The following is a 144,179-nucleotide window of genomic DNA, read 5'->3' on the forward strand; positions in this document are numbered from 1 at the left end:
ATGCAATATTTATTTAAAATCCCTGTTTTGGGAAATCATTGAATCATGTCTGTCTTGAGGCATTGTGGTTCTTTTTCTAAATACTTCTTACTGAAGACATTCTGAGGCCAGGGAAGAATTGTTTGTAAGGCAACTTTCAGCCTTTCAAAATTAGAAATTCTTTGGTAAAACACCCTCTATTTTCTTTAAGATCAAAACCCAAACCTTATTTGAGGACATAGAGACATTATTTCAACAGGTTTTAAAAACTTGTCATGAGCAGACTGGTGTGGAGTACCACATTTTTTTACCTGTATCAGTCTCTATTTATTTATTTATTTATATTTTTATTTTTATTACAGCAAGGACTTGGAGTCTGTCATGATTTTTGCCTGAACCTAGCTGAATAGTTCATGCTGATCCCACTTGCATCTTTAGATGTATTCTGACATTACGGAAACAGAAAATTGATGCTGCACTCTGAGGCAGGCATATAGGGACAATCTTTTGGCTGGAAGTGGCAGGGTCCCAGTCTGAGGAGCCTTGTAGGGGCCTGGAACTATGATGTTAAGCTGAAGGGTCAAGAATTAACCACTGGGGCCATGTGGGGACAGGGTTGAAGAAAGCAGAGAGCAGAGGAGGAAACCTTGACATGAAGTGTTAATGCCACACATACGTGTGTGATGTGCCTTTCCAGTGTCAGGCACATGTGACCTGAATGGGACAGCTTAAAATGAGCAATTTTTGTCAATAGCTAATAACATGGGTTTTTGGCTGCAATTTGATTCTTATGAAATCATGGAATTTTGTTAATGTAAAGCTACTATATCAGTACAGACAAAATGTTGAGGCAAATGTGGTCTTGTGGGTACAACAGAGAAGTGGGTCCCATCTCTTAATTAGCTGTTTAAATTCAGGTGAAGAAAATCTCCAAGAGACATAAGTCAAGAGCATCTCTAGTGTGACCATCTGGAAGCCAATGTAATGAAATACATTTTCACTATTTGCAGGCAACCAATGACATACATTTTTTGCAAACATTGTTGCCTCCTGTCAAACATCTACATCTGTTTTGTGAACAAGTAAAATTAGAGCAGGCTGACAAAGATAAACATTGAGACTCTGCAGGTCCAGCAGAAGTCACTAAAAATCAGGGTTTGATCCTGTGACCTCTGACTTTTACCACTGGTGGTGGTATAATTTACTCCACAAGGAAGATAACACTTTACTGGTTGGTGGTGCAGTTTGAGACCTGTGGCCGAATTTGGTTATTTAATAGCAGATACAGTTAGAAGGCACTTAATGGGTGGAAGAAACTGGTTTCTCACCTGAAGCAAAGCCCTCCCAAAACCAAGAGTGTGGCCCTCCAGTTTTCTGAAGGAGGGAGAAAAGTCTCTTCCCATCTGTCCATTCATTCCTGTTTCTTCTCTCCTTTACTGCATGTCTATTTTACTCACACTAAATAAAAAGACAAGGTTGCTTTCCTGGGCCTCCCAGAAGAGTTTAAAAAAATCCTAAAAGTGCCACCAAAAGGATATGTAAACATATCTGTCTCTTGGATTCAATTAGTAGAAAGAGCTGTGGAACCAAGTGCATGTTTAAGGCAATCTAATAGCCTGTGCCCTGATGAAGTCTAACATGCCAGTTTGCATCTGAAAAAGAGAAAGGACACCTCCGCTGCCAAAAAATAAAAATAAAAATAATTTAAAAATAAAAATAAAAAAAAGCCAGAGACCCATAAATTATATCTTCGATATCTTTTCTGTTGCCAGTTCATCAGTTCTTATTTAGCCAGCCAATGCAACAAAAGCTTAATGCAAAAATGTACTGCAACCTTCTTCTACCCCTCCCTCCTTCTTCTGCTCTCTCTCTTCCTCTCTCTCTCTCTCTCTCTCTCTCTTTGGGATTGGCTTATTTAAAAACTATATTTCTGCCTAGGCATTCAAAAATGCTGAATGCCTCAAGCAAACTAGTAGAATAAGCATGTTTCTCTACTGTTTCTTGGCAGGGTCCACTGCCTGAGTCCTGCTTTAAATTAAAGCACATGTGGCTTGAGTTTAGCATTATCATGAAAATGAAATTACCACTTTAGAAAAGTCAAGTTATTTTGGAAGTGAAAACTGCAGGTCAGAGCCCACCAAAATTCCAAAAACTTGCTCGAAAAATGTCTTGTTGAAGGTTCAGAGCTGCTGCCGTGGACAGTGCATCAGTTTGGATCCTGATTTATAGTCTTCTCCTTCATGGTTTCCTACATTTGTTATACACTCTTGGGAAAACCTTGCAGACCTTGTGTCTTTGTCACTGGCTTCTTCTGCAGCTCCTCTGGAAAGGGAGAGAAAAAAAAAAAATCTATCAGAAATCAGCTACATTGACCCGAGGCTCATCCTATTGTTTTGAAGTCCTTTTGAAAATTGCCCAGGCACTGGTAAATACAACAAAGCCATGTTGAATTGCTGGTTGTTTGCTCAGCTAAAACCCCTCTGTACTGTTACATTAATTTTCTTGCTGGCAGCCTAGCGCTGTGTGGGGAGCAGACTGGAGTCCACACTCTCCTGGCTGAGAATCAGTTCTCCTGTGCTCTTCGTCATGCCCAAAGGTTTGAGTGGGTGGCAGATCTCATCTCTTGTAGCAACACGGTGGTTTGAACAGGGTTTGGGTTTTATGTTTGTGTGTGTGCACATGTGTATATTTAGAGTTTGGTTAGTTAATACTTACATTAGCTACATATTTTTCTTTTCCTCTGGCTTGGTATTATTCAAAACTAGATAGGTCAGGTCAAAAATGAAAACAGATATACATCGAGGCCCACTCCTCCTAACAAGAATGCGAGAGAAGTGGATATTGGCATGTCACATCATGGTAGTAATGAGTCCATCTATAAGATGCCACTTGCCAGAATCTGAACAGCACCAAATGAGCTGGTTGTTAAAGGAATATTGTCAGATGGGCTGGATTATGTTGCTCCATGACATCGATTTTATTTTATTGCAATTCCATTGACTTCAGTGGAGTGAAGCCAGTCTCTGGGTGGGTTGGGAGAGAGGAGGACTCAACCTTCAACATGCCAAAGAGTTCAGCTGAAGTTGGAATGACCAGTGTGTTGTATAATCCTGTGGAAACATGTACGATGATTGTGCAAATGGAGCTGGTAATCTGGCTAAGAAGTCAAGCCACAATAACTCACCCTGTTCCCTACACACACAAGCATGTACATTCATACGCACAGAGAGAAAACTGTGTCTGGAAGAAAATAACTCTTCAGCCAGCAGCTTTAGAGACAGTTGGAAGAAAAAGGTAATGGTGGGTGCCAAGAAAATATTCCCCAAACTAAGAATTACAAATACTGTCTTGCCTTGCCTGTTGAGGTTTGCCAAAATGACTGGAATTGGTGGTGAAATGACTACTGATTTTCAGTGAATGTGGGTCAAGACTTCATCCCTTCAATGGAGCATTTAGGAATCCTTTAGTAAGCGTGTATCCTAACTTTAAGCCAGCCCACCTACCGACCAAAGAGTTGTAGTTTTGCCAAAGCATTACTATAATTTGGTAGGCAGTCAAGGGCAGAGTCTAGAATCAAAATGCCTTTGCGTTGAACTGTGAATACTACCATTGGTCTCATCTGGTGATGTGTTTCTCCTGCAGCCAAAGGACTGGTCCTTAGGCTCCTGTAGACCTACTTTCCCTCCAGACACATTCATTTTTTCTCCTACCTGTGTGTCTTCTACAGGGATTTTTAATAAGAGTAGTCATGACCAGGCTTTCCAAATCAATGAGAAGAAGGGAGATTTTGGTTCTACAGAGACATGTAGGGCAAGAGGTATGGTTTCATCAGTCACAGTGCCTCAGGGGTTGGAGATGAGGAGAAAGAGCATTCAGGAGATGTGGAGGGATGAAATTCATGGATGGTGAAAGCTTGGGGACAGAGTACAGGACTTCAAATAAGTGAAGACACAGCTCTGGGGCAGTAGAAGGGCTGCAAATGGAGTGACTGAAGTGAGAAGGTCTGGGAAAAATTGTTGATTGGAAAGTGTATGCTAGTGGATATAGCAATCACCTTACATTCAAATGAATCATGGTTGTATTTCATTTTGATCAGCTCCTGTGAAAGAACACCTCTCTGGAGTTTGGAGGGGATGGGCAGGTGAGGGATTCAGATGAACGTCTACTTAGGCAGGGTGAGGGGTAGCAGGGATTGAGGATGAAGCTGCCTGTGCATGCCTGTGAAGGGGCCTGTAGCTTTGCTTTGTGGTGAAGGAAGCCCAAGAAACACTTTTTTGTGGGGCAGAAGGGATCAGTAGAAGGTAAGGAACAGATTAGAGGGTCACTATATGACATGCCCCCAGCTTCCTTCCTGAGCATTTTCACATATTTGTGTGCAGGATCTGTTGCCCTAACTTGTCTCCATCCACTCACATCCCAGTGTCTGTATTTACTCTCATGAGTTGAACGTACCGGTTAGACATTAGGTAGTTTTCCAATGAAGTGGTTAGTTGAAGCTAGGTGTTGCAGGTCTCCTAATGCCAACAAAACACTCCTATCCAGGTTCATAGAACATAAAACATACAGTGAGTGGCTACCTCTGCTCAGGTGAACTTCAGATCAAACATCCTGCTTCTGCAATAAGTAAATAATAGTAATAAAAAAAAATAGGTAAGGAAGATGTTTAGGTACCATATATGAAAATCTGATTTCCAAAGGTGAAGCAAGGCACCTGGGGGGAGGGGGGGGGGGGGGGGGAAGAGCTCTCAGTGTTCCTAAACTATGTGAAGCTCTAAATGAGCCTGCTAACTCAAGAAAAAGATCCTGCAGATAGTTCTTTGAAAACAGGAGCACAGGTATCAGCAGCAGTATAAAAAGCAAACAGACAGAGCTTGCTAGCAAAGGACTAGAGTAAAAAGCAGAAAACATCACTATTCAACTTTATGGCCTGTTGGTCTCATTTGTTGAAAACTGCAGATTTCATCACCTCGTCTCAACAAAAACAGGAAGATCAGGAAAGGTAAAGGCAGCCGACAGAAGGTTGTAGAACTGTGAGTGTTAGCAAATAAGAAACAATTGCTTTCTGTTTTGTGGAAGAAGGGAAGTATAAGACACTACATGAAATCATTGGGCTGTAGGCTTGGAATCAAAAGGAAGTATTTTTCCATCAAAAATGTGATTAATCTGGGGAACTCGTTGTAGGCTTGTGCAGAAGCCAGAGATATTAATGGGCTTTAAATGAGATCAAAAAATCCAGGGACAATAGGTCTACCAGTGGCTTTTGAATACAGTAAACAGGCTGCAGCCTCTACTTCAAGAAACACCTCTGCTGAATAGTCTGTAGGATGGTGAGTGGGTATACGAGTAAAATACATATATTCTCGCCCTTCTTATTATGAGATTTACCACTGCAGTATCACAGAAATAATAGGGGGGGGTCTCCTTAAATATAACTACCCATAGTTTAGTGCACTTACAGTAAGTGTGGAAAGTCCCACATTTGAATCCTCTCCCTGGCTTTCAACTCAGTCTTTTTCTCCCTGCAGAGTGCTGCATATCTGCTGAGCCACACTCTTCCCGGAGTACATCTACAGTGTCATGTTAGCTCATGCCTCAAATTAGCACTCAGCCCTGAACTCTCTGATCATCTGTGCCAGTGTTAAGCTTATTTCCTGACTCATGTCTGCAGTGAGTTAACTGGGCTCTCCGGGCAGAGGAAATTCAGGAATTCAGAAGCAGGAAGGTAGGTGGGAGATGATCTTGTCTAGTGGTTACTGTGTCCACTTGAAAAACCTGCTTGCTAGTTATGGCTAGTATATATGCAGGTATATATATATATAATATATATATATATATTTTCCTATAATACACTAACATATAAAATATATGTAAGAAACATTTAAATATTCATATTACGTATTATTTGTTAAGTATATCAGATATCTAACAAAGAGAGAGAATCCTGAGGGAGAAGAGAGTGATAAACTCTATGTCCAAAAATTGTGTAGACCTTTTCCACAGCTAAAGGCCAGGCTTCACCTTTGCATTCCCATTTCACACTATGGAAAATGGCACTAAACCCTAAACAGCCAGACTGAGGGACAGAACTTCAGCCTTACCTCTTTCTCCCAGGCTGACTTGGCTCAACATTTGAAGGCTCCTTAAAGCCACAAGCAGGTCATAGCTCTGCACACAGTCCTTTCTCCCACAGAGGGGCTGTGGGTCTTTTTCCTCTGAGAAAGCTGTAAATCAGAGGAAGTCAGTCCACCGGTGAGATCCAGCTTCTAGGCTGCTATGTGAAGCCAGTGCATAGCCCAAAGGCCTTGGAATTGTTGTAGAAGATGCAATGTCTGCTGGGATGGGATTCAGGTTCATATTAAGACATGTCAGTGTGGATGGCAACCTGCAAGCTGATCTCTAAATTTCGGTAATAGTTGATAGAGATCTCACTGGCAGTGTCCGTGAGGTCAAAACAGTAAATCATTTGACCAGATCTAGGTATCTTGACCTGTAAACTGGCTCCCATCCTGCCTTCAGTGGCTCCTACATTTCTGAAGGAAATACATGCCTTTGTAATGTTAGATTACAACACTAAAGCTCTTGAGGATCTAAATTTTGGCAACAAACACTGAAAATTGCTTGCTTAGGCTCCTTTATTGATCTAACCTTTAGTCTCTCTATCTTTTGTTCCCCCCTTTTTAATAAGGTGACAAGGTTACTTCCTTTCCTCTATGGGATGTAGCAAAGATAAATATAGAAAAGTTTTTTTAAGCTTTCAAATACTATCATTCAAGGGATTTACTTTATGTAGATGTCTGCTAATGCTTGGAAAAGAAACTCATGCTGGCATCCTAACTCCAAAAGAGAGGTTAGCTTGATTAGGCTAAAAAGTAGACACAGGTACTGGATGAGATGCAAAAGAGAATGGTACCCAGTTTTCCATGCACCAGCTGAGACTTACCCATGTGCTCCCAGGTGATTATTCACATCTTGGGAAAAGGAATAATTCTTCCATCTTTGATTATCAAGTTGCCTTCCAGTGCTCTTTGCAAGGAGAAAAATCTTTTTCTCTCAGTGAAAACAATGTAGAAACATATAACACTTTACATTTACAAAGATAAGAGATATATTTTTCTTAGTAATCTTTTATGTATGTTCCAAAATTCAACTGCCCTATCTTCATACTTATTGTGTAAGTGTGAGAAAGAAATGTACAAACACTCCAGTATCTCTTATTTGGTTAATGCCCTACAACTATTTAAATAAGTCATTTGATGGCTCTGCTCTTCATGATTGGTTAAGCTATTTAACATACTTTATTGCTTCCATGATTTATTACCTGATGAGGACACTCAAGAAAGTCTGAGAACCTCTTTGGGGTTTATTGAGCTGGTACATATTTTACGCTGATTTCAAATAAATCAATGTCTTTTACAGCATAAAAAATGGGAGCATTGGAAAGAACATTGGGGAGAAATATTCCCGGAGCTTTGTATTCTGCTTCATGCATAAAGCATGAGGGCTTCATTAGCATGGAAGTATGTGTATGTGAACCTTTAGGTCTCTATTAATCATTTTGGTGACTAATACATGGAACTCAATGATTCCCATAAGCTTCTCTAAAAGGAACCATAACACATACACTGTGTGAGATGGTTCCCCAAAGGAGTGTGTAAAAGTAATGTCTCAGATACCCTAAGTGTAAGAATCTCTTGACAGATAGTTGTGTTGTTCAGCACGTGCTTCCCTTCTCCACTCATTGAATTTCACACAAGCTCATTGAGAAACAAGGCAGAGCATCCCCAACCCTTGTCTTGTTCAGCTGGCACCTTGGTCATTCATCACCATTCTATGGTTCACATCCCTCAGAAGCTCTACTGTGGATTGAATGAGAACAGGACTGAATTCTCCCTGAATGAGGAAAGAAAAAAAAAATGAAGTAAGTGTGTTGATCCAGAACTTCACTGTGAAGTGCAGTGTGCAAGTGTGAAGTGCAGGGTGCAAGTACTCCTGCAGACAGAGCTAAGGTTTCAGGATGATTAAGTCATGACACTTTCTCAATCCAGCAGTCAATGGACTGTGAATTCTTCAGGCACCATCCTGAGGATGGAGAAAAATAAGAGTGAAGCTCTGCCTTGTGTTTAACAAGGGTAGGAGTAGCAGGTAGGGGATTGTTCCCCAGGTGTTTTCTGGAGTGGTCATTCTCAGAACAGGCCAAGAAGGACAACCTCATGGTAGTGCTGAATCTTCTTTCAGGAAGTCGTTGGCAGTCTCCTCCAGCCTTGTGTCCTCCACAAATTTAATGTACCTACTCTGCACTTCACAGCCTGGATTGACCTCTGTGGAAATCTCTTGACAAGTGATATCTTCTGATTTTGGCAGATTCCTACTTACTCCACAGATACAATAATTCCAACACCTAACCTAATTTCACCTGGACTTTATTTTGCTTATGAGAATAGCAAGTGAAACAAAATTGCTTATGAAACACTTCATTTTTTCCCAATCAAAAAAGACCTGTTTTCCTGTTTTGAAAGAATACTAGATTGGTTTATTCTTGGCAAATCCTTGCTGGCTGCTACTCATCTCCTTAGTATTTTCCATGTATAATAATTTGTTCACTTGCTCATTCCAGAATTTTTCTGAGAATAAAATGTAAGCTGACCGACCTATGTTTCCTTGGCTTTTCATCCCTTCTCTTTTTAAAATAGGCACTATTTCCAATATCAGTTTCTCCTTTCTGCCAGAGACTTGTCAAAGATAATTGCAAACATTTGTAAGATTGCTTTACCCTGCTCTTTTAGGCTATGTCTGCTTGTGCAAGCACTGTGGTGCAATTCAAATGGATTAGTTGTACAAAACAGTTAGTTCCAATGACCACACTCTATTTCTTGTTGTTTTTTTTTTGTTTTGTTCTGTTTTGTTTTTTTCTTCTCCTCAAACTAGCTCTATTTTGGTGCCAAGGACTTTGTGCTCATTAGCAACTACTAATTAACACCCTCAAAGCATGTATTCCTGTTTAGTTTCATCATGAACTCTAAGCCTGCCTGGAAATCCAACCAGAGCACGGTAAATGGAACTGATTAGGAGATATTGTTTAAAAGTACATTCCCCGTCCAAACTCACGGACCATGGAGCTGCATCCTCAGCATCCTAGACTGGGGTTCATCAGACTCAACGAATATGCAGATATGTAAATAATAGAGTTTCCTCATTGTTGATCATCTTAGAACTTTTTGATTGAAAAGGTGTTAAGCATATTTATGATGTCAGCATCATCTGACAACAGTTCTTCCTCTCCGTTGGGTAATACAACAATTTTCCTTGGTTCTCTTCTTACTGCTGATGTATTTATAGAATGATTTTTGATTGACTCTGTGTTTACTTCTACTTTAATTTCATTTTGTATTTTGGCCTCTCTGATTTTTTTCCTAACATGTTTCTGCCCTTGTCACATACTCATCCTAGTAATGTGCCCTCATGTCCACTTCATGTATGCATCTTGTGCTTGAAATCTTCCAAGAGCTTATGCTGTAGCCAAACTGTGTACTCCTGTGTTTCTTATTGTTCCTCTGCATAGGCGGAGAGTTAATACCAGAGCATGAAGTGGGACACGATGATCACTTAGGATCCCTTCCAGACTTTTATTTGCATGATGGTTTTCTTTGTGATGCCACAACAATTATTTATTAATATTACTGGTATATTGCTCCTTGGAGAATCATAGTCTGTTCCAGTAAGATTGTTGCTTATGTGTGCAGGAAAGGAAGCAGATCATGAGCTGTGTCCAGATCTGCAACAAGACTGCCCAGAACATTTGGGTCATTTAAGAATAAAGTAGGATGGCATGTACAGCCACAAAGCTGTGTTTGCAGAACAACAATTCATAGCAGGTTGTGAATAGCTATGAGTGAAATTTAGGCAACTGGTCTGGCTGATGACTAAAATTTCTATGAGTCAACAGATAGGATTTTAACCAGTGGGAGTCATGTCTAGCATCCTACAGCAGTTGAAAACTTGCTATAGCCCTAGAAATGTCCAAAATATTATACAAAAGCAGTGATTTTTTTTTGCTTTTTTCTCTTTCCTTTCCTTTCCTTTCCTTTCCTTTTCCTTTCCTTTCCTTTCCTTTCCTTTCCTTTCCTTTCTTTTCCTTTCCTTTCCTTTCCTTTCCTTTCCTTTCCTTTCCTTTCCTTTCCTTTCCTTTCCTTTCCTTTCCTTTCCTTTCCTTTCCTTTCCTTTCCTTTCCTTTCCTTTCCTTTTCCTTTCCTTTCCTTTCCTTTCCTTTTCCTTTCCTTTCCTTTCCTTTCCTTTCCTTTCCTTCTCTTTCCTTTCCTTTCCTTTCCTTTCCTTTCCTTTCCTTTCCTTCTTTCCTTTCCTTTCCTTTCCTTTCCTTTCCTTTCCTTTCCTTTCCTTTCCTTTCCTTTCCTTTCCTTTCCTTTCCTTTCCTTTCCTTTCTTATATTTTTTCTGCACAGAAGTTGTTCTGAGGACACAAAGTTCTCGTCCAGAATCAGAAGTCATGTCTTGTGTTACAAGAGTACAGGAGAACTGGCAAGACACGCAGAGCCCATGAGAACAAACTAACAACACAATGGATTTGCAATACTTAATCAAGTTCTTGGTGATCACAAATCTTGCAACACATTCCAAAACTACTAAAAATGCTATACAGAAACCAGCTGAGCCAATATTTAAAGCCTTTTTAATTTAACAGAACCCATTTTTTATAGTATCCAGGATATGTTTCTGGCTTTCCTACTTGTCACATGATCTCCTGTCCAGATGTGCTGGTGTATATCTAGGAGTGGACCAGCCAAACCACAGCACTTTCCTCCTGCTTGTAGCGCGTTACTGTAATTCAACCATACTTCTCCCAGCTACAGAAGCACTACATTAATATGTGGTATAACAACAATAACACAGGAGGGGATAAAGCTAACCATAACTTTAAGTATGTATCTAAAAATAAAAATACTAATAACAACAGAATTACCCTATTCAAAGAGGTTAATTTGTGTGCAAAGTATAACATCCAAATACACTGTTGTTTTGAAAACTTCCCCTTTTTCTCACCTGCAACAGAAAATTTGCACCGAGGAGATGATTTCATGCAGCTTTCTTCAGGAAATTAGCTGTTCCCTTTGTTTAGATCCCACAGACTGTACTGTGCACTCAGACAAACCCATGGGCAGCCAGCTCAGGTCCTGTAGGTTTCTGCAGCCGTTTTTTTCAGTGGTCGCTGCCATGCAGGCTGAGAAGGGAATTCCAGGCTTGCGGGTTGATTATTAACTTGGTTAAGCGCTGGCAGCATGCTCAGAATTAGAAAGGAAAGGCCTGAGGGCTGATTCTTCCCTCCTGTTCACAGGATAACCCCACTGGGCTGACGGCGACCTCCCAAGGCAAGGGCCGTATCCACACTCCCCCATGGAAAGTTAATGGGATTCTTATGAATGGCTCCATTAGGAGTCGGATTGGCTCGAGGCCAAAGAAATCAGTGGAGTGGCTTCTGATTTACACTGGGGTAAGCATGAGGGTGTATTAAATCCATAATCCTTGTCCCCACAGCAGCCAGGAACTCAGCAGCTGGATCCTACAGTGCCACAAAAAAAAAAAAAACACCAGTGTCAAAAAGCATCGAGGATGCTGACACAGCAGCGTACCAGGCAGCACTGGAGAGATGAGGAAAAGCAAGTTCAACCAGCTTGGTCCTAAACTGTAATTTCACCTTTGCATTCTCGTGTGCTTTCGTGGTTTGCGTCACCCCAGGATCTCAGCACTTCATCTTGTAGATCATTACGGTGACTTTGGAAGGTGGAATGATGTTATTTTACAGTAGGAGAAGTCCAAGTTCCTCCTGCCCGGCTTTGCACACTCAGCTTAGATGGCAGAGGAGTCTAACTGGCTTAGATACCTCCTGCAGTCAGTGCTGAAAGGAGACCACCAGGAACTCAGCTGCTTCCTGAGGGCAACCTAAAGCAACCTATTTAAGTGCTTTTATTTAGGCAATCTGACTCTAGGCCAGAAAACACAATGAGCAATTTTTTTTAAGGGGAATCCTTGCATGAATACAGAAGATACTGGGGGCTCTCATCACCTCTTTGCCCAGAACTCACTCCAGGGTGGGAAAAAATCCCACTGCCTCTCCTGAGCCAGCACAGCCAGGCTGGAAGTTGGCAGCCAGCACCTCACTGTTTTGGTGACCCCTTCTTTCCAGGGCACAGTGCTGGAGCTGTCCTACCGTGGATGGCAGGAGCCTGGTTAGATATGCCTGGTCACCACACAGAGGAGCAGAAATGTTGGAAAAGCATTGGGTGTCCTTTTCTCCACTAACACACATGGCCTTTCATTTTTCATTGCCAAAGGGGAAGATGAAGCTCTGCAAACCAGGGACTAACAAGTTTCTAAGCCCCACATGCCCCAGAAATAAATAAATACCTATCACTCCCCACAACACCTGGCTGATTTGCTTCCTTTTTTTTTTTTTTTTTCTTCCTCTTCATCAGAAATCCCAAGTTCTCAAGTCCCATTCAGCTCCTGCCTGAGCACTGATAGTGGAAGATTTATTTCTCTATTTTCCCATGAGGAGATGTCACAAAAACTCATTGTTCTTAACAGGGATTTGATATAAAGAATAAAAAAAAAATTAAAAAAAATCCCCACACCTAGCTTTTTGTGAAATCACTGACATTAAAACACCTCCTGGTTTCCATTTATTCCCTTAATAAAACAATTTTTAAAAGTCTTTCACTCACCATGCAGCATTAACCTTCAAGCAGGAAGGGGATCAACTGCTTTTATTATTTCAGCAGCGTTTCCTAGTTTGGCTAGGCAGCTAGTGCTAAGAGGGTGTGTGTGTAAATATACATTATAATCACATTACAAATCACTGCCAAGGAGAGCAAACACAGACTAAAGTATGTCTGCAATCAGAGAAGTGATTGTAGATCCATATCCTGCAGTGCTGGAGTCAATGGGAAGGTGCTTCCCAACTTCAGTTTGTAGAAACTTATACAGAAAGGTGGCACCTTCGTGGCCAACCCTTCGTGTCTCCATCCCTCCCATTGTGCTTATATCATTACCCTTACCTGGCTGACCAGATACATCTGAAATTTTTTTAATTATTTATTTATTAAGCTTTACTGAGGCATATGTTACAGAATCAACACAGCCTTGGGAGAATAAACCAGGGTCCATTGTGCCTTTCTGCATTACTGATTAAAACATAAGTTCCTAAAATAGAGTCATGAAGATCCTGAATCTTTCACAAAACAGCAAAAAGTTGTTGAAGGGTCTTTCTGACAAATAATGTGGTGCTCTTCCAAGACTGATGCTAAATATTTATCTATTCTTATCAGCAGGTGGGAAGCACAGTGCAGCAAAGAGATTACATGGGATTTCAACTTGTGCTATAGCTTAATATGTGAGTAATTGAGCAGCCTGAGCCATAGTAGGAAGACCACCCAGAGGAAACTCCGCCAAAAGGACCCAGAGACATCTCTGGCTACACACACCATCTCAGGATGTAATCTGGGTTGTAGTTTTAATTTCAGAACTGATTTTGTTCCTGATGGAAAAGTTTGGCCCAACCTTGAGTGGACGTAGGGTGGCATGCAAATTGTGACCTTCTGAAAATGAAAGAATTCATTTCTTACATCATCAGCCAGAGCATACTCAACACACAAATCCTGGGAGGGAGGATAAATGTTGTCCTGTGTAAGAGAAAGCTGAAATGTTATTTGGGTACGGCCAGGATGCCTGTACCTGGAGTCACAAGTAATGCTAACGAAGCTCTCCCAGCCACTGCAATTGTTTTCTTCTTGGTTTTGCTCACTTCAGCAAACATGAGATAAAGCACCAGATATTGCCAGCAAAGGACTGATACTTGCACAAGGAAAAACCTTGCAATGCACTGTACCAGCTCTATTATTTGCTCGTCTCTGGACACCAGGGAGTTAGAAAACAAACAAATTAACAGAATGCCCCCTCGAATCATACCAATATCTGCCTGTTTGGCTCATTATTAACTCATTTGCATGCCTGATATCAGGGCACTCAACAATTCTTTCAAATAAAGTTTATAATGTAAAAAGACATTTTCCACCCTAACTTTCTTTTCAGAATATTTTTTCTTTTATTTGTAGTAATCAGTGGGTTATCCATGAATGCACAATGATCTCAACAAAATCTGATCTCAACATGTTTGTTCTACAGTTCCTAGTGCTAAAAGCAGCTTTGTCCCTGTGCCTAGACATTTTTTTCCTAAATTTATCTATTTGGAGCCACAATTGAAATAATCAGTATGACATACCCATGAAAGTCTATGCCCGTGTTGTATCTAGGCTTCCTGAAGCTTATTTTAATATTTCAGTTCATCCAAACCATCAGCATTCTAAGTTTGCCTGCATTGCATTAGGTGTCAAAGGGAACTAAAGTAGAGCTGAGAATAGCTGGGATATGCAGAGCACATGTGGTTTTGGGTGCCAGTGAAGGCATTTGTCATTGAGAGCCAACATCATGCTTGAAGACCTTTTGCTACTACGTGACAAGTACTTCATAGAAACTGATAAAAATAAGGTCCTTTGCCCAAAGAAGTGATGGTCCAAAGGAATGTCCCCAGGACAGTGTACGCATGTACGTTATGGACAGAGAAAAGGGAAGGTGGAGAGCACCTTCCAAGGCCCTGGTCATATCTTTTATCCATAATTTGTCAAGAAGATGGAGTCAAGGTTATTTTGCATGGCTTAGGTAAGGGAAGGCTGCCTTCTCTGATATTTCAGGAGAGCTTCAGCTCTGCAGAGGGGGGTGGCTTAGCACAGCAGGCCTGGGAAGAAGGCTGAGGTAAGGGGACAGCCTGGGAAATGGCATCAGAGAGAGCTTGGCTGTTGCTGTCAGCTGCAGCTGCTTTTGTGAGACGAGGGGGAGGTTACTTCCAGAGAGAAATTCAAAGGCCTGTAGAAGCTCAGGGATGATTTCTTCAGCTGTGACTTTTATTAGGATACCATGCACCCATAAATCCAGCCAAAGTAAGCGTTATATAAAATTGAACTAACAAAGCCAGCTCTCCCATACACCGAAACAAACCATTGTGCTGTTCCTTGGCCAGTTTCTCTCCCTTCTCCATCCTCCTCCACCTCGCTCCCCGCCCCAGCTCCACCCCAGCAGACCGTCCCTGCACTGGATGATGCTCAGGTTCTTGAACAAAATCCTTCTGATGGCGAGTCGGTGACAGTGCCTTCTCCTGGCAAAACAGCCCCGTGTGAACAACGCTGCTTTTGTCAACGTTATTTTAATTTCCTAAATCCTCTTATTTAAAAAACAAAAAAGGAAGACAGGTCCTAAAGCTATTTGGAGGACATCAGTCCTTAGGAGATATTTCCTTACACTGTCTGAAGGATAGATCCAGTGAGGGTGTGAGTGTGTTTCGAAGGAACTGGAGCAAGGACATTACGTAAGGTAGGAAAAGGGATATCCCCACAGGATCCCCGGCTATTTCTGAAATGAATGAAGATTGCAATCAAAGGAGGACACCTTTGCAGATGATTTGAGAAACATTTATAAAATCTGACTTACTCTTTTATTATTATTATTTTTATTATTCACTCTCTTTTCTTCCACCCCTATCTCAAACTATTTACATGTTCTGAAAAAGTGCTCAACCAGCATTTCAAAATGACCTGCAAAATTACACAAGCAAGGGAACGAAGCCGGGGCTGGCCGGGCTGCAGACAGGCTCTCTGAACTGCTGAGTCTGTTTTGTTCAGGCACATGGTTCAGACCCAGAAATGAGAAAAACAAGAGCAGTGTCCCAGACCTGCCACGGTTTCGGCTTCTGCAGCCCTTTGCTCTTTACAAGTTGTGAGGCATGGGGGAATTGTGGCTGCAGGCAGTCGAAACTCTGTTTTACCAATCCAGCACAGTAACCAGCAGCCCTGGCCAGTTTGTTTTCCTGTTTGTTGAAACCCTAGCCACCCGAATTTCTGAAAGCTCTTTTTAAAGGATTTTGATGAATAACATTTACGTGGGGGCCATTTCACATTTCACATTTGTGGGCACCTCCACATTCAAAATAAAGTATTTTCTTGGTAGTTAAAGGTAACCTTTATTAAGCTCTCCCACAAAAGGATATTCCTTCTTCTTCCCTGTATTTCTTTTGCAGCATGATCTCACTTTAGATTACCAAGGGAGCCAGATGCATCCTGGATAATTTGGCTTCATGTAAAGTGTCATTTCCCCGTGATCTCTATTTGTACCCAAGTTGCTGATACAGTTCAACATTATCCAGTGCTTAAAAGAGGACCAAATCACATCTCTGCACTTGTGAAGACCCATTCTACTCTGGAAGGTCGTTATATACAAATGTGGCTCAATTTTACACAACAGATACCCTGCTCTGAATTTAATGACGGTGATAATATTCTCAGTGCCTGTTGTACTTACACGGGTGATGCTGGTGAGACCTGGCTGGAAACTCCTCCCTAGTACAAGCATGGTTTGAGGAACTCAGTCCTGTTGATTGCACACTGTATACAGAGCTTTACACACACACTGACTCTGTCGTGGTGCCAGATGCTCCAAATAAAGATTTTTGAAAAAAATTAAATAGATTTGTCACAGTGGTGAACTTAAAGAGTGGTGGGAAAGGAAGTGAAAAAATCCGTGCAAAATTTAGGAAGTGCTAATATCATGGTATGGTACAGAGTTTCATTAGGAATCAGAGATTCATGATGTTACATACAGACAAACTACAGCCATGCTGTCAGGTCTGCACTCACATCTGCAGTGATCTCTGTCTTTTACCAGAATTTTTACCACTTTCAGTGAACAAAACAGTTGATACCACAGTGAAGTGACTACTTAATTTTAAATGGTTCTCTCTACCCTCCTCACTGTACATCATGGATTTGTCTGCAGCCAAAAACACATGTTCTTTTAATTGAATTCAAAGTGGAGAAGGAACCAGCAAGGGTTTGAATTACAAGTGGAAAAAAAGGAGTTTGCAGTGAGGCCAGTTCTGTGACTCTGACAACCCACTCTCCCAAATCCCTCACTCCCTCAAAAAAAAAAGTTCAAGAGTTTCACTTGCCCCAGACTCCGCAAAGTTCAGCCCTTCCTAATTTAATCACTCAAACTCTGCTTAACTGCAAACTCCAGCATGTTCACAGCTTTCTGTAGATGGTTATCACATCCCCTTTAGCCATTGTTTAGCCAAGCTGCATGCATGACATTCTTTTAATCCTTGTAAAATCAATGGAAACCAGCTATCATTTTTGAATGTGCACAGAAAAGCATCTTTTCCCAATGTTATCAGTGACCCGCGACCATTTATTAGCTGTTTTAGCCATTCACATAAATCCAGTAGAGGGAGGCATTACACAGATGAGGTTCTTTGGCTGAGGAACTATCTTCAGATATTTAGGGTCAATAAAATAAAGTAAGGTCACAAACAACCAAGGCTCTGTCTGTTTTTGTGGCCAGGTTCATGGGGAAAAGAGAGAAGGTTTTTAAAGGAGGGGAAACATGCTTCCTGGGATGGTAAAAATTAATCTCCCAGTGTTGGAGGTGTTTAAAACAGGGATGAAATTAGTGTCAGGAAGGGCACTTGGGGAAAAAATAATCTCTGATTTAGACATTCTAGAAAATATGTGGAATAAAGCTTTACCAGGAAATCCATGCATGAAATCCATAAAGTCTCATGTTGATTCAGCGGATGTAACTCATGTAACTCCACATGTAATTTTCTCACCCATTTAATGGCCTCGAAAGAAAAAAAAAAAAAGTAAAATGCAGCCCTTTTACTTATTGTCTGTCCTTATTTCTGCTCTACCAGTCTAGTTACAGCTGTGGTAGCAGGAAAAGTTGTTATAAGGCAGGACACTTACCTTGCAATGTGTATGCTCCCACTGGGAGCCCACAGAATCAAGTTCTCATTATGAACTCTATTTTCACCTCCCACATTGTGAGCATTGGAATAGAAAAAAAAAAAAAAAAAGAAGTCTTGGCCTGTTAGAATATAGAATTTCGTCCTGAAGAGAAATGAATTGAAAACTAATTTTCAAGGAAAAGAAGCTTTCTATCAGCAATACCATTATTTCTTATTATTGATTTGTATGGCTTTAGCACCTGGAACCTCCAGCCAATATGAGGCTTTCTCATTGCTGGTTGCTGCAGGCTAACACAGGGGAAAATCCCCTACTACCCAGGAATTTACACATTGAACAGGCAAAGGAAAGGAGCTTGATTTGTTCCCATTTTACAGATGGAGACCTGGAAAAGAAAGACGTTAAGGCACTTGTCCACGTTTGGGCTGCCAGCAATGGAACCCAGATCTCCTGAGTTTGAGTCCAACGCTTTAACCACAAAACCCTCCTCTCTCCAGTTTCAGTGTTTAATTAATGATGATGATGTCTGCAGCTTCCTCTTATCAAGCCACCCTTTCATCAATGATGATATTGTGGTTATTCCCCTGCTATGTGTGTGGCTGTCTTCCAGTTATATTACCAGCTCCCGAAATCATGTTCACAAGCATAGAATTTGCTGATCTTTCCCAAGCCCCTTCTTAAATGTGAAGCCAAACTTTGCTTTCAGTGCACACTTATTTTATGCAATTGAATAGCATAAAACAGTGATGGTAAAATTTCTTGGGATACACAGATTAACTGAGGTTTCTGCTACCATCCATGTTACTGTCTGAAGTGTGGGGTCTGTCCCTTCCTTTCTATCAGCGGTTCATAACTGAAATCTGTTTTCTAAAGCACTTTAAACATCAGAGGAAAATAACCTCCTTCCTTCATGCCATTTCCAGCCAAATTGGGAGATAAACATCACTTGGTCCTGAAGGTTTTTCAGATATTGGGGTGTTATTCTGTGCCTATTTTGTCATGTCCCTTTACTTCATGCTGATATTTATCCCTCTTTTGTGAACATTCAGGGAAGGGCTTTGTGGGGATATTTTCTACCACTCTTCACTTGTTACAACCAGCTTTGAGATCATGAGACAGGCTGAGAACCAGTTGTAGACATCTCCATCAGTTTTTCATGAAGAGGAATACACTACAAGGGCTGTCAGCAACATTATTTTTACTGACATTGCATGAAGGTGAGCAAAAGATACCTCATGATGTCATCATAAGTGGCTTTGCTTCATTATTTAGCTTATTTTATTTTATTGGCCCTTTTCTGGATAAAACTGCAGTCTGTGGGGATGTGAAGAATGTGTGTCTGTAGCTCCTCTTAGTGTAACAAATGAAAAAAATGAACAAAGTTCATTCTCCTGTGTGTCACTCTGTGTGCTCATATGAATGTTTTTTCTTATAACTGACATCAATCTCAGGTGCACCAGTAACAAGATGTTATTTTACAACAGAAAGAAGTAGATGGGGATTTAAAATTCATGAGTGAAGTCTCTGTAGCTGCTCTATGAATAAATAAATAAAAAAGGCCAAAGTTCAAGTCAAGTGGCTGGGGAACATCCCAAGATGCCACAGTTCAACTCATCTCCAGAGCCAGGTGTCCATGTCCAAACACTTAGTTGGGAAAGACCCTTGATCCACACCAATAATCAGGGCGTAACACTACCTGTCATCATGGTAGTTGGCCTAGACAAAAGTCATTGTGGATTATGTACTAACAATGTCACAATCTGGACAGTCATGTGCCAGAGCTTATGCCTATTCTGTTGCCATTTGAAATGTAATGACATGGTTCATAGCCTCTGTTCCCAACCTTACATCAGTCTTCATTTCTGAGCAAGAGTAGTAAGGAGTGGGAAACTTGTGGTGGGCCTCAACTCAGCTATGAGGGGTCCTATTGGGTGGCACAAGGTAAAGGAGAATGTTCTCCATTTGAGTGTCAGCTTCCCGCCTCTGTGCTCTAGAATGATCTGATTTATCCTCCATTGATAGATAGCCTAGATAGCTAATTCAGATGAAGCTGTATGCACACGATCATATGGATTTTTACCCTTGTGGCTGGCTCAGGCTTCCTTGAGAGGAAGCAGCAAGATATGCGATGAGGTGAAGTGAAGCAACAGGGGAAATGGCACCCTACACAGACATTTGTCCACCAGAGACCATTGGAAACCATTCTGAAGGTTCCCGGCCAAGACACTGGGGTATTCAGTGTTTCTCTTACTATAAATCTGCTGCTTACTCACCACGTCTTTTTTTTTTTCTTTTCTTTTTTTTTTTTTTTTTAATCGATTTAATGCCATTTAATTAATAGGTTCACTTTTTATGAATGGGAAATATTGGCTGGGGTTCCTTTGGGAAGTGTTTGGTTTCTTAAGGTTTCTAGGCTATTTTGTCTGAAAAATTTTATCTTGTAATTTTAATAAATAAAAAAAAAAAAAGTAGATAGTCCGGCCTTCACTGCTGCCAGCAACACCTGGCAGCCTGGTTACATATGCAGAAAATCTCATCTGTCATTAGTAAAAAGTCAATGCTGCAGTCAACACTGGGGCAGTATTCCTACCCAAGACACTAAGAATCCCTCCAGAATAAGGGAGGTAGAACTGGGCTCTTACTTTGTTGAGGTTCATCTCTTCGTGTGTATTGGTTTTCATCTCTTTTGACAGAAAATAAAATTCATTGTAGTTAGTTGACCATTTCATCATCAGCTTGCGTCTAGGTCTGAGATTGGCTCGCTCCCAATGTTTCAATCAAAGCCAGAAGACTGAGGGAGAAGCAGAGCGGGAACAGCCCTGGTAAAGACCCTGTCATCCAATTTTGCAATGTTCCAGAGAAGGAAAAAATTACTTACTGACCGCTGTGGTTACCAGCTTATACCTTGAAACGTGAAATTTGATTACCTTTCTCCTCTAACTGGTCATCAAATAATCCCACTATTTTTAACTCCAGCCAAAGTATTTGACTCACTGGTCATCTACAGTATGAATCCATCAGTCTTGTCTGTCCTTCATATGTTTTTTGTACTTTTGCATCTGTTAGAACTCCAATTTAATCTTAATGCACTGCTGCTTGGCAGCACTCATGACACTTGATCGTGCAGTAATTGATCTTTGGACATAGTCTCCTTCCCCATCTGCTTCACTGATTTGTTCCATTCAATTTCACCAAACACTTCTCACAACAAATTGTACCATAATTTCCTCTGCTGAAGTCCAGCATCCTTCGTGACTCCTGGGTCTCTCCATAGTTCTAATTACAAACCTGGAGGATTTAGCTGGAATTTTAATGGTAATATAATATTAAGCCTAGAGCCAAAAAAAGTACTCTTTATTTTGGAACTACCATGAACTGAGAGGCAGATCAGGGCTTTAAACACAAATGTGCAAAAAATATTTAAGGAGACTTATCCTTAACATTTTATTTTCCTTGACCAACTCATTTTATTAGGGAATGTTTAATTTGTTAAATCAAAATGTTCAGATTCCTTACAGAGAAAAGACTCAAAAAATGCAGTGTGTATGTCATGCCAAAATGTTATTCCAGAGTTTGCCACCCATTTGTATTTTAGTAGAAATACTTGCCTCCCACTCTTTGGCAGTGTCTCAAAACACTTTTTCTCAAAGGAGGTGCTGAAAAAGCATCTGAGTATTAATTTGTCTTTTGTGGGAGGTTTTAGTGTTGTTATAAATCACTATAAATCACAAATCAGGCTTTAAATGGGAGACTTCATAAGCCACTCTCACTGTAAGGTTGTGAAAATGAAAAGTTTAAAGCAAATGTTATCTTGATGTGTTGTATTTAAATGACCCCTAGCAGACGTACTGGCCTGGCTTTGCCTTCTTCCTTCTGACCTTTTCTTCCAAATGGTGAAGGAAAACTTGGTGGCCATCTCCTCCTACACTGATTGACATGATTCAAAGCTCCATTTGTCAAAGGGAGCTTCTTTAAATACCGCGTTCAATTTTTTTGGGCAGTTTTTTCCATAGGGATCTTATATCCTTACAAGCATTGTCAGTAATTTATCCAATGCCTGATCAGAATTTAAGATTTTAAACACTGCATCAGCACTTCTTATTCTAATACCAGCTACATGTGAATCTATACATGCAGCTCTGAGTGTTTCAAAACCCCAGCCAGACACATAGCAATAGTGTATATTTATATGACATTTTTCTTTCTAAGGTATTTTTCTGAGTTAGATACACCAACCATGTGTAGGTAATTATCAGTAATCATCACTAATTGTTTTTACAATTCTTTTTTTTTTTTTTTTTTTTTCCATTTTGGCATCTACTTTGAAAGGGCAGCTTAACATGAGCTCATCAAAATGTAGACTTTGTGAAGACAACATTTCTGAATAGGCGCTGTATAGGGAGCACAGTGAAACAAAGCATTCCAAACTGGCGCGTGGCCAGGACAGCAAAGTCATTGCTACAAGTCATGCGATCTTTAATGCCCACAAAGTGGTCAGGACCTCCGCTGAGTTTTATGAGTGTAATGTCTCACCCGAAGAACAACTTCTTCAGCAGCACAGTACCCCATTGTATCGCACCGGACTCGTTCATGCGCAAGAAGAGCACCATTCAGTGAATCGCTCATGCCAACGCGTCCAGCAGACCAGACTGTCTTAGTATGTCTTCCAACCCATCGGACCACCTGTCTTGGCTCACCACATGTGGCTGAATGCCAGTGGAAGATGGCATAGCTCTCGGCCTTCTCAGATAAAGACGTTTTTGGGGCCTCGCGGGATTTCTTTAGCTTTACTGAATTTTGTTCATAACTTTATGCCCTGGCCTGACAGTTTGCAGAGCAGAAGGGAATCCAAACAAGGGTTGGACTGCTCTTCCTTTGGGCCTGCAGCAGCTGGGGTTAGCATCCAAGCCCTCGGGGCGGTCCAATGATAATAGACTACTGAAAAAACGCACTGAACTGGTATGTCTGAACACTGCCTGGGCCAAGCTACCTTTTACATGTGGGTCCATACCTCAGTACACTTAAACTATCCACTCAGATGGGAGAAGCTGTGGACATTGCAACTGCTTTACTACCCTCACTGATATCGCAAGTCTGAGTGTTTCTGTTAGTGTCACGGTTCTGCTGTGAGTTTAGTCCAGCAATGATGGACTGGCACATTTTCTGTAGAACAAGAAATGTGTGCAGCCCAGCATAAGTTAAAACATGGGCTTTTGCTGTTTCCTCTGCCATATAGAGCTAGCCACAGGACTCTGATGCTTGCTTCAGTGGCTTTTGAACATTTTCTTGCCCGCATCCAACAGGCTTATAGCAGCTCTATGTAGCAAAGAGGAAGCCAAATTGAAACCTTTAGGTATGTAATGAATCTGAAGACCTGTTTAAAGATGTCAGAGCAACTGAAATAATTATGGGTCTATCCCAGATTCACTTCCCATTGTCCCAGTCTAGCTCACCTATACAGACCATCAATTGATGGGGCTAGGAGTGGAGGCTAGGCCATTATTTCACGCAAAGGAAAAGGTGAAGGAAGGATTAGTTCACTATTTAAATAAATATATATATATATATATTTCACATTTCCCTTGGGGATTTAGGTAGAGGTTAGATGCCTGTGTACTTAACTGAATCTTCATTGAGATCCAGCCAGACAGGTCTTGGCGCATGCATATCTGAGCAGCTATTGTTAAGAACCTAAGGAAATTTCAGGCTAAAAAGGGAGTTTTTCAATGAGTTTAAGTGAGGGCAACACAAGGCGGACATTAAAAGCAGACTGGCTACTGGATTCGTTTGAAAGTAGGTTACACAAAAAAAAAAAAGAAGATGCAGACCTTGGATATAAATAACAAAATTGTGGGTTAGAATAGCAAATGGACCTGTTCTGGTGTGTGTCTTGGTAGAAATCAGACAAGTTCTCTTGGACTTTTGTGTCAGGGTCTGCTCTCCAGCCTTCCACAGTGAAGTAGAAAAAGATGCAGAAGGTTCAAAGAAGAACCCTGAGGATGTTTTAAGAATCAGGTCAGAAGAACGGTTAAAGGATAAGGACCTCTCACAGTGCTGTATGAGGATGGCAATGTTACAGGTCATTTGACAACAGTTAAGTGGTGCCCACACGGAGAAGAAAACAGAGAAAACAGAGAAATCATCAGTGTAACCAGCAAAATATTAAAACAAACAAAGACTGGGAGTGGCAGTTATAGAAGCTAAGTAAAATAGACTTTGAAAGTGTAGTATGACACATGATCAACCTTTAAGATCTGCGGTGGAATATCTTCACTGGAAAATCTGAACAACTGGGGACTTTTTTTTCTTTAAAAAAATTCCCGTCTCAAATAGAGGTCTGGATAAAAAATGGGAGTAAAAACCCAAGAAGTCCTGTAGACTGCAGAGATAACATGGAGATTTCCATGTCTACAAAACCCCTGAAAGACTAAAGGATTGGGTTTGTCCTCTGTCAGATAACCATGCAGAATTCAGTCTGCAAGAGTATGAAAAGGGGGATCTGCCTAAGGCACACTGTCAATGGAGAGCCAATAGTTTGACAATAGGGCCAAAATTATGTTTTTGTAGCAGCAGCGGAACATCCATGCAGCATGTTATTCATTTATCCACACTTTCAGAAAGACAGCCTGAGAGCTGGTGGGTGGGAGGGGGAGAAGAGAGGGTGGAGAGAAGGGAGGAAGGGAAGGAAAGCATTGTTGATTATAATTTTTACTACGGTTTGTTAATTTTGGCATGTGGGAGGTGGAATAGCTCCTGGCTTTTCTTTTGTTGTGATTGTACTCTTTAATGTTGGCAAACACACCTGGAGCTGACAATAGGCATTTTTCAGTAGCACATTGTTATGCATAAACTAAAAATAAAATAATGAAGCGAAACACAAAACCGAGTGTGTGGTTATCTTAAAGTGACACCCTAAGGCCTTACTGTTGTACTTTCAAACTGTATAAGCCTGTCACCCTGGCAACAAATAGATAAAAGAACAAAGATATACATTTACTACTTGGAAGTGAGGAAAGCATTTGTAGGGCTAAGTCTTGTGGTCTTTCCGGAGGTAGAAGTCCTGAGCAGTTTTAAGAGAGTAAGATCTAAGTAAAGACATCAGACTTTGACCAGCCAAAATACCCTTTCTGTTCTTTCTTCTCCCCCTTACATAAAAAATAAAAATAAAAGCCTGTGGAGTTATGATTGACTGAAATAATATAAAGGAAGTAAGAGTGTAAAATAAGGAATGCTGTTGGGTGATAAACATGTTCTTGAATAGTGCAGATTAAGTAAATGCTGACATACATTATGTGTTCAGAGATATAACACTGAGGTTACTGTTTTTAATTCCATAAACTTATGTCTTCATAAGAAGCATTTGTATAATAGTTATCTATACATTTATTCATATATTCATGCACATGTATACACACATAAGCATGTACATTAATAAAATGTCGTTTCTTGGAGGTAAAGGCGTCTTTGCTTAAGGATTTTCAAAGGCAAGATACTCCTAGCATTTAACCTGTAGATGAATTTGGAAGAATTTTCAAAGACGTCATTGTTTTTTGCACTGGTTTGTTAAAATCTATGGGTCTCAGTTGGTTATTTCGTGGTAGTAACTCATAAAGCAAGACAAAACTGAGGGCAGGGAATAACATGTACTCATTGATTTGGAAGCAGTCCCACATTTGATGAGTATAAAAGATGAAAGCCACTTTTCTTCTGCTTCCTCTCACATTACTATTTCTACAAAAGTTCTAGGTTCATTTGAGTCCCAGAGCTCTGGGTGCACATCAGCCCAACAGACCTGTGTTGCACAGGCTTTGGCACTGTGGAGGAGGTGAATATTTTCTTTCTGGTTAGAAGTTACAAATAGGAGGATGGTGGAGAAATACACAATACCAGCTCCCAAGGCTGGCTGTCTTTCCCATTGCGCAGGCTGTCACCATTGCATAGCTTCAGCAAGTAATTGATGATATGAAAGAAGTATTTAGAAAGACACTGGAAATTGAAGCCAGAATACAAGACACCTTAGTTTTCTAAGTTTGGGGTAGAATGTGGGGGACTGAAGATGGAAAATAGTCCTAAATACATATTATTAAAGGAAAATTTGGAAGTTATTTGATTCACATTCGAACAAAAAATATTTAATATGTGGTTGACTTCCTTAAAATGGATTTTATTTCACTGCAGATGAATAACAGCAGTGGCTAGGCTCCTGTAAAGACAATAAACTTGAGAATTTGAGGGTTTCTGGGACATGGGCACTCATATTTGTGGCATTTATTGATTGTCCTTAGGATATTAATCCTGAAGAAAGAATCACTGCTTTTGAACAATATCCTGAAGACATGTATGTTTACATTCATTATTAACAGATGGCATCTGGGTCAAGACCACAGGAGAAGAATTTAGCAGGTGGTCTTGTGAGGTGACTCATATCACTTCTGCTTTCTGCTGGTAAGAAGAAGTGAGGGAGGCTCAGCAGAAGAATAGCTCCTACCAAAGGAGGACCATGCCAACAGGAAGCAGTACCAGTGACTCAGTGGGTGGCACGCTCTCAGTTTGAGCCACTCCTGCTCCCAATCATCACCTAAAATGATGGTAGGAGGGTTTTGGTGACATGGGGTTGGTATTTTTCAGACAAAGGGAACGGATGATAACTTGATTTCTCATGATCATTTTTCTTTTAATTATGTTTTTTTTTTTTCAGAAAGCGAAGGGTCAGAACCCTAATGTACAGCCTACTCTGCCACCACATTCCGTGTGACACACTCTGTACGGCAGCCTTGATACCACTTAAACAGTCCCCCAGTGATCTCACACCTGCTGACACTTGGCTATCATGTCTGGGAACTGATAGTGCCTAGAATTTGCCGTCCACTGACAAAACCCCTATGGGTTTAACTAAAGGTTACTAGGCTACACTACATCCCTTGATATATGGGAGGTCTCTACTTTCATGGCTACCTATTTATTAGCAGCCAGATCTCTCTAGGTATGACACAAGATTGGCTCCCTACCTTAATTGCTCATGAGCCATTCAAAGAAGGCAAGTATCAGGTAGAGCAAAAGGGTCTAATAGGAGAGTAAGGCTGGGAAATGAACAAAATAGCAATTAAAAAATAGAAACAAAAAAAATGTTTTGTTTGTTTGTTTGTTTGTTTGTTTTTTAAAGAAAACCTACTGAGCAAGGGTGGGAACCCTGCAATCTCTTTCCCATATGAATGCCAGGTATACTGTGCTAGAGAAGAGCCAGAAAGCATTTTCCTTTTTCTCTTCAACAGGTGGAATAGTGAGTGCTTGTTCTCCAATGCTCTAAAGCCCTTTGGTGCTCCCGGGAGACAGGATCTCTCAGGTGGAGCAGGGATGGCAGCTCTGTTTTTCTTCCCAGAAAAACATTTGGGGGTGTCCAAGGAAAGGTTGGACATGGTACTTAGGGACATGGTGTAGTGGGTGATAATGGTGGTAGGGGGATGGTTGGACCAGATGATCTTGGAGGTCTTTTCCAACCTTAATGATTCTGTGATTCCATGATTTTGATCACCAGCTTGTTGTACAGACCAAAATCCCTCTCTGCCATCCCATGCTGTGAGGATCCTCCATCTATAACTGTGTGCTAGTTGTGCTCTAGAAGCACCTACCAACATGGGTCCATGCAGGAACGTGTAGCCTGGGCTGAGGTGTGGGTTATACACCAAGCTGCTTGGCCTTGTGAAGACTGGACGTGGGCAGATGTGGTCTTGAGATTAATTTTGAAATCTAACAGGAGGTATGTACAAAATTAAGGCCACCATTAGACAAAGAGTTTCAGATGTTGGAATGACCACCTCTGTTCCACATGTTTCCACTTGTATTGGCTCTTGTGACAGGGCCAGGAAAAGGTCTCGTTAGCCACCAACCTTAGCTGGCTCTCAGGTTACAATAATACCAGTTTCTCGGGCAGCATTGCCATTCCAGTGGCTTTGCAAAGTGAGGCAAAGTGGTTTGCTCCAAGTCATCCTGCAAGAAGATCCCAGACTCTACCAAACCTCTACCTTCACCTAAGTCAGGCTCCTGCCTGCTTCCTCATCCTGCCTCCCAGGATGGGTTTGTGCAAGCTTGCAGTGAGGGCAGTAGGCAGAGTGCTCTGAGCTTCCTTAGGAAGATTCATCACCAGTACTGGTAGGCCTCCTATACAGCTTTTCTGCACTCTGAAATATATTTTCCACTTGTCGAAGGGTTATATACCCAGATACAGCACAATGGAAAAATTAAAATGTACCCTTCAGAGGCTTGCTAAGATCTCTCACAAAGAGCAGATCATATTGAAATGTCTTTTCTCCTCTTGTTTCATTCACATGGTCTCCACTGTTTGCTGCTGTAGAAACAAATCCTCTGTGCTCACTGCAATCTCTCCTCAAAGCAATGCAGCTGAAGAAATAAGCAACATAAAAGGGGATCCCCTGGGATTTCCAAGAAGTAGCAGAAACCTTCCAGATCATTATCTTTGTTGATGTGACAGACTTTTAGTCAGCACAGACTTTCAAAGCTTCTTAGAAATCAGTGCAACCATAACAAGTCTATGCCGTCACTGGCTATAATGATGAATGAACTAGTCAAAGAAAACCAGGGCAATGAGTTTAGCTAATGTAAATTAGATTGGATACCTTGACTTTGGTGCATATGCAATGATTTGTACTGATCAAGGATATGGGCTACAGTTTTTATCATGCCTTTCAATAAGTTAAAAATGCTCAAGATGCTCCTAAAAATAGAAATTTCCTTCCAGAGAGCAATGAGTGTAAAAGAAGTCCAGGGAAGAAGCTGACCAAATTGATAGACCTTTACATGATCACAATAAATAAATACACATATATATATATTTATAAATTATTACACTGGAACAGCTCCAAGCTGTTTTTTCTTCCCAGAATGGTGATCTGGGATATTTTTGTTCACATCTTGATAGTTTTTATTGGGCGATAATTTATAGGCCAGCTGATGTCAGCATAATCAGAGTTTAGTATGATTTCTTCTTTTTTTTTTTTTTTTTTTTCTCAGCAGTGTTATATTTATTGGCCTGTTAAGTTTCATTTTAGTAAGGTGATTTCTGAGCCAATGGAACATGACTTTGAAAAACTCCCACAAATAGTGTTTCTCTGTGCACTACGTACTCCCCCTCATGCTTTATATTCTCATAATATATTAAAGGCTTCTAATGTATCCTTCCAAGAAATATCCAACTTTTACACATAAATAATTTTTAAACAGGTTTGACTTTTTGAATATTTGTGTTTTTTACCTTTTTTTAAAATTATTTTTTATTCCCACTTTGTCTCAAAAAATGACAAGTTCAGGGGCAAAGCCTGATTGACTGACCCACATGAGACATTTCACAACTGTCTAAGCACAGGTCAGATGTCACCAAACCCACTCAAGAGGTCCCTATGGAGTTCAGCAGGTTATCATTTTCCTACTGTTTGATTTGTGGTTACTCTGCTTCAGTAAATGTAAAGAAATTAGTTCCTGACTAGACAGGAACTGGTAAAACGAAAGTGGTGTTGATAGAGGTGTTACTAACATGGACATTTTTTTCCCCTGTAAGGGATATTTGTTCTGTCTTGTCCTAGTGCATTTTCCAAACAGTCATTGCTTATTAATTGCTCAGTAGCCTTTTTTTTTAATGTAGAAGTAATCACTTTCTCTATAAGCCTTTTTTAACTGTATTTTGCATTCACATATCTACTTTTTATGGTCTGCAGTCAGCTTTCACTGAATACAGAGTTGGGCTGCTGCCTCTCTTCCACGAAGTTGCTCTTTCATTGTTAGATGTCAGTGCATTCATGCATGCACACAGAAGAGCAGATGTGAATTCAGACTACAGAGCTAAAGCCTGATGAAAGCTACTGGAAAGAAAATCTGAATCCAACTTGCACAAATGAAATCTATATCAGAAAAACTGCTCCTCCAGTCTCAGTCACAGTACACTGAATATAGCCTATAATATACCCACTGTTTTTGGAAAAGATATGTTTCAGGACCATATTTAAACTAAGAATAAATATTATATCTTCAGAACTGGGATAGCAGAAAAGTCCCTTCATTATCTATCCTAAATTTTCAACTAATTCCTGTTCAGACAACAAATAAGTGAAATTTATTTTTCTATACTATGAAAATATTGATATTTTAAATTTCTTTTTGTCTTGAAATGTGATAAAAATATCCAGATACAAATTTCAATGTAGTTGGGCATATTAAACTTTTTTTTTTTTCTGAAAAAAAGTTTAGTTATGGCAATAGTGGTTTTTTAACTCTATCTAGTTAAAATTTGAAAAGAAAGACTGCTTTTTAACAAAACCACCAAGCTGTTTCTTTAAATAAGTGTTTAAAGATGCCTTTTGGAGTATGAATACTTCAAAGTTTCTGCCTTGAGAAATGCAACGAAACTGGTCCTTCCCATGGAAATCTTTGGGTTTTAATGAATCAACTTTTTAAAAATATTTATAAAACAGTCCTGTGAACTCTAACAGAAGGCCCCTGATGTTCAAAAATTAGAATAATAACTTTTCCTCATTACTGGGGAGTCACATTTTCTTTCACTGAAGTAAAACTATTTACAAAATACATCCATTCATTATTTTGTCCAGTCCAATACGGAAAATGGGTACATCACGGTTGCACTGTAAGCTATTTTGTCATCTTAAGTTCAACTTTTTGCTCTGAAGTCTCCTGGTTTGATCCTGGGTGTCTGCCAATGTGTTAGCTGTCACATGGGCATCACCAGATGCTGAGAAAATCCACTTCTCTCTCTGGTTTCTGCATAGCTTGAATGTGCCTCTTCAGCTGTGGCCAAGCAAAGTTAAACTGATTCCCTTAGAGAAAAGTGCAATATCAACTTAGTTGCTTCTGAGATTAAAATATTTGCAAAACAGGAGGAAGAAGTCAGGAAAGAAGTGCACAGAAAAGCAAATTTGAATAATGGAAAAGTCATGGTCAAAAATATTCAGAGTTGGCCCCTGGGTTAGTGCTGTAGGTAGCCAAAGGTGCCAGCAAGAGCAACCTACACCTGGCAGACCCCAGGGAAGATGCCCAGAGGTCAGGGCAGGGGTGCCTTTTGCATCTTGAGGACTGGCTTCATGGGAAGTCTTCCCAAAGCAGTACTGATGTGGCAGAGCACAGGAGTCATGTACTATACAGTGTACCCTTGTAATGGTTGAGTCAGAGAAATTAGAGATGGAAAATATGCTTAGGTCACTTGGTCCATTCCCCAACTGTTTCAAGGTTGCTCCCTACAATGTGTTCTTCATTGCTTTGTCTAGTCGGCTTCCCCCATTTCCCTGGGGGGACCATTCCACGTAGTAATAGACCTCGTTGTTAGGAAAATTTTCCTGATGTGCAGCCTAAATTTTCCTTGGCTCACATTCATCCCACTACTTCAGTTAAAACCTCCTAGTCAGCTCTTAACTTCTCTCTACCTCAGGCCCTTTTCTTCCATCAGAGGAAACAAATGAGGCTGATTGAGTCAAGCCCTGTATGTTTAAAAAATAATGACACCCTTACCTCCTAAGAGTGATAGTCAATACAGAACTGAAGTGAAATGTACACAAATTGCCCTGTTTTATAGGGAAGAAATGAATAAGCTCCTGGTAGCTTTTATCACATTGGTTGGCATGGCTTGAAAAGTCCAACTTATGCCACCATTAACTAAAACACATGGAGTCAGGTCCCATCTGGAATAGATCAAATTAGTCTGGCTGGTCAATCCAAGCTCTAAGTCCCATGGAAGTTTATATCACACGTATACCACTTCACCGATGGCATACAGCACAGGCCGTGGGACACCAGACTTGTGCCACCAACTCTTTCACTACTCTGGAGGATCTGGAAGAAACTATGAGGTCTGGATTTAGGCTCAGAGATGGCCAAGTTAACTTCAGAATTCAGTGCATTCTGCCAGCAGAGCCACACAAGTATCTGGTGTTTTGATTCTGCTGACTGGGAGAAGAAATGTCATTTTCTATTGATCGCAAAATAAGGACTGTCAAAAAATGTTGAGGAAATAGATAAAGTAGCAGTGCGGATGAAACAAAATTCTTCAATTAATTCTTGAACTACTGACATGGTTTTAATATATTTAATAAAATAAATATAAGGAAATATAGTCTTGGGCATTTTTCAAGATTTTTCAGGGCCTCTTATTTTTGTTTTGTGACAAAAGCAATTTGTTGCTCTCACCATGAGTCTCCAAGTGCTTCAGCTGGCCCAAATCCACATTTTTTCTGTACAAAATATGTTTTGAATGAGAGCTATAAGCAGTAAAGCCCTTTGTGAAGGCTGTTCCAATAAGATCTGTCTCTGAATAAACTGAGACTTCAGCCAAAGTTCAAGATAAATGGGAAATCCAGACAGAATGGTAGATGGGGATGATGCGGATCACATCAGATGTCGACATTATGCGATGTACAGCAAGTGTCTGGGAACCACTTCCACAAGCAAAAGCAGTAGTGAGAAGTTACTGCTTCTGCCCAGCTTATTTTAGAGAGACAGCCTGCAGCAAACCCCAGCAAAAAGTTGTGGTATAATTTTCTGTCTTCAACTTCTACATTGCTGAATTCCTCTTTGTTGGGACGAAGATTTCAGTTTCATGATATCATTTGCTATTAATAATTACTGGTGCCGTTACGGTGTTTAAAATCCCCTTCTACACTAAGCTCTGCACCATGGCAGAAGAAAAATACAGTCCTTGCCCTGAAAATGTAAAATGTACGTATCAAACAACAAATGAAGGCAGAGAGCTATCAGAGTTATGGAGGAAGAGCTGGACAACATTGCTCAGCACCATGGTCCTGGTGTATCTGGAAGAAAGAACAGAGTTTCATCCTTTCACCTTTGGAAAACCTGGCCCAGAGTACATCACCTTTATTTCCTTTGAGAGCAGTGCCAACTGTCTCGTGTCTCACAGCCTACCAGTTCACAGCCAAGCAGAGAGCTGAGCTTTAGTGTCTGCCACACTCCAGCAAGAAAAAAGAAAAAAAAAATCCCATTTCCCATGGTGGGAAATTACCAGAAGCATCAAAGCAAGCACAAAATAGTGTGTCTTTTAACTTGTGTGTAGGGTCATGTGAGAGCAAAGTGTCCCAGCTCAGCCACTGGGGTTCATTCAACTCGTGTGCAATCTGGGAGCAATGCAACCTACTTCAGTGCTTCTCTGTCTCAGTGGTCTCTGACCTCAGCTGAGGCCATACAAGCACCGTGTTTCTGCTGCATCCTGTAGGTTATGCAAGCAGATGGACAGGTATGAAGCATTTGCCTTTGGTCTCAGAGCCACCCACCCCCAAGTGATGCACAGCCAGGCATCAGCACAGCCACTGTGCCTGGGGCAGGGACAGCCATGGCCTCAGGGTATCCTTTGTCATGCTGTTAGTGTAGGATCTTCTGCCCCATGACAGCCAAAGAGCATATATGACCAAGCTTGCAGCTGTGGTTTCAGGATATAGCCTTGCGGTTAAGGGTGCAGCAATGCAACCAATATGCCAATACAGGTGTCCTGGCTGACTCCTCACAGACTGAAATAAATTCAACAGAAACCCAAATGATTCTACAAAATGCTGTAGTGAAAGGTCTGGGAGGAAGATGGAGGCACCCTGGCCATACAGCTTTGTAGGCAGAGATGGTTCTCCACAGGAGCTTCTGCAGATGGTACCTGAGTTTGGTGTCCTAGACAAAGCCATGCTGAAGATCCATCTTGTCTGTAGGAAGGGGCTCACTCCCAAGCTCTGCATGCCACCAGCTTGCAGCTGGGCTATTGCAAAAGAATGCCCTCCCTTGCATTGCTTCTTCCTAAATTATTTTACTGGAGGATTTGAGTGTCATTACTGCGAATGTGTGTACAAATATTGGAAGAACAATGTGTGCTAGAGAAAACAAAGTGAAAAACCTCCCGGCCTCCTATTCCTCCTGGGTAAACCTGTGATTTCTCCCACCTTCTTGAGTTGCAGTCTCATACAATATTGTACAGCCTGCTGACTCCATAAATAATTCCTGCTGGAGCAGCAGACACTGAGCACATCACTCAAATGCCATAAAGTTGCTCAGCTTCCAGTCATGCATCCTGAGGAGTTTAATCTCTGGGAGAAGGCAATGACCTGGGTGTCCCTCCGGGTGCTCTCCTGGCACAGGATAACTCTCCTGGCCCAGAGCTGGAGCTGGATATTTTGCAGGGTTTCCAGTTTCACTGTCAGTCCTATTCTCCTGGGCTCCCTGTTCCTCTCTTCCAGCTCCTCACACGTCTATCAGGGCTCTATTAATGTGATATCCCAACGCTTCACTGGTTGGAAATGAACTGCAATTACCAAGCAGAGGATCCTTTTCATTTACTTCAAGCCATCAAGAAGTTAAGCACCTGGCTTAAAATTCTTGTCTATAGTCAGGGGAGAGGGATGGACACTTCCAGAAGGCAATTTATCCTATTCATTATAAATGCCTTTCTGAGGCTAGGATCAATCACACGCTGAGAGCCCTTGTCTCCCCTTGACTGAAGAGGAACCTAGAAAACCAAGTTTTTGATAATTAAAGTGTGGTGACATGAAACCTATCCTCAACATTTGCTTATAAGGCAGCTGTGAAACATGAGATCAGTGTGTTTAGGATTTCGATGGTGGAGACAGAAGGGGATGTGATAGTCACTCATCCTGACTCTAAGAATAACATCCTGGCCTCTAGCTTTTAAGTTTTGCTCATCTGGCCCATTTCTGATGTTTTTACTAGAAATTCAGAGTAGCATCTGTCAATTGTAAAATGAATCTTGCCCCACAGATTGCTTCCTCTGTCCTTCACAAATAACAAGGCTGTGGAAGAGGAAGAAGAAGGAGAGACTGAAGGTGTCCCAGAAGAGAAGGCCAGCAGGAGATTTTGAATAATTTATCAAAGACCAGAGTGTGAGCCCATGACGTTATTTCTACACAGGACATTGAAGACATACACACACACACACTAAAACATTATACATTTTGGCCCTTTGTTCTCCAAATCAAAATGAATAAAATTCAAAATGAATAACTAAGAGAGGAAAGTCTCTTGCACTGTTTGTCTTGGGTCACGAGGCCCCGTCACATTGGAGCATGCTGTGTGGGATGTGCCACCTCCGCAGGTGCTGTGACACTCTGTGGCGACAGCGCCAGCTGCACCGGGGTTTCTGTCCTCTCCAGCCGCTCTGCTGCCCACTTCAGATGTTTTAGGAGATTTTGCTTGCAAGCTGCACTCCAGGTTTCGACCGTCGGAGTAGCATGTGTGCAGGAGCAGCTCAGCAAGGTGCAGGGGGGCCGGCAGCTCAAAGTCAAATTTAGGCGGTTGCAGAAGAAAGCCAAGAAGAGCATACAAAACCCATATATATATAAAATGCACTTTACTGAATGAGGAGCCCATGGGCAAGACACCCCTTTGCTTAGCCCCTTGGTGCCCCAGTGGGGCTACCCAGGGACTGCATGGACATATTTGAGCTGGGTTTCACCCAGATGGTCCTGACATTGCCAGCAAGAAAAGCACTACGGCCCAGAGCTGCACACAAATCCTACAGGCAAATTTGGAGAAGTGTATCCTGCAAACGTCAGCCCTGAGCCCCACAACACCGCTCATTTTGGGGATCCCTACCCACGGACAGACTGCCTTGGTGTCTCTCCAGCCAGTGGCTGTACCCCTGCGAGAGCCAGTGGTGGCTGCCAAATAAATCTGAAAATCTTTAGTTCTGGCTACAGGCACTGGTCCTGCTTTGTTGTCAGGATGCCGCAGGACCAGACAGCTTGGAGTCTAGTCAGAAAGGGTGTTCAGCATCTAATATCTTTGGCTGTGGCACCACAGAATTCTCAGCTCTTTGGGGAAGAGGCTCGAGAAGAGCTCTTTTCCTTCCCTGCCAGCTGGATTGCAGTCGTGGCATTTCTTGAGAAAGAAGAGCACTGCATTTGTGGCTGAATATCTAATGCTATTTGTGACTTTTCTGGACTTTTTACAGACATCATGTAAACTGTTCCTTATTCCCTTATACACCTAAATGAAGCCAGCTCTAACCTCGTTTGATAAAGCACCAGCAGTTGCACAGTAAGGTCTCCTGAAGCTGCCTGCACAAAGGAACATGGCTGCATGTCTTGTACAGGTCCAGAAAACTCCACTGAGATTTTTGTCAATTGTAGTCTGTGAAAGGTCACTAACTGGAAAAAATAAGATAAATCAAGTAAAACTACACTGACATGTCCTTATCAGTCATAACACAGCAAGAGTGGGAGAATATGCTGTTTAGTTTTTACCATGCTAAATTGAAGGAGGGAAAGCTGGTTGAAAATAAAGAAGATTCCTCTTTATTTGTTTGCTTGTCTGTTTTCAACCATAGAGCTTTTCCAATTTTTTCTATTTTCCCATTTTCCTGTATTGTCTACTAAAAGGAGGGAAAGTGAAAACTTTTCTTTACTCTCTCTCTTATTTATTTTATTTTATTTTATTTTATTTTATTTTATTTTATTTTATTTTATTTTATTTTATTTTATTTTATTTTATTTTATTTTATTTTATTTTATTTATTTTTATTTTATTTTATTTTATTTTATTTTATATTTTATTTTTTTCCCCTATGGAAACTGCAATAGCCAAATCAAAAGCCAAACTGTTTCTAAGACACTCCTTTCATCTCATTTTGTTTGAAACACTGACAGGTAAGGAAGGCCATCTATGAAATGTCTTTCTTTTCAGCTTTTTGCCAAACACAACAGAAGAAAAAAAAAATCTGATCAGCCCTAGAAAGAAACATGATCGAACAGGGCAGTTGCTTTGTCTTTCAGGCACAGACACAAAAATATGGATAGGTTTATATATAAATATATATACAGTAACCAAAACCTCAAATTCAAATACATCTGAGCTTTGGGGAAGTTTGTATATTCATTCAATCTTTGTGGCTTAGGCTCATCTGTAACAGAAATATTTGCAGATAGACAGAGTACTTCCTCTTTAATCTTATCTAGCGATCTGTCTGTTTGTCTGGGTTTTTCCTGGAGATGGCCTCAGATCCTGATATCTGAGGGCTGCACAAGTAAATTAAGGCGAGCTCGTACCAAACTTCACAGAGGGCTTTCTTTTCTCTTGTTTGCTATTTGTTCATTTTAATTCATTGGGATGAAGACCTTATCAGCCACGTGGCCCAGCTTAGCCTCCAATGGCCCTGTGCTTGGCCCATCTTCAGGACAATATTTTATTTATTTATTTATTTTTTTTTTTTTTTTTTTGCTGCCAAGCCAGGCAGCTGCCAAGGGAACCTCACCGGCTGCTCCTCAGAGTACAAATTTTGGCAGGATGAGAGATATGGGTGCTCAGGAGCTCTTCCCCATGTCTCACCAAGAGGACTGCTCAAGGCTTCATGCCTTCGGTTCCACCTGTAGGCAAGCCATTGCAGCTTAGCAATAGTGAAAACATGGTGGATTGATCCACACGTGCCTGGCTAATTGCTGTAAATTAGCTTGGCCCATTTAAAAAAAAATAATGTAAATTTGATAGACTCCAGCAAAGTGCTGCACTGCCTTCAGTTCGGGCTCTCAAAGGACGAGAAGTTGAGGAGGACGTTTGGTAGTTTTCAGACAAAATACTGCTGAGACAGCTAACTCACATTGTATTTTGGACATTTTATCCCAGAAAGCTACTTCGCATTGTATTTTGGATAATTTAGCACAGCCTTCACCTGTCTTGGTAATTACAATTACCCTGAGACTTAATGCATTGGGAAGTGCTCCAGCTTCAACAGAGCTGCGCCACGCAGCTTGGCCTGAGAGAAACAGGAATTTATTTGCAGATTTGTTTTGTGTACATTCCTGTCTGTGTTCCCCCATGCTGCTCTGAGGGGTTTTGTCACCTCCCTGAGCATTTTGTCTTGGGTAATTTCTCACCTCTTCAGATTTTCCACATTTTCTGCACAAAACCTCACCAATTTCTGAACGTTCATGTGGTTAATGGATGAGAGGAGGGGAGCAAGCACATCTGAAAGGAACACAAGAAACATAAACAATTTTATTAACAAGACCACAAAACTATTCTTTTTTAATATATGCAGCCGTTTACAAGGAGGAAATAAACAAATAGAAAAAAAAAACAACAAACAGTGGGGTTTGTCACGGCCTGTGTCAGAGAGCGAAATGAAATGGCACAGACTGTACGGGCTGGTTTGCAGAGTCCCTTTCCTCCAGAGGTCCCCAGTGGGGTGTCCCCAGTTAATGTCACCCCTGTGATGTCCCCAGTTAATGAGACCTTGAGTGGGGTGAGCTGGTGCGGGGCCGGGCACTACGGAGGCGGGGTGCCACGCGCCTCCTGCTGTGGTGCCAGCGACGCCGCCAGCTGGGTCAGGGCTCGGGCGATGACGGAGAGATGGCTGTTCATGGTCCGCAGCTCTGCCAGGATGTCGCTCACGTTCACTGACGCCTGCTCGGAGCTCGGGGGCACGGCGTGAGCAGCCGAAGGCGGGGATGCTGTTTCTGGAGCTCCATCTCCTCCGGATGCCCCCTGGTGATTTCCATCCTGGGAGGGCTGCGGGGGTGTACTGCTGCATCGCTTCATGCCTTCCAGGGAGCACGTCCTTACAGGTGTCTGGTCTTCCTCCTTCCCTCGAATGGTGGCAAGCGTGGCAGAGGCAAGGAAGGGCAGCCAGTTGATGAGGTGGGTGGCACCGCCAGGTGGGACCATGGGCAGGTAAAGCCCAGGGTGCAGGGATGAAGTAGAGGCAGGGGGTGCAGGGATGGAATGGAGTCCAGCATGAACTGTGCCAGCAGAAGCTGGTGTTGATGGTGAGATAGGAGGCGGTTTGGGATGTAAGGCTGCGACACAGGCAGGTAACGGTGGTGAAAATGATGTAGTACCAGGATCAGAGGAAGAGGAGGGTGACGTTGGAGCTGTGAAGGGTCCAGGATCTTCAGAAGTTGGTGGTGAAGTGGCAGCAGGTGGGGCATCTGGTGTGCAAGGCTCCGAGTCTGCAAGGAAGATACATCATGGGCATTGAGTCACACATATATAAACAGACTGTTGCTTGCTTTAACTTCAGTGGGACTAGGCATTTTTAATGCACAGGAGAACTTCTGCTAGTGATACTTTCTGTAGGCCAACTAGACAAACGAAGCCAAGAGACCATTGTAGGTAAACATGCAACTTAACATTATAAATATAAATTATCCTTCCAGTCTCATTCTTCATAAAGCCTATGGGCAGAACTCCACACTGTCCTGACCGACATTTCATGGGTACGTATTAGATGGTGAATTACCTACTGTGTATTCCTGGCCTGTCATGGAGCTAGATGGTAGTGTCCTAACTGACTCAGATCTCCTGTGAGAGATACATACAGCCTACATACAACTCTCCTGAGGGCTGTATGTTTGCTGCTGGAGCTGCAGTTAATTGCTAATGCATAGTGTCCCAGTTTTCAGCATTCTGATTTGACTTGACAGGTCAGCAATAGAAGCAGCAAAAGCTAGTTGATGGCTTAGACTCTTCAACAATTTTATTTTTTGAGCGGAAGCATGAGAGGTTACCCAATTCAACTTACAGGCAGATCTCTGTCTGTAGATATTTAGCAGCTTCAGCTATGTGAATCAACAAAGCAGAGGCTGAGAAAGAAGCTGTTGATGCTGTGCATCCCAGCTTGACACTTATGCCAGTCTATGAGCAGTACAGTGGACCTCCTCCAACGTTCGCTGAAGTCATCAGAAACATTCATGCTTGGACTGAGTCCAGTGTATACCGTGTAAGATGATAAAGTAGCCTCTGGGGGATGTGCAAAAACCTGGCAAGCCACGCTATGGTCCTAGGTGTTGTACCCACCGTGCCCAGTTGGTAAATACTGTATGGTAAGGATGATCTTACTTTTACAACGATTCTGAGAGCCAGAAACATATTAGAAAACATCAGCCTTTCAGCAGCCTTGGAGATCTGCATACATGGAATTACTATACCATGGCCAGGCTCTTTATTTCAGCATAGGGAATGCATTACACAGGAGGTGGTGAGATGCTACAAGAATGGTCTGCATAAGACAGATGGATTTTAAAGCTACTTCTGATGCAATTAGGTGCAAATTTTGAAGTACTTCTGTGGGTACAAAGACAAAAATTAGTAGATTTTTCTAGGTTAAGACAACTTAAAGAAAGCCAAATACTGAGGTGTTAACATCATGCTATTATTATTTCTGGCATCTAAAAAATCTGATGCTGTGAGAAATTTGTTTTTATTACAGGTTGGTTTGGTATTCCAGATAGCAAACTGAAACTGTGAGTCAAAAGCAAATGAAGGCTCTTCCTTGTCTTTCGAACACCAAACCAATTAGACATGCAGCCTACAAAAGTCCATCTTTGTTCCACATGAGACCACCATGTCTTCCCTAAACAAACACACATGTTGTTTGGAGGGGATTATGACACAAAATTCAGCATGCCCTTATGTCACTGAGATTTGATGGAAAGTTACTGCAGGTTGCTTGAGACAGTTTCCTTCCTTTGTGTATTGGCTCTCTTCCCAACACAAAGCCACTGCCTACACAGGCGCTCGATTCCTGTTCATTAGAGGTGGGCTGAGGATGCTGGATGTTGGTTTTCCAAAGTGTTATTGATTGGGTTTGGGTTTTTGAAAACAAAAACAAAAATAAAGCACAGTTCAAATCCAGGTGCCACTTCCATCCAAACCACCAAAGCTTGCAGAGTGAGATGAAAGGTTCAGGTTTGGCTCAACTGTAGTGTTAACCAGAGCAGTGTTTATGGTCCATATATAGCATGGCTAATCCCTGTCTACACTGGCCAAACAAACTAAATTAAGTGTAATGTTTTTCAATATGTTGGAGAGCAGAGGAAGCTCAACGAATCTTGAGATAATCTGGCCTAGCACTGTGACAAGTAAGTGTCACAAATGATTCTTAAATGGTTAAAGTCTGATCAGGATTAAAATACAAGGAGCAGTAACTAACACAGACAAAAATAGAGACAAAAATCTGGTCACCAAAGGCTCTTCCTTTTAGTTGCAGTCTTTTCAAACATAGCATGGCTTCCCTATCAGAAGCCACAGCCTTGTCATCTCCCTAATCCCCCCTTAAGATTTATTTATGCCATGTAGCCTTTTAAGCACATCTTGCTCAGCTTGATCAGGCTCCCATACTTCCATCTAAGAAATTCCACATGGGCGTCTGGGTACCCGCGCAGGGAGCCCGGCACATCCAGGACATGTGGAAGCTATTGCACAGCTCCGCTCAGCAGCTGGGTGTGCACGCAGCTGATGCAGTGCAGCCTGTGCACCCAGGGCGACTGCTTGTCTGGATGGGATCTGACCTGATTGCTCTGCATCCAGCGACCCAAGCTGAGTATGAGAACTGTAGAATCACAGAATCGCTGAGCCTGAAAGCCACCTCTGGAGACCGTCTAGTCCAAATCCTCAAAACAGGGTCAGCTAGGGTCAATTTTTTTTTTTTCTCCATGGACAAAATTGCTAGGACTTGTTTGAGGAAGCCCAGGAATATGAAGACCTAACCATGATGAAACATGTCAGCAGCCTGACACAATTGCTTGTCATATACAACAGAGTAATTCTACATATTTCCTTCCCTTCCAATTTTGTTGGTGTTATCTGAATGTTGCAACTCATCACAACTCTTCTGTTTTTTTTTGTTTTTTCTTTTTTTTAATTGTTTCTGGGGTATTTTTTTTGTACAGCTCTCACAGAAAGAGATTCTTTTTAACTGGAGCATTCGGGTGCGTGCTCATTTTCTGGAAGTATTAGATCCACACCTAGACAGAGCTGTAGGTAAGCAGGGTTGGATGGATGCCTGAAGAGAAGAGAGATGCTGAAGACAAGGTGCTCAGACAAGTACAGCAACCTTCTCCAAACATTACAACCCAGCTGTGCATGATCACTCAGTATCCTGTTGTACACCCAGCCACAGATGCCTGTAGTCTGCAGTGCCTACTCCCACATACAAAGACTGACTGTTCAAGGCAGGCTTCTAGCTTAGAAGAAAAGGAAGTTTACCAGTTAGGGAAATTAATCTAGGACCCAGAAATACTGGGTTGGGATTTGACTCTTCTAAATAACTGAACTGTAAATGTCAATGTGAAGAAATTCTCTGAAAGCACCTACATTTGTTATGTTGTACATATACAGTCCCCAAGGGAAGTCTTAGACACACAGTCTGTAGCTCTCTGAATAGTTTCAGAGAGAATTCTTCTTGCTGTGGACAAGCTTGATGGGAGCTTGGTCTCATCCTTTAGGACTGGTTTACTGGAATGGGCTTCATGTCATCTTTAGCTTCAGCAGCTTACAATATAGCTGTCTACATCTCATCCGATTTCCTGGCCTTTCTTCACAGTCAGTGTATTAAATAGTTCTGGCAACTAATACATCTCATGCTAAAGCAAACTTCTGCCAACAGGGCAGCTGAATTACCTCTTTATTGCTAGAATGAGCAATATATAGAGAATCATGGAATCATAGAACAGCCCAGGTTGGAAGGGAACTTGAAAGATCATCCAGTTCAAGCTTTCATGGAAAAGGGTGCGTAGATAAGAATATCTACTTCTATTCTAGATAGAAATTCCATCTAGCACCCTTTCTAACTGCATCTTGTATTCTCAAGGAGATGTATTTTCATCTCTTTGCTGACAATAAAGAAAATGGAAATAACTTAGGATAACTAACTCAGCAATGGATACCATGTCCTGGAGATGCCTAAATTTCAAAAGAGAAACCCTATGCCTAAAAATAAGATTACCTACAATGGTTCTCCTATAGAGAAAGCATCTTCACATCTTTGTGTTCCCCATTTGCAAGTAACAGGGAAGTACTTCTACGCTGCCACCTCTGAGATGACTTAGGATCTTCATAGGACTGTAAATAAGCCAGGTGATACAGTAATGAGAGAGAGAAGAGGATTTCCTGCTAGGTTGCCCGCCCATGATGATGGTTGTTACCAAAAGATTAATGGGTTGCCTGTGAGAATGGGGAAACAAAAGTTGTTTTAAATGTATTCGTCTGTATGAGAAGAGCATGAATTTAACTTTTCAGGCAGTCTTGGCTATCTTAGCTGCTTTTGTTTGACTACTGATTTTATCTGCCTTGCAGCCAAATTGCTGCAAACTCTGATTTCTCAGTCTTTTGTCAGCTAACAAGGGAAAGGTCTGTGAAGGAGAAACCTTGAGGGAAAAGCAAGGGCGTGATTTTCCACTGACTGGCATGCTGCATGGGACTCAGCTCATCTGACTGTAGCCATTTATCTGGCATTTAGTGCAAGCCAGTCTTCTGGGCTCCAGCAGAGAAAGAAGCACCTCTGGGGATAAGCTGTCCCAGGCTATCAGGTCCCTACAAAGGGTGCGACAACCATGCTCTGGAGTGTCCCTTCCCCTCCAGCACTTCTCATAAATCAGCTATCCTAGCTGGGCTAACTAACTTCTAAATGGTGGGAGCTGGGTGATTTGTATATCAATGTATTGAGGAAATTCCTATTGAATTAGAATTGTAAGTGGGCAGCGTTGCCTCTGCATTCCCATGGAAGGCATAAAATCATGCAGCTAAGGTGTAAGGTGCAAGAGAGTAGAGGCTCAGGCCCCCTCAGTGCTTCAAGAAATGAGCTGGAGGTTCAGCAGGTGATAACTCTTCCAAGTGAGTCAGCACTGATCAGATGACCTATTTGGACGATAAGGATGTTCAGGTGCTGAAAGGAGTAATGCGGTCCATCCAGTGATGCAGCAACTGCAGGAGGCCTTTGTGCACCCTCCTTTCTGCTTCAGTTTCTGCTGTTGCTCTCGAGCTAGCGGTATGCATGTGTGTGCCTGCGAGCCCGAGTGCGTGCACACACTCCCACTTCGTATTGCAGCTGCTTCCCAAGAAAGTCTAAATATACTCCTGCCTCCTCTTTCTGGTTAGAAGTGAAACTGAAGTCCTGGCAGCCTGTGGTAAATGCAAGTCCAATAGCAGCATTTGCGTAAGCAAGGGTGGTACTTCTTTTGCACGGACGAAGTCCATCTTAGGAATCTGAATCTGGCCTCTCAAAAGCCAATCCTTTTGTGCTGCTCAGTTTTGATTTGGATACGGAGTGGCGTTTCTTCCCACTGTTGGTCTGTAGTCAGGCTTAGAAGGGCTTCATACTGTAATTCAGGCTTGGAGGGGATGAAATTCCAGCACCAGGTTAAAGACACTGCCGGATATTGCATTAAAATAGGTCTGAATAAAATCATCACTGTGAGCACTCCTGGTCCTTGTCTACATATGTGTGATTTCAGAAATTCAGTCTGGTTCCAGACATTGCGTCGAGCCCCTAATTTTCTAAGAATCCAAACAAATAAAGGCTCTGAACCCTGACATGGTTTTGAGTGAGGAGCTTAGGAGTGCGTGTCTAATTCATAAAAGTATTAGGCAAGCTTATTCTAAAGTATTTTTTAAATAAAGCAAATCACATTTCTATCCTAAGAATCTATTCTTCTCTGCATAATGGAAACATCCCAAATGAATATATGTATACCAGATATTAGAACCTTTATTGAAAAAAAAAAAAGGTTTAATGCAATTAAATATGGGTACTCAATCTCAGGGGTTTGGTATGAAATATTAATTTGAAAAAAAAAAGCCATATCAATAGATCACAGCATTCAAAATCAGCACTGTTCTTCTACTTATGAAACTCAAACTCACCCATCACTCCCACAATTAAAAAAAAAAAAAAAAAAAAAAGGGATTTTGGAAATAATTGTGTTACCAGAACCATGCTGTAATGGAGCATGTGGCAAAGTCTGCTTCAGAGGCAAAGACTTTTCATCAAAAATACCCTGACTCTGTCTCTCTTCTGTGAGATTAAAAACCTCCTGGTTGAGTCACTTCAGCAAGGCTCCTTCTGCTGGCCCTTCACTTTCTGAGCATCCTAATAACAATCCATGAGCTACCCTAAAGATTTTAAATCGCTTATGAGTTTTGGACCAACAGAAAGCCTTTCTGACTTCATAAACTTGTGCACCTCTTTGGATTATTTTTATTTTTAAATTATTTTTATTATTGTATTCTGTTAAGGGGGTCTATTTCTCTTTTTTTTTCAGGTACAGTACACCAGGCCTAGCTGGATTGGCTTTATGTGACTAATCACGTTATGACTCCTGTGGAGTTGTGCTGTTTCAAAATTTCTTGAGTAACAGTCTGTTATGAGTACATACTTATTCCCATGTCATGCGAACAAATTTGTTCTCACAATTTGTCATGGGCCATCTGCTGTTTCATCTTTGTCTCTGGCTTAATTTCAGTGAGACTTTATTCACTTCCTGACAAAATGTGCATTTTTACACTCATTTGGGACCAGATTTTCCAGGAACGTCCTCCTTTGACACCTACGGGACAAATCCAGATTTCTTAAACAGCTCAGCAGCTCCTGTTGCTTCCTACAACAGCAGAGCCTCTGCGGATGCCCTGACATCTCAGTGTGGAGGAGTGGGGAAAAAGGAGGTAGGCACATTGGAGAGGTAATGCTGTTGGGCAGCCTGCGATTCCTCGTGACAATGTTCATTGCCTAACACATTTTTCCTGCTGTGCTCAAAGCGCTGCACAGACAAGTCTCACACAGGCTTCACTTTATGGGGGCCAGACACATGAAAAATGAAATGCCTTGACAGGGCCCCCCGGCGGAGCCAGGAGCAGAGCCCGCTTTCATCTTCCCCATCAACCGACTTTGCAGGCACAGCCCTGCGATGGCTCCTTTACTCTACCCCTGTATTTATGCATCTTCTGAAACTGGGAAAACCATCTTTCCTTCTCCTTTGCAGCACAGAAATAAGACAGAGTGGGGAAATCTGTTGTTTACAAAGAGGCTGCAAGGCTGGTGCTCACTCTAGCCTTGCAAGGGCATTTTCTCTTCTCCACCCATGCAGGCTTCTCTTCCCAGCAACTTGCTGAGGATGGAGAAGTGGCTGGAGAGAGGGTTTAGGTCCTCTGAAACTACAATTTGAGTGTCGGCTACTTCCAGAGAGCTGGAAGAAAAAGCAAAGGGAGGAAAGCATTGTAGCTGATCAGACCAGAAGTCCCTCTGCTCTTGTGTTTAGCCTTAGTGAATGGTCAGCAACTCCTGCCTCCAAGGAAGCTGCTCTCAGTTCTTCATTAGCAGTAATGCCATGGTCTGCTGTAGGAAATTGCCCTGATGTTCCAATAATGATTCAGATTTTTTGGCCCCAAAGAGATGTTTACACTGTCTAGGGTCACCTTTTGTACAAGGCAAACCAACAAATTTGATTTAAGATCAATAAAGTGGACTACAAATGCATGAACTGCAACTGGAATTAGAGAGGGTACTCCGTTACCTTTTTGGATCTGTTCATTAGCTACACCACAGAGAAACCCAAAAGGCTTTTCCTATATTCAAGCAGATAGCCCTTCCATCACGTTTAATTCTTCTGAGTCCTGTTTTCTTTCCTTAATAAGTACTATTGTGTTTTTAAATGCCTTTATTATGTTCTTATTAACACTGTAAACTGCCCATTTCTTTCCTTTTTTCTTTTTATCATTTCTTTCTCTTTCTTCTCTTTTCCCTTTTTCTCTTTTCTTCTTTCTCTTTTTGTTTTTCTTTCTTTTTTTATTTTCATTTTCATTTTCTTATTCCTTTCCTTTCCTTTCCTTTCCTTTCCTTTCCTTTCCTTTCCTTTCCTTTCCTTTCCTTTCCTTTCCTTTCCTTTCCTTTCCTTTCCTTTCCTTTCCTTTCCTTTCCTTTCCTTTCCTTTCCTTTCCTTTCCTTTCCTTTCCTTTCCTTTCCTTTCCTTTCCTTTCCTTTCCTTTCCTTTCCTTTCCTTTCCTTTCCTTTCCTTTCCTTTCCTTTCCTTTCCTTTCCTTTCCTTTCCTTTCCTTTCCTTTCCTTTCCTTTCCTTTCCTTTCCTTTCCTTTCCTTTCCTTTCCTTTCCTTTCCTTTCCTTTCCTTTCCTTTCCTTTCCTTTCCTTTCCTTTCCTTTCCTTTCCTTTCCTTTCCTTTCCTTTCCTTTCCTTTCCTTTCCTTCCCTTCCCTTCCCTTCCCTTCCCTTCCCTTCCCTTCCCTTCCCTTTCCTTTTCTTGTTTCCTTGGAGAGATTTTGGTTTCAACTGCTACAGGAATTAGTTTCCCAGGTTAGTTTTACATTATGTGGTGAAGTATTTCCATTTACACAGCAGATTTTTGATACTAATGAGCCAGATAACACGTTCTCCAAAACCACCTGCTTGGTGGTACTCTTCACACCTTTCTCAATACCACTTCCTGCTACGTGTGGCCCTAGTATAAACTTATCAATCAGATGAAATTCAGCAGGTATTAAGATATTTAAAAAAAAAAAAAAAAGAGAGAGAGAGAGAGATAGGAGATGTCTCTTTTACCTTTAACTGAGTCTGAGGTAACCAGGAACATTATAGAAACAAACCCTGAAAGTCCATACATTTTTTCTTTTCTTTGCTGATTGAGATTTGTTTAATTTCTTTACATATGTGCTCTGAAGCTTTCAAAGCAAATTCAAATATTTATTAACCAACTAGTTATATTCATCTACTTTTTTTTTTTTTTTTTTTTTTCCAGGAAAAGTATGAGACACCCCATGCAATCCTATGGTTTTTTGTAGCCAGTGAGTCAGGTCTGGAAATTCAGTACACATGAGTCAATAAGATTTCAGGTTCCTATGGGGAGTCCAGCAAGGACATTTTTCAACCAGCAGTGGACAGGCCTCTGTTGCCTATGCTGCATGGTTCTTCTTGGGCTGGTTAATTAAATACTCTACGTCCAGACTGGGTTCCCCCTAACCTGTGTCATGTTATGCTGCAGGTGACATTGTCCTTCTCAAAGACTTGTAACAGCAGCATTTTCCTCTGAAGTACGGTGACTATGTCTTTCGCTGCCTTTCTGACTGCCCTAGCACAAGGCTTCTGCTAAGCCTGATAGTCGATATAAGAATTTTATATCATAGAAGACTGATGATAGTCTAGCAGTCCTTGTCTTGTACCTTTTCTCAAGCTCTTGAAACAGTGCTTAAATGCAAAAGACAATGAAAAAGAGTGTGGTAAGTCTCTTCTTCAACCTTTAGCGGAACCAAGGCAGTTGGCTTTCATTTATCATCAATTTTTGGGTGAAAGGGAGAGGTTTTGCAGGAGGCTATGACTAGGCATAGCACAGAAGAGCATGTCTACAAGAACAGTTTGGCTGTTGTGCTGCCTAAGAGTCTGCAGGCCAAAACCTTCTTGTCAAGCTGAAGGTGGGCACTTTGGCTGTACAGTAAAGAGCCCCTAGATGTGAAGATGATAAGGGAATGATCTTGACTTAAATATATGAGAAAAGTAGGAACTAACTTGCAGAATCCATTAAATTTTCATATATTTCCCAGTATGCTTCATCCCCAGAGGGATGGTGCCATTTTTAGGAAAATAATCTTGTAAAAAAATCCCCTGAAACTGCACAGCCTGAGGTGTTTTTTCGAGTGTTCATACAATGAAGAACTGCATGGGCTGTATCTTTCCTACAGAGTTCATCCGGATGGGAGACAGCCATATCTGAACACCTGAATTATGCCAGTCTGGACATGAGTTATCTCCCGGAATGACCCTACTGCATCTTTTTGTGAACTTACCCGAGTGCGTTGGGAGAGTCGGAGGGGAGGAGGCATATCTCACAACTCTTTGTATTTAGATACCCTGGGATTCTTTCCCAATCTCTTCTGTCAGATGTGGGAGAACTTGTTTACTCCAAGGAAAGGCTTTCGGGAAAGTCTTGAAAGATTAGTCTTACTCATGATCTAATCTGGGTCCTCAGTGCAGAGTGGGTGAGTGTCAGCCCATGGCCAGACAGGACACAGGGCGCTTATTTCCCTCCTCAGGGCTCCTGGCCTGAACTGAAACCCCCTCCCAAGTCTGAATGAAATTTTTAACACATGTCCAAAGCAAGATGGTGCCCCGAAGATATACCTTTTGTCCTAACTTTCATTTCAGCTGCTAGATATGCCCAGGCAATCGTGGCAGGAATCATGGAAATGCTGTCTTCACAAAGACATTTAGTCTCCAAGAACATTTTCATTTTACACCCAAGTCTAGCCGGAGGTGAATTCTTTTGTTTAATGAAGAGCCACAGCTCCTTTGGAACAAAATGTCCTCCTGTAAGCCGGGTGAGCCTCTGGTTTTATTGAAGAACAGTCCTGCAGACCAAGACAATGCTGTACTTCACTACCCTTTTTGAATTACCACTCTGTCATTTCCCAGAGGAGCATGATCGGCCGACCACTAAACTCTGCTTTAAGATCTTATGCCCGATCTAAATGAGACAGAATGAAGCCCTGGAGAGATTTCAACCCTTGCTTTGTTGAAACAACATTGCTTTGTTTGGAATGTATTTGCCTTTGTACTGGGGAATGAAAATGTACCCCAGTGCCCAGTTTTGAAATATATAAATACAGTGCTTCCCATATATATAAAGAGGTCCTTAGCATATGCTTTTTGTTCTTACTTTTTGTTCTTTTTTCTCTGAGCTCTTCAATCAGTTTTGAAACCTTCCAACATTGAGCCTTGTGCAGCTCAGTGAAGGAGGAAGGTGTCATTTCTGTGTTAGGAACCTAGTTAGGAAATCTGCAGCAGACTTTAAATGAAACCCAGACCTGTTCTGCGACTACAGCCTTAGCCTTCCCCTACGTCCTGTTCGATTACACAAGGCAATAGCCACCCAAATGTACGTGACACCTGCTCACAGCTTCAGCCAGCGGTCACCACAACTTGGTCCTGAGCCTTCCCCGTGCTTTGCTTTATTACCCTTAGATTATGACCTGAACAGATTTGTGGATATGATCCACGATCATGACGCGTTATGGTTGAATCCTGAGCTGCCAATAGTTGGACAACTGAGCCTGGACCTTCTTCCTACCCCGTCTCACAAATACACTGCTGTTTTAATGTACCTTAGGGCATAGTTTTCATGAACCCAGGCCCTTCCTTTGCTATTAATGGTGGCACAATGCCTTTATCAGCTGTGTACCAGCAGTCAAAAAACAGGGTGTGAAGCACGTGATGAGGGTGGAAGAACAGTGCTAGGAGCTCCCCAGTCCCTCGACCCTTTGCCTGCCCACCATTCCTACTGTGTGTCCCCCTGAATAACCAGCTGGAGAAGACATTCACCCACTCGGAGAGCAAACAAACACGTCAGCCCTACACAGAGGAACTCCTGTCTCTCTGTCAGAGTCCGCGTCCCTTGAATACCACCAGTGCCAACTCCCATCTGATATTTTGGGCTGTGCAGGGTGGGCTTGGACACCCGCTGGGTGGAGGGAGACACCTCGGCGGGGCAGGAAGGAATGATTCAGCCGCTCCTTGCTCTGAGTCAATATTTACCCAGGGGCCCTGGGCTTGGGGCAGGGATAGTCTCCCTCTGGGGACACATTCCCACCCTCCCGAGCAAGGTAACAAGAGCCACGAGCCCGAGAGGCTGCTAGCAGCCTTCTCCTGGGACCATGCCCTCTTTTTTTTTAAAGCTGCATTTTGGACACAAACTGGCACGCTGTGGCTGTGTCTCTTTTTCTTGCCTTTTTTTTTTTTTTTCTAATTGTAGTCTGGAGTTTTCCTTAATGGGACAGAGAAGTCTTTGAGACTGGAAATGTGCTCTTCTCTTTGTTTCTGGTAAGACATAACACTGGTCTCATGGGACCGCGCTCCAACAGGGATATTTTAGTTCTGCCTGGCTCAACTTCTTGCTGGCCCGCGGTCTGATTGCTATTTGTCACTGGGACTGCAAGCGCCCTGGAACAGAGACTGCCCTCACTGTGGCTGCACTTCTAGACTGGAGCCCTGAATTTGGCTGGGCTTCCCAAGCGTTTCCACGAGGCAAATAGTAACACTAATTTCAACTGGACACTGTACTCCTTGCTTACATTCCTAAAGGGCTCTGTTGTGCTCCTTTTGCCTTCTTCTCCACGTTAAATGCATTGCTTGATTTCAGCCTGGGGGTAGTTGCATCCTGCTGGCAGATGGTTGTATTCTCTGTCTGAGAGATTGAAGATGAAAAAGCACTTTGAGATCCCTTTGATAGGTGGAGATTGCCTTCTGGCCCAGTCCCCGGCCATACTTTTGAGAAGGTATTGAGTATGTCCCATCCTACAGAGCTCTGTCTCTTATATACCAGGGTGAAAAAGGAATAATTTCATTGGCGTCAATGTCGTTACACCAGCATAATCTTGGGAGAAGGAGAAGAAATAGCCCTGCAGGGTTTTTGTTTTGTTTTGTTTTGCGTTGTTTTCTTTTTTTTTTTTTTTCTGGGGGGGGGGGGAGTAAGGGGGAAACCATGCTGACTGTAAAACCACAGCAAAATTATTTTTAAAAGAGAAAAATCTCTTTAAGACAGATCAGCCCCTTAAGAAGAGAGACAAATGGAATGAAATGCTACAGCTCAGCAAGCTCTGCGGTATTTAGTAAATAGGGCAGTTTGCTGCAAAGGGAGGAGCAAGTAGCCAAAGACAGGATAGCTGCAAAAAAAGAGAAAGACCCAGAAAATGAAGTTGTTTATGAATTACATTATCAAAACTTCTCATAGCACAAGAGATGAGATTGTAGGGGCACGTATATTCTCAGCAAATGCATGGAAAAATGCAAACCTCAGTAAGAACCACTGAGTAAACCTGAGAAAAGAAAATGACTGTGCCTGGAAATGTTTAGGGGATGGTGTTTGTCAATTAAAGAAATGAAAAGCCACCGTTTGCAGCTCAGTACACAGCAAAGACGCAGGCAGACTAAGTCCAAAGAAGATTTTTCTTTTTTTCCAGTAAGATGAACGCAAGGAGATCTTGCCCTCCTTCATCTGCAACTGATATTTTTGTTTGTTTGTTTGTTTTTGTTCATAAAACCTGGTGAATATTGAAAGGAGAAAGTTTGCTCTATGTGGCTGGGCAGGGGGTCACAATTACTCATGACACCAGGTTCCAGTTTGCCTTCAGGTTTGTTGATTTTGATGACAAGCCTTTACCACTCGGTTTCTTAGTTGTGTCAGTAGCTTTCCCAACAGCGCCGTGATGCTCTTTGAGTTGCACTGCGCAAACAGGAGACCAGCTCAAGCCAAAAAGCATACATTGAGCTCCGACTCCCAAGTAACCTCATACTTTGACTATGTTTGGATCCAGCCTCATGGTTTGGACTCATCTCTAGTAGAAATACACCAATGTCTACAATGATGTATTTTAATGGAAAGAGGAAGCTTTTTAAGGGCACAATGCACGCACACTGTTGGGGGTGGTTCCTCTATATGCCAAGAAACTTCTCATTCCTGTGGGAGCTGCTTTTTTACTCATGAGACTGCCTTAAAAAAGGGAGAGACGGGGATTCTGGCAGCTTTGGGAACTTTAAGCATGCCAAAAGGAGGAAAGACCAAAGGGTCAGCTGCCCTGTAAAAGGAGGGCTGCTTGATTAACTTTATGGAAAGAAACTGAGCTGTAAAAAGAGAGCATTTTGTCGTTAACAAGGAAGTCAGGAACACATTCAGCTGGGTAGTCTGTGCTAGGTCAGGAATATCAAGAGACCAAAGTCAGAAGGAGCCTGAACGCAACCAGGAACACGAGGAGACCTGGACTGGTGAAGCAGCGATGTGGAAGAGCCAAGGGGCAGCTGCCAAAGTCCTTACATGAGTCAACAAGCAAAGTCATGCTTGATCCCAGCTTAGAAGGTAGACAGTAAGGCTTCCAAAGCAAAAAGAAAGAAAAACGCTGCATCTGTCTATACATCTGTTCTGTAGGTGTCAATTATACTGGAGACATGGGCATGGAGACAAAGAGCCCCTTTTGAGAAAAAATTGTTGCTCAACCTCTCTGGGCATTATGAAAGTGGATACACCTTCAGAAATGATTGCTAAAAGCCCATATAATCCCCAGATAGCTCACACTACAGCTAATACTTTCAATGTAATAGCAGCAGAGGTTTGGAATAAAATGCACAGTCCAACACATTGCATACGATGTCAAATGGAGGCACTGCTCTCAGCCAGCCCTTGTGGCATTATAATTAGAGACGGGGCTCAATCAAAAATCCAAATGCGGAGCATTGCTGTGAGTCAGCCAAGACGTGCACACCAACATTGTCATTATCCTGAATTTTGTCATTTATAATGAAATCCAAACACTGCAATCTTCAGGACGTTCAAAATTTTGGTCAAGAGACAACCCCAAATTTGGTATTTATCCTTGCTCTCCAAGTCCCAAATTCAGTAGTGTTTAAAAACATATCTGTGAGTCTACAGGATTTTGGAAGCTCCACTTTAACAAAAAAAAAAAAAAAGCTGCATGAAGTTGAGCTTTCCAGAATAGAGATAGACCTCAGCATCTTATGCCCCCCTAATGAGCACACATCCCCAGTTCAAGCAACCCTAACTTGACCTAAATGAAAAACACTTAAGCTCTGTGTCTGTCTGAATGAGATAACTCTGATGAGAAAAGGGTTTATTTTGTTACAAAAAAAAAAAAAAAAAGAAAAAGGAAAAAAAAAGAAAAAGAAAAAGAAGCAAACAAAAATCTTAAAGAGGAAACTGACTAAAGTGATTTAAAAATACATAACCAAGTCATGGCAGATGCCTGTGAAACCAAGAGTTTTGGGGTAAGATCTGCCAGTCCTGCTGAGCGCACCATGTAGCACAGCTCCCTTTCTCAGCCTGTGGGAGTATTCTCTGCACAGCTTCTTGAGCTAAAGCATCTTGAGCTAAAGGTGAGATGCGAATGTTTCACAGGAAACATCCTGGTTCATATAGATTTCTTAGCAGACATGCCATATTTCAGTAAGGAAAAGTATTTTTGTAGCAGAAGTGGCTGGGGAGCACCACAAAGAAAATGCACTTGATCTTAGAGAAGTACAATGGCACGGAAGCGTGTTAGTGTGCCAGGCACAGCAGGGGCAGGGGTTGCAGTTCCCCTCTTGCTGGCCAAGGGAACATCAACAGGCAATGCTCTTTGGAACACCAATGTACAGCCAGGCCTGCCTGGGGAAGCCAAAAGTCCAGTGCAATGTCCTGTACCCACGCAGAGCCTAGAAAGCCCATTATGAGCACTTGTACTCTCTCTGCAGGTCGGTTCTTTTCATCCCCAGTCTTCCTGGTGCACTGTGAGGAGAGCCACTGTCAGAAAATTAGAAAGCCTTACCACCTATTTGCCAAGCAGCTGTTCCACTAAAGTCCAGATTATCCTGAAAAGCTGAGAAAGCATGTGAATTTTGGTTGAATTCACAGTTTTCTTTATACATGTGCTGCAGAGATACTGTATCAAATGAGCAATTCTAAGAACCATAGCCTGAGAAAACATACTCAGACATTTTTTTCTTACTTTCTTTCTCCATAGAAGCAAATAAAATCATTCAGACATCCCAGTTGCTTACTCCAAGCATTGCACAGCTTTGGGGATGATCATCCTCAGTGCATCAACATCCGGCCTCTGCACCTCGTTATCCAGGATTTCTCTTCCTCCCAGGCATGGTTAATTCCATATGCTTCGCAGACAAGTTCACAAGCACAGAGTCACTAGCTTTTGCCAATATAGCATCTGCACAAGAGATAAGGACTGTGCAGTAGGAGTGGTGTCAGCCCCTGAAGTAACAAGTTTTAAGAAATCCCTGTGAGATACGTTGAACAAAGATGGACCTTAGTCTTAGCACCAGTATCCAGAAAGTGTGTTAAAAGGTAGGTAAAAAGAGGAGTCAGTAACTCCAATTTTAATTCCTGCCTGTCTCATCGGTTTGGTTGAATAGACTTGGATATCTGTAATGGAGCTAGAGACCTCAGATCACTGAGAGCTTTGTCTGAATGGGGATTGCTATCTGCCTCATGATTTTTCTGTCATCCAAATTGTCCCTATCTAAGGGTAATTCTTCCTTCCTGCTGGTACGGCGATTCTTAACTCCATGTTTGCAAAACTCTTTACAATTTTTGAATGAAACATGTTAAAGAAGTGCAAAACAGATTTGCCACCTTTTTTGTATGGAGACGTTATGAGGTTTCCTGTGATTGTCCACATTTTTGAAGATCAGTCAGCTTTTCCAAAGGATTATGCAAAGTGAAAGCCTACAATAGCAGGAGGTTGGGATCAGTGACCCAGAAGGTTCTTCCAACCCCGTGTTCCTGGAGGCTTTTCCAAGACATACTAAAGAAGTTAAAGACCACTTGTGTGGTCTGAACTTAATACCTTTGATACATACTTCCCATTGAGTTTTTTGTGACCGTCGTTTAACAGGGTAGAAGCAGGGGAGGCATAGGGCTTCTCTGCGAAGGTAAGAGAAAGCACTTGCCACAATAATGAGAGAGAGCACCTTACAAACTAGCTGACAGCTCAGGAAACTGAAGTGGACACACATGCCAAGAAACACCTCAACAGATGCAAACAACTTCATCTCTCTGCCCTCAAGACCCCACCTCTAGAAGCACCATGTGCGTTACCAATGCCTGCTCAGTCCTGGACCTCCCTTCTGAAACCCAGCAGCTACAGCAGTTATGACGGTGGTTTTGTGGTGTAGACACCTGTCCATATGAAACTAATCTGGGACCACCAAGCTCATTTTCTTGTGGCAATTTACCAGCTTACCATATGGTAATAATTTTTGACACCCACTGTCTCAGGCTGGATTAAAATTAGTGATACAGTAATGGAAGATGCCTTGGTTATGCTCTTAGCCAAAGACCATACTTCACCTAGCTGGAAAGTAGGCAGTGGTGTTGCTTCCCGGTGTTGGGCAGGTATAGTCTCACCCTACCTCCAAACATAGCCCAACTGAGAAAACCAACAGTTCCTGATTTTCAAATGTGCTTTGCCAGCCAAAATGTCAACCGCATGCCACCCCCGAGAAGGCCACAATTCGGTGGTTGCACATCAGACCAATTGGCCCATATTTATAAAGTGCTTTGATATCCCAGATGAAAGGACAGTATATAAATGCCCCATTCATTTAGGTTACATACAGTAGCAGCAAACAGAAAAATCATTACCCACAGGGTTAGAAAGGCATATTCCTGTTTATTAATTGAAGACCACATAAAGAATGCTTGGTTAAAGTGTTCCTTTTGGAGTGGACATTTCAGTGCCTGTCCAGCGAATGAAAATAATCCTGAAAATTTGCATGGGCAAATGGCATAAACATCAAGTTTGCACAACTACTCAGAACAAAATTCTCTAAAAATGCAGATTTGTTTTTTATATGGGGCTACTCTTGTTCCCTACAAGCCAATGAGAAGTTAGGCAATCAGTCTTTTGCCAGCTCAGGATTACAGTGCAATTATTATCCTAGCAAATAATAATCTAAAAAAAAAAAAAAAAAGGAAGAAGAATTTCTATGCTGTGAGCATCAGATACTCAGCTACTTAGTACGCTTCACACTAAACCATCTAAACCATCTATGGGTTCACCGTGCATCTAGGTTTTCTTGTATGCATATAACTGAGTGTTTGGGACTTTGAGACCTGTATTCCTCACTTCTTTCTCTATGTATCTTTGAGATACATGACCATCTCAGTTCATTTGGAAAACTATGTTAAATAAAACCCTTTCTGCCTGTCAACTTGGTATTGAAGTGCTGAGTAGATACCCATTCACAGTCCCTGGGAGCAAGCAGTGTCTTTCATATATCATAACCATAAAAATAAATAAATTACAAAGCAGAAAGAAGATAAGGCACAGGTTTAGGCTGCCTTTTGAAGATTTATTAAAACAAACTGATATTTCTTATAATGTGCATGTAACCAGAATACATAATTGACAATGATAATCATTAACAGGTACTAATGTTATTTCAGAACAGAGGATGGAATGAGGCAGACTAAACCTCCATGCACGCAGTAGAGGAAATCCAAGCTGCGATAATTAAATGCAAATAAAGCCTGGGGGCAAAAATTCCTGGTCTCCCTAAGATAAGAGAAATGTATTTCTACCATCTATACTTCATTTATTTCTCTTGAAGACTCTAATTTGTTTTTAAGCTAATAGATCAAACATTCTTGTCACAGTTCATACAACTGTCTCAAATATGTGAGAAGTACCCGCCAGGCGAGGACCACCAGCAATTTTTATGATTTCTTTACACTACAAATATTTGGCAGAACTGAAATCACCCAATAAAATAAACCTGTGGATTCATCTGCAGTTTTAGACTCTCTCCAAGTATTCTTTGGACTCCTTCCCAAAACAACTGATGCTCATGATATTCCAATATCTAATGAAAATATGTCCTAATTTTCATGTCTCACTACCACCATCTGTTATTAAAGAGAAAGTCTTCTTTTTCAGAGCAGGCCAGGTAGCTTGGTGACACCCATACCCATGAGTGAAGCTCTGGTCCGTCAGTGCTTCTGCTTCTTGGTGCCATTGGGCTGGTTGGATTCAGCCATAATGCAAAGGCAGAACCATGGAGCAGTGGTGGTGGAAAATCATTTCTTCCAGTACCATCATCATCTGCCAGCTGGTACCCAAAGAGCCGGCAGCACTGGCACATTTGTGTCTCCATCTCTACAGGAGAGAAGCTTGGAATTTAATTATGGACAAGAAGGGCTTTAGGGAAAGGTTTGGGATCCTCTTTGGAAATGCCTTTGGCAAAAGGTAAAAAATGCCATGTTTGTAAAGTCTTCTTGACACTGCAGAAGTCTTCAAATGAAAGCACCTCAGCACTACAGAAATCTTGCAGTCACCTCTAAGAGACCAATCAGCTAATACTTCAGAAAGTCAATATCTGAGCTTTATAGATGTTCAGCTCTTCTTACTATTACATCTATGCATTAAGTATGAGTAAAGTCTTTCTCCTCCAAACCAACAAGGAATGAATTTACAAACCTCCCCAGCCTCCTGCCTCTGCCTTTGACTTGGACAACCAAACTATATCACCATTTATCTACCCCAACAAGGCGTCCGGAGAGCCGTTCCTGAATGTCTGAGGTTGCTCTTCCCAGGTCCTTCAAATATTTTTCTGTCCAGAGATCTCAAGCTGTACTGTTTTACCAAGTAGGCCTTGCAAATCCCATAAACTACTATACAATCTCGTGCACATTATCAATTTAACATGTTTTCCAGCAGAAAGGAGGATGACTTGTTTTTATCAGTCTCCTGCCTTGTAGGTATTACTTTTTAAGGTTATCACCCACCCTGGTTTTGGTAAAGCATCCTAATTTTATCCGACTTGTCTCACACCTTGTTAGACTTGCTGGCAGACCGGTTAATATTGACTAGCTGGCTGAAGAAAAACATCTTTATGCAAGTAATACTCAATTAAAACTTCATTGTTTCCCATGGATCAAAATGGCATTTTGATTTAGTAGCATAGCTCCATGGCATTCATATCAAGTCAGGAGAATAGGCAAGTACAGCTACTCAGAAACTTCCCATCTTGGTGTTTTTTGTGGTGGTTCTTTCCTTGTTCTGTTGTCGCTTGTTTGTTTTTAAATACCAAATTGTTTTGTACAAAAACAGTGCTGCTCTTAGGAAAGCTTAATTTTCCTGAAATGTTTCAATTTTCCATTAGGAGAAACTGATGGAAAGAATTTAACTTTGAGTTCATATGATCCAAATATTGTTCAGGTCAAGTCTAAACAAATTAAAATTTCTGTAGATCAAGCCAGTTTGACATGAATCTACTTTAGCATTACGTGTACATGCTGAGAGCTCCATATCTGTTATGAAACAATGGAGATTCACTCCAACAAGGAAGCCCAACTAATAAGATATGAAAGCCATAAGAAAATAACCTGCACAAGGTGAATAAGCAATTTCTGAAAATATAGCTTAGGGTTGAAACAGCCCAAGCAAACCAAACAAAAAAAGTCATCTTTTTTTTCTTTTCCTTACACTAACAATAAACATTTTTTCTGCAAGCATCATGTTTTATAAAAAGTTTCTAACAGTTTCTAGTTTAGGAAAATATAAGGACAGAAATGAATGTTTAAAGGCAGGACACTCATCTAAATCTTTGTTCTAGTGGCATCTTCTCAGATACACAGAACTATTCTGTTAATTGTCAGGAAATACTGGATCATTTCCTATGTTTCCTATATTTTCCTATGTTTCTATCCTATATATGCTAGAAGACATTATATGCTGTCATTCCCATTCCACAGGTGGGAAACTGAGACCCCATGAGCACTGCTATGTGGACAATATAGAAAAGACTGAGGACATTAGAGGGTCTTTGTTAAGTGGCAGATTCAAGAAGAAGAAAAGAAAAACAAAGACATGGATCTTCACAAAATGTGCAGTCAGTCTGCAGGGCTCACACTGCAAGATGTTGTAAAAGACAAATGTTTCCATGAGGTCAAAAAGTGACCAGATATTGGCAGCTTGTGTAGACATGGGGTGAAGAAGAAAGGGGACGTTTTTTGAAGCCACATTGTTTTTTGTGATTGTCTCTGGCTGAACAAAGGTCCCTTAGGAGAGGGGAAGGCTGTCTGTGAGCTGCTGCCCGTCTAGATCTGTCCAGTCTCACTGTGTCTGCCCTGTTTTTGGCCCAGGTCGCTGGCAGCCCATCGAATCTTTCTTGTTCTCCTTCCGTGACACATCCCAGCTGCAATGCTAGGTCTTTTATTACAAGCCTGCAGATGGCTATAAGGGTTGGAAGCTGGGATATGTTGTGGCCTGGGACCTTTCTGCAGACACATCTGAACTTACCACCAGTGTGCATTTGCTTGCAATATGAACAACTGGAAGTGGTGACCAAAATGGTCTCTTCTAATTTTATAGCTCTACTCTCATGATCCCACAAATGTGGTGTCAATCACAGAGGTCTACACCACGCCAGTACTTACTGTGAAGGGGCCTTTTTCAGTTCTGAATAAATGCTGAAAAAAATATTTCTTAGGGGTTAGTGTTCTTCAGGAAAAAGTCTTTCTATCCATCATCTACTGTCTACACAAGCTGTCCATGTCCTCCATGTGACAAGAAGATAAAACAGGAGTTTGGCTCTCCTCTGTATGCAAAAGCAAGTAGACTTTATGATAGAGGAAAATTTCAGACATGAAGGGACATGGCATGAAGACCCAAGGAAAGCTGAAGATGTACAGAAATGGTCAACATTTGCTGAGTTTCCAGCAGGTGCAGTTTATAGCACCCTACACATTCAGCCAAAACAACCTCTCAGATCTGCTCAAGTTCTGAAGAAAATTATTTCAGTGCCAGCATTGAGACAGACTGTTCTCCATGACTCAGAAATTGCAGATGGAGATGCTTCCACCAAATGCCCACCTGGACCAGCTCAGTGAAGACATATCTCCTACAGATTGAAGTAAGTAGACAAAACCTGGCAAGTGGGAGCTGCATAAGTCTCAAATCCTCTACAAGCACCCAGTAACCCACTCACCATCGGGTTAAGCTCCTATTGAACATGAGCAGAGCTCCTTACATGTTGTGCAACACAATGGAAAATTGAGACCATACCATAGATGAGGACATACGAGTTACGTGGTTTGCCTGAGGCCACACAGTGAGTCAGCGGCTAAATTATAAACTTGGGAGTCCCTGGCTTCAAGTCACTTATTCAATCTATGCTGCCTCTAAGGCATATTACATTGGGGGTATTGTATGGAAATGCCATTAACTTTGAAGAGCAGTGTACAGTAGAAGCAAGCAAAGTAAGTGGGCTTTATTGTGGGCTGTTTTTTTTCCTTAAAAAAAAAAAATAAAAAAAAAATGAAAAAAGTGACATGAACAGTTTTGCAAGCCTACAGTGCAAATTAATTTTGCACAATTTGATTTTGAAACCTCCCTCCTGAACTAAAAAACCTAAACACTAAGTTTCAGGCAAAAATGGACCCCTCTTTTCACTCTTCTTTTTTTTTTTTCTCTCTCTTTTTCTTTTTCTTTTTCTTTTTCTTCTTTTTCTTTTTCTTTTTCTTTTTCTTTTTCTTTTTCTTTTTCTTTTTCTTTTTCTTTTTCTTTTTCTTTTTCTTTTTCTTTTTCTTTTTCTTTTTCTTTTTCTTTTTCTTTTTCTTTTCTTTTCTTTTTCTTTTTCTTTTTCTTTTTCTTTTTCTTTTTCTTTTTCTTTTTCTTTTCCTTTTCCTTTTCCTTTTCCTTTTCCTTTTCCTTTTCCTTTTCCTTTTCTTTTTCTTTTTCTTTTTCTTTTTCTTTTTCTTTTTCTTTTTCTTTTTCTTTTTCTTTTTCTTTTTCTTTTTCTTTTTCTTTTTTCTTTTTCTTTTTCTTTTTTCTTTTTCTTTTTTCTTTTTCTTTTTCTTTTTTCTTTTTCTTTTTCCTTTTTTTCTGGCAATTCTGTTAACCCCTGAAAACAGAGGTTTAATATGGAAATGCTGACAGCTCCTTAAGCAGAGCATCACATTTGCAACACTGTAATTATGTCTACTTCAAAATGTTCCAAAGAAAACAAGATTTTCTTGTTCAGAGAAATCTTGAATGGTTTTAGACCCAGAATTAAATCATTCAGACCAAAAAGGACTGTGTTAAGCATGTTGAACCAGGGCTGTACCAAGGAGATGTGGAAAAAGATAAATGCAAACTGATTTTACAATATTTATGTAATTAGATCCACATCTCTTCTTTTCTCTGTTGAATGAGTAAAGACCAGATTAACCTTATTATTATTATGTTTATTTGATTGACTTAGGAATTCCATCTGGATAAAAGAGAGTCTAGATGTCTCTCTTCATTCATGCCCAGTGTGAAGCCAATCAACATGCCTCTCTAAGTAACAAATTTGTTTTATGTCATCTATCAGCAAGATACTACAATATTGGATATAGTTTTAGTTCCATGCATGACTGCTCCTTAAAGACCACGCAGTTTGGATGTTTCCATCCTGCATTCTTATGTCCCCACAGAAAATTGTTTGTCAGATTTTCCATTCTGGTGAGGATGGTTGTAAGTAAATGTGTGGTGCAGAAACTGTGCATGGCACATTTCAATGAGAACACAGTATCTCAGCACTGCTTTTTTTTTTTTTTGGTGAGGGATATTTGCTTATTTTGAAAGACTTTCTTGGATCCCATTTCTGTTCTACAGAACAAAGGCAGAGATGTGTCTAGGTACAGGATTCCTATAGTGGTGATCAGGGAGTAAGAGAGAAAGGGAAGATTTCTTCCACCACTCTTAATGTTTGATTTTGATTGTTTTGACTATTTCATGCAAATAATCCTTTCTAACAACATTCACTATAACCCCAATTAGCATGAGTAACATCAGATCAAAAACAAGGAGGAACTTGGTGTCAGCCTCAACGTATTAGTAAGGGGGAAAATGTTTTGTGTTAATAGGAGAAGCCTTTGCAAATGGATTGTTACTTCCTTTGAAAAAAAATATTGTACCATCTAATTAAAAACCACTGTCAAGAACTGGTAGTCACCCTCACTTCCCAGAGAAGGATAATGTAGTGGGCTGAGACTAGGACAGGTTGGATTTATTTCCTAGCTTTACATTACCAAGACAGAGCCAAACAACCTCTCTTTATCATCTTTAGCCTGAAAAACAAAAATACTAATTTCTTCTTGATTTTTATTTACTCGGGTTGCCATCATTTCTGGGCAGAGTCTTCTTCTGACTATGTGCAGTGTGACAACCAGTTCAGACCTCTCAGTGCTACTCGTGGGTGTGCAGTTAATCCAAAGCGATGGCCACTGGAATCCAATCGCCAACAGTTGTATCGTCAAAGTGGCCATTTTGTAACTGTAAATGGACATCTCATGAATGTTTCTATTTTATCTGATTTTCCATTTCTTGCTTTACAGGAACTGGCCATCAGACTGCAATCTGTATGAGGCTCTGTGTTATCTCATTCGTAGGCTCCCTTTACCGCACGGACTTGCATTTGACTTCCTCTCGTGCATTATCACAACAGTCTCCAACTCACGCTCTTTGCTCTTCTGTTGGAGAAATATTGTGTAACTCACTACAGTTGCACAGCAACCCTTCCCCCACGGGGAAGTGAGCCTCGAGCCAAACGAAAGCTTTGATATTAAGAGCACAGCAATGTATAAACCTATAATAAGGCACTTGGACTGCAGCTCTCCTTTCAGAAAACAACAAAACAAAACACTCCTAATTAAGCTATTGGCTCGGAGGAGGTACCAAGTCCAAAATGATTTTGACTCCATATGGAATTTATATGGAATGCAGTATGCAATAAACACCAGCACACCCAGATGTGGATGTTCCCCAGCTGTCTGTCTGCTGCTTTGATGGCAAGCTACAAAGGTCCTTCCCTACGCAGTCATCTCCGCAGGAAGCACGAGGTGACTCCGCCGTGCTCGCGTATCAAACCGAGGAGTGGAAGGGAAACTTTTGAAAGTGAACATGTGAGCTTACAAACTCAAACCTTGCACTCAGATTTATTTTCCACAGCGGGCTCCTACTCTCTGATCCCTCCCAAGCTGAGCGACGGGTCATGTTGGCGAAGTTCTTGTGAAGCACGGCCACCAGCTCGGAGCTGTCGGTGCAGATGTTATTTTTCCCTGCAGCTGCTGGGGGCAGTAGACAATCAGTCCTGGCTTTCTCTAACCTGCATGACCTGGGTGTGGATCATATATGGGCTGCATACGTGCCCTGATGCCGAACAATTTTGCAAGCCAGCTGCTACATCTGGGAATGTGGGGGAAACATGAGTCCTGCTTTGAGAAATGAGTGTTTCGGTGGTCCCTGAGATTGGACTACAGCACTTCGGATCAGGGCCAAATTCTGCTCTCTCGACTTGCAGTATCATTTAGCCAATGCCAACTGATTTTGGCCAGAATTTTCCTGTTTTCAAGCTGTAACTGTACCAATTTTAGAGTTAGCTGCTGAACTTTTCTAATGAGTTCCACGAAGTGAGTTGTACATTCCAGGGTCAAGAAAACACATCCGTTTTGGACACGGGCAAGAGCCAGAGTGCAGGCAGATATTAGCAAGACAAAGTTTTGGAGGTTATTTTTACACTAATGGTTACCAGAGATTTTTCTTTTCTCCCCTAAAACCCAACCTGCAGCCTTCTGGGCACAGCAAGTGCTGGATGTCCAGTTACTAGCAGGGCAGGCACCAAAATGTGTGTCGGGCTGCACGATGTGGGAAGGCCACTGTGCTGGTGCACAGCAGGAGCAAGGAGCTGGGTTCAATCAATGCACCAGCCACTAATTATTATACATTTTAGCATACTGTAAGATTCCCTGGTCTGCACCGACAACTGTGAACAACTTTAAAAGTATTTAGAAGTCACCTCCACCCTCCAGCTCTCCTTCATTAGAAAACTACCTGACTTTTCCCAATTCTGCTACCTTCCATCTCTTCTTTGCTCTGAAATATCCAAGCAAGAGTCACCTTTCCATAAAAACAGCACAGCGTTAACAGTTTGGGGCTAGCTTAAGCAAAGCTTAGGTGAGATGAATTAATGTTCTCAGCCCAGCCTGATACCTCTGATAGTCCTCCCAGGTCCTGGTAGCTGTCCTACATCTTTGGGTCTCCTTCTGCCTGCTCATGATGTTTCAGTTGCTTCTTCTAATATGCAGCAAGATGAATGCAATGAAAAGCAGAGATTTGCATTGTAGCTGCCTGCACCTGGGTTTAGGCTTAGAGCCAGTGGGGAGAAATAGCTACACCGAGGGTACAACCCACCTTTCCTAAAATAAATAGTTAACAAAAGAAGCCAGGTTTTGTGTAGTTTTCATGTTTTGTAGGAAACATCTACTCTGTGTGCCTCAGCTTCACTCTCTACACTTGTGATTAAAAGCTTGGGGCTCGGATTTTTTTTCTTTCTTTTTTCTCTAGAATACTTATACTGAAAATAAATGCATGGTAGCATACTGGTCCCCTGCTTTGCCATACTGGGGACCAGCCAGAACAGCCCTGCCTCCCTCCTGGGCAGGGCTGGGACAGGGAGGTGGCTGGTGCACACCAGGGTCTTTCCCCATACAGGACTGCACCGTGGTCAGGTAATTGTAGATGTCTAGTACAACAGGTGCCAAAATGCTACTTTAATAAAATCATTGCTTTTAATAAGAATACGAATGAGGAGGAATGCCCAGTAGCTAAAAGGCTAAGCCTTGATCCTGAAAATACATGCTCGCATGAGTAATTACATGCACTTACCAGTCCTGCAATGCTCTGAGAACTTAGGGAAGGTACTGATTGCCTTTGGTTCCCATGGGCTGCAGCACAGACAGGGAGCACCAGACTGCAGGGCTGGATTCACTCTGCATGAGGATGCTCATGTTCCTGGGTCTGACTGGGCTCAGAGCCCCAGCCACAGAAACCCAGCCATAGTTGATAATATTTTTTTTTTTTCTCGGTAGCAAAAATGGACATCTGTGGAGAAATCCCCAAAGCAGGCTTTTGTTTGTTAACAGGACATTGTTCAGGTTTTTCTTATCCTGCAGCTTCCTGGCTTCCAGACCGATGCTGTTGACCTGTGTGACACGGTGAGGATCAGCTGGGTCTCAGGAGGTTTACCAGGAGGTAGTGGTTCCCATATTGGAGCTACAAACCCAGCCCTGTCAATCATGTCAACCTCTCCATTCATGCCAGGAGAATAACACAACGTCCTGTTCACTTTCCTCCTAGATTTCACATTCTCATTAAGACTATTTTTTCCTTTTTGAACGATCACCCAGGGATAACTGGATAGGGGATTATTTTAACAACTAAGCTCCAAAACTAGATCTTTTACATTGCTTGCTTCTAGCTGGCCTTCTTGTCTACAACAGACTGAAATGGTAATCAAAACTCATAACATATGATATATCCAGGTGTTTCATACAGTGGCCATATATTTTTCCCTGGAATTGTGATGTTACTACAAACAGCATTGTTTAACAACTGTATCAGAGAACTTCTAGGAATAAAGAGATTTGACTGAAGGAAAATATTCTAACAAAGGTTTTCCTGTACAAGCAGTCGCCCTTTGACACAAACACAGCTCCTTATAACTTAATATTTTTAATAATAGGTTTGTGAGCAGGGCAATGAAAAGCTCCAGCCTGGAGAGCTAACATTGCAGGGAAGCTCACATGGGGTGGTTTTTCTGTTCCACCCCAGAGGTAGCTGCATTTCCACTCCATGACTAAGCAGATGATACATACTCAGGGCTAGACGGATTTATTTTACCGTACAATGTGGGAGCAATTCCCCAGCTCTACAGGGTGGTTAGCACCTCACAGCATGTGAAGGACATTTAGCCTGAGTTGGTGAACACATATCAATGTATTTGGGGATATGTTGCAGTGTGACCCTTCTGCTTCTCTCCTTTGGGTCAACATAGACTTGGCTTCTGACACTTCCCTCATTTTTTTCTCAGTTCTCAGGATGGCGAGGAGATTCATGAGGGTATGTCATTGCTGTTGAAAGCCAAATGTATTCTTCCTTTTATTCTTGCATTTTGCTTAATAATCAGCATGTAAAACAAACAAACAAACAAACAAATGCAACAACTCTGAGGCACCACCGGGTCTGAGAGGAGTTTGTGTAAGTGGCGGAGGTGAGCCCATGGATCCCACCTCCCACTTTCCTCATAGCACAAACTGCAGGATGGTTGGGAGCCACTCAGGTGGGCTCCAGCACAAGACGATGACCTTTCCACAGCAAATAATGCTGTAGGCCATGCATACGGGCAGCTCTACTGCTAAATAGGGCCTGGAGCAGAAGTGTTCATAAGTTTTCATTAGGAAAAGTAGGAACTCCTGACTTTTATTACTGTCAGCTCTGCACACCGACAGAGAATTCATTGGAGAGGCAGCTCATAGCAGACGTATTGTACACATTCTTATCCATTTTACGATCAATACCAAGAACAAGCTACCACTTTGAATAACTTCATTCCCATTGCCAGAGCACTGGCTGCCCAGCACGGAGCTTTTACCAAGCACAGCAGGCAGTGACCCTCCTGCTCACATGGCTCTCACAATCTCAGCGAGGGCTTATGCAACATCCCTTCCCTGTGGGTCCAACAGCTCACACCTGCGGATTCCTACAGGGTTGCTAAGTCCTCCTTTGGCAAATATCCATTTCCACATGTCATGTTGATTTCAAATTATGCCATGGAATTAACTCATGCAAATATTACAAGGGTCAGAAAATGGAACCTATAGACTAGCTGCACTGAGTGAGAGGTAATGGTCCTATTAAACATTCATTTTCTTGTCTGTATTGTTCTGTGTAAAAGCTCTATCCTTCATCTCGTTATCTATTCATACCATGTTATTGGAAATAACTTCAGTTTCTCCTTAACATCTTTCTGCTCTTGATGTTGAAATCACCAGTCCTCAAAACTGCCATCAGAGAAGCCAGTCTCTGGTTCACCCTCCTTGCACAGGAATGTGGGGCTGAGCAGAGAGGGACTCAATGGGCCAGCAGATGCCCTGCAGACCTGTGTTTCTATGAAGAGTAAAGACATTTTTTCTACTTGTGGGTTTCTACACACAGATAAAGCTTGGAGGTAAGGGCTCAAAGTATTGTATAATTCATACCCACAATGAGGGACAAGCCGTTGTGCCAAGGCAAGATACATTTGGATCTTACTCTACAAACCAAAATTGCATTTTTCCACCATTTCCCATTGTACAACCATTTCCTAGTCACCCATAACCATCATTACTAGGTCTTTTAGAACATTACTGTTTTTTCAGATCTCACTCTCCTATTAAATATCTGTGTTTTGGATTATTATTCCCAGATTTATTAGTTTGCCTTTTTCCAGACAGAATCTCATTCTGTTTCCTGCTCATATTTCTAACCTCTGGTTCCATTAGTGTTATTTCTCTGTCTTCACTTGGTTTACAGTTCTTTCCAGCACAGTGTCGTGTGCAGACCTAGTTAATGTACTCGGTTACACCTCCTTCCAGACCATTAATAAAAGTATTAAATAATGTTGCTGCTAGCACAAATCCATGCAGCACCCTGCTGTTCACCCTCCATCATCTTCAAGACCACAGCCATCCATCATGTGCACCATTTATCACCAGCAAACAGATTTTGCAAACTAAAGCTGTTCTATTTGAATTACACTGCTGACTCTGGGTAAGGACAAAAAGGAAGAAATGTCAAGTGGCAGTGGCAGGAAGAGGTGGGACAAGGGCTGGATGATGATATCACTCAAACCTACTCCTTACCGATGAAGCCAGATGGACTGGTAGAGAGAAACGCAATCCTTCTCTGCATCCTTCTGTGTCCTGTAGCAGAGTTTTCCCTGATGCGCTCTGGTCTGGAACTAGGGACCACATACTTGAGGAAGGAACCATAAATTATCCCAACGGTTGCTCCACCAGCCAACACATAACAGGGATAACAGTCACCAGCTGAAGAGAGATACCATTTATTTCCACATAATTATTTCTGGTAAGAAACGATCACATTTTCAGACATGAACTAAAATCAAAGAAGTTCAAAGCAGAAGTGCTGCCACTCTGCTTGCTGCAGTGAGGGATGCTGGTGAAGCTGAAAATCAAAAAATCCCAGGCTGCAGCAGGTAATTACCTGGGTTCTTCTACCATTTCTGAGCTTATCCACTGAGAGGGAGGCTGGCAGAAAGGAAGGAGAGGTTCTTTTCAACCAGGATTCCTCTTTAGGAAAAGAACATATTCCCTGCATATTTGTCTGGGCCTGTGGCTTGTAGAGCTTGGTGTTGGGAATCTAAGCATTGCCACACCAAATTGAAGACCTGTATTCCAACAGGTCCTGTTCTCAGGTGGTGCTCAGCATCTCCCAACACACCATTGGGAGAGGTGGAGCTGTCCCTTAGCAAGAAAAGCTGGAATAGCCTCAGGGTGCTTCCTCTGCCCATGTTCTAGGAATTACCACCAAGCCTTCAATAATGTAAATCTGTTTTAATCCCCAAAGCGTGGCCCATAATAGCTTTTCAGACTGTTCGGTAGAGTTGTGAGAACTGTGGATTCCCTGGCTCACAGTGGAAGTGTCTCAGACTCATCTGTAGAATAATGAGCTCCCAGAAGTCCGAATTCAGTGGGAACAACAGGGATTAAGCCAATGAGAAAATCACATCCAGAGGCAACACATGTGGAATAGGATGGCTGCTCTGTCCTGACTAGTTAGTCAATAGTCTGGGCTCCTGCAGAGATGTTTCTATTAGAAGAAGAAATTTTTCTGTTTCTTGAGTGTAATCCTGATTAACTAAGAAATATGCCCATGAAATCCCATTTCTTTAGATGCAGTAGAAAAAGATGAGAGCAAGCAGTTGCTTTGCTCTGAAATATCCAAACTTGCTCCTGTGCCTGGAGCTTTCAGTACCCAAAATCCCATTTGCACTCCAGAAATCCTTTAACAATGCAAATGAAATAAAGAAACTTGGAATTAGGTAGACTTAGAATTACAGAGCTAGAGTTTATCAGGGTAGCTGGCAGAAAAAAAAAAAGCCTTTTAAAAGAATATAAAAGTATTTATTGACTGTACACACATTTTTAGCCCTAAATTGAATACACTGATAAATTTTAAAGGAATTGGTTAATGAGCTTACCGAAGCACTGGTAGTTCAGTTTTGAACAGCTATGGGAAATGGAAGATAGAGGATATAAGGAGGAAATAAAGGGAAAAAATATAGAAATCTTTGTTTGTTTCTAATTAAAAATAGCAGTTTGAGCAACCCAGTCAACTTACATTTCATTTCATTGCTCAGATATTATAATTATGGCTATAATAAACAAGTCTGAACAGAAAGCAAAAGAGCAAGACAGCAGAGCATAAGGCTGAAAAGGGGGTAATAAAAACACGAGCTATAGAGAACATGACTTCAGTCAAACAAAAGCAGAGACTTTCTTAGCTAAAATCTGAGAACTGCTGCGCACAGAGCTGCATAGACTAGAAGGAACATAATGAATTTTAGCACAGTATTTGCAAAATAAACAGATCACTTATCACAGAGGTCTCCTGCAGCGGATCAGATCCCTGCATCCCGCACGCACTGCTCCAACCAACCATCGCTTCTGCCGCAGCATTCAGGTGCTTCTTGTCAGAGGATCTGCCTGCCCCTTTGCAGATTGTGTGCTGTGATCGTATCAGATCCCATAAACCGGCTGCTCTTGGGTGTGCCAAGCTACTTACATCTCATTGGAAATTTTTATCCCACGCAGGTAGGAGGTCGTATTCGTCCTCCTGGGTCTGAGCTGAGCTCTTGTGTGCCCCAGCATGGTGCAGCTGGTGGCTCAGCACTGCTGGGCTGGGTACGATTGATTAATAATCAAACGATGTTTTTTATCTTTAAATATTTCCTTTGTTCACAGTGCTGAGCAATAATAATAATTTAAAAAAAAACCAGTTGTTTTTCTATAATAATTTTAAACATTGAAACTGCTTGCGCAAAAAAGGCGTTAAGTCTGATGCACTTCCAGTTGTGTGCTTACATTTATTTATTTTATATTACTTTATGCACTTTATATCCCCATGCCATTTAATCTAATAGGGTAATAAATTTCACTTTCTGTCCTAAGCTATTGCAGAATTGTCTTCGAGTATTAAATAGCTGCTAACTGCCCAGGACTTGGGGAGTTGATCCTTCCTATTTAAGACATGCTTCACCCTGCCCATAGGTATTTTGGTGGATACCAAGTGTCAGCAGTGAAGACAGCAGGGTGACTGCGGGTTTAAACACACCTGCCCTTTTTAGCCAAACCCGACAATGACACTACCTTTTCCTACTTGGAACTACGTGCAGTATATTTTGTCCTTTTATTTCTCACTTAAGCAAGCCAAGGGGGTAAAGCCATTACAGTAAAAGAAGTTGCCCCTGTGACACCACACAGCCACCTCCTACTCCCATCTGGATGCTGACGGAGGCTCCTCTATCTGTTCCACAACTGTTTATAATTAGCTGATGATTAAACACGCCGATATCGGGCTGCTCTCTGAGCCACACCGGGACACATGAATCAAGCCAGGGTTTCTCACCCTCCTCCTCCTCCGCTGCCCCTGCCCAGCTGTCCAGGCTTGCCTTACGCCAAAACTGTGAGTGCCAAGAGACAAGAGAAACCCTTTGCCTCGTTTTTGTATAATCTGAGGTTGTGGCTTAGGCTGTCAGTGATGGGGACCATGGAATCACAGCATCACAGCATGGCTGAGGTGGGGGGCACTCCTGGGTGCCCCTCTCCCCCACTGCCTGAGCAGAGTGCCCAGCCCCACATCCCTGGGCTTAGGGAGCTCTCCAAGGAGGAGCCCTTGGCCCCTCTTGGGGCAGCCTGTTCCAACAGCAGCCCTTCAGGAGCAAAACTGCTGTGGAACTTAGATGCAAATGTATTCATTCCCATTAGAAAGACAGAGACCATAGATGGACACATGGGACAAAATGAGTAAGCGTTTCCTGCTGCCCATCTATCAGGAATGTGTTTTTTTCTTCCATTTAAGAGTATTTGCAGAATGCAATCTCTTTGTGCAGGATGCGTCCCGCACGTTGTGGGGTGCATCTGCTTCTTAATTCAGATCTTACAAAGCAGGATGCAGCTGGCAGATTTAATGAAGGGGCCTTTGCAGTTGCAAGAAGAGGTAAAACAGCATTTCTTAAAGCCAGAACAAAACTATTGCTGTCCTCCAATATGTGTGTCCTTATCAACAGCTGAGATGCCAGGCACATCCTACCCAACCAAAAAGAAGTTTGTGCAGCCACCGAGACTATCATCAGAACAAAAGGAAATTGGATTTTTTAATGCAGAGAGCAGTCTGGACCTCTCCTTGCTGTTTGGAAACGTAAGGAAGGGTGTGAACCTGCAGTCAAGTAGAGAATTTCCTGTTCTCTTCTTGATTCCCCACACCTTTTGGCAAAAGGCAGGGTTAAGATTGCAAACTGAAACACACCAAAACATTAGGTTGTTTTAAGCAAGAGTTTAGCTGCAGCTAACTTTCACTGATGAGGATGCAAATCCTCATTTGCACAAATTGAATTGAACTCATTGTGGCTACTCGGGAAAATAAATTAACTACGTATTAGAGGCAAGATATAGTTATCAATATATATGTTTGCTCCAGAGAGCTCCAGAAATAATTACACCAGGTTATTTCTGAAAATATACTATAATTTCTAATCTCAAGGTATACCATCTTTGAACTTTCAGAAGCTAAGTAAATTCAGATCCAGAAGTAAGTTGGCATCTAATTCCTATCTACATTCCAGTTGATATCCCTGGAGTTCAATGCCTGGATGCTATTCAGGTATAAGCCTAAACTATAGTATTATTAATTGCATAGTAACAACTGGTAGTATTAATGTTATCTAACTGCAGTGCAATATCTACCTCTGGTCATCCTAGACGACTTATTCAGTCAGTGGAGAGAAGGTGGCAATGCCCCATTTCTCTACAAAGCAGATACCCAGATTATGTAGAAAACTCCTTCTAGAAGTGATTGCTTTTTTCCACAGAGAGTAAGACACCCCATATCAGTGGGGCTGTTTCCTGACAGACTGCTCCATCCTTCTGTCTCCACTCTCAGAAGTGCCCTGGCCTTTAATAGACGCCCATAAATTAGAACTAAGTCTTGTGGGGGAGGTCTACAGAAACAGCTCAAGCAGTGCTATCAAGTTTCTGTTGCCACTTTTCTCAAAGGTGACCACCCTTTAGCACAATTGTCTTGAGCAAATGGCAAAAAGACATGTTGAGTCATGCAGTACAGGTTTCAATGCTGCAAGCCCACAAAAGAATCCTTCCAAAGACGTTAGCATTACTCAAGAGCTTAACCTGTGTTCAGCCAGGGCTTTCAAAGAGGATTATCATGGACAGCACTACTGCTAGTGCTGCCCACTTAGAGGTATCTTGTGGCTTGGCTCTATGATTACTGCCCACTGGCTCCAAGAAACAAAAATAGCAAGAGATGTTACAGAGGGGATTACTGATACTTATTCATACGTCATGATCTGCAATCTTTTGATATTTTTGACAATAAATTAAGCTACAGGACAAAAGGAATCTGATGTTTAATTAGAACTTGTGCTTGCCTTCAGTAATCAACTGAAGTTTACTTTTGTGTGATAGTCTTGGGTAAGGAATTTCCATCAGAGTAGCATTCTTCTAATGACTTTATTAAATCGGTATACATCTAAACAGAAACTCTTATTTATGTTTAGCTAGGCTAATAAGCTTACGTCAAAAGTAATTATGAATCAGTTTTTGTAATGTAACTGTAAAAACTAGTCCCCAAGCAGTTTCGGTTAAGCTGAGAATAAAGCATAAGAAACATCCACAACAAAATGTTTTAAAAAGTAGACGGTTTTTCGTGTTGGTACTGCTGTAGCCTGCCAACTGATTTCATTCATTTTCTCTGTTTCTTCATAGCCCTCCCTTTAGAAGGAGCAATGCTCTCTGGTCAAGTGGAAACACCAGACTCAAGCTAGGCAACCTCCTGGGCTCTCCATCCTACCCCCAGAGAGGCATCCAGTCTTGTGCCCAGCTCAGCCTTTAAATAAATAGCTATGGCTACTCTGTAATGCAGCATGCTTAAAACCTTCCCATTCTCATGGCGATGCTTTGTCTACTCCCAAGCTGGGTTAGTGGAGATTTTCTCTGCTATCTGGTGAGTTCACTTGCTGCTCCTCCAAAATCACTGACAGCACCTGGGCCCAAATAGACATTTCTTTAGATAATCACCAGCCTAACTCTTCCAGCTTCGTATCAGCCCGAGATAGAAGAACTGGTTTTGGAGGAACAATGCTATCTAAATAGCTCCAAAAATGAACATGATGCAAGAGGCTCCCAGAGGTATGTTTGTGTAAATGTAAACATATGTTTCTGCATTTGTTTTCATATTAATGTTATTTTAGTATCTATTTCACTGCTAGCATTTGAAAGCCATATACTGACGGTGCACATTACAGTCCTCCCACACAGATTGTTCCTGAACGCAGCGATAACACTCTTCCAGCACTTTATGCATCAGAAATATTTATTCACTTGCCTTCATGGGAATACAAGGCAAAGCATACTAAATCAATAGCTATGCAGAGGGTTTTGTTTTTCAGTAAGTCTCCAAAATAAAAATGACAAACTGATTAAACGGATCACATCATGCAGTTCCAAAGTCTGCTTTATGGGCTAGGCCATCTTATTAATCAAATGCTGAGCCAAAGGAAAACATTGATCAAACCCTTTATAGAGAATAATAGAGTCAGACCCTTCACTGGTATAAAATGGAATAATTCAGTATCTCTACCTCGGTTTATATTGGCTGAATGTCTAGTCCACAGACTTTATGCTGACAGCTCTTTTGAAAAATCTGTGTATTAGACACTACATATTTTCACTTTCCTATTCACATTATAGTAAAAGGTTTAGACAGCAAGTTCTTTGAGGCAGGGATTTCCACAGCTGTCTACAAAAGCGCTGTGTGAATATGTAACTTCAAGAGACTGGAGGAGAAATAGGTTTTCCCACCCCCAGAAGGGTCTCTCTAGCTGAATGCACGAGTCCCTGCACCTGTTTTCCATTGCGCTGTCAGCGTGCCGTGCTCATCGCTAACCGTAAAAACACGACCCCGAGCTCCTCAGAGTGAAACTGCTCGTCAGAGCTGCGGCCAGGAAGGAATTTCCCAGAGGTCTTGATGGCTTTTTTTGATGGCTTTTTTTTTTTTTTTTTTTTTTTTTGATTCTTCTATGGCAGGTGGCAGGGTCTACTTCTAGGATTGCCTGAAATGTTGCCAGCCTCCCCAGATCGTAAGCACCAGTGTTCACTCAACAGCTGTTCCTGCCACCCTTGGGTGTCACAGGCCACAGAGCATTTCCCCAAAGCCTAAAATATAGAACAGAAACCACAAGTACAAAGCAACAACAAGACGAGAATGAGAGGGATGAGGAGTCCAAGGTACCTGCAATAGGTACGAACAATTTTTCCAATTAAGCTTACTTTTGATATCTCATCCTATCAACAAGGTGTCTACATCAGTGCTGTGCTTTTTATCTATAAAATCATAAGCTCACAGACAGATGACCCCATGTGCCTGCAATATCAAGCAATATGTTTTTAAAAAAGCAAGGGAAAGGACACTATTATGGTCCAAAATCACAAGTAACAAGCCAGAAATCTAGATTTCCACCTGTCCAGGAAAGCTGACTGCCAGATTCTGACTTCTTTCCTTTTCCTCTTTTTAACTCTTTTTATAAACCTCGTGCTTTGCTGCTGAACCGGGAGCACGCTCAAGACTCTGCCCATTAATGTCACCTGAAGAAATGACATATATAAGACTTTATATATGACATATATAGACATTATATATATGACATTTATATAGACATATATAAATAACCCCAAAATGGGCCAGGTCTAAGATCCCTCTAGTCCAGTGTCTTGCCTCTGACAGTGGCCAGCATGACGAATACAAGAAAAGGGGATCAGGCTCTGATATTTCCCCAGGGTGCTGCAGCTGAGGGCTTTGGGACTCTTTATTGTAAGGACAATTGTGGGCTGAAAATCCATATAGGAGGAACTGCAAACTTTGGGTTGCACCTACCCCTGCCAGGTTACTATTTAACCCTGAGCTTCTTATCTCCACTAAATAACTTGTATAGGGAGCATTTTTCAGGCCTCCCAGTCGATCTTTAGCATGGTGGTAATACAAAATAGTTGCAAGTCAGAAAAGAAAATCAACAACCATTGTTACACAGTCCTGGATTCACCTCGGCAAAGGTTGGGAGACTGGGATCTGGCAGCAGGTGGGAAAGTCTCGGTGACACCGTGATGGGATGCTTGATTTTGGGAGGCTTTTGGCTGCTTGCAGTTTCATGCACAAAGCCAAATCAATTACCCCCTCGAAACTGCAGCTTTACCTCTTGCTTATGATCCCCTTATCTCAGCCCAATTGGATACCTTCAGCGCAATAATTAGGAAGACAGATTCCCCTTCTAAATATTTGCTGCTTTTTTGTATACGCTTTCCACTTTCTAGCCCTGTGGGATCATGAGCAACAGAACACTAAATCTTCAAGATCTATTCCCCATATGACGACGATTCTCTGTACTTTGCCATGTTACAAGAAATATAATTAGAGGTCCTTCACCTGACAGATTAATGAGTCCAACAGTGAAGGTCAGATAGTAGTAAATTAAACACCTAAACACTGCAATCTCTGCACATAATACAATCATGAAATGGCACATCTTTTGTAATGGTCTTGGCTGTTTCAGCACATAAATTCTTTATAACATATCAGTTTTATGGTACTTTTTTATTGTACCTTGTTATAAATATTTATACTCGTGGCTTGCCTTGCCAGTAAATATTTAGCGTTTTGTTCGATATGGTGACAGCCTTGGGTTCGTACACACAAAATGCAGCATGCAGCCGTCACGTGAGAGCCTTTAATGAGCCACTGCGACTGGACTGTGCGTTTGGCAATAATCACCTTTTAGAAGAACTAACAAATGCTTGACAAACTGCTTGTTAAAGGCTGCGTGCCCTCGGACTCGAAAGACAGAGCGCCCGAAGTGGTGAAAGCAGACACATCCGTCGGGGCCCGGGGGCTTGATCAGGTTAGATTAACACACACTTGTGGAGGGAAGAAAAAACAACCCAAAACAGACCTCTTCTGAAGTGCTTAATCCTGTTTCAACAAGGAGTAGCCGGATTATGCAATTTTAGGGGTAAATTTAAGAACAAAAATCAACGGATCAAGTCATTTTGGACTTGCACTGCAGTTTTATCCTACTGGTGTGCTTGGCAAAACATAAGGGTTTTGTTTGGGATCAGATACTGAATTTCTGCCCTCAGAAGGAGCTGAGAATAAAAATGAATTAAAAAATAATAATAAAAAATATTTTTGCTTATTTATATCATAGTTATGTCTAAAAACACAGGTTAGGGCACTAGCTGATTTCTCACACACCTAAAACTTCCCCAAGATCTTACAATTTAGGTGCAAAATGGGATGCCACAACCTGATTCAGTGGACAATCTCAAGCAAAGCTGCTTGCTATGGCTGTAATAATCATAATAAAGACTTCTTGCAATGCTCAACTTTTCAGCCCTCATCTTTTACAGTGAGCTCCCAGCCCAGCCGTGCTCTGTACGTGCCAGCTCTCCGCAAACACAAACTCCAGCAACTCATTAGCTGCCTCATTTTCCTCACCGTGGGATTCATCTCACCTAATTAGCCCTCACTGGGCTGGTGGTCTGCACAGAGCCCATCTCATGGGCTGCTCTGGCCAGTGGAAAGAGCTGGCTGCTTCCCTAGAGCCATCATTTTGCCTGAAGACGGAGGGAATGGCCCCGAGAAGGTGCGGGAATCCTGCAGGATCTTCAGCAAAAGGCTGAATGGTGGGGCTAGGTGAGACACTTTGGTTTCAGCTGGATAAAGTTAGGTGAGAGAAGCCCAGCTTGGGATCAGAGCTGGTCCTGTTTCTCCACGTGGCCGCTCCGTTCTGCTCCACAAAAAGGGTTTTCTTCAGATGAGGCTTCACATGGATGTCCCAATGAAAGGGAGCAAGTAAAATTTTGAAAGGAAACAGTTTACAAGAAAAAGACCTTTCCTAGCCTTTTCACAGGAAAAATAAAATAAAATAACAAATAAAAAAATCCCTTCAGTCTTCTCAGAAAATCAGCTCAAGCACAGCATTTGATTTCCCCTCCACTCAGAGGCAGGTAGCTCAAAGTGCGCCGTGAGAAACCAGAGAGCGTGGTGTTCCTCCACGTACAGCGTGCAGCAGTTTGCTAAGGTTATCGTGCGTGCGGTGACTGCGTGTCTTGGGTAGACACATTGCAAAACACTTGTTCCAGCCCTGCTGACACTTATCATTCATCACTGAATTAAAATAGAGTGATTCTGCTAAAAAGCAGGAGGGTTGCATTCATGTTACCCAGGCACGTTACCAGCCTACATAGCACCTCTGCAGCCTCATCTGAAGTCAGGTTAACCCTAGCACAAAGAACCACCACAAATTTTAAAGTGACTAAAACAAAACCCCAAGCCAGCTCAGCCCAAAATACAATTCAGAGACACAAGAACTGAACAAAGCAGTCAATAATCTTCATATCTGAGTTATCCATCCAGTTTCAGTTCTACGCAGGAGGCTTCGTTTCCTCTCGCAGACAGTTGAGCAATGTCATCAAGAGCTCATCAGCTTCTGCTGCTTTCTGCCTCTGAGATGGCCACCCCTCAGCACAAGACAAAATAAATGAAGCCCCAGTTGCAAAGCTTTTCAGGCTCTTTGGGATGCTGCTGGTGGAGAGGGACAGTGGCAGCACACGAGCAGTTGTGTGTGTGCTCTTTGCTGTTTGGGACGAGGGCTTTGGGCACTGCAGAAGGCTGTCACCGCTGTGCGTTTGCTGTCTGAGGCATTGCAGAAATACTCTGCAGCAGCACAGCAATGTGGGGGGTGGATGCATAAGGGCTGAATCCCTTCGGGATCAGGGAGGATGGACGTGTCCCTGTTCCCTCAGATGCCTGCCACTTCGCTGAAGCCCAGGAGAGCTTTAGGAGGTTTGGAGGTGCTGAGCTGCCTGCTGGGGTCGTCCAGCACTGAAAGCCACCTGCTCCCCACTGTTGATGTCACTTGCCGCTTGGGGTAGTGCAAATCTGCAAATTGCCCTGCCCGAGAGCACGGTGAGAGGTGGCGGGGCAGGAAGTGGGTTCCCGTCCCCAGCCTCGCGGGGAGCTCGCTAACCGCAGGGCGAACACCAGAAGCTGGGAACGACCGCGCTGCAGCTCAGGCGCTGCAAACCTCGGGGGGGTGACAGACAGAGAGGGGTCCCAAAGGCCTGGGGACCAAGAGAGGAGCAGCTGGGAAAGGTTTCTCTATCGGAAGAGAAGCCCAGCAGACAGGACAGCATCGCCACGTCCCTCATCTGCCTGCGTGCCCTGCAGAACCCACTAACGAGCATCCCCAGACACAAAGTGCATTGCCACCCCCCTGAAAAACAGGCGGGGGAGGTGTTTATTGCTGCGGGTCACCTTTCTAAAGCTTCCTTCAATAAAAAGACCCTTGCTGAAATAGCGAAAGGTGAGCACCGGGATATTAATCACCCTGCAAAACCAAGGGCTGATGGGGCTAGGAGGAGGCCTGGAAGATCCCATTCTTCGGGGATCAGGATTTATTCAGCATTTATTAGAGCTCTCATGAAACAAAACCCACCAACGAATACACACAGGCGTACGGGGCGGCCAGAGCATACCACACCAGAGCGGCTCGGGTTCTATTTTTCTCTCTTTCCCTCCCCCCTTTGATGCCGGGATGCTGGCAGGGCAGGGGGGAAGGAGGTGCGAGACCGAAGGGGCCTGTTTTGGCTACGTCGGCGTGGGCGTGCGGCGGGGACCGTCGCTTTCGGTTTGCGTGAGCGTGTGCGAGCGTTGAGCTGCCGTGGCGGAGCGTGGGTGGCACCGGTGTCTGCGTGTGACAGACCGTGTGGGTTCGGGGCTGCACGGCTGCGGTGCAGACGGGTTCGTCTGCGAGCGTGTCCCGTAAGTGCTTCTGCTGTTAAAGGCAGCGCCGAAGCCATTTCATAACAATAACAAACAACAAAAAAATTAGCGGCGCGGGCTGCTGGAGGCTCCACGCTGCTCCTCCGGCTCCCCAGCCCGCGCAGAGCATTCCCCAGCTTTAAAGACAACCAGAACGTGCAGTTGTTCCTCCCAAACCAAACGCTTGTGTTTTGAAACAAGACGAGCTTTGTTATATAATCCCAGCTTCTGACCTCGGACAGCTTTAAACCAGAATGGTTAGTAGGCTTTTCTTTTTGTTAAGTGCCAAAACCAAACGAAAATAATCCCGTTCTCATTTCCGTGAATGCGAAGAATCGTAAATTGTCCCCGCTTTTGGCCTTGTTGTTTTCAAGTGGCCGGCAAAGCCAAGAGGGGGACTTTGGCTGCCCACTGGAGTGATGGTGGGTGAAGTCCACCCTGTGTCTACCAGGCTTGGGGGCAATAAAACCTCTGCTGCCTTGCTGGACAAAAGGGGTTATTTTATTTCACCTCATGCCCAGCTGTCAGGAGGGGATTAAAACGTAGCTAAGGAGAGGGACAGCCCCTGCGAGGTGGGCAAAGCAAGCTTTCCAGGGCTGCTCGTCCCCATCTCACTGCCCCAGTAAGCTCCCAGTGCTGGCCATTTCATTGGGTGCTCACACTGGAAGCCGAGTTAATTCATAGAGCTTAAAGCAGATTGCTGAAACACCGAGTACTGAAATACGCCTCGTTTATCAGCCTATCTCTGTCTCCGTATGATCTACATGATAGGGATAAATATTAACTTCCTTTGAAGAAAATAAAGTGAAGCAGCCACATGTTTTACCTGGCAAACATATTCAGGGGTGATTCATTCCAAGAACGCTCTGAAAAATCCCCACCTCACTTTTACCTCTAGGAAATTCCCTTTTCATGGGAATGAAAATCACAGCTCCCACGCCCACAGATCGCAGGGCCTTGGCACTTCGAAAGGCTGCGGACAGCTTGCCGCGGCCTCTCTCGCCGAGATTGCTCTGCTACAAGCACAAGCAATGCTTTCCCCTAGCCGGATATTATATATATATATATATATATAAATTTTTTTTTTTTAATCACGCATTTTTACGGTGGGTTTAAGCAGCTTCCTCTGCTCCCTGTTGTTGCTTTTCAATTTTTTTTTCCTACATCGGGTGAAACCCCTGCAGGGGGAATGGAGCAGGAAAAAAAAAAAAGGAGAGAGAGAGAGAGAATAAATAAATAATGAAGAAAATGTTTCTCTTTCCCTCTCGATGTCAGGAATGTATGGAAAGCTTTAGGCTGCAGCAGTATTTTGACACTGCGCACAGTACTGCTCCCCTCCCCTATTCCTTTGAGGTTCATCTTTCAGACCACAGCTCTGTTCCGCTGCCAACTCGTTGGAAGTGTTTAGTGACTGGAGAACTGTTGCCTGCTCTCTTCAGAACTTCACACTTCATTTTTCCAGATCCCTGCGAGCAGCAGCAAATATTTCACCAGCCTGGTTTGCTGGCTACCACCATAAATCAGACTTAGAACCCAAAAAAATATCCAGGCCTGTCAAGGCATTAGGCTTTTATTTTCGGGCTGGATCCAGTGGTAAATGAGGGCTTGTATTTTCCTTTAAAACTGTAAAGGGATTTTAAGGATTGTCGTTGGACAATGGCCAGCTTCAAAAGATACAATGCAGAATGTAACTGGTTTGAGGAGATTTGAAAAAGTCTCAAGTATGAAAAATGGCTTTTCTTAAAGGTTTTTCAATGAAATGTGAAGCTGGGCTTGAATTTCATAAAGGCTTTGGCATAGGTTGCTTATGAGGAAATCAACTGGGAAGGTGGACAGGAGGATGCTCCTGAGCGATGGAGCGGGTATAGGTGTTCCTGCACGTTCAGGTCTGCCGTAGCTATGTGCGACAGCATGCAAAAATGGATTAGACGATTATTTGCTTGATACCGATTGCTTTAAAATGCATGTATGAAATAGGAATCTATTTTTTGATTTTGGGGAAGTTTGTAAGGCAAAGATGCTCGAGAAGCTTGGCCTTAACTGTCCAGGCCAGCACTGCGTTGCAGTGTGTTTTTTTAAAAAACAGCCTCTTGTAGCAAACAGCCCAAATTTCCTCAGTCTGCTCTTCATTACCCTAAACAAGCAATGAATAGAAACTAGATGGGGAGTCTAGGAGCAGGGCCTGACTGCCAGCATTGTCACAGGCTTGCTCCCCGACCTTGCTCCGCTAGGGTTCGGCAATCTGGTAGCTGTACACAAATCCCTTTTTTACATGATAATAGCCGAAATGATTTGCACAATTAAGCTGTAAAACGTGCCAGGGAGCTTCCAGGAAGCAGCATCCTGGGCATTAGCAGCAATCAAGGCACCACCACGCGTCCCGTGCCTCAGTTTCCCCAGCTCCTGAGGCAGAAAGAGGAGCTCTGACCCCGACAAAGTGACAAGAGGTGACCACAGTGCTGTTCCTCATTGCTCCCATCCCAGCCTGCCTTCTGGACAAGATCCTGAGCTGGGGAGAGCAGAGGTCTGTGCCCCTCTCTGCCATGTATTCCCATTTATCCAGAGCAGGTTGGCTCAGTTTTCCTCCCTTGGAGGGACATCTTTGTCCTGCACATTTACAGGGTGTTCTGGAGACATGCTGGTTGACACCTGCGTGGTGGCAAACCCATGGAAAACTCTAATTAAATCAGATACAGCAAAGCTACTGGATGTATATATATATTTTTTCCATTGGGCAAGTAGCCCTTCCCCAGCCTCATTATTACTTACACCATCCTATTCTGCAGACAGCAGTTTTGTCCATCACTATCAACCCACTGCAATGCCTTTCCTTCTCACCAGCATCATCCCCACTGCACGGGCACCAGAGCAAATTGCTTCTCCATCTGCCAAGCCTCTGTGGAGGTGCTTCCAGCCACCCTGAATGCCAGTTAATGGGGTTTAGCTCAGCTTTAGGCTGTGCTGGATTGTATGTTGGAGCTGTCGTGTTTGCCAGACCCCCCAAAAATGGGCCCTGAAATGCGGCACCGCAAAGGTGCGCTGGTAGTGATGGGATGCACTGCATGTCGGGCAATGGGTACACCCCAAGAACTCTTTGTTCCACATGAAATGACAGCAAAAGCACTGAAGCCAATAGGACAGGAGTGTTTATGGAGTGGTACCTGGACATTGCTGCTTTTTTCTCTCCAGGAGTTGCCGAGGGGCTGGCTCCCAAGCAGATGGCATGCCTGAGATAACCTACATAATTTAAGATTTCTTTACACAGCAAAGATGCTGTTGTCTGCACCCACAGGAGCTCATCCTCAGGGTGCTCTTCGCATGTCTTGGCTGAAGACAAGGGCCCTCCTGAGCCCCTCACACCCCCGGTGAGCCGGGGGCATTCCCTGCCGCAGGCACCGCCAGCCCACTCTGGCTCCCCAGTAAATACCAGCACCTCCCAAGGTCTCCTTGCCTTGTCTCCCATGGCTGTGGCTGAGCTGAATGGTTTCCTTTTACATTTCCCCACTGGTGCCCATATTCTGCTCAGCTTATTGCTTGCTACTCCTCCTGCAAAATTTCCCACCTCCTCTGACCTTGCTACCGCCGCGTCTTGGGTGTTCCGTGTTTGAGGCTGCTTCAGCAGTAGGCTCCGAGTCAATTAATTTTCCAAATCGCAGCTAACTCAGCAAGGCATTCATGAGCAGCAAGGTGGGGAGGCCAGCCGTGCACGGGGGGGGGAAAGAAAAAAAAAAAAGAAGGAGTTCAGTTTCCCAATTTAGCCTGGTGTGTAGCAGGGGTGGCCAGGAACCGGCGCTGGCTGCGGAGCGGGACAATTTTCCAGGTATGCCAAGAGCGCAGTCAAAGAGGAACAAAAGCACCGGCCCTTTCCCCCGCGGCAGGATCAGACCCCCGGCAAAATGACTTCCTACCCCGGGAGCTGACATAAAACTCCACACTTCCAGGCAAATAAACACCTTCTGGTCTCAGCAGCTATCTGACACGGGGGTAGCAGCAGGCAGGGCAAACCTTGTACCTCCTCTGTATTTCTAAGAGCTACGAATGCACTGCTGCTGCTTAAGAAACGTGCTCATTAATAGCTTTCCTGGCTGATGAGCGTGAAAAGGTAGATTGAGGTGGTTCACCAGAGACCAGTTCCTTTGCCTCCACCACAGATTTTAGGGTTGATTTGGGGCAAAATCCCTTGGTGCATAAGCAAGTTCCCCTGGGGCACGCTATGGGTCAAACCGAGTCAGCCCTGCCACCGTAACCGCATTTCTCGCCCTCCGATGGCCAGGCAGCTGGGAGCAGATCGCTCCTGCGTGGAGATGGGACAGCAGCTGGCTTCCTCGGGGTAACAAGCACGCACAGGTATGGAGGTGGAAGAAGCTCACGCCCTCGTTTGCCCTGCGGCAGCTTGTTTGCGTGCCCACGTTCCCAGCCTAGCAGAGGTGTGGCTGGAGCACGGGTAGGAGCATCCCCGCTGCTTGCCGTGGCTCAGAACCACAGTGAAGACGTGACACCACGATTTCCACCACCAGGATGATTCAAGAAAGCATCCTGTACTACACTTTTGACTACGTCTTTAGGGTATTTGGGCTCGCTAACCTGCTTGGTGCCAGTTTCGACTGCCCCGTCGCTGTGCGTCAATGTGCAGACAGACAGACCTCCACCTCTGGTCCTTCCTGCTTCGATAAGCTTAGCAGCTCACTCCCACCTACCAGATGGGTTGCAAAGATAAACGCATCACAGGTTGGGAAGCACTCAGGCATGCTGATAATAAGGTGCAGCTATCTGCTTTGGGAAAATAACAACAAAAAGGAAAAGATGCTTGGCCACATCAAATAAGAAAGGACCAGGGCCTGTTCTTTGGCCAGAAGGCCAACAGGCATGGCTCGGCTATGCCCATAGGATTCACTTGAGCCTCCAGATCGGGGTGGTCATACCCAAGGTGCCCACAGGGTACAGGTCCTGGCCTGTGCTGGCTCCTGCGTGATGCCGGGCATTGTACGGGAGAGCCTGGGCCAGCATCGCCCAGGCCCCTTCCAACAATTCTGTTGGGCAAATCCATGCTAGCAACAGCCGATCAATGTGCCCATTGAACTGCTTAATTTATTAGCACAAATACACCCTTTCAGGCCAGCTTTCACCATTAAAATGCTTTTTCTTTGGATAACCATCTTTACCCTATTGTCATCTTTTCATTGCCTGTCACGACTCTTTGCTGTGGACATTTGCAAGAAAATGTGGCTCTGCGCTCATATGGCATCAATTATTTCATGTAATCTCTGCCTTCTCTCCCAGCTGGACCACCTTTTTTCCCCTTCTCCCCACCTCCATCTCTAATCTAAGGAAAACAAGAGTGATTTCCATCAAAGGATATACGAGTCTCCTGCTCCCGTGCCCAGGCTCACCCTTGCTCCACCTCATCCCAGACACCAGTGGGTGTAAAACCAGAACAAATGAGCTCTGCTTTGAAGGAACCAGCAAGACTTTTTTTAAAGCCTGTGCCACCGCAGCCGTTGGCAGTGATGGAGAGCTCCCTCTGATTTTGAGAGCCTTAGCACCGAGCTAGCACACCGCACAGGCCCAGACTCAGCTGAATCCTTCACACCCACCCCATCCACGTCATTCTCTCAAACCCCAGCTGCACAAGTTGCTTCGGGAGGCACAAGAGACATTTCAACCCAGTTTGCTCCAATTTTCATGAAGTTGCAGGAAGTGCAAAGCAGGCTGAGAGCTTGAACTCCGTGTGTGAAAACTCTTAATTTTCTCTCACCTTGTCTCATTTATTCCACTTAAATGCACTGAGTTTCTTTAACATGCCCTGTGCTAGAGGGTTTTGTTCATCTGAGCAAAACCTTGATGGGGTTTTACCATCTGTCCCTGCAGTGGGCTCCTCAAGCCTTTGCCTTTGCTTTCTCAGAGTTGCCTCTGGCTTTGCCATATGCTTGGGGTGCAAGGTGGCACGTCTGGGCAGCCATGTCCCTCAAGACTGCAGTCTCCTTTTATCTCAGCTCATATGAGCCATGCACACAGTCCTGTTTCCTCTGAAAACTGGTTTTTGCAAGATTTCCTCCAGAGCTGGGTGACTGGAAGAAGCATTGGGTAGTGGCAGGGTGCACGCCCCAATGTGGGCCTGCCATGTGAGTTTACAGTTAAGGTGAAGTTCATTACTAATAGGATCGTCTCACTTTTCCTGAAAAAAAAAGCACCTTTCTTTTATATTTAAATGCACAACATCCCTTTGCAAAAACCTCAGCTCAAATTGTCTACCTTGAGATGCCTGTCTGGGATTTTCCAAAACATCCCATCCCATCCCATCCCATCCCATCCCACCCCATCCCATCCCATCCCATCCCATCCCATCCCATCCCATCCTTGACTTCTCCCAGAACTGGCAATATCAATATGTCCTCATCTTCAGGGAATGTGGCGGGTCCTATTTTCCAGCTGGAAAGCCAAGTTCCCATATAGTTTAGCTGAGCCTGGCTCTGTTGAGGTACGTCACTAATGAGTAGGACATTTCAGGCTTTTCAGCAGCCTCCTGCCCAAGTCCCATCACTCGCTGAGCCCTTTTGCTGCCCTTCTACTCCCATCCTGGACATGACCTCTCCTTACAACCATCCCCAGCCTGCATCCTAAATTCAGCATCAACCGATGGCAGCTCTGGCTTCTCCAGCACTCCCAGCCCCCAGTAGCACACCCCAGGAACATGCCCAGGCCAACCCTTGTATGACAACCAATGCACTCCAGTTAACAGCAAAGCCACGAGGAAGAGGAGGAGTAAGAAGTAAGGAGGAGCAGGTGTCTTTCCACAGCAGGTCATAGCATTGATATATACAGCACACAGTCAACGGGGGATCTAAACTCTGCTCAGGCTTTCTGCTGCTTATTTCAGACACTTTGGTATAAATATTGGACTCAGAAGCTTTGCCACTTGGTTTCTGGGATGGGGCAGTGTTGGTGGCAGATCTGTGGCAATACCAGGAAGCCCCAACAAAGAAGCCAAGAGAGAACTGGGAAAAATCCCAGTTGGCTTCCCATTGGAAATTGTAATTCAAATAAACTTTCACTTTTTTTTTTTTTTTTAAGATATTGACGATACTTTCCCAAAACAAAAGAATTTGGAAAAATTTAGGAAAAACTTTGTTTCAGAAGGGGAAAAATGGGATTTGTTTGTGCTACACTGCAACAGCTCTTTTCTTTGTAATGTTTTTGGGCAACTCTGATTTCCTAATGCCTCAACAGTGGTGTAAATATAGCACAGCAAGAGATGAAATCATTTAATACTGTGGCAAGATGTCGAATAAGACATGGTATCGCAGATGAAATAACGTATTTATTTATTGTATATCATTCCTTTTTTTAAAAAATAAACATTAAAAGCAGCTGTTAGCACAAACAGAAGAGCTTGTCGTATCCCTTAAATCAAAGTCTATCCTTTCGGTGATGTCATGTAACAGTTTGCCTCTGACACGTAGTATTGGCATTTCCTGCAAAATGGAACTAATAAGGCCATGGGTTTTGCTGAGCACTTCCTCCACACATACGTAGACACGTGTTTCTCCTCCTACCTCCCCCCGTCTGTAATCACTGCTCTGATGAAGTGTGACCAATCCAGAAAAAAAAACTTATTATGTGGGATGGTGGATTCAATGGAAAAACATCATTCATTTTCCACCCAGAAAAAAAATAATAAAATCATTTTTGTAACTGCTCTTTGATAAACTATGGTTTGTGTTCTTTTCAGAAGCATTGACAATGGTAGCCTGTGCCTTTTCATCACTTGAGTGCTTTTGCTTTCGGTCGCTTGGCTATAAATAGGAAAGCCTTTGTTCTGTCCCCCTTTGGATCACAGCTACTAACACGAAGCATGGAGGACACAGGGCTTTCCATGCTCCTCGGTCATCCTCCTGCGAGAAAGCAGCCACACAAACAAACAGGCTGCTTTGTTTGTACTTTCTCTGAAGTCGCAATTTCTTCCACTAAATGTTTACGCATTCCAAAGTCAAGCAACTTTGCCTTGCATCTTGGGAACCCAGCACTACTGGTGCTTTGTGTTATTTGCAGGAAGATTTGGAGATGCAGATTTAATGGGTTTGGTGAACAAGGTGATTAACATGTTTTTATTTTCTCAAAGCTAAACGTCTGCTAAAATCAAAACACAGCTAGCATTTACTTTGGTGCTAATGGAAGAATTTTCATAAATATCAAATTTAGAGCTAGTAGAAGGATCCTAGTTTGGCAGATTTTCAGAAGGGCTCAGTCCAGAGCTCTTTATGAATTCACAGTTTTTTCTTCTGTTTCAGCAAGTTTGGAGTCAGCTGCCCCGTGTCGATGTGGACAATGTAAGATCTCCCCAGTGTCCTCCAGCCTAACCTTGACGACCTCTTTCAGGGAATACAGGACAAGGATAATGTTAATGGTCCCATCAGGCCCCGGTGTCCCAGCAGTGGGTGCTGAAGACTGAACCAGGGAGCAAGAGGCAAGAAATCTGCTCTTCACACAGGTATTTGCAGGGTTGCCAGCCTCCTCAGTTGCCCATTTGTGAAGGTTTCTCCCACCTTGTTTTTATTGCTCTTTCATCTCAGCCTCTTTTTCTTTTTTCTTTTTGAGTACAAATGAACTAAATTCTTCAAACCCATCTGCGTTGCTATCAGACATTTTTATTTTTCTTTTTAATCTTGGCATAATTTCTGAAGTTTCCCTATGTACACTTTCCTGTTCGTGTATTTCCGTCATCCAGGTATCATCACTCAATAACCATACTGTGGCTGTAATGCTTTTCACATGGAAGGAATTGTGTTTTATTGATGGCAAATGTTGTAATGCACTTTCATGTCAAGATGAAAATCTGAAAGAGAAACTTTTTATAGTGCATGCTACATGAAACCTCTGCACTGAACTAGACTGTAGAGAGAATATATTCAAGTACACATATGCTATGAGTCTATACAGTAAATTAAACTGTCCTGGCATGCAGGAATGGGCACAGGAACACATCTCTACTGCAGGGGCACCGTCAAGTAGCACTCTCCCAAATCATTTCCAGCCAAAGACCAAGTGTTAGCAAAGCCAAGGACCACTCTCAACAGGCAGTTTGGATGTGGCTGTTCTCTTCTAGAGGTTAAGAGTATTTAATGGCATGGATCTGGCAAAAAGAAATGCCAAGTGGCCTCGGGGCCAGAGCCTGAGCCCAGGCACTGGTTCGTGGGGCTGCAGGGATCAACCTTGCCCTGGCAATGGGCAAGGACATCCTGGGGGCATCGCTCTCCTCCCTGCCCTGACTTCCATGATCACAGTGGGGACCAAACACTGCATGGGTCACCTTGTGGATGTTTTTATTCGGTGGAGGGGTTCCTGTTGAAGCCCCATCACTTCAAGGAGAGGGGTTCAGAGCAAACTGCTTCCAGTGGCCAACCTTTTTCCATGGAGGGCCAGCTGCTCAGTGTGCAATTGGAGAGAAAAGCCCAAGTCCCAGCACTAACTGCTGAGCTCCTAGCCCAGCGAGAAATCAGGACAACATAGTCAAAAAAAAAAAAAAAAGTACAACAAAAATAAAGCTAATTGGTGCTGAGGACTGCCTGGGGGGTCAGCATCCCTGGCACTCGAGGTAGGGGATGTAAGGGCAGCCTGGTCATGGTGCCAACTGAAGGGGTCCTCTGGATCCCGAAAATGGAGAGGTTCCCCTTCCAGCACCTCTGCCAGTGCTGCCTCACCTCATTTCTGAGTGCAGCTGGTGAAAGCTCTCTGGAAGGCACGTGTGCTGCCTTTGGTGGTGGGAACCTGCTGCGTGGCACAGCCAGCTGATGCAGGGTGCCTGCTTGACCTCGAGGGGCTGATGGCACGATGCAGCTGGGGATGTGTGTGCCTGCACCATGGCATTGCCCCACAGACACCGTGACTCTTGATGTCCCCTCCCTATGGAAGCCTGCAGACCAAAACCCTTGCTAGGGTGCCACCTGTGCCCATGACAGGGCTCCTGCTACTGCTTTTGCCCCTTTTTCTGCCTCTCTCAACCGTTTCTCGACTTAGTCGCCTCACTCAGTGGGGTTTGGGAGACATTTAGTCTTTTACATAGTGATCTCTTGGTTACTATTTTTATATTTCTGGTTGGGGCTGAATGAGCACAAGCAGGGCTTCCTCCAGCCTTCCTGCTCAAACCCAATACTGACAGCAAACAACTGGCACATTAATCTTACTCTAAATATTTTTGGGGTTCCCTTGCTCTGCTCAGTACCAAAACTGATGTGGCTGAAAGGTAGAAGACCCATCCCGAGACCAGGTTTCATCCCAGTTCAATATCCCAATGCCCTTCTCCAAATGCACTCGTGTGGGCAGTAGACGAGTTGTCCTGCAGCGATTTTAGTCCCACTGCAGAAGGAGGTCCAGACGTCTCTTTGGAAAAGCCTCCTGGGAGGTTTCCAGCTTGTTTTTTCACAAACACAAAATGTTTAGCTACACTTTGGGAAAGCCTCCAAGTCCATGGCTGCTTGTCTGAAGGACTCTTGAAGCTTTTCTGAGGTTGGATTTTCTCTCCAACCCACTCACAATTTGTGCAATTACTTAATATCAATGAATTCGTATCAGATTTATATACCAGAGCAGCAAGATAACCACTTGTCCCAAATGGAGGAGAAAATGCCCGTTTCCTCCTCAGCTGATTCCTGAAGCAGTTTTCTGTTTGCCACTGAGATAAAAACCAGAAAACTTAACCCAAAGGCCAGCAGCTAGAGGGGTCAGGTCTAGGCTCTTGCTTGGTCCTGTTGCTCACCAAAACCAATTCAAAAACTCTCACTATTGTTCACAACACCCGAGACACTGCATGGGGCTGACAATTTTTTCACAAAAATACTTTCCTCTTCAAAAATATGTCTCTTTCCCTATTTTTGCAGACAAACATCAATTTAAACGGTTGAAAAAGAATTGTTTTACAGCCAAGAGATATATGAGGTCTACTGCTAAATTGCCCCTAAGACCACAGCTTTTTGCACCTTTTCACATCCCAGATCACAGGGCAAATGCCTCTGATCTTCCTTTGCAGTGACGGAGGAGAAACACACTTCAGGAGTACAGTTTAACTCTTCCTAAAGTGGGCAACTAATCCAGTTCAGATCAAAGTGCCACTTCACCCCTAATGACTATAAAGGGAGCAAATGTAGGGTAACTACCCCAGATGTGGATTCAGCCTTGACTTAAGTGAGCTAAACCCTGTCCTGTCTCCTTGGGCTCCAACAATAGTGCATTTGCAGCAGGTATTCCCAAAGAGCTCATCCCCACCTTGGGTTGTGCTTTGCCGGGATGGCTGCTACACATAAGCATCAATTAGTCAGTGATTCAGTGTAGAAAGATTCACACCTGGCAAAACCTAGATGGAAATGCACTCCTCCTTCCTCCCAGGGGAACACCACCGTTAACACACCTGCTCTCTTTCCGTTTTATTTTCTCACAGGCTTCATAAATCTTGCTTTCCTTTCCTCACCGCAGCCCAACTTCGGGAGGTGTGAATGCTCCCGTTTGCTCAGCTAGAAGGGGAAAAAAAAAAGATTTCTACAAGCTCAGCTTCACCAGGGCAAATGAACCCTGTGTTTTAGGAGGTCGGAGCAACCAGGCTGATTCAGCTGGGGGTCCAGGCAGATGTCAGAAGTGCACAGGATGGGCCAAAACAAGCCCAAAGTGTGCAAACCTCTAGCATTCTGATAGGCAATCCTGATAAGAGAAAAGCCTGCTGCAAACAACAAGCAGAGCCAGGAGGAAAGATCTACTCACTTTGTGTTATGCCCCCACCTAGAAGTTTGGGCTACAGCAAACTAAGTTTAGAAAGTACCCAAGCCTAATTTAACAGTTGGTTGTTTTTCATGGACGGAAAGACAGAGCTCGACCTTTTCTCTGAAAACACCCCACCCGGGGTTCCTGGAAGTGGCTGAAGTCTTGTTTCTCGAGGTGCTGCCTCCTACCCAGGGCTCAGGCTGGTTTTTGACTCCTGCTTCAGCTGAAGCCTGCAGAAGATCTCAGGAATAATCCCAGGAGGAGGGCAGGGTCCACCAGGAAGAGCGAGGCGGCTGTCATTCAGCGCCAGGAGCATCACGTTCCAGAGGATTTGGAAAGTGGGAACTCAAATTGTTTTAAATGGAGCATCTTCCTGTCTTGCTTCCACACTGCTGAGACTTTGAAAAGAGTTTTTAAAAACCTTAATTCTCTCTTCTTCTGCTTTTTAAGGGTTGAGTGAGAAGAGTCATCATTCCCTCCAATTTTTTTAGATGTTTATGTTCAACATCCTGAGTTTATTCATAAAGCAATGAGCCTGCCTTTAAAAATCAAGGCCAAATCTAGGTCAAATCTGATAAACATTTTAGCCTTTGCTCTGCAGAATCGGAGGGCTCAGGCACATGATCGTGTTACTGCAGCTCAATGAGCGGCACCACATCAGCTGCACGGCACCAAGGGGCTGTGCGTGCTGAGCCACAAGGGTGAGGCCAAGCACATTAGCCCGAAACCGCTTTTATTGAGGTTTCAACAAATGTGTTTTATCTCACATTTGCCAGTGGTAACCATTTGAGTTGCATTATTTCAGTGTTTGCCTGGGCCCTAAGCCTTTTCAAGGGCTCGTGTTTTTCTACTCACGATAATTTATTGCAGTATTTAGAAGAGGGGACCAGGAAACATGGCACGTCTGTGGCCAAGACTATAAATCTGGGATGTCCTAGGATGCTCCACGCTGTGCACTGCTGGTCTTACAGTTGTCCTGTTTGGGGGCCACTGGTGCACAGGGGGGGCTGTCCAGCCTGTATTTCCTTTGAAGGATATCCAGATGCAGAGAGGGATGGAGCATGGTCCAGTTTTCTCCCAACAAAAGAGTTGTGATATGGCAAGAGTACATCCAAGCCAGAAATGCTCGGAGAGGAAAAGGGCATTATGGAGCACTTCCACTGCCTACTGTAGTGTAGTAGTAGTTCACTACTGAAGTGCAGCCTTTACTATAGTCCAGATATGAAATCAGCTCATCATGTGAACGCCGAATAGCTGCTCCAGCCCTTAGAAAACTCAGCCACCACACGATGAGCTCAGGAGATTCCTGAAACTATTTTCTGCAAAAACCACATACACATGCTCGTGTGTACACACAGGCACATGCAGACAGACACAACCAGGCACTGTGGCTCTGTTATCCTTTATAAGCCAAATTGCCAATTGAACAGGATTTAGATTTTGGGATAACGTACATTAAGAAATGCATCATACAGTTGGATTTTGGGATGGAGTTATGCCATCCTTTCCCATTCCTGTAACAAACCATAGTGTTTTGGGGCAGTCATGGCCAGTGGTTCAGTTTGAACCAAGAAGCTACTTCAGGAGAATCCATGGGACAAATGTAAGGTTTCCAAGTCTCCCCCTGCCTTAGTCTAGGCCTAAAATTTTGGGTCTGTAGAAGTATGAAACAAATAAAAGTACTGCCACAAATTTTAAGGCAAGTTATTGCATAAAAAGCAGACAAATCTCGTTGATGCTTGCACTGTTGTAGGACTGCATCTCTTGCTTATTTTCTTTGCTGCACAATAAAGGTTTGCATCCTAACCTATCTCTGGACAGAAGTATCTCTGTTAGCTGGGGAGACATTGTTGTGCAATGTGTTTGAGTTCAGTATCTCTGAAGCCGCTGAGTTTCATTGAGCTGGGTCTGGCCATGGGATTCAAAAACTATAGAACAGATAGACATTGCCCTTGTTTAGCACAATCCCATTAGTTCTGTCTCCTTGGAATCGGGATTGGAAAGTTAAAATCTTAAAAAAATATACCTAAGTTAAACCTTTAAACTGAAAGGAGGATGTACTACTTTACAAAATCTCTCACTTTGTTTCCCTGGGCTTCATATTTCTAGAGCTCCCTTCTCTTATTCATGGAAACAACTCAAAGCGGCAAGAGTTATTCATAGAAGTTGCTTTTACGCATGAGTCAAACAAGGCAGTCAGGATGCGACAGCCCAGACGAAGTTAGGGCAAATAAAATGCAAATAATGAAACTAGATTCTTGTGGTTCAGCCCTTTTCCTCTCCTATCTTCAGCATCTTTGCGACACCACTGTGATGGCTGATAAGAAAACAGAGGTCAAAGTGTCAAGAAAACAGAGGCTGTTTCCTTTGCATCAGATATGAAAAGCAACATCTCCCAGCTTTCTCATGGCTTTGCCCAGCCCAGAGAGTGGCCAAACCTCACTCAGAAGAAAATGAGAGGCGCCTGCCACAAGTGGAAAGCATCTGCACAAAACGATATTGCATCCCTTAACATGCCTCAAAGCCTGGGACCCCTCATTTTTCCTGGATGCTCTGCTTTTCTGCACTGAGCGAAGGACTATACCATTTCTCCCACTCCAGGAAACAGATGCAAAAACTTGTCAGAAATGGTCAGTGCACCAGTATATCCCCAATTTATCTGCTGGAAAAGTTCTGTGTGAAAGAGCTGCCACCTTACAAGCAACACCCTTGGCCATGCAGCTTGCCACATTCCTATTATCATACGGAGCTCAGTGTCCAGGCTTCGTACTGAGAAAAAAAATACAAGGTCGCAGACCTAAAATTCAAGCTGCTGGAGTGAAAGGATGAAAACTTCTTGAAAGAGAAACAGTCAGGCTTGGGGAGGAAATAGTTTTGGGGCAGCTGATTAGACCAACTGATAAACTGTGAACTCCCAAAGACAACTGCTAAAGGCTACACATACAGAAGATGAAAAACTATGTATGGCCTCTTGGAAGAAGACAAATGCAAGATGCCTTCCTCTTGGAAGAAGAAGACAAATGTAAGATGAATCTGTATAATTGTACTAGATAGTAACCACCATGGGTACAATAGAAATGCTGCTTTTATGCACATAGTTTTTTCCCTCATCTCTCACACTTCTCTGCTCTAGGGAAAAGATATACAGTGTATTGCTCCTAATCCTTAAATTCCCCCAAATTAGCTGTTGACCTAAGGGGGGATCACCTTCACAGAGCACATCTTGGTCCAAATGCCTTTCTGCTTGTCATCGGCATGGTGGAGGATGTTCATTCTGGTATTTAGGTATCGGAATTAAGAGTCTGTGCTTCCTATATAGTTTGTGGAACATTTTCAGGGAAATTTAGGGGTTAAATCCCCAGCCTAGGAGCAAGTTACTCATTACCCCCCACCCTGAGCTCACTGGGGGCTGTGAGGGGTCATCGTGATGCTCTGGCAGGAGACAAGTCGGGAGGCAATGGCTGTTGAAGGCTCTGCTTTCACCTATCTCTGCATAAAGACTTTAGATGTTTTTTTTGTATAAAAGGAACATCAGCGGGATCTCATTCTACCATTTATTACCTGAAGTATTCCTCTACGTATCTTGTTAACAATGCTTCTATATTTTTTTTGTTAACCCAAACTAGAACGAACACCTATGGTGCCCATGGCAAAAAAAAAAATAATCCCAAAACAACAGCTTGCCTTTTCTTTTTAACTGAGGTTGGTATTGACCTGTTAAGAAGAAATGTGCTTACTGGCAAGGTATTGGCCTTTTCCAGAAAAATGGCGTCACAGGCTTTCAAGTCTTTGAAATTTGCCTTGTCACAAATATTAACAAATGGGTACATATTTTACGAAGAAATACTGATTTCTTAACAAAAGTTGTAAGGCAGCCAAAAACACTTGGAAGTAAACCAATAACTGCATTTTAAACTAAGAGAAGTAACCAAATAACAATTGCTTTTCCCAAATAGACCAGGAACTAGAGGAGTGCTAGTAAGATCAGCTCCCCTGTCCCATACATACTCTTTCCCATTTCTGACAATATTTCTAGAGCTATCCTTTACTTAACGCAGTGGTAAATGCACAGGCTTTTCACCAATACCAGTCTAAACCATTGCACAACTTTTATTAAGTGCCCATCAATTCTGGGCACTTGAGAAGTGAGTGAGCTTAAGAAAACATTTTCAGAAATGAACTACTTCTCATTCTGGGAGGCAGTCAAAAACTTGTTTTCCCCCACTTTCTTGTATTCCACATGGGTGTGTTTCTGAGCTTCACGTCCTTCTTCTCTGAGGTTCAATTTCTTCTTTGCAGTTGTGGCAAAGAAACGCTAAAGGAATGACTTTTACATTTCATTGGCAATGTCTGAGGTCTGTGGTCACCCTTATCTCCTGCTGGAGACCTTTGCAAATTAAGTATTAGCTTTTCCTCTGTAGGGTGGATGTTTTCATGGGTCTTGAGCAAGGAGCAAGCACTTGCCAGGTTGCTAAATTTTTAATGTATCTTCGTCCACAACACCTGTGTGGGACTGAAAGGTGCTGGCGAGTGCAAGGACACGATGGGATGGGAGAAATGCACCAGAGTAGGCTCGGGCTGAGCCCAAGGGGAAGGGATGGATCCCAGCTGGTATCAGCCTCATGGGTCAGGAGGTTTTACAATGAAATTACTTTAACAAAGCAGCACCTGCAATGCCAAAGGGTCGATAGTGACATCAAAGCAGACAGCGACGTCAGCAAGCATACACTTCCCCAAAGCACAAATGGGTTCTGGCTTTAGCTGTGCTTTTAGATGGAAAGCAAGACCCAAATGTAAGATCTGAACACTGACCCCAAACCTCCAGAAACTTCTGGGGCAGCTGGACCAGAAACTGACTTCAGGGCCCTGCTGCTTCCAGAGGAAAGCCAGAATTTGGGCTTAGAAGTTTGCCTTGGAGAGGGCTTTTGTTTACGGGAGGTACTCATTCATCCACTTTCTTTGGCATTTCACCCCTTGGTCCTGCTGAGGTCAGCACGAGCCCCCCCAGCTGGACTTGCCTGGGCTCAGGGCCGTGCCAGCTCCTTGCAGCCCCTGTTTTCTCAAGCAGCAGCGGTTTCCCTTTTCCTGTCTCTGGGTCCTGTCACGCTGCACATGACCTAAATTACCCCTCTTTAGTTTTTTTCCCAGATGGGGAGGCCTGATGCAGTCAGGTGTGTGTCTGCAAGCAGCCAAATGCCCTCAGCCCCGAGCACAGGGCCCTCTCCATCCTCCACTGCCCTGTATTGCTGACACAGTGGGAGCAGGATTTGTCCCTCTGTGCCACACAGACCTGGATCAGTGAGCCCAAGCGACAACAACCAGGTAACATTGAGTTCACCAGCATGTTTTCTGTTGGTATTTTCAGCTGGCGAGCTCCCTCAGGCCAGATATCCACAATAAACAAAGTGCCAGGCTTGACGTGACTATCCCCCAAAAAAGTATCTTTAATAAACAAATGCAGCACGCAAAAAAAAAAAAAAATCCATGTTAAACAGAGAGACTGAAATGAGTTTCTAATTGGAAACTTATGAAAATAGCAATTGGGGGCATCCTCTTTGTCAGGCGGAGCCGAGGAGGTTTGAAACGGCATGTACTAAACCTTCACTCACTGGCAAGGAGAAGAGTTGCACAAGTTCCCTGTAAACATCTTTATCTGCAGTTATTAGCCAGCGATCCTAAACATTGGATGAGTTCTCCCCATCGTTTCACAATTGTTGGTTGTTTTTTTTTTCCCCTGGTTTCTAGGAACTGTTTTCGAGGACTGCCATTCAGCACGACAGAAAAATGTGTGAACATAAGGCACTGTCCCATCTTTTTCCTCTTGGTCATTGCCCTGTTACAGAAATGCAAGATATCACGTTACCTCGTAGCCTACTTTTCTCTAACACTTTCCATCCAGTACCTATAAGTGCATTACAACCATGAGTGATTTTACTGTGATTTTCAAGATCCCTGCCTGGAGGGTATCGCATAAGGAAATAAGGAAAATATGATGGAAGGAGTGGTATGAGGAGAGTAAGAGACATCTTTCTTAATGCCCAATACAATACCTTATAAAAAGACAATCCTGTCTTTATCTAGTAGTGTGAAGTACTCTCTTCCAGACAAATAAAATAGACTAAGGAAAGAAAACAGGGTGGAGGGGAAAGTAGAAAAAAAGATGGAACAAAGAAGCCAGTTTAAACCCCTGGCCCCTGTCCACCACGTTACCATTTCTGTGGCAAGGAGCATGTCAAGCGAACTCCTCATCGACTGGTCCTTTCTACAGCTTTACAAAAGCCACAGGCTGTGGGCAAAATTCCTGCTATTGCTGCTGTTTGTTCCTCAAAACTTGTGAGCAGTGCAGAAAATGCACCTTCACCCCCAGCACAGAGCAGCAGAGGGACAGAAGTAGAGGCTGGATATCAGTCCCGGCTTCGAGATCCAGCTGCCAAACAGGGGGTTACAAAGAAAAACCTCGGGAGATTTCTCATACTTTTTGGCTTATTCTTCTGGTGTTCATCTTAACAGAAATCAGCTGTTTTCCTTCTCACTTGTGCAGCATTTGCAGAATAGACATTAGCATCTGGGCTGGCTATTATTAAAAGATGAGGACATCCTACTTAGTTAGGAGAACACCACCACTGGCAACGAAGGGAGAAAGATCCTTCGCAGTCAGGTTTCCAGAGATCTGTCTGGATTATTTGCCCTTTTTTTTTCTTTTCTTTTTCCCTTTTTCCCCTCTGCAAAAAAAAAAAAAAAAGCCACTGCTTTTCTTTCCTTTTTCCTGGCCCTTCCTAACCTGCCTCACACACTGCAGCACCCTGGGCAGGGATAAAGGCTGTGCTTTCCTGGGAGAAGCTACCTCACAGCACTGGGATGCAGCAGCATCATTTTAAGCTACTAAGGACTTCTTTTTTTCAACTGCAGAAATGGAAAAGTAAATAATCCATGGGGATGACTGCCTTGCTGTTTGTGCTTGGATTTTATTTTTAAAAAGGATTTTAAAGTCGGAGCCTGGAGGAACACAGATGAAGGGGTGGGAAGGAGAGGCCACCAAGCATTGACCTCCTATAGACGTGCAACAAGGTTTTAAAACCTGCGTCCCCAAACCGAGAGGCAGGGAAAGGAGCCAGGGGAAAAGCCACAGAGTGCATTTGGGGAGGTTTGGTGTGGGCACTGGGAGAAGAGTAGGAATGGGATGTCCTGTTGGAGCCCCAGCTCCGTCTCCATGCTCAGATTTCCAAGACTCGCTGGACAAAGTGAGCAGACCTGGTGGTGGTGGTCCTGCACAGAGCCTCTGTCAGACCAGAAGACGCACAGAGGCTCCTTCCAAGCAGCATTCAGTGATCTTTCGCTGATAACACTGACATGTGTGGGCTGAGAATTGCTGGCATCCAAAAACGCAGGGCTATTAATAGAGGGACTTCAGCTGATCTCTACTGGCGTAATCACCATCTGCATTTGGCCCGGCGGTCCCATTAATCACTGGCAAGTTGCTGCAGCATATCAACTTTACCGGGGGGTTGTTTGCTTTTCTCTAAGTGTTGGGACATCCCGCGAGCTCCAGCTGCTCATCCCGATAAAGCTGCCGGGAGGGAGCGGCCAAGCGCCGCGCTCACGGACCGCAGCCCAAAGCTCCTCTCTGCTTGTTTCCCTGCCCCACTGCAAACGCCGAGGAAATCTGTTGAGACAGCACAACTTGGCCTTAGCTCCGCATTGTTTTTTGACCAGATCAGCAGTCTGGAAACTGGGTCAATTTTTCTAAACATGTGGTTTAGAAATGTGCTGTTTCAAAGGACACTATCCAGTGGTGTGAGACCAAACACTGGGTTTGTAGTAAAAAGAGCTAAATAACAACAACAACAAAAAATTAATGTTCAAAGCTCCTATAAACAGTGAGTGCATGGGATATCCTGCTAAAGTAAGAAAATAGTAAATTCCCTGTTTTACATTTGGGGAAACTGAGGCATAAAAAGAGGCGTCCAAAGCTGCTTGGAAAATTACGGATGAAGCTGAAATTTCCCAGCTGCAGAACCAAAGGTAGTTTGTGTCTTCTTTACAATATCTTACAAATATAACTAAAGGGGTTTTCTTTTATTCTCTCACTCCAATTGTAATAGCATCTGGAGCACAGAGAAGTCAGTGAGTGATTCAGACAGATGAGATAAAGAGCTCTAGCTGGGCAAAGTCTGGGAATTAGCATCAACGAGGGAAATTCAAGCCCACTTGACATTAGAAACACAGGTTGCATCCACCCTAAAAAATACATGCAATTCCTCGGTGTGAAAGCAAGTCAGAGCAGAGGCAATAACTTCAATTTTAAATTACATCGTAAGTCCCAAGTTGCTATCTTTTCAATGCAACAGGTCACCAAACGCTTTTGGAAGTTTCAGCTTTGTTCTCTTTGTATGCCCATGCATCCCGGGCTGATATTGCACCAGCAGATCCGCAGGGAAAAAATACAATTACATAATGCCAGACAGCCCTTTCAAATGCCACATATTTAACTGTTTCTGCTCACGCTAAAGGTTTTCTTTCAAGATGCTGAGTAGAAATGCTCAACGTGCCCCCAAAATGTTACCCACCACAGCCAGCCCCATCACTTTTCCACAGGTTATAGGTTTCTAGTGGATTTTCCCGTAATTTTAACCTGCCCAATAACTATTTTTGGAGAATAATACTCTCAGGGTGTTCTCTGCAAGTGTTTAATCATGTGTTGAGTGCCTGAGTTGTGAAGCTGCTCGCCAGTGCTTCACCATTCCCTCTGCTACGCAGATGTGGGATCCAGCCAGAGCGGATCCCATATCCCATGTATATGGCTTATGGCATTGGCTATCCATGAGCAGTCCCCTAGAGAATGGATTTCACCCCAAGATACCGATTACTTCCCTCCTGACCATGCAGCAGGTGACTAGATGGTGCATGTCAATCCTTGAATATATCCCCAGGTTATTTCCTCCTTTCCTCCGGTAAGCAGCTTGATGAACTTTTTTATTTGGTGCCAACGTAGGGCTTGGTGCTGAGCTGTAAGGTCAGACCCCGCTCCATCCCCCCCGTGTTCCTCCCCAAGAGCTTGTTTTAGGCACAAAAAAGGCTGATTTAGGCCTGTGGCGGCCAACATGTGGCGTGCTTTGAGCCCCACCGGTGCTGCTTACAGCCACAGGAAATTAAAAAGTTAAAACTGAGGCCAAGAGGGAGAGGCAGAGCGGGATGTTGCCCTCCATATGCAGCAAAAGCCTGGCTCCAGAGCTCTGGAGCCCTCGTTCAACCCTCAGAACCCCAAAGCAAGAGTTTGCTTACTGATACCAAAAGGTAGGAAAGGCAATGGTCATTATCCCTTGCAAGAAGCATCTTTAAAATCGTATTTCCTAACAATACTTTAAATTTGAGCTTTTCCCCCACTTCACATGTCTCCGCATTGGGCAGTCCTCCAAGCTGACCAGCACAGGTCGCTTTGCCTTGAAGGTGGTTCTGGTCAAGGCGGTTCTGGCTAGGGCATGTCAATGAGAGTGACCTCAAGGAGAGGGTAAATGAGTCAAAAACAACACCCCCGACACAATCTAAGAGGGGAAAGCATGTGGGAATCGCTGTCCTAGATCGGAGTGATGGTATGGTTCTTCCAGCCCTTGTGCTGACCATGTGTACTGTAGATATCCCAGAGGAAAAGCGCCAGAAACCAACAACAGATGGAGGGATTGCTGTAACTCCTCGATAGCCTGCCTATGCAAGAATTTCGTCCTCTCAAAGCTCGTTTTTGGGGGTGTTTTTAGCTGAATACATGTTATCTATACAATCGCATGATCAGCTTTTAGCTTAGCCAGCTACCTGCATCAGGGAGCCCTCCGTGTAACTCATGGGGCCATGGGATAACGGGGCCTGGAGGGCACCGTGGGAGGTCTCCAGCCCAACCTCCTGCTCAAATAAACCTCAGCTCTGGGGGCACACTGGGTTGCTCCAGGCTTTCTCCAGTCGGGCCCTGTAAACCTCCAAGGATGGAGGTGGCATGGCCTCCCTGGGCCCCCACTGACGGGCCAAACGATGAAAATTTGTTTCTTTTTACGAGCATCTGGACTGTGAAAGGAAAAATATAATGAACCTCCGTCTGTGCTCTGACTAGCTGAGATGGGTTAACCTGTGAATGGGAGGGCAGCAGAAAGGCTTAACACTAATATTTATAGCGTAAGTCTCCCCAGAACTACTCGTACAGCAGCACACCACACGACGTTGACTGGCTTGCTTCGTTCCTCTCTCTTGGATAAAGCTTCCCTAAAATCAAGACCCAGGTTATGGGCTGGGATAAAAGTACTCTCAACCCCCCCCCAAAGAGTATCTCAGTCTTCAACCACCACATAAGAAGCGTGTAGGTCCTTGGAAAAGCAAACAGAGCTTACAAAATCAGTATTAGTGACACTCCAGTTTCCTCATTAAACTTCAGAGTTAAAGGTTTCTTGCAATGAACAGAACCTCACGCCTCTCTGTGCTACTGTTCCTTTTTTTTGCAGACTCAAGAAATAGCTAGAAAGGATATGAACTTGCTACGAAACCAGGCACAAAGCTTGCAAACAAGTCCTGTCCTCTCCTCCTGCAGAGAGCTGGGTGAACTTAACATCAGCTTCATTAGCTGCATCTCCCCCTACCCCTGACACTAGGCTGGAGGAGAAATAGCCTCCTTCCCCAGCCTCCTCCCTATCCATATATCTTTTGCTGCTTGGAAACTATTCTTGCCTCAGGCCATGCAAATCACAAGATTATCTGTAACTGCATTCCTCAGGCCTGACCAGGAAGAGGTGGGGATAGTGCTGCCCCCATGCTGGAAAAGCGCCACAAACCCAAATCCCTCCTCCTGGTTTGGAAACCTATTCCAGCTTGTCCTCGTCCAAGCTCTGCTCACAGCCCCACTGCACCAGAACGTCCCCGCTAATGGCAGTTGTTAGGTTTCAGAGTTAACAGCCTGGCAAGAAACATGGCTCTTCACAGTTTGCAGATTCAGGAAAAGAAGCAACAGTTGAGATCGGGTTTAGGAGGTGTCCTTTACCACCTGTAGACCTGGAAACTTGCTTTTTATATTCAGTTGAAAACTTAAGCACTGCAGAAATTGATGGGACCACTACTGAAGGGCCACTACTGCGTCCTACCGCATCCTGACTTTACCCAACCCTGCCTGGTCACGAAAATGAGCTGCATGGCTAAGAGGAGATAGTGGAAGAAAAAGAAGCAGAGAAGAACATTAACAAAAAAAGCCATTTTATTGAAAATGAAATTCAAACTTCAAATTAATATTACAATCATGAGAAAATGCCAAACAATTCAATTTACAGTTGCAACATACAATACAAATAGTCCCTTTGAAGTTGAAGTAAACTGATCCACAATCATCGTCTGTGGCATAAAGCAGAATGTGTTTGTACAATATGTGCATGAAAAGCAAATCTCCGGTGACAGCATTTGAAAAAATAAAAAAATTAAAGCTTGTATTTACACAAAATGCTACAAATATTTTGTTCCAGCAGAAATTCAAGACTGGTAAAGCATATTTAACAACAAAAAAAATGGAATGTCACTCATTACCTAAAACAAAAGTTACTGTAAAAGTATGGTTTTGGCTGATATACTTAAAAGTACTGCATTAAAAAAAAAAAAAAAAAGGCAAAGAGTTATCTGTAAACATGGAAGTAAACAAACATCTAAAAAGTTCTCAGAAAATGTTAAAATGAAATGCATTATATTTAAAAACAAGAAGAAATTCAGGGGTTCAGAGAATTGGGCTTCTTTGATCTTGTACTCATGGCTGGTCCAGGTTTTAATTATTGCTTTTGTTCATGGCTTGTTGTCTGCGTTCAATGGCAGGCTCCCCCGGCCATGGCGGAGCTTTGCTTTGCTAAGTGTGAAAGTGCAAAAGTTCCCCCGCTCGAGATGGCACCTGTCGAAACTGGTAAACCCTTGCTCAGGGGGCTGCTGGCAAGAAGGTCAACGCTACGAAAGACACAGCAGCTGGTCTTTGAGGAGAAACGACAAATGCCACGCTAAGGACGCTGTCGGTAGAATAAATTGTTTTATCCTTGGTCCTGACCCACTGACACCAATGAGGTTAGCCTCGGGAGGATGGGGAGGAGGATTTAATCCCCCGTTCAGCAAAAAGGGACATCGTGCCTGTTCTGCTGGAAGTTAAGTCTTTGGTAGGATAAGAGAGCTGGAGAGTAACAAAGGCAATTTTTCATCTTTACATCTACGACCAGTGCCAAAGATTGCCACTCAGAAGGGAAGGGCTGTCGTACCTTTCAGAGAAAGCTCCTTTCTGTCAATGCTAAGCACCTCGCAAAATGTCAAATAATCTCACAAGGTTAACTACACAATGCGTGTTTTTGGTTGTTGTTTTTTTTTTTAATTATTATTATTATTATTTGGTTTGAAATCCTGAATCAAAAGCATTTCCAAGTGGACTTGGAAGCGTTTTCAAAAAGCTTTGATGTGCATTTCTGTGTCAGCCTGCACAACTCCCTCAGTCGCCAGTCTGATGGACGGGGAGAGGTTTTCCAAAGGCACCGCGAGGTTTCAGGAGCAGAGGATCTCCTGAAAGTCAACAGGCTGGTGCTCCTCCATCCATAAGTGCTTAGAAAATCCTTTCCTTTCTATCTGTCTGCTCAAGCAGGCAGAGTCAGATGTCTGCCTGCACGGTGTGATGGAAGCCCAGAGCAGGGATCAGGCATGTGCTCCTCAACCAGGTGGAGAAGACGTTTTGAACGTTTTGTCCCCAACAGCCCAGGTCAAAAACCGTGGGGACACAAGCAGAGTTCTGTCGGTGCTGAGCAAAACAAAAATCTGGTCTGTGCTGGATTTATCCAGAAACAAAAACCAAGTGCTTGAATTTTACAACAAAGTCTTAAAAAAAAAAAAAATCTGGGTTGCTGCCTGCAGCCACTCTAACAACATTTCAACACAAAAGCACCCTAAAAATTACTTAATATGCATACAGTAAACCTTAAAAAGCCCTTCTCAGCAATAACAAATAATGTACAAATATAGTACCTTTTATTAAATAGGAAACAGCTTGCACTGGCAGTACATCTTTTTCTCTTGCTTACTAAACAAAAAACAAAACTGAAATGTGTAACCAGACACTGGCTTTTTAAGTGCTGCTGAGACTAACAAACGTATTTTACAGTTACAAATAAATGGACAGTGGTATGCTTCAAGCTACCACAAACCAACAATAAATAGAATCAATTACAGCTTCCATCTTTGAAGGAAAACTATTAGAAAAAAAAAAAAAAAGTGTCTTACTTATACTTTAAGCATACTTGGTATACAACCTTTAGAAGGCAAAGACTTTTTTTAAGAGCACGTAGTCACACAAATTGGAGGAATGTACCATGCTAAGGATGACTCGTTTTAGTTTAACAGCTTTGCTATCAACTAACGGTGATGGTGGCTGTGGTGTCCAACGAGCTCGTGGCTCTGTACGGCCATGCCCACCGTGGATTTATTGCGATACTTTGGAGGTAACCCAAGTACAGCCGAGGAGCATCGTCGTGACTGGCAGCCCCTGAGGAGGATGCTTAGAATCAGAATCATTTCGGTTGGAGAAGACCTTCAAGATCATCAAGCCCAACCATCAACCTGACCGTTGGTTATGGCTGTGTGAAGGCAGGGGAAGGAGGGGGTGCCGGGGGCCAGCCGGTCGCAGCCCTTTTGAAGGGTTAAGACCACGCTCGGGCAACCCCATCCGCACTTGCTTAATGTTCCACCAAGGGTGGGCAAAATGCGGGCCCCTCCAATGGGCACTTGGGCAGCAGACAGGTTGCCTAAGGGGTTCGGGTGCAATTTGCTCTCCCTGTGTGGGTGCACCATGCCTGGGAGCCCCGGGGTGGCTTTAAGGTGACTTTTATCTTCAGCGTTGGGTTTGAGGAGGCGAGTATTGCTGAGCTTGTGCTTCTTTCTCTAATATGGCAAAGTAAACACAACAGCTTTAGGAGTCTAGCATTTAATGCTAATGATGGGTGATTCCCTAACAGGCTGGGAAGTTTCTGTTTCAACTTTGAACCTTTTTATTCCATAGAATGGGTTGAAATTTCAGGGGGAGAAAAAAAGTTATACTAGTTCTCCCTTACTCCCATTTCTGAGAAACTTAACAAGTGATTAGCTTTAAAGTACAGCTTTTGAAATGATTTTGATTTTTCTTTGGGGAAAAAAATCTGACAGTTCAAATCGTGTTGTCAGAACATTTTAAATATGAATACTTTTAAATTTTGAAGTTCTGAGAAAAATTCTGGGAGAGAAAGAAATCAGGGGAAGGATAGAAAACATTTCATCCTTCCTACCATTTTTCCAGTGTCTCCACAAGTACTGATTAAAAGGCAAGACTGTGTTGAAGGCAACCAGACAGCTAATAAAATATTTTAAACACAATATTTCCTTCATAAGTTATATAAAAAGATCCTACATCCAAAGTCATTTGATGTGGATGCGTTTGGGTTGGGTTTTTCATTTTTAAGTCACATTGTAAACTGGTTCACACTGGAACTGCTTTTCAGAGTTGGGTCAAGTTTTGAGGTTTACACCATTGCAGAAATGTGATGAAGAAAAAAAAAAACAAACACTTTTAGAGACCGAAGTCGATACATCATTACATTAAGAAACGTTTAAAGGGTCCAAATGTCATTAAATAATTATAAATATTCTTTTAAAGTTATATGATGATTCATGTTAGCAAACAACCTCAAATTTTACACACTTATAATTTAAAAAAAATATAAAAAAGAACATAGCCAAACACAAATACTATGTATACCATTTTGGCTCTAGTAATATATATTGCCATTTTTTCATATTTTGCATAAGTAATAACATTTTCTTTTTGTTTTTAAAGGTTTTGGATTTTATTTTTGGTTTTTGGCTAATCAAAGGCAAAACGAATGGACACAAAAGCAAAAAGGAAACCCCAGGGTTGTCTAGCCTAACTTGAAAACTTGTTCTCGTTAAGTACCCCCCAAAAAAACAAAACAGACCAAAAAAGCAATGAACACAGAGAAGTTCCAACTGTTATCTGCAGCAAGGCTTGGACAGAGTTTTGGGACAGCTACTTTCATCTGAATGTATCATGGCAAAATGGAAGCAACTTGATCTTTGCTTTCCTTTTTATGTGCACCAATACAAGCCGGTTGAATTGCACTACGTGTGTGAGCAGGGTCCCGTACGTTGTATGATTGCAACTGTATCTGGAGTTCATGGTTAGTTGTTAAAAAATAAAAGGGAATGCAGCCTTTGCCTTGCATCACCATGTTTCTCCTGATAGCTGGGGAGTCCGTTCTCTCCTCATTGGCAAAAGAACTCGCTATTAAAACACTTGAGACAAAAAAAAAAAAAAAAAAAAAAAAAAGGTGGGGGGGATTTTTTTGTGTGTAAAAAGTACATTTTAAATATGAAACTAGGTAAAATGGTTCCAAGAAAAAGATAATATGTGCTTTGATCCACATAATCTGAAACATGGGTGGTGGTGTGTCGGTAACTCTCATGTTATTTATGGCCATTATCATCCCATCTACACAGTTGCACATATCGGTAAAATCTATTTTTTTTTTAGGAAAAACAAAAAACAAAAACAAAAACCAGGCACTTCGTAGTTAGTCGACCGTTTGTTTTTTGGCTCGCGGAGGTCGGGCCGGGCAGAAGAAATCTCAGTACGGCCTCCAAACGGACTCATCCATTCTGCCACTAGAATTCAAAACGGTTGGGGAGCTGCTGTGGCTGCCATCCGCCTCCACACCGTCACTCTGGTTGGGCAAGTTAGGGTTTAGCAGCGTGCTGCCGTTGGCCGTGGTGGTGCACGGAGGAAGCATCCTGGAGGGGGAGCGGTCCCCTCCCGGCACCATGGGGAACTGGTATGATCCTGACGAAGTGCCATAGTAGAGATATGGAGTGCTGCTGGTCTGGAAAGGTCCACTTTGGTTTTGGGAAGAGCCGGGGTAGGGTGGTGGTAGGTAGGTGTGGTAGTGAGTGGTTGCGGACATACCCAGTGACATGCCTGAGGTGACTGGCGGTGTATAGGTAAAGGTGGCTGGATAGTGCATTCGTGGGTTGGAGAAGCGGCTCTCAGTGAGGGATGAAATGCTTGTGAACTGCCTGGGATCTGAAAATGGGCCCAGCTCTGAAGCACCTAAAAAATTATAACAGAAGACGGGGGAAAACAATTCTGTAAATACCATTTTTTGTATCAAGTGATGATAGATTTTTTTTTCTTATTTTTTATTTTTTTTTTAAAGAAAACCCACTTCTTTTGGCCCCCAAAAGAACAGCAGATCACATCAAATAACACATTGCAAGGAACAGAGTCATACACCTCTCTTCTACAAGTGCTGGGCCAAATTCATCCCTGGTCTGATTCCCCTGATGCCAATGGAGGGAGCGGCATTGCCAACCCAAAGCGTTCCAAGGTCACAAGTCAGGCCCGGAAAAAAAAAAATATCCCAAAAATCGAGAGATTGAAAAAGGGCCAAAAATAGAAACATGGACTTGTATTTGATTTGCCTTCTGCTTTCTGAGCTTTGAGGGTGCGCTCGGGTCGCGTGGATCCCGCTGTTTGCTGTGGCCTCTCTGGAAACCGAGGTCTGGTTTTATGCGAAAAGCTGGGGTTCCCACCTCAGCACGCGCCTCCGGGAGCTGGGGTTTGGGGTAAAAAGGGCAATTATCGTGCAACTTGTAATAAACGTACGGCAGTTGGCAACACCGAGTGAGCTGCACCACTGACACCAGTGGAGTTACACCGGGGGTGACCGAGCCCCGCTTCTTGCCTTGAAGCGACTTATTTAGGTGAGGGCTGACAAATGGCATTTGCTGCGTCTGAAGGGTTTCAAACTGGGCCAGGCCACTGAGCTGATAGCAAAGATGCAAATTTTACTTTGCAGGGCAGTCTGTGGAAAATTACAAGCCCAGCACTCACTTTGCTATTGAAAGAAGCTGTTTTCCTATATAGCCTGCGCAGTCTGGTTGAAAAAAAAAAGACCACACAGTTTATGGCTACTGTAAACGTCTGGATGGTAACACTGTGAATTTGATTCTAACACAAAACAGGGATGGGTAAACTCATTTTGCCTAATTCGTAATCCCACATCAAACGGCCAAAGTTTAGGAGCAGAACTGGAAAGCAAACGTTAGCAGCTTGGTGATCTGCTTAGGAGACTGCGGGGTGGACAAGAGCAGAAAAAAAGGTTGGTGGAAGCTTGCGCCGCGAGCCAGAGAAGCGGGGAAACATAAAGGGTGTGGGAAAAGGGACAAAGAGAAATAGAAAAAGCCCAGTGGAAAAGTACAGTGCAGAACAGAGGCAACTGCTTCAGCCAGTATGCAGTAGGTACATATACGCGTATCTACAGAAGGATGGAAAGAGCGGGGTATAATGAAAGGAAAAACCCACGACGCCAAATCAGCTCCCCCTGCGCTTCCCAGCTGACACGTCTACAGCTTTACGAGCCTTCAGATCCACCTCTCGCCAAGCTGCCGAATCTGATTCGCTTTAAAGGAAAACGCAGGGTCTTGTAGGTGCCAAACTGATGTGCTAAGCACTGGAACACCCCCCACAGCCCAGTGCAGGATGCGGCACTGCTCCTCCTTGCAGACGGGTTTGGGATCTGAGCTGCAGACATCAGCGTGTGCAAGAGACTCAGCCCCTGCCACCTTGCGTGCTGGCTTTTTGTGACTTAAACCACAATTCTCCCTGGTTCTGCCAGCCCACTTAGCCTACGCCATCAATTCAAGGCCGTATCAGACAATATCTAAGCGGCAGCGGGGCGAAGCTCAGGCACAGCCGGGATTCAGACGGAGGAGCTGGGCCGCTGCCAGCCAGGAGCCCGACTCCCACAGCTTGAAACCTGGGGATTATAACGCGCCGTCTCACGAGATACCGCGAGCACGGAGCTTTACACGGGCAGTAAAAGCCCGTTTTTAACTCTTGATGACAATGTGATTACTATTAGCTTTATCTGGAACCGAATCAGTGACCTAGGGGTGAATGGGTCTGTCTCCATCATCAAGCCCTGAAACCACAGCAGCGTGGAATGTAATATAACTTGTACCTTTACAGCAAACACTCCGCTGCTTGATGCAACTTCTTTCGTTCCCAACTGCAAACAATAGCCAGAGGCGATACCACCCAGATTCAAAGCTGTAATTTTGGAACACTATCCTGTATATTGTGAACAGGTCTGATATGTATCTGGAAATATAAGGTTAGAACATAATTTCCCCAGCTGCTCAAAATACCGAGTTTCAATCTGCTACTGCTTACTCTCCCCCCCCCTTTTTTTCTTTTTAATTGTTATTGCAACTCTCCCAACATGAACAGAGTTGCTTTTAGTTTACCCCGATAGAAGCTAAACAAGACTTTTACAATCAAAGGTAGACCTGTTATGAGTGCAAGGGTGTAGAAGAGCATTGGCATTTTTGGTTTCTTTGCAGCTGATACTTTTTTTTTTTTTTAATAACAATACTATCCACACAATTTTACACATTAAAAGCCAATCCCTTTTTCAGGGCTAGATCCAAACATTATTCAGCTGGATGCTGCCCACAGATCATGCATGTCCTGTGTGACCAGGACCGTGCACACCACATTGAAGCATCTCTAATGTGGGGCTACAGACCTCCTTACATACTCAGTAAATTCACGCTTGTTTGTTTTTACTGTTTGCTGCTTGTGCAACGCGCAATCCTATTTTTTTACCCAAAGGCAAAATAACCATAGCCCTTTCTTATCTCCCTCATGGCTGTGTCTGCACCACTCCCGCACGCTCAGGTCTCCAACCCCTCTTTCGCCCAAATGTCTCCTATTTTCATAACACCCCGCAACAGGTTTTGTTCATCCCTCAGCCTTCTGAATCTCCATTGCGTAAAGATTTTTTTTTTGGAGATCAGAAGTTTTCTATGATTCATATTCTAAAACCTCTTTTCTAACTGAGGCTGGAAACTATTGAAAAAGTGATCTCTAAAAGTCAGCTTCTTGCCATCCTCATTGCTCGGCAATCTCACTGATGCTGTATCACCCTCTCTCTTCCCCCTCTTCTCTGGGCTCCCTTCTTCTCTTGTGTGAGGGTTGACTTTGGTACTAACTTGCAAACACCAGATGCCTATTCATGTATGCATGGTTAGCTCTTTGCTGGACTGGGAACACAAGCAGCTTTTCTGGGTACGGCACCCATCTTTGTATATCTGCTCGTACACAAGCAGCAGTGTTGATCAGCGATATAGTAACATGACAGCGCAAGTAAATAATTTATTTATTCCTCTCCCCAGCAGGATTAAAGATTTATGCTAATTTTTCCACCGCCAGAGCAAGAAAATAATTTGCATCTGTGCATTCCCACTCTCGTGATAGCGTATATTAAATGGGTGAAGCGCAGATCCTCCGCCCTACGCCGTGGCTGCAAAATTGCGAAACCACACTGGTGTAAAAAGAATCGCCTTTCTTCCATGCCGCCCGAAAGAGAAACACGACAACACGACAACAAGCACAGCGAGAGATCTCCTTTTCCCCTCAGAAGCTGATCAATTTGCAGCACTCGACAACACAAAACCAAAATGTCTTTCACATACAAAACCTTTACCTCTGAAGGAGCACAGGGTAAACCTTTTTAAAATCTAAATTCCTCTCTAAGGTAACCCGGTGCTCAGGTTTTTTGAGAGATACATGCTTAGAGCAGAAACGTGGTAACGTTAATGTGCCAATATATATGCTCCGATACTAGATTCAAGAATACTTCACCAGTGTGTTTCATATTTAGAATAAGAACAATTAAAATTCCATGTGGTTTCACTTATTTTGATGCAGAAGCCTCATTAAAAACCCTAGACTTGGGGATTTGCCAACAGCCGACTAAAATAGTTTTGCATTCGCCTTTAAAAGACAATTTTACCTGTGGCAGCTTTGCAGCTCTGCTGCTCAGAGCCGAGCGAGTGCCGTGGCCATTCCTCTCTTTCAGTTTACAGATGCCAGCTAATGCCAGTTAACGTTCATTTCTCAATTAATACGCTGTGCTTGTGGTTTGCAGAAAACAAGGCAACAAATTTCTGCCAGGTTTACAGCACTTTGGCCAATCACTTCCAATTATTAAAGATCATAATGTCCCGTGGACAGGTTAACTCCTTGTGGGCATAGCAAGCTGACGTCAGCTTTAAAGGGCTGTAGGATAACTCTGTAGCTAACAGATATTGCAATTTCTTTGTCATTTCTGCAATTTGCTTTGTCGTTTTATGCTATAAAGTCATTAGCAAAAAGACAAAGGGTCCCTTGGTTTATATGTCTGACAGGGAAATGTCTAGCACGTCAGGTCAATGCGTAGTCACAAGACGCAAGAAGACAGAGCGTTGTGGTATTTTGAAGTCACTGAGCAGACCGGCTCAAGGAAATTCAGTTGCATAAATATTTACCAGCAGCTAAATGATCCGCTTGTTTTTTGGGGAACTTCAGTGCTAAATCTTATGCAGTAGATATTAAATCTTATATTTTTTTTGTTCATTCGTTTGATTCAGGCTGGGATGTAGCTCTAATTATTCTACCACAGCTTTTTTTTTTTTTTTTTCCCCTAACATCTACGTCTATGAATTGTATGTGCAGCTTGGACTACTTACAGCTGATAAAATCGCCTGGTATGAAGCATGCCACACACTTCACATTATGAGACGATTTTCAGTCTCATACAGCTTTGCCAAACTTTAAATGTTCTGGCTGAAATTGTCCATGCTGGGCGTCTGTCTCGGGCTAAATTGTGATTTATGCATTTATTTGTTTTTAAAATTTCAGCTGAAACTCTTCTGCTGGGAAAAATATATTGTTTTACTAATCTTAAACTCTGAGAAGTCTCCCTTTGAAAAGCTGTACCAGTTCCATGCTTTGAAGTAAGGACTTGAACTTTGGAATAGGAGTGGCTTTTGTGTGAGAGATGTTGCGACGAAAATCCAGCTAAATATGAACAAATTATAAGCATTCTGCCTAAAATGGGCAGGAGACACTGTCTCCCTACAAAGACACTTGTCCAGAGACTGGAATGAAATTGAGGAGTCCTGAGTCTCATTTTCTGAAACGCTGGCAAGTATTGGTGACACACGGGGACATCCCTACCCCTCCTCACAACAGCCCTGACCAAGAATCTGTCCCTGACTGCCACCGGCTGCTCCATGAGCTGGAATGGCAGAAACCAGCATGAAAGGAGCTAAATGATGGTCCGCGTGGATGTTTGTGTGATACTGCATGGAAAATTTGGGAAGGTGGGGATATTTGGGGTTTGCTTTTTTTTTGAAATTTAGAAAACTATACACAGAGCCAGGGACCAACAAAAGATTATCATTAAGGTCAGCGTGCGAAGAGTGAGAAAGGTTGGAAATATCAGCATTAAAGTTACTTCTCCGTACGCATTTTGAGACAGCACTGAATCACAGGGGAGCGTGCTATTGCTTTTACACAATCCCTCCTGCAGGCAGCACACAAGCAGACCTCCGTGGACAAGTATCAGAGCTGTGTAATAAAGAAGCCGTCTATCTATCTCGCAGACCCACTGTTGAAAGAAATTAGAAGAGGGAACAAGACCAGGGAGACCTGACTATTTTTCTGAGCAAACTGGACTTTTTGCGTGTTTCTGCCTCACTGTTCCTGCGTGCCTCAGCCGAAATCTCTTTAAATCACATTTTTACAGGTGGTGACTGCCGCTCCTTTCCTTGGTTTCCGTGCCCAGCAAAGATGCTGGCTCCTGATTTGCACGTGTGCTAAACGTTCACAGCTGCAGCCGAAGCCAACAGGAGCTCAGGTTTGAACATCAGGTTAAATGCAGAAAAAATGTCATGCTGTAGGTGACAAAAAAGGGGGAGTGAATTACATTACACCTTAAGAGTCAGTCTTGGTACTCTTTTTTAAGCAAGTTCTTTAATTCTTGGGAATATTACACTGCAACGAACTGCATACAAATGCCATGGCAGAAATATTAGAGCAAAGCCCATCAAGAAATTAAGAATTCCTTCTTCAGAGAAAAATTTAATGCTCTGCAATAAGCAAAGCCTGGGGAAATGCAAAGAACAAGAAGAAAACAAAATATTGAAGAGCTGCTCATTAAGTTAGCACTGTCCATCCTGCGCGCTGAATGAGGCAGGAATCCCGTGGGAAAAGTATCATGTGATCCTGTAATTAAAATCTGTAATATAATGCATAAGCAGAATGAGGCTGATTTAAGGTTGCACGGGCAGCGTAAGCACTGACATTTCCCAATTTCTGAGCACTCAGTTTTGCAATCTCCAGAATTCTTTCTGATGTGTTTGCACGGGGTAGTGATTTTTCGGTAGCTGTTACTCCAAGTATCCTCCTCCATCGGGGGAAGAGTTTTACTTCGCTCTTCGTTTTGTTAAATTCTTGTCACCTGCCTCCGTGAATGTGCATTTAGTGAATCACACACAGCACGATCCTGCTCCCGGCTCCTTCCAGGTCAGTCTTTGGTTCTCCAAAGGCTCCGGACCAGCCTCTGGATGCAGCTGTGGGATGGAGCCTGGGACTGCGATTCCCAGGGAGCCCAAGACACTTCCTCGTGCATCCATTCCTTGCCACTGCTGTTAGTCCCTGAATCCTACAAATGCAAGCCCCATGCCCGAGCTCAGGGACACTCCTCCCACGCATGTGGCTACGTGCTGCAAGGGTCACGCAGCGCCACCGAAATAGCACTCAGAGCCCTGCCCACCCACTTTTGGTCAACTTTTGGGTCGACTGTGCTTTGTTTGAATGCTTGCAAGCTTTTAAGGTCGGAAATGGGGTGTTTTCAAATGTCCTTTCCCGCCCTTTAATTCAACAAAAATTTCAACACTCAGAAAAAAAATAGGGGGGGGAAGGGGAGGTCCTTCGTTTTTCGCATTTTTTTTCCCACCTCGCAGGTCTCCCTGCAAACAATAGCAGCAGGAAAGGTGTGAACTGGCCCCCCTCCTCTTTCCTTCACCTCAACAAGGTGTTAACTTCAAGGCCTAGTTGGGACCATTTAAACTGCAGCATTATTAAGCACAGCAGTCTCACAAAAGTCAGGCAAGGAGGGAACATTTTAACCCCTTCAGAGCCTCGCACACAACACATGAGAACCTAAACCTAGCACATCTCCTCCGGCCGTCCCTCTGCACCTTAGCTCACACCTAAACCCGTGCCTCCTGGTATTTAGGTAGCAGGACTTTGGCACCTCAAATGCCACGGATTAATTCCCAGATAGATATTTTCATGGAATTTACGGTGCGGCACCTAAGCCCTTTGCTGGGAGAAACACCCCATAAATAACGTAATTAGCGTCGACCATTAAAGAACCACTCGTGCAGCAGGAGGAGAGTGTTTCCCAGGCCGAGCTGTTACACTGCTTAATGTAAAAACGGGTCTCTGCACTTCTCCAGCCTGGGCTCCACCATGGGAGCTGGACTCGGTCGGACTGGACGAACGGCGCAGAAAGGAGGTGATGTTCTGTAAGCACCTAAGCCTTGCTGGGTCACACTGCTTGCTCAAACACAGGTCGCTGCTGTCTGTACCTCAAGAAGTAGCTTGTCTTAAATTTAGCTGTATGAATGGGTAGAAATTTCTGCTCCCTTGACCAGAAAAAAGCACCCTTAGACGGGCTGTTGGGAGCAGCAAGGCAAAAGCCCGAGTCACCCGTGTCTCGTTTAAAGATGCTGCCACTCGTGAGGCTTCACTTAGCCAGGGATCACACACCTCTCTCAGGAGAACCACACGAGGGGGACAAAATGTCATGTTAAAGAAAAATGTCCTTAGCTTGTGGTTGTGGCCTGCAAGTCGTGGATGGTGGGAAGCTTCTGAACCTCTCCGTCATGGCTACCTCACCTCGGTGACTTCAGTCTGGGGTGATTCATGCGGAAAGGAATTGGTAATATTGTTTAAAGCTTGTTCAAAGTCTCACGCCATCTACGCATTACTTTGGAAGCAAGAAGCAAATCACATTTCCTGGAAATAAGTCTTTAGCAGCTCTGCAGCGCTGCACGGCACACACACACACACTGGCACGCAGGCGCGCACCGCTCGCCGTTCACTTCTCCCCAACTTCTCCTGCCTGAATATCAGCCGCTGCCGGTTTTCGCAAGCCCCAGACGAAAGGCATCAGAGGGAACATTTGAGGCTTTTCTTGGATAGCAACCTAAGCAGAGTTGTATACATCAAGGGGGTGAAACCACAGGGCTGAGAGATCTGCGATGCATGTACAGTAATGGAGACCGTCAGCACAAGAATCCTCCACAAATCCAGTGAATGGGAAGATAATATACATTGGGGCTCGCAGTCGACTTCGTTACTTTCCTTTTTTTTTTTTTTCAGAAAAATGTGCCTTAACTATCCAGTATAAATATTTGTTTCCAATGTTGTCATGAATTGTACTTTTCCACTGCAAGCTAGCAACTCAGAAATACCATCTGATCCTCGAGCAGACGCAAAGAAACTGTGTTTTGCAGGGGTGGGTGGCGGGGGGGGAAGCCCTTGGCACTTCTCTGTAGTTTCACCCTTTAAGTCCCTTTTTTTCCTCCCCATCCCAACTCTCTTTTCAAGCCCCGTTCAAATAATACACGTCCCTCCTGAGGACGACGGACAGAGGATCTCTTGCTGCTTCTTGATTAAGAGCTTTTAAGAATCCGGGAAGGAAGATATTCTTTGAAACTGGATCTACTGTAGGATGGGAGCCAGCACACAGGACACCGTGTCTTTCAGAAAGGGCCACACACAGTGCCACTCCAGTCATATGACTTCTCTGTCACATCCTGAAGCCATTTCCAGCTCGTGTGCGAGTTTGTACTCCCATTTAGAAGAGGATGGGATATATTGGGAACACACATATGGAAACACTTTCAGGGAATCAGTTTCCATGAAATCCATAATGAGCCAAGTGGCTTCAGATGTGGCAGCGTGCCTCAGATTAGCCAGAAAAAAAAAAAAAAGGGAAAAAAAAAAAAGAGAGAAAAAGAAGGACAAATCTACCCTTTCAGCCCTTATTTCAGTTGCAAGGGAAGAAGAAAAAAAAAATTAAAAACCACTAATGACTTATGGCTACCAAAACAGGGAGCCACAAAAAATACAAATACCACGAGTGCTTCTCCCGCCCCCAAACAGCAGCGCTGCTATCAGCGGCCCCGCAGCTCCCGAAATCCCTGCCGGCACCGGGCGTGCTGAGCTGGCGTGGGGCAGGCAGGGAGCCTGCCCTTTGATAACATTAAAATGCAATTAAGAGCCTTTCCGAAGCTTGTGGTTAAGTGTTCGTTAAGGAAATCTCCCGAGAACGGCTGCGTTCAGGAGGGACATCCCCTGGAGCGGGGTTGGTCGTACGTGGGTTGTATTAAAAATGGGGATTTATGGCTGGGATGATGCGGGGGGTGTTCGGAGGTGGTGTTGGGATGATGTACATCGCCGGCCTCGCGTGCTCCTGCGGTGGGCTGCGGAGTTCAGGGCCGGCCCCCAGGTGCCCTTGCTGATGGATGCTGTCCCTGCAGCACCCTGCTCATCCCAAACGGCACGGCCCCCGGAGGGAGGAAAGCAGACCTCTCGACCGAGCTAGCGTGATGCTGGGACCGGTTTGGGATGGTGAGGAAGTGGGAAGCACGGGGGAAGGAGCACGGAGCAAGTGGCAGGAGTTCAAACGGCAAGCGGAGAGACGCGACGTGCATCTCTACGACAGCTCGCTGCGTTTTTATCACGAGAAAATAACCAGGAATTTGGCTGCTAATTGGGGCCGTATCCTACAACCCCTACTTTTCCTGACAAACAAATTACTCCACAAATAGTCCCTCTGTTTTCAATAGGGTTATTTGTGGGAGGAGGGACCACCCAACAAGAGGGAATCAGGCCCTCCGCTCCCTCCGTCTGGAGCTGGCTGAAACCTTCCCGAGCGAAATTAGAAAACAAAATCCCCACGAGCGGCGAAGCCTTTCCTCGCTGCTGCTGCTCAGCCCTGGACTCGAAACGCCGTGGCAAGGTCTTGTGTGCTATTAATACAATGCTCTCCACCACTTCCGCCTCCAGAAGTGGATTTGCGATTTGTTTCTCAGGCTGTTCTTTCCACTGGAGCCCGGCGCAGTAAACTAACTCGAAACTTCTGCATCAAGGAGAAGGTCTCTTTTAAAGTTTTGCTTGGCTTTGCTTTCAAAGCGGTGTCTGTATATTTTAGAATATGTAGAATTTTCCTTTGATTTAGACCTCGCTCTTAACAATAGACAAGAGAAGATTTCTCTACTGAGTGCCTTAAACAAAAACAAACATATTTTGGTTACCCAGGCCTTGTTCTCAAAATGCTTTTTTTTTTTTTTTTTTTTTTTCCAGAGAAAAATCAAACCCTACAAATTGTTACGCTGCTGGCAAAAAATTCCCTTAACTTCACGGACGTAGATAGACCAGTTTTTTCCCTTCTGACATGAACTAAACAATATTGCACACAGAGGAAGAAAAGGCATATCCCCAGCCCCCAGACATTTACAGAAGACAAAATCCCCTCATCTAAACAACACAAAACATGCTCTTCTCCAAAATAACTACATATATTTTTTTTTCTTTTTCGGGAGATGTCGCCAGCCTCAGTCCTTGCCCACTTCTAGGGCCACGACGTTGGCTTTCCTCCTCCCCAGGACACAACCCCTGTCTCCGGAGGGCGAGCAGACACACCTCGCCCTGTAGGAAGGCAGCTGAAAGCCACCGCTTGTTTTCCGAGCGGCAGCTATGCGGAAGACCACAAGAGCAGCAGCTCTGAGGCTGATTAGAGCGCTTAACACATGGAGAGCTTCTGGATACCGGAGAAATTATAGGGAAGACACTGGGCAGGCATTGCCATCTCAGGTTAGGATTTTTAATGCCGGGCAAAATAGGCTGTTGGAGTGAAAGCAGTGGAAAATAACTCGCCCAGAGACGGTGAGGTTTTTTCCTTCCAGTGCTGGGACTGGTGGGAACACCACATTTCCCCTAAGTACCACCAACAGCTGTAAGGTCAAGCCTTGATAAGATTTTCAGGTCCATCAGCGTGGCTCAGAGCCAGTGGTCGAAGGAATTCAGGGGGGCTAAGGGGGTGCTTGCACGTTGCAAAGGAGCCCCACGGGGCGATGCGGCACTGACCCAACGCGCTGTGCCCACTGCTGGACACCTTTGTGTATCAGGGACTGACTCCCGTTTTCTATTCAGCATTGCATCACTTTAACAATTTGTGATTTTCAAACTCATGTTGTAAAATCAGTGTAAAACCCTCTGTGTATTTTTTTTTCATTTATTTCAAAGCCGACCTGAGTTTTTTTACCAAGTTACGGAAAGCTACTGCAAATTAAGTTACAACCCATCCTAAGCTTGTCCACACAGCGTTTCCATTCATAAGTTGAGCTGAAGCTTCAACCAGCCCAACGTTGAATGCTTCTCAATAGATGCTTCTTCTCCATAGTGTAAAGTCTGAATATGGTTTTTATCCTCCCAGGAAACTGGCGATGAGAAAGAGAAACAGGCTTTGGTCTGTAATAGCTCACATCGCAAACATGCTTTAGGCTGTTTGCTGTATGGCAACTTCTGCTGTACCACGAGCAGCTCAAATCACTATTGATGGTCTAAACTTAAAGTCAAGCTAACCACGTCTCAGATAAACCACAGTAACAGTCACATGCGGGGGCTGAGCTCATGGTAAATGTGAGATACTGCAATTCTGTAAAAGAGCATTAATGTAAGACTCGCTGCCTTGAGTTTGCCATGGGCTGTAAAGACTCATTTTACCAAAGCCCAGCTCCTGTCCAGCCTGTAGTTCAGTCAGGATAACTTGACTAGTCTCTGAATTTGCTTTATTTCTATAAGAAAGTTGGATGTCTTCTAACTAGGCTGGTGAAAAAAGAACAAGGAAAAAAAAAGAAATGCATCATGGAGATATCGTACAAGAAAACTGCATATTGGCAAAAAAACAAAAAAAAAAGAAAAAAAAGTTATTTAGAAGTTGAGAAAGCCCACTTATCCATTAATACTGTTAAAAGTGATGTCTTGTTTTCTGGCTCTTGATACTGATTTGTTTTGTGCTCATGGGCACAACATCTGATTTTCCTGGCTAAGGTGAATATTTAATACTTCTTATTAGCCAAGCGGCAAAGGTGAGTAACATGGTTTGGAAAACACTATGAAATCATTTGTTGGAAGACTCTGCAAAGGTACAAAGATTAAAGGTAAACCTCATTAGACATATTTCTGACAAGCTCTTCAGCAGGTGAAGACGCATAAGATGTAGAAGTCGGAGTGAGGAGAATTAGCTCGAAATAAACTTTTACAGGCAGTCCAGATAACTGAAATAACAAGGAGGCATACGAGGCCAGCCTGCATTACCATCTTTAGCTGCTGGAGCCTGAATGCCCCTCAGGCTCACCCGCACGGCCAGCCGCAGAGAGGCAGAGGCTGGCCCGGCTGAGAACCAGGCGCTGGGCTCCAGCTCCACGGCAGCTGGAACGGTTCCTCCGTGGGCAAGGAGCTTTTCTTCAAAACAGCTCCAAGCCAGCCTGGCCCACCTACGTCGGCCAGGCCAAAGTAGGAATCGGTTGGGTTTGGACTACTCTTAAGCCCAGCTTCCTATCTAATTTTGGAATCTAATATGATGGGGCTCCTAATTAGGCTCCGGTGCTACTTAGATCCTCCCCTGCGCTCCTTTTCACCCATAAAAATAATCACGGGTTGGCTTTTAGCAGGAATCAAAATGAAAACAAAAACAAACAAAATATCCCTTTCAAGAGAGATATTTGAGAGAGGAAGAGGGAAGAAAGGGGGAAGAGAGGTGCCTTTTTCCCATTGCCAGGATTCCTCTGTGGCTCCTCCAGACCTGCCAGTATCCACATCACAGTTCCCGGGGACTTCCTCTGCGGAGCTTGTGCGAGACGCTGCTTCCAATGAGCCATTTCATCTCGGGCTTATGTTGCACAGATTCTGGGTCAGCAGCCCTCCTGGTGTTTTGGAGGCACTTGCTTCCTTTCCTATTTGGTAAACCAGTCACCTTCTGCAGGTCTCATTTTCAGCCCTCAGTCCCGAGTCCAGATCCCAGCTTTTGCTATCTGCGCCCTAAAGGCTACCTAAATATTTATGCTCCTTGTCGCAGAGGTCTCTGCTCTATATGTTCCCCTGACAGGCTTTTTGCAGCTCTACCTGTCCTTGTCAGTCAGAAACCATCCTGCAGTGATGACTCCCACTTTATGGCCAGCAATCTAGTTAACGAGCTCAGGGGTATTTTGAATGTATTCATCAATCCCCATCACTTCTGAAGCATTTTATTCTAATATTTTTTACAATGTTAGTTCTGACCTTCTCTGTTTTTAAGTTTATCTTTTAGCTGTATCAAAATTATTTATTTCAGCTTCAATGAATTTTTTTGGCTGGGATTTTTCTTTCTGTGGGACTTGGTTTTATTTTTGTTTTGAATGGCAGCGATACACATAACTAGCTGGCTACACTTAACAGGAATGACCTACAGATGTTCGATCCTATTTCTGCACGGAGGGACACGTATCATGTCGCACAGTCGACGTCAGTCCACAGAGACTACAAGCCTATAGACCTACAGGAGATAGAAGAATTGATCTAGGAGCCCCTCTGGGGGCTCCCACCTACCTAAGGGTAAGTAGATTCAGAGAGATCTCTCAATAGCTATTAAATACAACAATCCAGATATAAACCTCCAGCTTTGGAAGCCCCTACAGCTCGGGGACATATACATTCCGGATTTGCACTCTTTGGGAACTGAGCAATGCTTTTGGCCACTCTGAGAAGGCAGACGGGTCCTGGGTCTAAGTTGGTGGGGCTGATGATGAACGAGGATGCTGACCAACACTGCTCGCCTCTCATCACAAGCTGCAACGAGCAGCTTTGCGCTTATTTTCATGCTGTCCCTGAAGCCAGGGAGGAGGTGAATAGCCACAGAGCTATCTCATTATCATCCTTCAAACCACACCCTTGCATTCCCTTCTGACTGATGCTTACGGAAACTCAGCTCTACTGAGGCTGCAGCCACTGCTGTCATGCTGAACAACCATCACTGGCTCAATTCACGTTTCCTTAATTCCCTCTTGTATTCTTTTGTACAACGCATCTTGTAACCAGTTTCATTGTACTTAAGAGTGTGAACTCAGAGAGGACAGGGCCAATCTCTCATTTTTTCCCTGCCTTTCTATAACTGTATAGTGCTTAGCACAACGGGCTCATGGTTTGCAGCTCAGACTTTCCAACACTACCGAAACACAAACAAATACTAACAGCCGCTGCGTATCGCATGGTCAGAAGTGATTCCAGCACAGGCCCATTAGCTGCTCACAAATATAACCATTACTTTGATCACTGAGCTGCACCACCTGTAGTAGCCAAACTCTGGTATGTGAGGGCACATCCTCGTGCAAGTCCTTGTCAAGGAGACTGAGTTCCAGTTCTTGGAAACCTCCTTCCAACCCCACGCTTAGCTTTCAACACAACGATACATGGCATAATTTCAGTATGGATTTAAATATAGGCATTTATCACCTAAAAATGAAGCAGTTTTTACACTTGGCCCTGTACCTATGCTGCAGTGCTGCTTTCCAAGCAAGCTCAACCTAATAACACAAACTAAAACAAGGTGGACAAACTGTTAGCTGCTGGATTCATAGTATCCTGCTAATATTCGTAATATTCTAGACCAAATGTTAGTGTATTAAATAAAATGCTTGCTTAAAGGAAAAGGGCACAAACGGCACTGATACATACAGTTCAGACAGCGACAGCGCAGCTAACCATCAGAAATAATAAGTGCAAACCATGCATGTAGCATTGCCAGCACCTCTGAGCTCACGTATAGGCTTTTTTCATCCCAGCTAAACTAACGAGGCTTTGTGGTACCGCTCCTAATTCAGGTGTAGCATCCTCCAGTTCTCAGCTCCAGAGAAATGTGATGTTAACAGGCAGAAAGATCAATGTCTCCGTTTTCAGAATCACCCCTTGTCTTAAATCTGGCTGTCTCTTTCTCTCCAGTGACGCTCCCTTTTCTCAGCACAGTTGCTTCTCTTTCTCACAAGAGCCCCAGGAGACCTTTCCTGGCCTTCCACACAGCTGGGTATCCATACACTATGACAAAATACGGTAAGCTTTAACGGCCACCGCAGGATAAAAGGTCAAGTGGGTGGTTAGAGAGACCTTTGGGAAAAACAGCCAGGAGGCTTGGAGGTGCCGTGGCCCAGACTGGGGTGACGAAGCAGCACACCAACCCCTCTCCTCTTCCACGAGCATCTCTAAAAGGTCACAAAACCCCTGCATAATGTGCACGGTAGCTCTTTTACCAGAACTAAGCTTCTTCAGGAACGAGTGCTTTGCCTGGGCTGAATAATCTCAAGGGTTTAACGCAGTTTTAACTCTCTTCTCGTAAAACTGCCTGTGGGATAACCATGAAAGTGGACAGCCAAGAGGCTGCTTGGCCATATACCTGTTACATGAAGGACCACAGCGCTCTGAGATGAAGTTTTTTCTTTGCTATTGACAGAACAAATCCTAACTAAAATTGTAGGGAAAAGCCCCAGTGATGATAACTGTGTTTCTCTTAATGAAAGGTTAAAGAATTCCTGAAGGAACTGCAAAAGCCCACAAATTCAGTGAAAAATGCCTTCTCGATGCCTTTTTTTCTGGTGGGTTGGAAAAGCAGCTTCACATCAGTAATTCAACCCAAACCAGCTCCTATTCATCAGATACCGTAGGAGAGGTCTGGCTGACTAGGGAAGGGAACTTCCCCTATTTGATACGGTGTAGTGAGCCTACAGCAAACAAAAATCACCAAAATACTTTTCACCCCTCCATCCTCCTCACGAGTCAAATCAGTTCTGCATCCCTCGACATCCAGCAACCCTCAGACCCACCACAGAAATCTCCTTGCTCACCCACCTCCTTTCCAGGTTGGTCACTGCCACAGCAAGACCTAAGGGAAACCGCTCGAGGCACCGAACTGAAAAACGGCGCTGCAGTCTGGCAGGCAAAGCTGTAGCAAGTTCAAATGAGTGGAAACTGAAGTTGGACAAATTCAGACTAGTAATGAGACCCACATTTCCAAAGTGAGCTTAATTAACGTCTGCAACCAAAGGTTGTGGTGGATTTTGCTTCCCTGGAAATTTTTAAATGAAGACCAACTGAGGTGTTTTTTGTTGTTGTTGTTGTTTTTTTCCCAAAGAGGTTACTCCTGAGTTCAAATGAGAGCTAATTTGAGGAAATCTGGCAGCTGGGTTCAAAGCAGATGATCACATGGGCTTCACCGTATTAATAACTTCTGAACCTATATATCTGTGCAAAGTCCCTTACAGCAAATATTCTCCCCTGAGCTTTATATACAAGGCTCCACCATTGCTAAAAGTCCTTTCTCTCCCCAAAAGCTTGCAAGGTGGAGGGCACAGCCCTGCCTCAGCCTTCCTGGGATGCTGAAGCACCGCGTGCACTGTCCGCCACATCAGTTTGGGGCAGCAGCTTGCAGCAGGGCGCGTGTGGGTGCCTGCTTCCAGCCAGTGGTGCTTGCTGGGACCCTCCACCACCCACGCACCACTTCTGTGGACATGGAGAACCTGTCCCAGGCATTGCCTGCTTTGATCCTTTCCCTCGCTCTTTTTGAGTCAGTCTGAAAGCAGCTATGAAGAGATTTCTAGATTAGTGTCCCCAAATACCCTCCCTTTATGCATATGAAACAGTTCCTTCTCCCTTAATAACATCCTTTAGGAGCCACGTGAAGGCACGCACCTTCATTTTATCTCATTCATCTTCCTCTTCTTCGCTGCCTACAGTTTTTTTTTGATCAGCCAGAGAAAGCCTGAACCACTCAAACATCTCTTAGCTTTTCCTTCTGTCACCAGTGTAGCCCAACATCACCGGTATCAACACTTTTTAATCTCACAACCAAACTGGATGACACCAGTTTTCCTTTTCTGCTGAAACACCCACCAAGAGTGGAGGAGGAGGCTTGGACAGCTGCAATGTGGGGCCACCAACTACTACTAAACCACTTCAGAAAGGTGTCGTGAGGCTCTGCTGGGCTCCAGCGTTCCCTCCCTGACCCAGAGCTGGCCAAATTCTTCATGGCCACAAATGCCAGGAAATTTCAACCAAAGACAAGGCAGCTTCAGCTATTTCTCCCAGCTCCCAGCAGTAGTCTTTGCCTCTTACATTGTACTTTTAGGAGTAAGGTTTGCAAAAATGGGTCTTTTAAGCTGCACAACTTCTGGATGGTACGATGTACTTTTCTGCCTCTCCTGTACCAACCCCAGTCACAGACTGAAGGACCAAATTCTTCCCTGCCTATATTTTATGGAACCATGTCAAAAAACGCAAATTGTTCAATTAATTGAACAAAATTCAATGCAACAAAGACTCAAGGCCACAGAGAATTAAGGGCAAAGTAAGTGATCCTGACCATCCTTATCTGATTTTGCACGTGTAACAGAGTTTCACGTATAGGGTTGAATTCCCTCTCTGCATACACACATGGTAGGGCATCAGTCAACACCACTGGCTCCATCCTACTGGCTGTGTGAGCCAAGCACAGTGTCCTTCTTGCTTCACTGACTTCACTGGAAGTTACTCAGTGCTTTACCGGATCGGACCTGGAGGCTGTACGTGACTTTGAGGAAGAAAAAAGCTCTACAAAATATTAATAGTCTATTTGCTTCTAATTGTGATTGATAGAGATGGTTCTGGGAGGTGTGTAGGACACGAGATGCCTCGCATGGCCTCAGTAATTCTTTAAATATGGTGCTGGTGACAAAGGTGGGAGAGATACTACGTGGGTGCACACATAGCCAAAGAATCAGCCGTCCCCACAGGTCAAAAACCAGCAGAAATTCCACCAAGAGAATGGAGAAGTCATCACATGCCTTTGCACAAAGACGAAGCAAAGAGCTCGATCTCACAGCCTTCTGCTAGGAGTTTATTGACCTTATTGGGAGTACACCTATAGGTAATGAGTCAGGATCTGGCCCTTTGAAAGTCTGGAATCAAGCGCCCGATTGCTCCATTAACAATTAGCATTCTGTTTACAAAACCCAGCAGAGTCAGTAAGAATAATCATTACACAACATGCTCAGACTGTGATTCCGGTTTAAGTTAATATAATTTTAATGAGTTCTTCAGAAAAGGCCTGGCACTTATGGAAAATTTCCTTAATTAATATCAGACCCTAAATTAGTAATAAAAAAAGCCCTGAGTATCATTTGGTCTCAAGCTGGAACTAAAGTATGTTTTGGCATCATTACTAACTGTTAGCAGCAAGTTCTGGAAACAGATGCAAATCTTGATATGTGTCCTAAATATAAAACACATTGCAAAAAAAAAAGCTCAGATAAAAATATATCTATACATCCACATATATTTGAGTGTGCTATTTCCTGCCTGTATCAGCAACAAATTTATTCCATTTAAAAACATTCCACTTGTTTCTTTTTGGTATTTTAAAAATCCCTTATTTCAGGAATAAAACTCTCTCCCTCTGCCTTCATTTTTCCTGTTTATTTCCTCTCCTGACAGCAGTTTTAAGTAAATGAAAAGGGCTTAAAGACACGCATTATAGTACTCAACCGTCTGAAAATCAGCCCGCTTGTTTTACCACCTAAATGTGGGTATAGGTGCCTAATTTGAGGCCACCCACACGAGAAGAATTTGGCCCTCATCCTTGAGGTAGGGAGCATGCAACGTATCTTCTGGACAACCGCTCCAATGAGCGATTCCCACCCGGGAGAGACGCCGCTACTGAAACCCCACACACGAGTGCCAAGGTGCTGAGATTCCCAGGTGGCACCGAGTGGGCAGGAGACTAAAAATGGAAAACCTGCGGTAAACAAAATAAACAGTACCGCTGAAAAAATTAAAGAAATTAAAAAAAAAAAAAAAAGAAGAAGAAGAAGAGAAGCTACAAGTTGAGGTAGGGTAGCAAAATGAGCGGGTTGTTTCTGAAAAGAACAGAACCTCCCCAGCTCTCCCGAGTTCTCGCTTTGCCCTAAATCAGTGTTACCTCGCAATGGAAGCATGGAAAAGGAGCTGGGAGAAATGGAGACAGAGACAACCTTGAGTCTCTCTCCTTCCATTAAAAAAAAAAAAAAAAAAAAGACAGAGTGAAAATTGTTATAGTCACCAAGAAAAACATCACAGTGGAGTGTGAGCGCACCAGAAATGGAGCTGGCTTCTTGGGTTTGCCAAGAGCCTGAGACAATATTGCTGAAGCGTGAACTGCCCATTCATTTCAGGAGCTGCTAACACAAACGCCTTGCTGGCAATGGCTACGGGATTAACTATTTCTCTGCTCCCCAGTGCACTTAGGGAGAAAAAAAGAATTGTATTGTGAAGACAGCTCTAATGTCTTTTCTTATGAAGGCTCCAGTCCCGAAATGTGCTGAGTACATCTAATGAAGTTAGTAGGAATTAAGGGATTCAGGAGTAGCTACTTCATAGGACCACAGTTTTTATTCAGTTAGTGGTTGTAAAGTTTTCTGAGCTCCCTAGAGGAAGACAGACGACTTCCCTTTCTTCAAGTTAATATTTTTCAAAGACCAAATCCAAAAAAATAAAAAAAAAGGAAAATCCTTATTACAAAGATCATGCGTGCACATGACATTAAGTAAAATCCAAGGCAAACCAAATTCAGGCTTTAGAAACCCAAGACGACAACCAGTGGAGGACCTCAAGAAAAGCCAGCACAACCCCGTGAGCCACTTCCTCATTAAGGAACGAACGCCCAACCCAGAGGTTCAGCTGCAGCTGCCTCCCTGAGACGTGTTCTCCTCTGTTTTATGATTTGTCGCCTTGCGAGAATGAACATTAAATTGTGTAAAAGAGTGGTACTGTCACTGATTAGCGCATGGCCAGAATTTGCAGGGTTGGATTTATACTTGCCAGCCCTCAATGAGCCGGGAGAACTGGAACATTTCTTAAATTCAATATCGGATTAAGGTCCAGGACGGTCCAAAATGATGCTGTGATATCCACAGAGTGAAACGAATTGATGGGAAAGTTTGGCTACACTGAAGCTAGCAAACAGCCCAAGGCTGGAGCCTTTCTCTGGCTCTAGATCCAGCCTGTATGGTCTGGCCACAGCTGTAATACTAAATCCTTTTAGCTTCCACAACAGGGTAGCTGCCTACGAGCTGCCCATCAGGAATAGGTTCAGGACTGTGCTCATTTCCAAGGTGGGACCTGCCTGGGAGCATGCTGGCCAGCCCAGCTCCAAACCAACCCTGCTGACAATGAAGCAGCCCAGGCCCTGCTACCATTGAATTTATCAGTATAGAGATTCCTTTATGGCCATTTCATTTCAGGGGTCTGGGTCTGCAGACTTCTGCTCACAGGCTGAGCCCAGTGTGTCCCTCACCTGTCTTGGCATGTCCCAGTTCAATGACACAGTAAACGTAAAGACAGAAAAGTTCACCAACACACTGAGGGGACTCCAGTGCGTGGGAAGGGCACAGGGGCACAAAGCCAACATCCCCAGCTTGTGCCATTCACAGCAACGTGTCCCACCTACACAAATGCAGCTGTCTGTGAAGACGGTCACCCTGGGGTCGAAAAAGGAAGGTCTGGTGATTTGTAATGCTATCTAGCATCACTTTTTCTTTCTTTTGTTATATAGGCATTTTTCAAATGCTGTTGCTTAGAATAGGCTCCTTCACAGCCAGCACTGGGCATATTGATGTTACTGAGCAAGTCCTCCAGCAGCTGAAGACCTTGACCCTCTACGTGTCTCTCAAACGTGGAGAAAAAAGCAAGATTTTGCATTTAGGTGGAAGCATGAGCAGAACCAGTATAGAAGTCTCCCTGCCTCCCTTCTCAGCAATATTCTCAACACAAAAATTCAAGCTCAAACCCTGAGAGCCAAGAGAGAGGCCAAGGTGAGGCAGACTCCGGCTGGGTTAAACCAGGACTGAAGCGTAGCAGTGCTGTGACATGGGCATGTTTATTGGACAGCTAAATCATCCCTTTGGGATTCACCTCACCAAATGCACACTATCAGATCAGACATGCCTGTGCCTGAGCTGCTCACCGAGCCTCACTTTAGAGCCATGGACAGAAACAGGCTCCTGCAAGGCGCCACCAGGGACCAGTACAGCTCATCTGCAGACTGGTCAAGTGAATTGAGCCCTCCAAAGGCTGCTTTGTCCCCAGTGACTCGAAAGGGAGCTCAGGGTGACTGTCTCAGGTACCCTGTGGGCATCGAAACTCAGAGGAAACCCTCACCTCCTTCAGCCACTGCACAACAACCCTCTTGTGACTGCGGGAGCAACGCAACCTGTACTCCTTGCTCTGAACCTTGCATGCGCCAAAGACTTGCTGGATCAGTCCCAAAGCTTTATGTAAAACGGCTCTGATGTGTATTTATATGAATCATATACATTAATTACATAATAGACACTTATGCTCCCCATCCCACATACAGTTTGGTTATGCATAGGACACAAAAACTGAGTGCCTTCACTATGAATCATGCAATAAGACTACATCCCCCAGGCAAAACTCTCTCTAAAATGACCATGTTCACATATTCCCATGGTTTCCACTACAATATTATTTAATTAAGAATATTAATCTGCTAGGCCACCAACTTTCATTGTCTTTTGGGGAAGTCTAAGCAGACAGGTATTTTAATAAAATACGGGGAATCCTGCTCTTTTTATAATTGAGTTGATGCAATAAGGTAAGTCAGTTGGACGGCCTCGTGGGCTTATTTTTAATTTATTCTTGATATGAACATGAGACACATATACCAGAGAGATCATCGGTCCAAAGGTTGCATGAGTTTTTCCAGCTAGTCTTTGGGTATTTTTTTTTTTGCTTTTCGGCTATTGCTGTTGAATAATGCCCAAAGATGTGTGAAATATCATTAATTAGTTGCAGCTTCAGCACCGGTCCCCATTTGCAGAATAGAAGATGAATATTAGAAGTTTCACACCTACGCTGCCATGAGCGCTCATTTGCACGTGCCTGCAGCATGCAAGCAGACATTTCAGCTGTGCAAAGCCAGCAGGCATGCGTCTAGACACTGGCACAACCCGTTCAGCCACATTACACCAGCCTGCCCGAATAACGCCTCGGGATTGCAGCCTGCTGCCCTTTTCCCCTCTCCCATGGGGCTGAGAAATGTATGAATGGATTGGCAATCCCCTGTCAGCTCCTTTCCCGTGGCCCCGAATCAATTTTGATGCTCAACACAATGACCACAACTGTGGTCGAAACAGAGGTCTCCTCATCACCGAGAGATGCAACCGTCCCAGGATGGGGATGAACACAGGCGTTTTGGTCAAGGGATGGATGTGTTTCCAGTCGTGGCAGTATCATCAAAAATAGCTCTTGAGGGCTGCCACTGACCGTAGAAGCAAGAACCACTGGGCTGTAAGCCGCCTTGCTTTTTTAGATGGCATGTTTTCAACCCCTGGGTGAGCACAGCCTAAGCAGTGGTCTAGGCGAAGCCACAGTGGCTTGTACAAAGGCTGGGTGATGCGAAGCTGGGGCAGGTAGGAAGTCCTGTGCCTGTAGGTGTGACACCCAAGGCCTAAGGGGGAAGCTTTACCCATTTTTCCTCCTGTATGATGTTAAGCAACAGGCAGCAAATATGGCATTCATTAAAATTACCTTGTATATTTTTAACAGCCTCGATAATCAGATTTCTGCCACCGTATTGGGAAGCAAAGTTTGTTTTTATTCAAGGCCTTGTAAAACACTAATTCCTCCCTTATGCACTGAGGATGCCTGAAGTTTTCTAATACTTTTAGAGTTCTTTACTAGTTATTTTTCCTCATCAAAGCTCTGTTCTCTTCTGAAAGATGTGTTAAGTAACTGAACAGAGGCTCCTTTCTCTCAGAACGTGAAGGATATACTGGTTGCTGTGATGGGCACCTCTAAACCTGCATTTCTCTCTCTACTTTATGCACAAAAGGGACCAGATCCTGCCCTCCCATCCTGAGGCAGTACACGGAAATTTTCTTCTAGGCAGAAACCCTGGAGAAGAACTGCAGCGTTTGCAATAGGGGCTGCAACACATCTCCTTGACGCCTGAGAGCCAGGGCTCAGCCAGGAACGCCGTTCTATAATTCTGAACGTCAGCAAACATTGCAGACAACCTCTGGCACTTGTGTGGAAGATCAAAGCCCCCTTTCTCAATTCTGAATCCAATTGGAAGCAAGGTCCCTGTGTTGGAAGAAGGTGAGAGCCTGATGGAGATGTTGGTCGAGCCCCCAGAAGATGAATGGCAAGAAGAGCGATGGCAACCGACCGTGGAGTACAACAGAAAAGTTCAGGCCGCGGCCACATAATGTACACAGCCAGGTCGTTTAGTCATTCTGCCTGTGCCCACATGCCAGGCACTCATGTCTGAATACACACAGACAAGCAAGGGCTGCAGGGCAAGTACGCGCCGTGCAGCTGCCACGGTCCCAGCCGAGCCTCTCCTGGAGGTATTGCCGGAGGCACAATTGCAAAAATAACTGATTCAACAACACAGACCATCAGGAGACTCCGACTCAAAGGGAACTTGTTTCGGGCCAAACAAAGCATTTCCTCAGCATCAAGCCAATCTAGTTTTCTAAACCAAGTCAGCGCATTGCATGGAGAGCCCACAGGAACCTGCTCCACTACCCCACAACCCTTGGCCCACATGGAGACGTTTGGCATCTCTGAAAATGCAGAGCGTGCTAGGACCACAGAGGCTTTTGCAGCTGTTTGTTTGAGAAACAAAGCTTCCCTCTTCCAAGATGAAAGAAATCACGGAGTCTAAACTAATCAAATCCTACATGCCTGCTGGCTGAAGTTCAGCTTGTCAGTGATGCAGCTCAGTGGAGTGATCAACATTTCCAGCACTACGAGCTTGGTGCAAGGGGAAAACACGACAGCAAGAAATTCACCTGGCTGCAAGTCAAACAGGTGTATGGCAGCAGAATCCAAGATTATAATAATATCTTGCAAACATGGAAAAAATAGATGTAATAAGACTGATTCTTTGGTTTTCATTAATGAATCATAAAGGCTTTCTTTACATTACACATGCTTTTTGGCATACGCTGCTAATATTTCTACACTTGCAAGGTTGGAATTTTCATACTGAGCCACCCTCGCCTAAGGTTCCTCATTTTTGGCAAGCTATAGAAGGTGACTGTGTGCCATGACAGGCTCTATCTTACTTTGGGGCAATCAGATTACTTCACACAGATGGTTTTATCACTGAGACCACTACAGATGAATTGCACCGTATGTAAATGTACATTTGTTTGATAAAAAAAAAAAAGTCTCAGTTCCTAGCTGCTGTCTTGTCTATATTCCTAAACATATTTCCTCTCTCCTGCATCATTCCAAAGCACAATTTGTCCAATCTTTACCCTAAAGTGACTCAGCTAGTTTCTGATAGGCATCTTAAGTACTCATTAACTAAGGAAATAGGCTTTCTTGAGTTACTGGATTAAAATGAGGGAGAATGAACCTTAGCCTTAACTACTGAAGAAATAAAGGCCTCTATCTAACATCACACACAACACAGAAGTAAAACACCAAAAAAAAAGAATATCACAATTACGTTAAAACACGTAAGCAAACATCCTCTTATGGGGGGTTAAAAAGAATTTGATCATAGAACCAGGTTCGCAATATTCACAGTAAAAAAATATTCTGATCTGAAATGAACCTAGTGACAATCAAATGATACACGCTCCAAGCAACACAGCAGCTCTTCCACTCCAAAAAGAAAGGGACTTTGACCCCCACCCCCCGTGCAGTAACCCTGTTATCACTGACAGAGCCTTGTGCTTCCTACTAGGGTTTGTCTGCAGCCATTTAGGCAGCCTCTGCCAGTCCCGTACCTATCTGCATAATTGTTTTAGGAGAAACACGGTCTTTACCTGAGAGGCGTCTGGGCACATCGGTGATGGCTGGAAGTCCTGTGCCTCGAGTGGAGGACAGGGGAGTTGTGGAGTGAATGGACGGTGAAGTCATCTGGCTCAAGTAGGATGGGTAAGACTGGTCGTAGGACCACGGCGGGGATGACTGTGCCTGCCTGGGGTCTGGAAAATAAGAGAAAGAGAAATTAAAAAATGAGGAAGAGAAATTTTAGGACACCAACAGTCTAATTGAAAGAAAAAAGATTACTGAAGACTCACACAGTGCTATAAGGAATGAGAACGCAATGAAGCACAACCTGCTCCTCTAGACTCAACAACTTTAAGATTTGCTCAGTGCTTCTCCCTCCCCATAAGATATTTCAGGGGAAATGAATGGAGCAGTGAGCAGAATTTAAGAAAGATCTAGCAGCTGTTCTGTAAACTCCTGATATCTCTTGTCCAGGTCTAAAAGAGCATTACCCCAGGACTCCCCAGTCCTCAGGGATGTGGACAGATAAACTGACAATAAATTAGAGACACTAGGCATGCTGCAGCTGAGCTTAGGAAGTGGACTTTAGAGGCAAGAAGACTCCAAAGTCAGCACTTGGCACATCTGTCAAGCTGTTATCCAGTTCAAACATTACACAGAAGTGTTTTTAGTACTGAAAATGCTCTCCAAGAAGGAAAATGTCATTAATCTTATTAGCATCTGTCCAAAAATGTCATATTTGGATACTGGCCCAATTACCTACAGTCATCTCAATTAGAACAATATGAAACCAAACGGTTTGGGATAACTATCAGAAGCTAATGATGCCTTTTCACATATTTGTTACAACTCACTATGGAGGAAATTATTTTAAGGATAAATACAGTTTATTTTTTGCTGAAACTCTCTGGTGGATTGCACTAAGTGAGAAAGAGGGAGGGGTAATTTTACCCGCTGGCGTTGGGATTCCCAAACCATTTGTTCTCACTTAATATCTGGTGATAAAGACACCACCAAATTCCTCATCAATTAATTATTAGTTTCATTTCTTTATGTTCATAAAAAAAAAAGCATTTTCACCCCAAGGTTTTTTTTGGGCAATCCCTCATAAACAGAAAACTATTTCTGAACTGGTTCACAGAAACTCTAGCACATCCCTCCAAATTGTCCGCAATATTTTCAGTGGAGCACATCAGGTCTAGTCAGTTTGGAGAACCTGCAATATCAGAGCAGTGTCCTAAGGCCCTGCTTTGCAGACAGAAATGTGATAGCCACATGGCATAAGCAAAGGCACTTTTTCAGGAAATTCAACTCCTTTTTTTTCTTTCTTTTTTTTTTTTTAACTCCTTTCCCTGCTCTTCCACACAGCTAAACCTTGTAGTTTCAGCTATTTCTTGTTTATTTTTTCTTTCAGACATGATTTGTTTGAAGAGATGTCTGGAAAGCAGATACTTCCTTGAAGCAAAATAACTATATAGATTGGGGGAAAAAAAAAAAAAAAAAAGACTTTCCAATTTAATTTTAAGAGGATTTTCCCTGAGTTTGCCATTTATATTAGAGCTGAGTAATATAAATGGTTAATATAAACTCCTCAGAAACCTGAAGGACACTTGATCATTAAATGTAATGAACTTCTTTGTTTTAACAATTTCAAGGCTAGGGTTGTATAGATTGGCGCAGGTTCAAATCTGACTGACTGCTCGTTGTTATATCTGATATCGACATATTTCTCTGCCTCATTCCACTACTATAATTCACCATTCAGTCAATGGTAAATGATCTTCAACTGGGAACGGAAAGCCTACGCTTGCTGGGAAAACAATCTTAAAATTAATGATGTGTCAGGAGCACAATCTCAAATCCGAGCTCCTTCAAACTCCACAAGCTTTTCAATTTCTGTTTCTGAATCCAGAGCAGAGACCCTTAGAGTTTTGATTTCAGGTCAGCTCCAGTGCTGGAAGGAAACTGTATAGCAGGTAAGGATTGAGCAAAATCACAGCAGAGGATGTTTTCACAGGATTTTGGTCTAAGATGGGGAAAACATCAGGAAAGGAGCTGCCTTCTGGAGGTTCGTGCCACTTCTTGTGGGGTAGTCATGGTGTGAGAAGACCTTGGGTGACCCTGGCACCCTCCCCACTTTGCACACCCACACTAGATTTGGTTTTCCACCTAGCATCTTTAATTCAACAAGCATCAATGCTTTTGTGAGCAACAAGAAGGACGAAGAGCAAAAAGTGAACAGACGTATGTGATCTTTTGAAACATTATCTCCTACGGCACCGTCAGAGGCAGAACATGGGGCTGGACAGACCATCTGTTGACCCAAAAGCGTTTCATATATTTTTAGGACATTTAGCTTAATTTGTACACTTCTTCTACAGATCATCCCCACTGCAGCACATTACCAGATTTCTTTTTTTTTTAATTTATACTTGATTTAAAATCTTCATGAACCCCAAACTGTGAGATTTTAAACTGCAAAGTATTTTAGAGAAAGAGAAGAAAGAGAATAAACTGTTAGTGAAGACACTTAACCACTTCTAGCCCTTACACAGATCTCCCGTTGGACTTGGGTAATTTACCCAGCCTCCCTGTGATGCAACTTCTACCTAAATTTAAGTATAATAATGATAAATTATTCCCTAACTGTCTTGCATATTTAGTTGGTTGTTTCTTTACGGTGCTGGCACTGAGTACCTCATTCACAAAATGGGGTGCTTATCTTGGCTGGAAGCTTTCAATCCAGATGTTCAGGTGTGAACCTGAGCCCCTCTGAAACTAGAGTGCAAGAAACTTAGCTCCAGGGAAATGATATCATGTCTTCTTATGGAATAAAAAATAATCCTGAGGAAAATTTTCAACTGAATTGAAAATCAGAAGATGCCTGAGAGCTCAATGACTGAGGAAAAGGCCACAGAACACGAGGCTGGAGGGTAAATGTGATTTCTCCACACTGAGGCAGGGCCGAGGTCATGGCTAAGGTGGAGAATTTTGCCCTGTGGCTTCAAGCACTACCTTTGGCACGTTGGGAAAGCGGAAACTGAAGATACGAGTTTTACCAGATCCTAGAGTAAATGCCCTAAAATCAGCCTCCACTCACCGATAACAGACACGGTTTGTACAGACGTGAGGAGAGAGCAGTGAAACACCCTCACACTGCATAGTCAAAGGTGAGGTCCGCTAGCCTAAAGGGTCCACATCACTGCTTATTTGCATTGCCACCCCCCTGGAGTAAAATTAAGTGAAATGCAGAGTGAAAGGCCACCCCAAAGGCAGTCACGGAGCTGGGTCACACACGGCACCGTTTGGTTTGGTGAAAGGGAGATCCCTGCAGTGCTGCTGCAGCAGAGGATTCACCCACAGGCCTAACCTCACTTCTGGCTTCCTACACCACGAAACCAAGCCTGGGAGGAAGGAGGCTGCCACGCATGTCGCTTGGAGGTGCCTGCTTCCAGAACTGCCACTTACGAGGTAAACCCAAGGGGATACCAGAAGCAAGCACAACGAGATCCTCGGCAGGGTCACCTCATTGCTCCGGCACTCAAGGGGTGGCGCGGCCAGTTGGCACACACCAGTGAGGAAGAAAGTACGGGCAGATTTGTGAGAGGTTTTCCTTGGCCTCCTACGTACGGGACAAATCTTCCCGATGGAACCGACTGGAGGGCTTATGCGTGTTTGCCAGGCTATCAGGCAGCTCCTGGGCCTGCGGGACAGAGGCTTTGGGCTGTCGCGTGAAGCACCACGTGCTCTGGCAGGCAAAGCACCTCTTTCCAATCGCTAGAAGCCCAGAACATCTGAGAAATCCCAGAGCTCCGTGGCAGAGAAAATATGAATTCCTGCTGAAAGGAATCCCTAGAAAATAAGGGAAAATGCGAACACAAAAGTACGCTGAACGGCTCGGGAGAAAGCCCACCCAACTTCCAGCCCTGGAAGCCCTGGCAGAGCGTTAAACAGCAGCAAAGGGGGCGGCAGGCCGCTCTGAATTTGACTTTGCACTTGAAAATTTTGGAGTGATTGCTAAGAGCAGTCCTCCTTCTGTAAACATTTTTGTTACGCCTGTGTGGGTGTGAAGGAAAGTGCAGCTTTCATAATACTCGTTCGCAATGGAGCATTATGCGTACGCGAAGAAACCCTGGGTGCAGATCGGCTGAAACAAGTCAGCGGGGCGAGGTCTGAGCTAATAGACAAGCAGCTCCTTCCTGATTGCGGTGCCAGGTAGACCTCGATGAAGCAGGAAATCATGAGCAGCGCAGATCATTTTGTCTCTAGGTTTTACTGCCACATGGACAGTCAGTGGAAGATTTGCTCAGTTCTTGATCCTTGTTGTCTGCGATCGACTGCATAAGCTTAGAGGACGAGAAGAGTTTTGAAAAATCAGCCTGAAATTGGGTGGATTATATAAACCTAAAACTAGAGACTGAACAACCCCCCGTGACCCAGTTCTCCCACCGAGGACATCGGCTCCCCAGCAATGCAACTTTGCTTCCTTCCATGGAAAAGTGTCAAAAGAGAGAAGAAAAAGCCTATAAATAGCCCTGAGGAAGTAGTTTTTCTCTTGCTTTGGCAGTAATTATGAAGCACACAGATTTACTATAGAAAAAGATCAATTTTCCATTTCCCAAGCTGAGCTGCAGTACTCAGAGCACACTCATAGGCTCACAGCTCCTCAGCATACAGTCTATAAAACCCAAATGTCACATGTGTGCACGCACTTTGCAAAAACACTTATTTAAATCCAGTCATCAGCTCTAGCACTGGTGGCTGCCGACTGTATTAGTGCTACTGCCGATACTAAAAAACAAGCTGTCTGGAGCTATCTTTGGTAAACACTTAGAGCAAATATCTTTGGTTATGATCTTAACGAAGCCAAGATGACTTTCTGCATGAGTAAACACGCTATTGTTGTAAGCCCAACCCCAGCAAAACAACAACAAAAAATGCAACCTCCTCCTCTGCTCTGACTATTTCTTAGGCAAGTTTAAAAGCCCAGGGCTTGATCTGGATTGCCCAGTTCAATCAATGAAGTCAAATCCAGCGGCGTTACACCCCAATGGACACTGGTGTAATTGAGACCAGATTTTGGCCTCAAGAACCTCTAAAACCATTTCTCCTCCCTCACCCCAAGAGTCACATTTCTAAAGGGGAAAAAAAAAATAAACTGAACAAGTATTGTCAGTAGGACAACTGAATTGTAAAGGGAAGGGGAAAAAAAAAGTTAAAAGAATACTTTAAAATACTTTAATAGGAGCGACACAAACGTTACCAAATGGAGGTTCGCAATGGCAACCAGCCAGTCGCCCCAAGGATGCAATCAATTTGCATAAAACAGAGCAGACTGCCGCCACCCTGGTGTTAATGGCAGAAGAAATCCCAGCTCCTGCACCTCATACGCTGACTCTCATAGCTTTTATTCTACGTTACAGTGGACTGAATGCACAATTCACCCGGTAAACCTATTACTTGAGTGTTTCTGAAGGCTCTTTTCCAAGCAAGCACGGACTTTGCCTGGCGCACAGCAGGTTGGCGTGCACCAGCTACAGACTGATGTGTGCTTCGGCGTGCTGCTGGTCCCAGGTAAGACACATGCAACCCATGGGAGGGCACTCACATAGCGCCAGTCTAGTAACAGCCACCCTGTTTCAGTTTCAAACCTGTCCTGCAGCTGATGGTGTCAGATAACAGACACTGGCAGTATGAATCAGCCTGAAAAAGACCACGTGAAGATCTCTTGAAACTATCGATGATGGCTTTAAGTTACCCATGAGTCTTCTACCAGGGTAAATCATCCCCAGCAAACAAAGAATTCTCAGAAGCTGCGTAGTGTCTGCTTCGCTACGGGACTTTCCCCCCCCATTCTGGGCTTTGAAGCACTTGCTTGATGGCTTCATATTCACACCCCATGATGATGCTGTGATGTGAGGAGCTTTCTGCCACCTCCCTGAGTTTGCAAAAGGGCAACGTCCAGCCCGTTGCCCTGCAAGCCCTGAAGAGGAGAATTAAGGGCCGGTACCATTTGGTACCATCCTCATCCTCCATCCAGGGAGCTGAAGGCACTGTCTGCCCACAGTCTTCCCATCAGACTCAGTTACAATTGCCCTGGGACCTGTCCCCACCTGACAGCTCAGAATTCTTTAAATCTACTTTCTACAACCCTTAAAAACAGATAAATGATCGGAACTGGAAGTGCAACATCACTGGAGTGTGTGGGAGAGGGGGAAATAGAAAAAGTAAAAAGAAATCACAGGACCTGCTTTCTGAGTGCTGCTCTTTCAGTGCTGAAAGTCACAGATTGACTATAGATCAGACGGTGCCACAGTGGTGATGGAGCATGAAACCTCACTTAACTCCCACTTCGCAGCCCCTGCAGCCCTGCGCTGGGATCCCAGCCCTGGCGCTGGCCACATTCCTGCCATCCGCCGCGACAGAAGCTAAACCTCACCGGTTGCATTTTAGAAAAACAACAGTTTTCCTCATTTCATACTGAACCACTGATGCAACAAGCCAGTGTCTGAATGGGACTGTAACCTGACCCGCCAGCAAGTTGTTCAAGTGCCATTAGGGAAAGGGAAAAAAATAAAAAGGCAAATATACCAATATCCAAATGTGAACAGACAGGATTCCTGATTTACGGGCAGCAAGCAGGGTTCAAATTGAATCTGCGTTGCCTCAGCAAAGGCATCTGCTTATTGGACGATTTGTTTTTTAATGACCCTTCAATGTTGCTTTTGCAGAATCCTAGTTAAAATGCCATGTTGAATAAGGGCAACTCTGTGCCTCGTACTGCCGCAGCCTGGTCCTGTGGTAGGTTCAGGACTGTGCTGTGATTTGTGAAACCTGTACTCTGATACTCTAGGAAAATAAACACAACCCAGACAGAGAAAAGAAATATAAGAGTGAACCCCAAAGTGCTGAGTTCTTTCATACTCAGGTGTGGGCCCGCCAGGCTTTAAATATTATTTCTGTTTAATCATGCAATAGCTATGCAAGACCTCAAGTGGAACGAAACAAAACCAGTTTATGTGCTTACTAGTAATAATATGGATTCTGTCATAGGAATGCAGTATTTACTGTTAAAGTTATTAAGAATTAATTATTTCCCCTAAATTACTAGGTAAAAAGATTAAGAAACAAAGGTATTTCTAAAGGAATGTTTGATTAATTCCAATAAAGGTAATAAAAATTCCTTGTATTTCGGACAAGTGTCTGCACTCCTGTTAACACATACCCAAACCACACCAGCCCAGTGACCACGCTAAGGAGCCGGTGGGTACTTCCCGCTGAAGAGCACACCACAACAAGGAAACCGGTGGGGATGGACAGCACAAACAGCTCATGCCCTATTACCACACCAAGCAGGCGTATGTTTAGCAATTTCCCATGGTCAGCTAGCACCTGATCAAAGAGGTGCCTGGTCTGAGGCATCCACTTTGTCTCTCATTGGCACAACTTGTGTGGCAATGAGCATCCATTCATCCCAGAAGAACTCACGGGGACTGTCCACAGAAGCATCCCAGCACTTTGGTGGAACATCAAAGCACAAAGAGCTTTACAGATTACAATCAACAACCTGAAGAGCACAAAAAAGCCTTGTGAGGAAGCCAGTGCAATTCACAGAGTGCACACTGATGCAACATGCTCACACTAATCACCTTATTAAATGGGAGGGCTACCAGAAAGCTAACAAGTAGCCTTTGAGGGCTGGCTATTTGGCTTTTCTAAGTTGAGGAGGAGACAAGAGTGGGAAATGACATGGCAAATACTGTACTGGACCATGGTAGAGACCCTTATTCACTAAAAACATTAATATGCAGTGGAGTCCTCATTGCTTTGGGGGAAATGAGAGCACTTTGGGGTTCTAAAGTATCCCATGATTGTGAGTTTATCTGGCAAGAAAAGAATATAATCCATAATAGATGGGAAAGTCAGCCTGCCTTTCTTGGTTCAGCTCGCTTCCCCCTCTCTCCTACCAGCACCACTTCCCTGTCTGGATGAAGCCTCAGCTGGAACAGAGCTCCTGGCTTTGAACTGCTGAGTCTTCAAACTGCAGAGCAGATAGGGAACACCACACAGCTTTGTCTGCAGCCAGGCTTATTTAAGCCTCATCTGAAGCTTTCACCTCTCGGATCTGTGAATGCTGCTGCTGATTCATAACGAGGTAGAGAAGTACTCTATTAATCAAACCCAGCAGAACATTTTCTACAGGAGGCATTTATGTGAATGAGAACAGCATATGAGGTTACACTTAGTAAGGAAGAAAATTACAAGGGGATCTCAGTTCTCGTGCTTCAGGGCATAAGCTGATCACCAGATGGGGTCAGGAAGAATTTCCCCCTCCTTCATTCTCAGATATACTGTTGCACAATAGGTAAACTATGGGGGCACAAGGAAGGAAGAGAGAAACTGACTATAGCCCCAGATTTTCCCTCTGTTTTTTTGGGAACTGTCATGTCCCCACATACTGTCAGACAGAAGACAGTAGGTTAGAAAATATTGGGCTTCAGTCTGGCAGTTCTTACCCAGTAAATGATATGCACAAGAGTCCTGACTTCACACGTCCAACTAAGAAAATGCTAAACCTGGCCAAAAAAACTGCTCTGGGAAGCTGGGTGGGCAGCAGGTACTGTGCAATGAGTGCTATCGACATACTTAATATATTGTAAACGTGTCATACGTAGTTAAAGGTAGACTTCTAGATCTGGGAGTACTTTGTCACAGCTCATGGGAACAATTTTTTTGTTTCAATTCTATGAGTGCTTTGGGTTCAAATTAACCCACTTACTTCTCTTCCTTACTGCGAATTAATAAACCAGTTGAACTTAAAAAAGAAGAAAAAGAAAGAAGAAGAAAGCCACAACACTTTGTTAAAACCACTAAGTTTCAGCTGGTATCATGTCAAAACCACTTGAAACATGAAACCAGAAATCTTCCTAGGTTGACTCAAAGACTATGTCTACACTAGGAGTGCTTTACCAGTAAAGGAATATTGGTGTATTACATTGGCAAAGGACTCCGGGTGTAGACGCAAGTACAGCAGCAAAACTGAGTTTTAAACCAGTCTAGTACATTGAGTCGAGAGTTTTGTTGACAAACTTGCACGTAAGTTAAGTTCTCCAACGGTTCTAGTAAATGAATTGGTCAAGCACAACACCTCTTCACATCCCAGACAGATGTGAATACATCAGCAGAAGTTGTGAGTGTAGAAATGTCCAAAATTAGACAGAGGTTGCTTTGAAACTCTTGAAAAATATAGCCAGCTCTGCATTTAGAAAAAAAAAATATGACAAAATCAGTTTATTTTGTAGGCTATACAGTTTTGTTGCAAACTTCTGGCATAGCTGCAGTTAAACATCTTATTTCAGGCTTATAATCTGTGACACGTGGTATTTTATGATTTCTCTCAGCACATTGAAATCTGTCTCTCAGCATGCAATCATAAATGTTGCATACAACCCTCATAAGCAACCTTTGGAGATTTCTCTCTAACCCAGTTCGTTTATTGTAACATTGGTCAGCACTGGTGCTAGAAGGAAACTGCCACATGAGAAGAGTGTGTTATTGTTCTGACAAAAAGACCATTGAGTTCTGGCTGCTTCACTCAACACCAGTGCAAAATAAAAAGGCTGAATAAAAATGTTCATTCTAATAATGCACTAATATGTACTATTGCACATACAGAGGTAAAGGCAGAGCAACATGACAGTTAGAATTTCACCAGATTCCTACTCGATTTACCCAGATCAACTATTTTTGGACCTATGGCAAAAAAATATTAAAAAAAAAAAAAAAAGACATTTTCAAATGCTATAGAAGAAAACTATTCCCACCTAGCTTTGCCTGGAACACATCTCTCACTATGTAACAGCCTCTTTTTCTACAGTTGAGACACAAATATCCATCCATAAGCAATTGCTACCATTGCCTGTGCAAGTCAAACCTATGGTTCTGTCTCTTACCTGTAATCTGACTCTGTCCTTGTGGATTAAAAGGACTTGGTGCAGAGTTCAGAGAGGGCCGTGGGCTCTGGGTCGGGACCCCTACTCTCATACTGGGATGAGGAATGCGCCCTAAATCACTGAGGCGTTCAGAGAACAAACTAGGTTTAGAGTCATCAAGCTTCTGTCTGTGCCCTGGAAACAGTAAATCATAAAATAAAAGCGTTAATAACAAGATTTAGTAATTTAACATACCAAATAAAAAAATAAAAAAGGCCTCTAAGGACCTGTTATTAGATTAATGGACTTTGTAGGTATCACAGCTACCCCACATCACAGCTACCCCCAATAACACAGCAACATCGGTGGGGGGTTGTGTTTTGGACATGGTTGTGCTGGTGAAAGCCTTAACTAGCACAACTGTGCCCATACAGATATGTAACATGTTGTAATTTGGATCAAAATAAGCACTTATGGACACCCACACAAGGTCTTTCTTTTTTTTTTAACTATACTGATAGTTAAAGGGGCAAAACTTTTTTTTCCAAGAGCAAGCCTCATATATAAGTAGAAGTTAACAAGTGGGACAATTATTCCATGCCTGGTTTATATGTTGTTGTGGATTTTTGCTAAGAAAACGCATGTTTTTCATCTCCCCAACCTTTTTTTATTTAACTCTGTCATGGCTAGTTATAAGTGTCCATTCCTCCATAACTCGGGAGCTTTTCCAAAAAGTAAATAGTCATTTAGGAAGGGCAGTATCACAAGGAATACTATCAAAGCTTCTGGCAAGGACTGGGTCCTACGCTGCCCTTGCATGGTCAGCCTTCCTCCATGCTCCTACTTCTCTCCAAAAGGATGTTCGCTGCCTCTGTGTCATAGGGCTGCACTGGGAAAAGTCTTTTATGGGTGCTCAGTTGTCAAAATGTAAAGGGGAAAAATTACAAGAGCAACAGGATGCACCAGCTGGCAGGTTGGTACTCTTCCTATTGTCATTTAGATGTTTCAGGAGTAAAGGTTTTACTTCTCTAGTTCTTGCATTTTTTTTCTCCTACGTTTAATTACTTTTCAAAGTAGTTATAGGTGCTTCTCGCGCAATGGCGGCTTCGGATGTGAGGCACGGAAGGCGTTATTTCTATTGTTCAACATATGGAGAAACAGGCACACAGAGAGATTAAGGTCAGGACTAATTTCACTTAACTTTAGCCATTCATAAATCAGGCATCTAGTCTAAACTCTTCTAATGTAGACTTCCTCTAGAGTTAATGGAAAGAAATAGCTACTTCCAGAGGGCAATTCATCTCATTTGTCTCTGACACCAGTCTTAAAACGGGATGATTCACCTACTGAATTTGCTGTCTCTTCCTTCTCTGATCAGAGAGGGAGCCCACATGACTAGTTTAATTAGACACCCTCACCATTAGTCAACATTAAATGGAATTAATCTTACCCTAAGTTAACAACTAAGGTCACACAAAAAGCCTCTGGCAGAGCTGAAATGGGAGCCCAGACCCTCTGATTGCAACCCAGAAACACAGCTGCCTCCATCCTTGTAAAGAGAGCTGGGGTATCAGCACAGGCAATAACTGGGTAGGATATTTTTATGCTTATAACATTAAGAAGGGTCCCTGCTATGGTTTGGGGTTGAAACCTTCCAGATGATCTCCAGTGGTTTGTGATAAACTGCATTATCCCTCAGCAGTGTGAATGCAGCCCTCTGCTTGGAGGCTACGAGAGTTCAGCTTTGCAGACACGGTCAGATTGCCCCATCAGTCTTAGGGCCAAAGAGCCAATTCTGGCACTGCTTAGTTTAACAGTATAAATGAGGCCACTGAGCCCTGGGATCTAACTATCGGCCCATCACTCTTCATAAAATGCAATTTAATGGTGTCTGTCACTACGGCACTGAAGTACGTGAGTTCACATCATCTAACTGGGACCACGGTGCCCAAATATGACTGAAGGCAAAGTGATTTCTGTAATAGTTAACTTTTAACTAGACTTAGAGAAAGCAGGGTTCTAGATTGTGGAGCCTCCCTCCTTGGAGATACTCAAAAGCTGCCTGGACATGGCCCTGGGCAACCTGCTCTGGGTGTCCCTACTTGAGCAGGGGGGTTGGACCAGATGGACCCAGAGGTCCCTCCCAACATCAACTCTTCTGGGATTCTGGGAAAACTGAAGGATTCAGGTCGGGAGATGAGAAGAAACTGAATGGAATTTAATTTTGGAGAAACTTCTCTAGTAATTTTTAAAAATTAATTAGTTGACCCATTATTCTGTGCTTTGAAGTATGATTTTTCTCCCCCATGATGACTCAATATAAAAACATGGGGTAGGTGGGAGCTTTCTCATTAAAGAGAAGGAGCTGCTGTATGTTAGAGACCTACAGAACTACCAGCTAACACAGGTGACTCCTTTCTTTAAGAGGTATCAATCACTTCAAATGGGGAACGATTTCTGGTGGGCTTGTAACAACTCCATAATGGCAGCTTAATTAATAGGATAACATCTAGCCTGGTAGTCTTTAGCATTATCTCTTCAATCTATGTAAATTACAAGTTGTACAAGCTGGGTGCTGCTAAATCTAAA

At 43.4% G+C, this 144,179-nt stretch overlaps 2 protein-coding genes and 2 long non-coding RNA genes across 4 annotated transcripts in view; 1 reads left to right on the forward strand and 3 right to left on the reverse strand.

Annotated features, from left to right (window-relative positions):
- Nucleotides 1-10,289: 10,289 nt before the first annotated feature.
- LOC308193571 lies at nucleotides 10,290-18,547 on the reverse strand. Its single transcript, XR_013949784.1, has 2 exons — nucleotides 17,620-18,547; nucleotides 10,290-11,550 (listed from the first exon to the last, which is right to left on the reverse strand). It is a non-coding gene; the product is annotated as an uncharacterized lncRNA (long non-coding RNA).
- Nucleotides 18,548-37,841: 19,294 nt separating this feature from the next.
- Nucleotides 37,842-67,889, reverse strand: LOC308193675 (uncharacterized protein; the record flags this gene model as incomplete). The annotated part of the gene is made up of 2 exons (XM_080588607.1): nucleotides 37,842-38,808; nucleotides 67,841-67,889. 2 exons carry the CDS (start codon nucleotides 67,887-67,889, stop codon nucleotides 38,126-38,128), a joined length of 732 nt encoding a protein of 243 aa, XP_080444733.1. The 3' UTR covers nucleotides 37,842-38,125.
- A 7,133-nt stretch (nucleotides 67,890-75,022) lies between these two features.
- On the forward strand, nucleotides 75,023-102,489 carry LOC308193144. Its single transcript, XR_013949415.1, has 2 exons — nucleotides 75,023-87,597; nucleotides 101,342-102,489. It is a non-coding gene; the product is annotated as an uncharacterized lncRNA (long non-coding RNA).
- Nucleotides 102,067-144,179, reverse strand: part of RUNX2 (RUNX family transcription factor 2) — a 155,065-nt gene continuing 112,952 nt past the window's right edge. Inside the window, exons 6-8 of the mRNA XM_080587422.1 lie at nucleotides 141,612-141,785; nucleotides 131,691-131,852; nucleotides 102,067-106,992 (exon numbers count right to left, since the gene is read on the reverse strand). Of these exons, the coding sequence (XP_080443548.1) occupies nucleotides 106,514-106,992; nucleotides 131,691-131,852; nucleotides 141,612-141,785 (815 nt within the window). The 3' untranslated portion in view covers nucleotides 102,067-106,513. The remainder of the gene's footprint in view (nucleotides 106,993-131,690; nucleotides 131,853-141,611; nucleotides 141,786-144,179) is intronic.

Source organism: Anser brachyrhynchus (genome assembly GCF_964034855.1).
Source record: "Anser brachyrhynchus genome assembly, chromosome: 3".
NCBI classification, from domain to species: Eukaryota; Metazoa; Chordata; class Aves; order Anseriformes; family Anatidae; genus Anser; species Anser brachyrhynchus.